This window comes from Pagrus major, chromosome 11, assembly GCF_040436345.1.
Source record: "Pagrus major chromosome 11, Pma_NU_1.0".
Lineage (NCBI taxonomy): Eukaryota > Metazoa > Chordata > Actinopteri > Spariformes > Sparidae > Pagrus > Pagrus major.
This window is the reverse complement of record NC_133225.1, coordinates 1,465,192-1,586,955: the sequence shown is the minus strand read 5'-3', so window position 1 is coordinate 1,586,955 and position 121,764 is coordinate 1,465,192. Positions and strand designations below refer to the sequence as shown.

Sequence of the window (121,764 nt, the reverse complement as noted above, 5' to 3'; positions counted from 1 at the left end):
ATCGCTTTACCAGCCTGCTCAAAGTGTCAGGGACAGGCTATTAAATTCAATTCAATTAAAAAAAAACTTTATTTGTTCCCGGGGGGCAATTAAAGGCAGGTGGAGTAGTTGTACACAGACACAAACAAGTCAGCATGTTAGTTACACAGACACAAACAAGTCAACATGTTAGTTACACAGACACAAACAAGTCAGCATGTTAGTTACAGAGACACCAGCTCTACATCCCTCCTGTGGACTGTGCTGACGGCAGCTGCAGCCAGCTCCCTCTGCTTGCTGGAGAAGGTCACCACCATCTCCTTGGTCTTCTGTGTTTAACTCCAGGCAGGAGTCATCACACCACTCCACAAACTCCTGCAGCTGAGCTGTGGTGATGTGAGGACCTGAGAGCAGCGACAGGAGAACTGTGTCATCCATAGACATATATACACAGACATATATACAGACATATATACACAGACATATATACATATACATATATACATAGACATATATACATAGACATATATACAGACATATATACATATGCATATGTATATATGTCTGTATATATGCATATATACACACAGACATATATACACAGACATATATACATATACATATATACATAGACATATATACAGACATATATACATATGCATATATACATATGCATATATACAGAGACATATATACACACAGACATACTGTATATACACAGACGCCTCATTGAGCGCTGGACCGTACGTCGACGTCGCCGCCATATTGGAGGAGGCAGCTCTGTGAATGGAGTGAACTTTATAAAGCTCCTTCTACAAAGTGCTGTAAGTTAATGTCTCATTTACACATTCACACACGTACGAATATATTCAGGAACCAGAAACAACGTCTGTAACGTCCTCTGATGATTATAAACGTTAACTACTCCTGACATGTTCAGTAAACAGGTGGGCACCAAACCACCGGATGTACTTTATAATGTTTTTATGAGTGTTTACATTTGCCAACGTATATAACTCTGCTACTGTGATGATACATGACGGTTAAACGGGCGTAAACTATTGAGTCACACCTGAAACATTCCCAGTAAACCGTGAAAGGGAAAACAAAAACAAAAACGAAAACATGCTTTAGGATCTGGTTATTATAGACACAGATTCAATATTTAACCGTCATGTATCATCACAGGAGCAGCGTTACATATATCTGTATTATATCTGTATCATTTCTCCTTTTTCACGGTGGAGCATTTTTCTATTTTTTTAAAAAAAATAATAAAATACTTTTCTCGATTTTCTTCTGTTTCTTATTTCTTCCGGTCTGCTGTGTTTAAAAGCAGGTGAATGTCAAATGTTCTGAGTGACATTCATTTTGTCCGTTTCATGTTTCCACCTTGTTGCTCTGTGACTGTTGATATTAGTGTCGTTAATGGTCAGAGTGATTTGTTCTGTGCTGGTTCTGTACCGCAGACAGCAGGTCGAGTTTCACCATGAAGCTGACGGGGATGATGTTGCTGTTGATGCTTTGGACCTGTGGGAGTGAGACAGTCTCAGGTGAGTTTGATCCAACTTGAACTGAGACTAAGAAATGATACTTCTTTGTCGTACCCCAGACTCCCTTTTAAAACTCAGCAATTTTAAGAAATTGTGAGTTAGGAGACACTTTATAAACTTTTATAAACGCTGGCATCAACACATTACTAACTATCTGGGCCTTCTTATTAATTCGGCAAACGTTATACGTGAAGATATTTAATTTCTCTGTTTGAGAATTGAGATATGACCACAAGAGTCACTCAAGACTGTTAAAAATTAAGGAAAAAACTGGCAAACTTTACTCCTTCACCAGACTCCGTTACAAATCGCGTGATTTTAAACGTTGCTGTATGAGGAGAAACATAAAAAAAAACTTTGTGAAGCAGCTTGGACACATTTTTAATAATTGATGCTTTCTTGCCAATTCGGCATTAAATTCAATACACTGAGATGTTTCTTTTCTTTGTAAAAAAAAATGTCAGGTTGTCACGGTCCCCAGACTCCCTTAAAAAACTGCGCAATTTTAAGAAATTGTGAGTTAGTAGACACTTTATAAACTTTTATAAACGCTGGCTACAACACATTACTAACTATCTGGGCCTTCTTCTTAATTCGGCAAACGTTATACGTGAAGATATTTAATTCTCTGTTTGCATCGATCTCATAAAATTGCATATAAAGCGGGGAAAGACACAAGAGGTCGCTCCAGACTGGCGGAGATGAGAGTGAGTTGTCCCCGGTGGGAGGGATGAAGTGTGCTCAGGTCAGGTGATCCGTCCGGCGGAATGTCCCGCGGTGTTGCATCACGCGTCGAGGTAATAGTTGAAAAAGGTTTGAAGCGAAACATTTCATTAAAACCGCTCGAGCTCCTGAAGACGAAGCATCAGCCATCATGAACCTCATCACGTCCTCCTGCGTGATTTACACACTCGTGCTCAGTAAGTTCATCATAAACTGTTTCCTTTCTTTATTTCTTTATTTCTTTTCTTTTCTTTTCTTTTCTATTTTTTTTTACAATTCTCCATTTACAGATGTTTAGTCACGCGCTCAGGTGGATCCAGTCCGGGGGGGGGGGGGGACGTCACGTCTTCAAACACGCTGTTAGTTACTGAAAGTGTCAGATTTTAATATTTTATTTACATGTGAACTGATTTGCGGTTTGTTTCGCGAGTCAGGCGAAACTTCACCCGACATGATTATTACGAGGCTGAATATTCTGGCTCATCGCTCCTGTTTGTGGACGTTTATGACGTCATTATCAGCCTAAACAAGCAGTGAAAGTGTGACGATACAGATGTGTGTGCGTGTGTGTGTGTGTGTGTGTGTGTGTACATATGTATATATATATATATATATGAAACAGGTGAAATGTTCATAAAACTGTTTCAGATATTCCTGTAAATTCTCCATGTAAACATTCCCAGAAAATGCGTGACTGTGTGTGTGTGTGTGTGTGTGTGTGTGTGTGTGTGAGTGTGTGTGTGTGTGAGTGTGTGAGTGTGTGGGGGGGTTTCCACCTGAGAGGAGCAGAGATGAGGGAGGGAAATCACAACAGAGTCGCACAGTGTCTCAGTGTGAACTCTTTTTATTAAAGTCTTTAATTTACATTCACACACAGCGAAAAGCTTCAGTGAAGATAAAATCTCAACATCACAGCAGATGATTCACAAAGTTACACCTCAGCTGTGTTACAGACTGACAGGCTACACTGTCTCACAGTAAACTATTAACTAAATATTACAGTAAGTTGCTGTGAATTTGAATTTAGGCTTCTGAAGCGACTGTAAAAAAAAATGGCACATTACAATTTGTCATTAGGACACAGCACTATACATTTGTACCACAAGGCTAACAACAGGCTAACATGTTAGCATAGTAACAACGAGCTAACAGTCCTAAAAGTGGTCCTACAAGGTACACATGCTAAAAACATGCTAACATATTAGCATAGCAACAACAGGCTAACATGCTAACAGGCCTACAAGTGGTCCTACAAGGTACACATGCTAACAACAGGCTAACATGTTAGCATAGTAACAACGAGCTAACAGTCCTAAAAGTGGTCCTACAAGGTACACATGCTAAAAACATGCTAACATATTAGCATAGCAACAACAGGCTAACATGCTAACAGGCCTACAAGTGGTCCTACAAGGTACACATGCTAACAACAGGCTAACATGTTAGCATAGTAACAACGAGCTAACAGTCCTAAAAGTGGTCCTACAAGGTACACATGCTAACAACATGCTAACATATTAGCATAGCAACAACAGGCTAACATTCTAACAGGCCTACAAGTGGTCCTACAAGGTACACATGCTAACAACAGGCTAATATGTTAGCATAGTAACAACAGGCTAACATGCTAACAGGCCTACAAGTGGTCCTACATGCTAACAACATGCTAACAGGTGGTCCAACAAGTTATACAGGCTAACAGGCTTCAGGTATTTACACTAACTCAGATGCTAATCACAGTATCATAATGTAATTTTACATTACATACATACAGAAGAATTTCCCCCTGTGGGATTAAAATAGTATAATAAATTAAAAAATTAAATTAAATCAAAGTACTGATTACTGATTTTCATCTGTTACTGTAAAAATAATTACAGCGTACTACAGTAAAATAACAGCAATCATTTTTACAGCGTATTCCTTTTTTCTAAAATCTATTTAATGAGTTTAAGATGTTTGTACGGCGCATTAAACTCAGCAACTAACCTCAAAACTCAGGTCCCACTCGACCCGATGGCCCGTTAAGTCTGAATAAGATGAGTCAGGAGGTGGTTACACGTGGTGACCGTGAATATAAGAACACACACAGCATTTGCAATAAATACATGAGGAACAGCAGAGAGTTAATAAAAGTAAATAAATAACAATAAAAGGAGACTTGATTAACCGACAGACTCGGCTGAAGTGTGAACAACAGACTCGTGAGCCTTTTAAGAAACGGATAACTGGAAGTTTCACTTCCTGTTTGACAGTAGAAAGTTTCCGTGTGAGAAAGTTCATTCAGTCTCACACCAAATCAGATGAAAGCTGAGCGCTTTGAGCTCATTCTTACAGTTCATATTAAATCCAACGTCACAATGAGTCCGAATGCCTCAGCCTGTTTATTCTGGACTAAACCAGCTCTACTCCATCTCACGCTGCTGGTGTTTGATTTGGGGGGTTTCCACTCTGTGACACTGTCACTGCGACAGAACATTTCCATCTCAACAGCAGCCATGTTGTTCAGATGCACAGCTGTGCAGTTTGGATACAAACCGAGGAAAGTTTTTGTTTCGGTGCAGTTTGATTATAACTTCCTTTCTGTCAGTTGTTATTGTTGCAGATAATAATGAGCCAGTAAAGTGAAGCACAGATGACGCAATCATGACAGGCCGACTATCGTTTCAGGATCAGTGTGACTCACGCTATACGAGGACGTGCGCTCCCGTGTCCATTGTAAACTGTAGTTGATAAACCGGCTGCAGAACTCCCCTGAGAATCTTCCTGTTTTTAAGTCGTCTTCAGCCTCAGAATGATCCAGTGACGTTTGTCTGTGCGTCCATGAGCACCCTGCTAACAGGAGCTGCTAACAGGAGCTGCTAACAGGAGCTGCTAACAGGAGCTGCTAACAGGAGCTGCTAACAGGAGCTGCTAACAGCTCATTCAGAAAACTTTAATGGAGACTATTTTACTCAGTATAAACAACAGTCGGCTAAACAAACAGAGGTAAAGTTTAATTATCCACAACACGACTCCTTGTCTCCATGGCAACATCATATTAAGGCGAGGCGATATGGGCTTAAAGGTGAAATATGTGAGAATCGGCCACTTGTCAAATTGATATTCAAAACAAAACAGAGGGCAGCATATCAGCTGAGTGACAGCTAACTGCTGCTAACTGTAGCCTCCATTAGCTAGTTAGCTCAGTTAGCCATGCAGCTAACTGTCTGGACTGGGAGGGCTCAGATCAGGAGCTCTGTACTGTGACAAAACATCAAAACAATGAGATTTATTGTCAATAATCATTAGTAATGTGGATATAATGATTAAGTGGGTAAAGACGGGTACTAGTCTGGTGAGTCCCTTTACTGTGAGGGAGCCTTTGAAACCAGGAAAACACTGAAATATGTTTAATGTAATATAATATAACATGTTTAATAATTCACGATAGTGTTAATTTAGCAATAAAATATTAAAGTTTTACAACAAGGTACACATGCCAACAACATGCTAACAGGCTAAAATGGTCATAACAGGCTTACAAGTGGTCCTACAAGATACACATGCTAACAACATGCTAACAACATGCTAACAGACTTCTTATCTCATAATTTTGTACTTTTTAATTTAACAAACATTTTTCATCATCAAAGTTTTTCCTCTTTCTTTTTTCTGTCACTGTAGATATTTATCAGTTTGTTCTGACTGAAAGAGTGAAGTCATATTTTCAGTATTTCTAGTAGAAAGTGTGTCATCAGTGTGTGTGTGTGTGTGTGTGTGTGTGTGTGTGTGTCCACCTCCACATGCTCTGGTTACAGTGGTTACTCCACAGATGATATATGTGGCGAGCAGCTCATTCATAAAGAAATTACACACCACATATCAGAGACACAGTGACACAACGAGTCGACCACCCACCACTCCCTCTGTGGTAACCTGCTCCTCTAGACACGTGGCATCAGTGACGTTCACACTTCAGCATTGTGCCAGTTGTCAGGAACTGAGCTTATCAAAGTCAGGCTGTTTGCAGCCTTATCAGATGGACCGCCACTTGTTTCCAGGGCGCGGCGGGTAAAAGCATGTTTTTGTTTTCGTTTTCGTTTTCCCTCTCCCTTTTGTTTTCCCTCTCCCTTTTGTTTTCCCTCTCCCTCTCACGATTTACTGGGAATGTTTCAGGTGTGACTCATCAGTCGCCTACAGAGATGAAAATGCCGCCACTCTGGGAAATGAAGTGTGAAATAAGATCTTAAAGTCTTTATGTCGTCTATGAAGGAAGAGTGAAATAAAATCAGTCTACATGAACACTCAGATCTCTTACAGATACATAAAAAGCATTTATTACGTCTGTTATTGGACGTCTAAAAGATAAACCTGTAAAATGAAAAGGCCACCACGGACCCATGAAGTTCCTTTTGTTTTGGTTCTGAGACTTTGCAATTGACAAAAGCACAAAAATGACTCTACAAGCTTTTTCTTGGATCCGATCAAATATAACATTTTCTGACTACAAAACAAGTTTACATCTACATTTATTATCTACATTATTGAAATCCACCTCCTTTATTTACTTCATGGAAATATGAAAACAAACCCGGAACACACATCCTGTTTCATGAGACGTCTGTGATGAGCGTCTGGACTCTCAGATCTAAGACACAGTTTAACTCTTATCTCTGCCTCTTCTGGATAAAATCAGCTCAGTTTACATTTCGTCTGTGCTGCAGACGTCTGTGTAACCGCCAGCGTTCATCGTGCATCATAAAAAGCTCTTTAAACTGTGAGAGGTGATAAGGAGGTTGTGTGTTCACGCCTCGATGACTGACACACATCTCATTCACAGCAGCACTCTGTCGTTTCATCTCCTCCCTGTTTAGAGTCACAACATCGAACTCGTCTGTCTCTTTCATCCTCTGTCTCCTGGAGACTTCACGTCCCTCTGTCTTCATGTCTCGACCCCGTGACCCCTGAGACCCGCCGGGACAAATCAAATACGTCCGCCCGTCATAAAGAAACCTGCAACTGCTTAAATGTTAAATGTAAAAACTGTTGGACCCAGAGAAATTACAAACCACCACGACTGTGAACACAATTAAGTTCTTTTGAGTCGTAGATTAGCATGTTGGCATGCTAACATATGCTAATTTGCTCCTAAAGGAACATCTCACCCAAAAATTACAATTCACATACATGAAATTCTCAATGTTGAGTCAAAACAGCCCAGAATATGAGCTGGTGACAGTCTTTCACCCTGAAGCGTCTGAAAACAAACTCAACAGGTGGTAAACAAAGCAGGGAGAAAAAGAAAAAAGAGATCTCCACAACTCCTTAAAAACTTTGCCGAATTAGCTGTTAGCACTTCCTGTTTGCAGTGTACTTAGGGTTGCCAACTCCCTGAAAAAAAAATAAGGGACACCTCACGCGGGACATGCCGGCCGACCCGATTGCCTTTACGTCTCCTGCTGTGATTTATTTTTTAGCCCCCTTTTTTGTGCGTGAAACTATTTTCATAAGTATTTGTCTTGAACCTGCATTGAATTGGATACATAGCTATTTGTGTGACATGAACACATGGAAAACAAATTATTATCCAGAAATTCAATTTAATACTAAATAACAAAATTAGCTGAATAAAATATTTTTCATAAACATAAGCCTGCCCTGCTTAACATCAAACAGTACAAATTCATGTAAAAAAAAAAAAAATAGAATGTACAAACTTCATCCTGTAATAATAATAAATAATAATGTGTGATAGTGTTTTTAGTGCAACAGCAAGTGCAAACAGATAGAATGTAAACTTGTAAACATATTGTGAAAACTCATCACTCCAAATTTTTATAACTTCATACCTTCTCCACATTAAAAAAAAAAAAAAAAAAAAAGATGGCTCAGACAGCATCACCAAACCATTGGCTTGTGCCTACACTGTTCAAAAAACTGAATAATAAACACTAATAATGAAACAATAACAAGATATTGTGCACAGACACGGGTCTCTCAGTCACTCTGCTCTGCTGTAAACCAGGAGAAAACTTTTCTTCTTTTTCCTTGGGGGAGTACTTGTCCCATCATTTCTCGACGGTGCACCTGCGCCTCCGCCCCCCAATGCAGTGTCGTCACTCGAGTCGTCACCCATGCTGCTCTGTTGTCTTCCGCTATCTTTTCCGTGTGCAACACAAGGCTCGACCAATGGGATGAGCGTATTCTTGATCGTCATACTCGTGTATGAATAAGCTGTCAGCTCATTGGTCACAGAGCAGGGCAGGGCCCGGGAACGAGTTTACCGTAAATTTTCATCTAGCGCGCCTTGTTATTCATTTTCCATTGGCTTTTTACTGACTGTTTGTTGGCTCTCACAGTAATACGGGACAAAGTGCGTCCCGTTCCCACTCAATACGGGACGAGTGTTTTTCCTTCTATATACGGGACGATTCCGTTTTTCAAGGGACGGTTGGCAACCCTAAGTGTACTCATGTATATACACACAACTGTCACTGGATTACTTTGATGGTGAAGAAAAATTAAAAACATGATGTTTCTAAGGCAGGTTCTGCACATGAGAGGAGGATTTCTGATATAAAGTCAGGTGAAGTCTCGTCGTCCACAGAACATTTCTGGAGCTTCACAGTAAAACAGAGTTGCAGCGTTCTGCTGGACAGCTGAAGCAGCTGGAGATGATTTAAACATCAGATGTCTCCACACAGCTCATCTGCTGTGATCACATTCCGCAGGAGCCCGAGGTCACAAACTGATCATTTACACTCTTTATGAAGATGAAATCTTTGGCTGCTAAGCTAAACGTGGCTGCATGAGCTCGACCGCATGTCCAGGGTGTAAATAACATCCTTCAGATCAGAGCCTAAAATATATTTTAGTGTTTTTGGTGCATTTAATGACATTTACTTATTTATTGAGCTATTCATTTATTTGTTATTTTGCCGCTCTCAGTCCTCCATACTTCAGTACAGTTTTGAATTATTTGTACTTTTACTGTGAAGCTCCAGAAATGATTTGTAGACTACGAAACTTCACCTGACCTTCATCAGCATGGAGGGAGGAGACGATGGTATCGTGTGTGTTATTACTGGCTGTGTTCTGATATGCATGTATGTGCTCTTGTTAGTTTGTCTTTTCGGTGTGTCATGACGATAGAAATGAGTGTTCTTGGTTTATTTTCAGCAGTTTACTCGGCGTTTCCTGGAGACGCAGCAGCGACTCAGTTGGATCTGAAGTGCAATGTCACTCGACTACCCGAGGGTTCGTTCAAGTATCAGCTCTCCCAGCCCCGCGGGTCGAACAGATGTCAGACAGAGTGGGAGGACCAGAACGTAAGTTCCTCACCATCAGTCCCAACCGGGTTTATCAGAGAGGATCTGAGGTTACGGGTGGGGGGGGGACCCTCACCTGATCACTGATGGTCTGTTTGTGTAAGAAAAACTATGTTTAGCACTGCAGCACAAATCTCTGAACCTCTTCATGAATCTGAATCTGTGTTTGTTTTCCAGAAAACCGCCATCGCCACGGGCTCCGACACTGATCAAAATCAGGTCCTTAATCTGACTGACTCGTCCATCGTCCTCAATAACTGCAAGGACGTCCTGCGCCACACTCGGGACTGCTTTGAGGTAAAAAAACACCTTCATATCGACTTTATATTACACAACCAGCTTCAGCCTGCAGACGCTGAATAAGGGGATGTGGACATCGTGACGGGGATTCCCCAGATTTCTGTCAGAGAGAAAAGCAAAAAGAAAGAGTTTGTGGCGTCGGTCATTTTCTGTGTGAGACCATCCCGTCTCTCGTTGTTTCATACGAGCCTGTCAGTGATTAGTTGAAGTTGTTAAATGCTGCTGGACTTTGCCAGCGTGCAAGAAACTGAATTAATGAGAATAAACAACATGTGGGAAAACACTCTGACTTCCTAAATCTGAATGTCTGGGTCTTTGTTTTAAAGCAAATTAAAATTCTGCATTTATACTCCACAAGATTGATCTTAAAATCAATTTCAGTGAACAGTTAAACTGTTATTGAACCAAACTGCTGCAGTTTCTGTTTTCTCCTGCAGATCTCAGCACGCATCACTAACCTCTCATTCTTCTCTTTCTTCCTGTATCTCGTCCTGTCTGCAGAGTTTTGAGGAGGCGCGTTGCTCAGGTGAGATTTCAGACAAACCACATTGTTCACGTGTTTCTGTTTTCTGTTGTAAATGACTCAAACTGCTCATGACGACAGGTCTTAGAAGGATGCTGGAAACTCAGTGATGAGTTTCACACTTTCACTGTGCAGAAGAAATGCAGCAGTGGAAAGCTTTGTTGCGGTGCATGCAGAGGGGAACAGCTGCTTATTTCCTCCTTGTGGCTTTTCTGTCATTTTAATGACATCTTGTTGTTTTCTTCTGGCAAAGACTGAAGAATTATAGCTCAAGCTGCTACTTTCCACTTGCACAGTTTTGTCCGTAGTAATCTCAGTATTTCATCTGCGACTTAGTTATAATATTTCATTTGTCACAGTTCACCTTATATATGTTGTTAACAGTTTACTGTTTGATTTTGCTCACAGTGTTTTTAGCATGTTTGAACCTTTAGATAATCACGTAGGTGTTTTTGACCGGCGAGGTTAGCCTGTCAGCTAGCCTCCGAGCACCGAGTGTAACAACGAGCCGTGGCGACCTAACGCTAGCATTAACATGTGGCTAGCTAACGTCGCTACTGCAGCTCCATCATTATCAAAATCAGACTTTTTCATCTGGCGGCCCTGTAACCACGTCATCGTGGCCCTTTGCTCATTTTGTTAGTCGTCTAATCAACACATTCACTAGTTTTATCTGTCAATAAGAAGAAAAATCTGGAAGCCCTAAATGGTCAAACATATTATTTCCTCCATTTTCCTGTGACAACGACTTAAATCTAATTTATTTTCCCGAGACAATGGGATAATTTTTCTCGAGATCTCGAGGAGACAAACTTTGACGTTTTGTGCTTCAGTACAAAAATCGTATCTAATTAAAACGTTTGAACGCAGGCTGTTTCAGCAGAGCGTAGTTTTCTTTACTTTTATAATATTTCAATACAAACGGATGAAAACGCACAGAGTTTTTTTGGATTCTTGATTTAATCGAGGTCACTGTTAGTTCCTCATCCTGCCCGCCTCCCGTGTGTCACCTTTTCACAAACCCTGAAGACATTATTTTAAGAGAAGAGAGAATTTATCTCCATCAACCAACGAACTCACGCTCACACAGCAGGCGTGGATGAACAGAAACATTCATTCGTGTTTTATTTGGATGATTTTTCTTTCCAAAATGTGGATACATTTGTGCTACATTTGTAAACTTCACTACTTTATTACTACTTTTGTTTGAGTCAAAATCAAAGCTCCATTTTGTGAATAGAAAAATGAATATCCGTCTCATCGTTCTCCTTTTTTGTGTTTTCCAGTCAACTGCAGCCGTCTCCTGGACGAGAGTCAGCCCCCCACTGGTGAGCCGCATGTTTCCTGTAATGACATGCTCATTTAAGTTTGAGGTTTTCGGTCATTGCTTTGGGTTTATTTAAACTGATCTGACAGAACCACAGCTCAACCACAGGACGCCTCTGCAGCTGGACTGATTTCATAATCGCAGCCTGGATTATGTTCAGAGTAGAAATGCACGATTACATCACGTCTGTGACTCCTCCAGTCTCTTGTTGCTCCCGCCCCGACCTGTTTGAACTGTATTGCTGCCATCAAATTCAGAACGAGCGTATAAGTCGATGAGGTAAAACATTAAATTTAATGTCTTTCAACTGAGTATTTGTCAAAGAGGATTAGGAGATTATTACACTCTGTTTTAACGCAGCAGTTTGTAAGATCTGTCCAGAATTTAGGTTTTAAAACTGAACTAACTACATTAACGTTATGATCAGAGAGTGAAGAAACGACAGTGTTGACGTTCTGTCAGACGTCTACTGAAGTTAGCATGCTAACCAGCTAGCCTCCTTACACCACTGTGTAGCTCAGAGGTGAAAGTCTGATAGTCTGTAGTTTCAGCAGCCAGTTCACGACTGAGTCTAATAAGCCAACAAAATAAACTCACAAAGGAAATATTTTGACACCTATTTTCCTTTATAAACAGAAAATTACAGCCGTACACCGTCTGAAGTCAAGTTTGAAGTCTTTGTGTCAAATCTGACAAACCTGAAAATCCTGCATCTTAAATCAGGAGCTGAACAATGCAGATGCATAAATGAGAGTAACATCGGATACATTGCACAATAAAGTATTGTGTAATTGAAATGTCAAATGTGGCACTAAAAGTTCAGTTTGCTTATTTATAGCATGTGATGACGATTCCGGTGGATGTGGTTTTACACAAAGTTACAAAAGTGCAGAAACCGCTTTTACGAAAAACATCCTGATGTGAGCAGGATGTTTATCAGGAGATACGGTGTCGGAGCATCACGAGTCACCGTCAAAGGGGTTTTTGACCAGAAAATTTACTTTCAACCAAATAAAAGTTGTGAGTTTAAAATTTACCAGATTAAAAGAGAAACTGAAATAAAAGAAGAAGTAGAAGCCAGTGGAGAGAAAAAAAGAGCCGGTGCACTGCCTCTATTTTTGGCTAAGATCCAACAATCCGTGCCAAGTTTCGAGGTATACTGTGCCGAGCCCGGCCCGTCCTGTCCCTGACAGCACTCTGTAGCTCGGAGGTGATGGTCTGACAGCCTGTAGTTTCAGCTGGGAGATGTAAAAGCAGTCAGTTCACTACTGAGTCCAACAAGTCAACAAAATAAACTCACTAAATGTGAAGAAAGGAAATATTTTGACACCTATTTTCCTTATAAACAGAAAAATACAACAGAACTCAGACGAGCTTAATCGCCTCGTTAACTCATCGTTAAACACACTTCTGAGGAAACGGTCAAACTGCTGACAGTGAAGTCAGTGGACATAAACTGATTAAAGTCACCAACAGAGACATTTCCACGTGGCTAACATGGCACTGACAATGACCTGTTTCCTCTCGTCTTTGTCTCCTCAGTGAACTCCACTTTGATCTGCATCTCTGAGAGTTTGTGTTCAAACCAGCTGACGTTTTGGCTTGGCATCACCGCTGTCGTCCTTCTAGTTGTCGGTGTCTTCGTCTGTCTGTGCCTCGGGATACGCAAGAGACCAAGGTCTGCGATCAAGGCCTCATACGATGTAGTGACCGGACATATGGAAGTTTAGATGGAGATAACATGAGATGATGGGGTGTTAACAGAAAAGATTTAAACCTTTAAAACCTGATTTTCTCTCAGAATTTGTATTTTAAATCTGTTTTTCTTCAGTTTTCTTATAGTTTTCTATATATATATTGTAAATGACTGTTGGTGGTCCACCTGGTCTGTGGATGGACCAGGACTCACCTTTCAGGGTGTGTCATAGCAAAAAGATGCTGTAAGCTTTGCCACGTACTTACAACTTGTGTGACTAATAATCGGCGGTCACACGCCAAAGTAGCATGTCAGATAAGCTGGTTAGTATATTGTCCAAACATATACTCGGTTCAACCTCACTGAAAACCGTTATAAAGTCTGCTAACTTGTTTCATGTCTTTCGTGTCATTAGAAACATAGACCTGCGTGTCATCTGCGTAAAAGAGTAGAAACTGATGTCACGTCTTTTACAGATGAGAACCAGGGGCAGCAAGTACATGAAAATGTCTCAGTTGTGATCTACAGAGGGAAATTCCCCCTCTCCGTCTTTTTGACCTTTTCTGTTGTACAAAAACAATCTTGCAATATCCGCTCAGATTTATTTCTGTCTTTGTGACATTGTGATATCTTAAGTGAAGGGCATTGAGAAACACCCTTTGAAAAGCTCAGACTTCCTCTCAGCACTTCCTCTTGAAAACTGACCGTTCTAACTGAGAGCACATTGTCATGTATGTGTCATCAGTCAGAAGATAGAAATAGGCCATGTTGTTGCAGAATCTTTTTGTCCAGACTTAAGTCTTGCAGCGATAGCACAAGCTGAAGATGTCCTGTTGTAAAGGAGCTGGTCTGATTGAATCTGGTTAGGAGCTGGTTTACTGATCTCAGAAAGAAACTTTGCTGATTGTCTCGTCCAGATTCAGTGTCCTGACACACCAAGCTGACCTCAAAGAAATGATCCCACCAAAGGACGACTGATCCAATGTTTAGTCTCCGGATAAAGTTGCAACTTGCATTTTAGTGCCACATTTGGCCACACCTACGCGTGAAACCAACCCGTTACACTACACGGTCAAGTTAGCAATAACAAACATGCAACGTGAAGTTACACTTCACAAAAAGCAAAAGGCATCGAAACTTCCTGGTTAGGACTAGGAACTGCTTTATGAAAGACACAATATGTAAAGTCTGCCGCTACAGCTCTCGCTATCAAAGCAAAAGACATTTGTTCAGCTTTGTGTGAAGTGGGATTAGTATCACAGAGCCGGCCAGAAAGTCGAGTGCAGAGCCGGACCTTCTGGAGGAACAATCACCTGGCTGGATTACAAAGCTTTTGAAAGGGACACTGTTGTAACTGAAGTTAGCCTAGCTTCTGGGGGGAAAAACTAACTCTCGCATGCAGCGATTCAGAGGTATTTAAACGTTAGTAACATTATGTCGTATACGACAGTGTTAATCCCAGAGTTAATTTAGTGTCCAGTACGTCAGATTGTTCTCAGTAGTTCTGCTCACTGCCTGGTGGTGAGACAGACGAGCGCACGCAGCTCAGGTGGAAAAGCTCCACTTCAGCGAGACAGTACGCACTTTATTTTCAAATAACCGTACGTTAGACATCACATTTGTTTCTCACAGTGTTGATGTTGAGTGCTGCCACTATGAAAGTGGATCAGAACTGGGATCAGCGACATTTTCAGCGATAGGAATATCGCTGAAAATCAGGAACCCGAGACTGATACTGGATCAGTCGGTCTCGTCTCTTGGTGTATCAGGGCTTTCAGCTCCAGCAACTGCAACAATTAAACAGGCCTCGAAATCCTAAATCCCAAATAACCAGCCTCCGATTATCCCGGAGGTCAAAGGTCAGAGGTCACCAACAGAAATGGTGACTAGAAATATTGATCCATGGTTGATCGATAAGGGAATGGAAAAGTGAAAAGGAAGAGAACTTTCTATCAGGTAGTCTGCCTGAAAGACTATCTAGACTGATAGATCGTGATATTCATCCTCAATCTGTGGAAGTTGGGAGATGTATCTATAATAAATAAGAGTTATATATATATACATATATAGATCTTGATAGAGCTCCTATTATACAGAGCAGTGGCTCCCAGCCGGGTCGACTCAACTGATTTCAAACTGTTATCGTACTTTCAATCATTTAAAGTGGACGTTACAATATTTTCATACAGTTGATTTGTTAGTATTTGGGTCAGTGTGGTAAAGCTTTCATTCGCACTCTAACCACATGGAGTGGTTTTAAACATCAACTCATTAGATTAAGCTAATTATTTAACCTCCTCTGCTCGCTTGCTCACTAGTTTTCACGCACTCTTTGATTGCAGTAGCACCCATATTAATCGTTTTAGTGGAATTACTTTTATAATCAAATCATGAATCCTTTCCTCCGGTTAGTTGAGCTTCTCCTGGTTGGGAATCACTCGCACAGAGACTTCAGTGTGTGATATTAAGACATGAAGTTTGTACACGGGTCAGTTTGTCCGTTTGAACTCAGGTCTTCTGGACTTTGTTGTGACCAGAAATCAACTTTCACATCATCTCAGCGTCGAGTCCAAAGCTGTCTAACTTTGTTTTATTTCCTTTTATACAATTGAATTGTATATTTTTTTGATTTATTGTGTTTTTGTTGGGTTATCATCAATCATGAGTTTTGTTTTCTGTCCACATCATATGACCTGTTCATTAGATAGAAATGATTGATGCAGCTTTAACACTGAGCTACTGGTCACGTTATCCTGAAATCTGATGCTGGTATTTATGGTGCTCAGAGGAGAGATACCATTATTATTTTCAGTTACCAAAGGTTGATGTATGGTGATGTAACTCCACAATACTTACTGGATTTTGTATAAACTGGACCTGATTAGCGTCATGACATGAGGATTAATCTGTTGTTTCGTATATATAATTATATATTTTTCTCAGCCTTATAAACATGAAATGACATTGGTGGCAGTTTATCTATGTATAAAGTTTTATTTTCACTGTTGGGTGTTTTCTGCTTAATAAAATGATTTGAAATGTCCGCTCACTGGTTTCCTTTCAATAGTAAATGAATTACGACTCAGTGTGTAAAGATTTACTGACGTTAAAATGTTTATGTTCAGTTTTATTTTGAGCATAAACTCTGTAATTCACTACTGTGGTGATGACGTCTACTGTCTACAACTGTTTCTTCAGTTAACGTACAAAAATGTTTTCATCAGAAAAATGTACTTAATGTTTCACATATTAATTTTTAAGTTTTTATTATTTACATAAGTAAACGTTGCAGTTTATCAGTGGAATCAATCTTAAATACTCAAGTAATGTACCAATATGCCAAAATTATACTGAAGTACAGTACTGAAGTAAATGTAATTGGTTTTATTCCACCGCTGACTTTCACCCATAATTTTATCCGATTGCTGTGAAAACAAATTAATTTTAAACTAACTAGTAACTAAAGTTATCAAATAAATGTAGTGGAGTGGAAGTATAAAGTACAAGAACGTAGAAATACCCAAAGTGTCTCAAGATTGTACTCAAGTAAATGTACTAAATGTAAATGTAATGTGCTTAGTTTAGTATCTTATTAACTGATTTAACCGTTTTAAAGTTAAAAATGTCAAACCTCTGATTTTTCCTGTTCTAACATCAGAGCTTCTCCTCCGCATCTCTGTGGTTTCTTCTACGTGACACTAGTGCAGCTGTGCATGGCCACGGTGACGGCTCGCTGTCACCTCTTTTCCTTGTAATCCTCGTCATTCGCCTCGGTGGCTCACTGTTTACTCAAAATGTGAAGGACGACCAAGGAACCTGTAGGTGGAAGTGTCTCACCCTGCAGCTGCAACGGCGTGTGGTTGAAATATTTGATAAAAACAACCATCATTTATTTTATTGAGCTGTTGTGCAAAACTCAGAGGCTGACATCATGCATGAGTATTCAAACTTCCTGTGGGAAAGTGTGAGTAGTCTCGCTTGATTGTATCAGAGTGGAAAGAGCCATCGAGACATCACGCCGGGTTACTGAATAGTCAGAATAAAGAGCCAAAGTCTCGCCCCTTCCAGTGACACAATTCAAACAGGATCAATACATTATCTGTCTCTTCATTCACTATCAGACAAAGATTTATCAGTAAGGTCCATGAGGGGAACAGGAAGGGGCGGGGCTTCGGCTCTGTATTTCGAAGAAAAAAAAATGTGTTTGTGAATGGAAACACAGATACGTTTTAAAAATATAATCTTCCAAGTCAATTAAGTCTCAGTTTGTCATCAAACTAATGAAATATCAGACTGTGAAAATACGTCATTATAAAGACGACACAGCCAACAGTGTCGTCTCTGTGAACCCTCACCAAGACCAAGAATATACCGTCAGGCTGCATCAAAGAGCTAAAAGGATGAGGACATGTCTGAAGCCATCAATACACTCTCCTGTGAACATTTTGTTTCTGAGGTGATGCATTTCCTATAAACTGCAATAATACGGTAAAGGTGAAGGTGTGTGTGTCAAAGACAAAGGAAGAAAGATATTATCAGCTACTGTAGATCTGTAAGACATCACACGAGCTCACTGCTCTTTTTATCTGGTTTTATTGACAATAGAAAATAGAGTGAGTGCTGTTGAAGATGGATGGATGGATATATATACATTATTTTATCGACTTTAAAAAAGTTAAGGGGAGGTCTTCAGCAGAGCTTCTTGCTTCACATCAGCGAGGGGAGATGATTCAGTTTCCTGATGCGTCTGGATTTCATCTCTGTGAACACAGAAAGGTTTCATTCATGGGTTATTCATGTTTGACAATAAATCATCAAGCAAACATATAGAACAACAACATGATGCATCTTAATGATAAAATAACACTGATGACTCATATTCAAATACCACTAAGCTACAACGACACGTACCTGCTCTGCTCCCTTGGTTTACAGAAGCGTTTAAAAACAAAAAACACAAAGACGATGATGAGGACGAGGACGAGGACGGTGATGGCCACGGGCAGACGCCACTGTGGAGCATCTGTGAGACACAGAGGGAACAGACAGGCGGCGTTTGATTCTGTCTTTAAACAACCTAAACATCACATACTTACACCAAACATTCAGACACGGACTCAATACAACATGAAACATGAACCACAGAATAACTAAAACTATCAGCAGCTTATCAAACACAAGCATCACAGGATAAAAACCAAAAGTTAGTCACTTAGTAAACTTTACACATCAGTTTTTAAAGACTGTTATAAATGTGTGGGTTAACGCTTAAATTATATTACATTTTAATTAAATTTAAATTTAATTTCAGTTCATAGTGTGACGTGAAGTGTTATTAAAATAGATCTACATCTCTCTCTCTCTCTGGCCATTTGATTTGCAATCATCTCAAATACATATCATTATAGATCATATAAAAGAATTAAGTCATCACTGAAATTCACATTAAAAGGTCTGTGCACACCAACCAAGTTATTTTTCGTATGCGTATGAAAAAAAAAAACTGACTTGGTGTGCAAAGGCCTAAAATCACTAAAACAGTTTTTTTGGGGGAAAAGAAAAAGTGTGTGCAGAATGACTGAATGCTGCTCACCATCAGAGAGTTTGGGACAATCTGTAATGAAACAGATAAACAGTTAAACATCACAACAATGACAACAAAGATCCCCTCCACACATGCAAGAAGGCAAACATGAAAAATCTCTTTTGTGTGTCTGATTTGTCGATTTCGCAGAAAAAACCCTGATTAGTTAATATCACAAATCATGCTCGTAAAGAAACAGAAAATGTACCACTTTTACTGTCACTATTAATGTAACTAATGTAAATGCTGTACTGTGTAAGTAGCGTTACGAGCACTGCTGCTGCTTTGAAAGCACCAGGATGTCGTGGGCAGGAGTGCGAGAGCTTCTTACCGCTCTTGGAGATTTTGATGTGGTGTTCTCCAGCCTCCATCGTCAAGTCCACACCGTCTTTCAGTTTACGGCAGACGGCGTACACGACCTTGTCGAGACAGACGGCGCACTCTGTCTCAAGAGGGAGGGAGGACGAGGAACAGCGGGGGAGAGGCTGATCCTGAACATCCTCAATACTTCTGCTCCAGAAATCTCCTTGGTCGACCTTGAAGTCGTACAGTATGGTGGCATTCACTGCGGCTGGAACGGAGGAGTTATAGCAGTCCATCCTGAGAGACAGAGGGAAGACGGGAAAGATTACACACATTAAAAGGTCAAAGACTGAATCAGAAGCTGACAGTGTGACACTCACTGACACCTCCAAAGAAATGACTCCTAAAATGACTAATGTGTCTTCTACGATGTAGTACATATGATGAATAGCAGCATGACAGACGTGACGCTGCTCTTTAAGTGGTTTACTGCACTCTAATGTTACCTGGTGTTAGTTATCTGACTTTTCATCTTGAGTAGACCAGTTAGATTAAAGGTGCTATTTGAATTTGTATTGACAAAGCATCAGTTTATGACGAGTTGGGAGTGAGACTCAAAAATCAAAAAACAAATAGGTCCTTTAAACATCATCAGGTGCATATCCTGACGATCAGGCATGTTTTCATTCTCTCATACACAAAGGTCATTTAATTCTTAAAGGCTGTTGCCTCTAAGAAACCTTCATGTTTTTTTGGTTCAATGGGATTTTCTTAACTTATGCATACATTGTTTTGGTGACTTAGCCAGGACCAGCTGAGTCAGACGTGAGAAGTTTCCACAGTACTGACAATGCATTTTCTCACAAAATCACATGTGGTTACAGATCTAAACAGCTGTGTAGCAACAGCAGGAAATAACAAGAAATCAAAGACGTAAAAGACGTAAAAGACGTAAGAAGACATAACAGACAGAGAGGGAGGCTGAATGGGGAGAAAAGGCGTGTTAGTGTCTCGTATCTGCAGAGAGTTTCTTATTTTCTCTCTTTGTTGCTGCTCGGGACGCTTTACCAACCCAACATGTGGCTGTTTGACTCAACAATCAACTATCTCTGTGGTGCGTTCAGGAACAGCTGGGACAAATCCTACTGATTCTACCTTTAACTTTAATAGTCTTTGAATTATATTAATATGACGTGAGCTTCAGTTAGCTTTGACCACAAATGTCCTTCAGAGGGAGACTTTTTACTCTGATACTCTGAGTACATGTCAGAGCCTGTACTCTATTACTTTTACTGGAGTAAAGAAGTTTAATCAGTACTTCTACTTTTACCAGAGTCTGTTTTTACACAAGTATCTGAACTTCTCCTGGAGGAAACAATGTGTGGACTTCTGACATCTCTGGTGTCAGGTTTATCTAAAGGTGTCCTTTAAAGTAATAATCTTGAAGAATTTCGTGTAAATAAATATGTTTAGTCACGATCTATCGCCAAATGAGGCAACACAATGATGATTGAGCCCTTGCATTTGCTGTAATATCAAAGATGTAGACTGGTGGCGACTCTCAAGGAAAAAACATCACCAGCGGCGCACAGTTAGTTAGTTATTTCTCGACAATGCAGATGACTTATCGGACCACATCGCTGTTTTACTTTCGAGATCCACCACACTGTCGAGTCGAGTTGAGACTTGTAGGTTGATTCCTAGAAAGAGAGATCGTTGGAGGGACTTTACCTTTTGTTTGTTTGTTTTCATCGTTTCATTTTTCTAAGAATTGCCGGCCACAGTGAGGTCTACACACACATACAGTACATTTAATTTGTAGACCTGGCTGATTTGAAGTCCTGGAACATATTATGTGATGTGTGTGTAACTTTATACATCTCAGAAGCACATATTTTATGATGTTATTAAACAGCTTTGAAGAAGTGAGTTCAACTTCTTTATGAACAAATGTTTAATTTTATCAGATGATCAGGTTTCAAATCAGCAACAACAGTCCCGACTTCACTGTGAGGGCAGTAATATCATCTGCCTCTCAGAATCAATAAAAAACAGATAAAAATAGAAGTGAAAGGTTGGAAATGTATTTGACTTGTCAGTTATTGTGCAGATCTAGTGAAGCTCACTGTCTCCGTTTCCTTTTCTCTGATCTTCTGGTTGTACACAGAGTTTTATCCAAGGCCGCAGCTTTGTGAAGTTACTGCAGTGTGAAAATGAGGTTTGGTGCAGAGTGTCTTCTCACACACTTTGACATTTATCATTTGAACCAACATAATCTTCTGTTGCGGTGATGGGAAAAAAAAAGCTTGGCAGCGGTTGTGTTATTACGTACAGAAAGGTACTTTCATGCCCTCTGTGTGTGTGAAGGGCTTGACGAGTAGCAAGTACACAAGTACACCACAGCAACAGAAGAACTGCTGTTCAAGATCTGGGCCCACGCAAAATCATGACACGATGATCATGTGTCACATCAGGGTAATACACATGTTCACGTATGTAAGAGTCAGAGTCATTCTGTAATGAAACTTCTCTCACTCTCTAAGGCAAGTTTATTTGTAGAGCACAATTCAGACACAAGGCAACTCAAAGTGCTTTACAAGCGCATAAAAATTATCGTATAAGCATTTAAAAAAAAAACAAAAAAAAAAACATTAAAACAAAATATTAAAACAAGTTAAGAAATAGGAAAGTAGGCTAAAACAGAATAGGTTTCCTACGCCAGCTCCCTTGTTTTTGCTGGATTTACCTCCCATTGTTCTACGCGAATTCAGTTTGTTTACGCTACAAATTCAGAAAAAGCCCCCGATCCAGCGGTAAAACAGCTTAATAGGAAAAAACACATTTTCCTCCCATTAGCTCCGGCGTCTATTCCACAAGAATAGAAAGCAAAAGTCACAGTGAAAATAAAAGTTACAGTGCAGTTCAAAGCCTTTAAAGTGCCTCAGTGAAAGGCAGTGGCAAATAAGTTCCAGAGTCAGTTTGCTGACAGGAAATGAGTAAATATCCCCAAGATTTTCCAATAACTGAGGGGCGTAGTGCTTTGTGGTCAACTAAGGTGCAACAAACAAGACGTGCAGATATGTGCGAACACACACATGGTTACAGTGCGAGTCAACTGACCACCACTCCTATTAAAATTGCGCGATGAGAGAAAATCAGATATACTCTTAAAAGTTTCTCTGCAAAAATGTAGAGATTTGGACCCTTCTCAGTCAGAATACTATGAGTTTACAAATCCATTATCCATTTTCTTTCCCCCTTCTTTTTCTTTACTCAGTAGCTTAATGTCCACCTTTCTTCTGCGATCCTTGGTTGGGAAAACAATTCACTGGACAATTATCCTCGTGATAATCTGGACGTGAGGGGACACGTGGGCGTGGTTGGGTGGATGGCTGGGCTGAGTGGGAGGGAATTATTCAGATAATGCTGCAGATCTATGCTTGTTTACATTAGAATTTCAAATCAGCTGCAAAACAAATGTATGATATCCAATGAAAAATCAAGAAAAATTGTTAAAAGAAAAAGAGAAAATTGGGACGATGGATGATGACATTGTTGCAGAGGTTGTGTAATAGCTCAGCACTGTAGCTGCTGCTGTTTCCCAGCTTTTCCCTGACATGAATCTCCAACTGTGTCACCCTGTCATCTCCCGTTACCACGACATACGTCCCTGTGCCAGGTTTAAAAGCGTCCTCGTCTCTGCACCACATGTCCTCAACTTTGCTTTGTTCAGCCTCATATGCATAAAACAACGTTGGCCGATAAGCCGAGGAAGCTAAGCTAAGAAACTGTGTGTAAACACGTCATGTCTGAGAGAAACAGCAGCCGCAGGAAAACAAACACTGCTGTCACTAATTTAACTGAGAGTCTTAAACCTAAGTGAGCTGGTTTAATAACAAAATAATAAATGGGACATGGAGACGTAATGTTGGTGCACTGAGCAGCAACATCTCATTGTCTCATTTCCCGTCCACACACGTTAGACACAACAACTCTCTGCCCAGCGGCTCCTCTGAGGGGACAAACCTCTTCATTGTGCTCTTTAACAGCCTTATCAGAGATCAGAGAGGTTTCCTATAGTGGCAAGTTTACGTAGATAACCAGTGATGTAATGTAATTAAGTACATTTACTCAAGTACTGTACTTAAATACAATGCATACAAGGTGCTTGTACTTTACACGAGTGTATCCATTTTCTGCTACTTTATTCTTCCACTCCACAACTTTTTGGAGGCAAGTGTTGTACTTTTTACTCCACTACATTAATTTAATAACTTTAGTTACTAGTTACTTTTGAGATTACATGCTGGGTCAGAGCCAGACGAGTGCATTTTTAAATAAACTATTTTATCAACAATCAGATTAAAAAAAACTAAATAAAACACAGATTCAAATAATCAGTAAAATGTTGAATATCAGATCTGTTAAAGATGAAATCTGTAAGAAAAGTAGATTTTCGAGTCTGCAAACTGCAAAACTTGCGATGGCAGCCGACGCCTTAATATCTGCTCGTATGTTACTCAAAGCGCGAGGTGACGTTGTGAAACAATCTGAGATATGACATCTTTAATCTTTCTGTTTGTTTTGGTTTCAGTCATAATTTTATCTTCAACACAACCGTGTTATTCATCCACTCGATCTGTGAGAGGAATTGAACTCAGCACTCATGTTTGACACAGATGTAGAGGAGCACTTACACAAAGATTTACTGTAACCAGATGTAGTTAAACGCTCTGCCGACCTCAGCTCTCTATAATGAGTGTTAGTGTTCACATCTGGTTAAACTTTATGAACAGTCTGTTAACGTACATCACATTTTATGTGCACTCATGGTAATACTGAAACTACAGAGCCAACCAAAAATAATACATTAATCAAAAAATGTATATATTATGAGATAGGATTAAATGTTTTTAATTGTAGGCTCAGTCATATTAACACAACAGACCTGTTCCTCCTATAATGACACGACAAGACTAAAATCTCTGTTTCTGTGCCTTTTTATTTCAGTCTACAGAACAAGGAGTGCACGTGTGATTCAACAGTGTAAATTAATGTGTGCTCGGAGGATCAGGCTTCATCATTAGGCTCATTTCAGTCACACAGAGGCTGAACTTATAGTAACTTATGTATTAAACACACACAGCCTGTATTAATAAGATCATGTTGGTGTGGATGGGTTCATTAAAAAAACATTAAACGCTTCACTTGGGTCGGTAACACGGATTGTAACGAGTTGCCCCCCAACACTGATGTTAAACGCCACCTTCTGCATGTCATCGCCGGTTACTTATCTTTCAAGAAACCAATATAACAATAATATAATAATAAACTATATTTACACAGCACCTTTACAAACAGAGGTTACCAAAGTGCTTCAACCAACAAGCAAGAGGAGGAAAAAGAGGGCAGAGCAGAAAGTGTAAGAACAGAAAAGGACAATATGGGTCAGTACAGGGAAAAAGGAGCAAAAGTGATAAAACAGGCACAAATCACAGAAAAGGTCACAAATAAAGAGATGCATGAAAGAATAAAATCAATAAATGACGATGAGAAGAAGACATCACATCAGAGGAATGAAGAACAGATCAAACATCCAGAGGAGTAAAAATAAATAAATTATAAACAGATTAAAAATGAACAAAAGCAGTTAAGGACGTTAAGAAACAGACATGAGAGGAATAAGACACAGACCAACAGACTGAGAGAAAAGTCAGGAAGCAGGTCTGTAAAAGTTATAATCACCAATCAATCACATAAATCTGAGTGACTGATCTGTTCTGACAGCGCGGATCTGACAGCGTTTCTGCAAATCTGCTCCATCAACAGTATGATCATCTATAAAATATATAAAATATATAAAAATATAAATAAAAAGAAGGAAAGAAAAATATATAAGAAGCCGTATGAAGGTGTACTCACCCCGGGGTGGAGGCGCCGCTGCGCTTTGATGGAAACTTTGTGCGCGAGGAGGAGACACCTGAGCGTTTTTATAACCTGCCAACCCGGAAGTGGATCACTGCGCGCACACACACACACACACGCACGCTGCGCCCAAACACAACAGGTCCGCTTCACTTTCCTCCACTTCCAGCCGAAGTTCTGCGACATGAGTCCGTTTGGAAACGTCCCGCGGCGGCAGCGAGCCGAGCCGAGCCGAGCCGAGCCGCGGGTCCACATCTAGGTTTCGATCTGAAGCGCAGCGGCCGGTGCGCATGCGCAACAAGTGGTAGCGGAAAAAAAACGGATTATCGCCAAAAATAATGTGTCAAACAAGTTAATGATCCTCCAGGTTCTGTTGATCCGGATAAGATCACAGATTAAAACCACTGTGGTTGTTTGTGAAGCGTAAATGAAATCTCTGGCAGTAAACAGCTGATGTTTGTCTGTAAACAGCTGATGTTTGTCTGTAAACAGCTGATGTGAGGCAGTAAACAGCTTAGTTTACAGACACTTGTTAGCAGCCACTGCTTTTAACACGTGTAGCAGCTTTATGCTTAAACTGCGGGACATTTAATGATGTTTTTATGTGGCAGAACAACATTAAAACCTTATTTCAGATATTTAACTGAAAACCAGGTTCAGAAAACTTACACAGGGGAATTCTTCAGCTAAACAACTGAAGTAGCTGCAGAAAAAAACTCCATTAAAACTTTGCAGAATCAGCTGTTAGCACTTCCTGTTTCCACTCATGTATGTACACACAACTGTCACCTGATCACTTTGACGTGAAGAAAACTTAAAAACATGATGTTTCTAAGGCAACTTCTGCACATGAGAGGAGGATTTGATATAAAGTCAGGCTCAGCCATCATCTCCTCCTGATGATATAAAGTCAGGCTCAGCCATCATCTCCTCCTGATGATATAAAGTCAGGCTCAGCCATCATCTCCTCCTGATGATATAAAGTCAGGCTCAGCCATCATCTCCTCCTGATGATATAAAGTCAGGCTCAGCCATCTTCTCCTCCTGATGATATAAAGTCAGGCTCAGCCATCGTCTCCTCCTGATGATATAAAGTCAGGCTCAGCCATCGTCTCCTCCTGATGATATAAAGTCAGGCTCAGCCATCGTCTCCTCCTGATGATATAAAGTCAGGCTCAGTCATCGTCTCCTCCTGATGATATAAAGTCAGGCTCAGCCATCGTCTCCTCCTGATGATATAAAGTCAGGCTCAGCCATCGTCTCCTCCTGATGATATAAAGTCAGGCTCAGCCATCGTCTCCTCCTGATGATATAAAGTCAGGCTCAGCCATCGTCTCCTCCTGATGATATAAAGTCAGGCTCAGCCATCGTCTCCTCCTGATGATATAAAGTCAGGCTCAGCCATCGTCTCCTCCTGATGATATAAAGTCAGGCTCAGCCATCGTCTCCTCCTGATGATATAAAGTCAGGCTCAGCCATCCTCTCCTCCTGATGATATAAAGTCAGGCTCAGCCATCCTCTCCTCCTGATGATATAAAGTCAGGCTCAGCCATCCTCTCCTCCTGATGATATAAAGTCAGGCTCAGCCATCGTCTCCTCCTGATGATATAAAGTCAGGCTCAGCCATCGTCTCCTCCTGATGATATAAAGTCAGGCTCAGCCATCGTCTCCTCCTGATGATATAAAGTCAGGCTCAGCCATCGTCTCCTCCTGATGATATAAAGTCAGGCTCAGCCATCGTCTCCTCCTGATGATATAAAGTCAGGCTCAGCCATCGTCTCCTCCTGATGATATAAAGTCAGGCTCAGCCATCGTCTCCTCCTGATGATATAAAGTCAGGCTCAGCCATCGTCTCCTCCTGATGATATAAAGTCAGGCTCAGCCATCGTCTCCTCCTGATGATATAAAGTCAGGCTCAGCCATCGTCTCCTCCTGATGATATAAAGTCAGGCTCAGCCATCGTCTCCTCCTGATGATATAAAGTCAGGCTCAGCCATCGTCTCCTCCTGATGATATAAAGTCAGGCTCAGCCATCGTCTCCTCCTGATGATATAAAGTCAGGCTCAGCCATCGTCTCCTCCTGATGATATAAAGTCAGGCTCAGCCATCGTCTCCTCCTGATGATATAAAGTCAGGCTCAGCCATCGTCTCCTCCTGATGATATAAAGTCAGGCTCAGCCATCGTCTCCTCCTGATGATATAAAGTCAGGCTCAGCCATCGTCTCCTCCTGATGATATAAAGTCAGGCTCAGCCATCGTCTCCTCCTGATGATATAAAGTCAGGCTCAGCCATCGTCTCCTCCTGATGATATAAAGTCAGGCTCAGCCATCGTCTCCTCCTGATGATATAAAGTCAGGCTCAGCCATCGTCTCCTCCTGATGATATAAAGTCAGGCTCAGCCATCGTCTCCTCCTGATGATATAAAGTCAGGCTCAGCCATCATCTCCTCCTGATGATATAAAGTCAGGCTCAGCCATCATCTCCTCCTGATGATATAAAGTCAGGCTCAGCCATCGTCTCCTCCTGATGATATAAAGTCAGGCTCAGCCATCGTCTCCTCCTGATGATATAAATCAGGTGAAGTCTCGTCGTCCACAGAACATTTCTGGAGCTTCACAGTGAAACAGAGTTGCAGCGTTCTGCTGAACAGCTGAAGCAGCTGGAGATGATGGAAAATGTAAAAACAACCAAAGAAACATCAGATGTCTCCAAACAGCTCGTCTGCTGTGATCCAAGTCTGCAGAAGCCTCGAGATCCCAACCTGATCTGAGGAGGTCATCTCCACCCTGGACCTGTGGTCCACCAGCTTCACAGGGTGCACGCAAACACTTTCCTCTCAGCAGCGAAGAGTTCAGCTGTAAAAAGGGTGTAAACTCTGTGTTTACACAATTTGGGATTTGGAGCTTCTGGAGACTTGGATCTCGGATCTTGAGTCCGACTTCACCTGACGTTTTCAGTTTTCGGTGAACTATTCCTTTAAAGCGAGCAGCTGAGAACAACACTCAGTTAACTAAAAAACATCAGACTAAACATGAGAATAACACAATTATTTGTGCTGTAAACAGTGTAATTAAAATTCAGTGGACTGTATCAAGTCAAGGATCAATGAACGAAGACAACAAAGGGGATTTGAGATTTTGTGTAAACGGACCTTAGTTTTTAACCACTGTGTTATATTCACATCAGTACTTCTACTGTCTGGGTGTTGGGTTTGTGGGTGTGACCGGTGAGCGTCTGCGTCGTGTTGGTTTGAATGATGCTGTGACACCGGGAGATGATCTCCGTTTATTCTCTGACAGAACGGGTCACAAGCAGAACCTCCATGTAAACACTACTGTCCACTCCAGCTCCTCTCCCACAGGAGGACTGTACAAAGGGCAGAGTGCGTAGTAAAAACATTTTACAGTTAATAATCTACACATTCAGCAAAACATACCTGACAGAACGGGTCACGAGCAGAACCACCATGTAAATACTACTGTCCACTCCAGCTCCTACACAAATAAAATGAAGATAAAGATATCGACAAACCGGGAGTTAGTTCGGTTTGTCACAACTTCAAGCTCACGACTTTCAGCTGTTAAAACTACTATTTTCAAATGCAGCTCTGCAGGCATGAACACACTGAGGCAGGAACAGACATAACAATAACGTAGAGACCAGAAATGCATATAACAAACACAGAGAAACATTAGGTCATTAAACAGTGACACCCACCTCTCCCACAGGAGAATTGTACAAAGGGCAGAGGTGAGGGACCCAGAAGACATTTATAGTGGGACCACAGAAGAAGAAATCAAAGAGGAGGAGCTCGAGCTACACATGCAGGATATGGAGGCATTTTCTCGTCAGGCAGTAACAGATTTTGTGTAATTATATACACATTTGATGCAACACACAGGTTGACCCGATTACATGGGCACGCTGAGGTACTGTAATGTGTCTGCCATAGCTCGTATTGTAGAAAAGAAAAGCAATGAGAGGGTCCAGTTCTGCAGAACGTTTCCGGTTCCAACAAAGACTGTATTCATTGTTCCTCCCACTCAGACCTGAAACATGAGACATGTCACACTCAGGTCGCACTTCCTATTTCTGAATGTGTGGGTCTTTATTTACTTTTGTCATCCAAAACATCCAAAACAGTTTTTTTTTTATTAATGAAAGTGTTAAATTGCTTATTATTGAACTGTCATTGAACTTTGCACACTTAAAGCAATTACATCATCAATGTCTTCCCGTAATGTGTAAAAGATGCTGTTAAAGTCTATTCATAACAGGATCATCTCTCCATGGTCGTATAGTTGTATTAGCTACTCTGCAGCTTCAGTTTGTTAATACAAAATAAAATAAATGTATGATGTATTAATAAAGGTTAAGCTTCCCTTCAGCTGTCAGTAGTATCGGGAAGCTGCGATTGTGAAGCCGTAACGAAACCTCGGCAGTTTGTTTTTTTTAAAGAGCAATAACACTGAGACTTCGTCATCGACCTGTGAGTCAGAGCTCCTCTGTAGCCACAGTAAAGGTTAAAAAAGATTCATCAGGGATTAGTAATGTGACTGCGTCCGTTCAAATGATGAACAACACATTTACAGATGACACAGATTCCTGCAGTAAATACACAAAGCTGCAGCCCTGGATACGACTCGATGACACTGAGCTTCACTAGATCTGCACAGTATCTGACGAGTCGAATACATTTCCAACATTTCACTTCTCTTTTTATCTGGTTGTTATTGATCCTGAGAGGCAGATGATATTACTGCCCTCAGTGAAGTCAGGACTGTTGAGTTGTTGCTGATTTCAAACCTGATCATCTGATAAAATTAAACATTTGTTCATAAAGAAGTTGAATTCACTTCTTCAAAGCTGTTTGATAAAATTGTAAAATATTTGCTTCCGAGATGTTTAAAGTTACACACACATCACATAACATGTCCCAGGACTTCAAATTAAATGTGTGTGTGTGTGTGTGTGTGTGTGTGTGTGTGTGTGTGTAGACCTCACTGAGGCCGACAGTTCTTGTGAAATGAAACGATGAACAGAAACAGGTGAAGTACCTCCCACCGTCTGTCTTTCTAGGAATTGAACGCACAAATCTAGAAACTCATCAGAGTGCGTTTGGTTTCAAATGTGACAGTCACATGGTCAGATGAGTCACATATTCTCGACAAATTCCCGATTGTGAGAAGCAGGAACTGAACGAGACTTCTGCCTCACGACAGTTACTCATCACGTCGGCCATTTTCACCTGAAGCTACAGCTGGTGCCATAAATAATAACTGTTACAGCAGCTGATCAGCTGAGATCTGAGGAGGTGCTGTAAACTCTGAGGTGTGTGTGTGTGTGTGTGTGTGTGTGTGTGTGTGTGTGTGTGTGTGTGTGTGTGTGTGTGTGTGTGTGTGTGTGCAGCAGAGTCAATAAATGCCTCGTCTCTAATGATATGCTGTCCCCCATTCTTACATACTGCACCTTTGAGTACATTTATTGTTAGAAAATTAGTTTTGATACTCAAGTACATTTAATATCAGATACTTTTGAGACTTTTACTTTATTACTACTCGTATGGGCAACTTCCATGTAGAGTGGTAACTAAAATCATTAAGGCTTAATATTCTACGATTGTTTAAGTTCATTTCAGTCCGTCGGCTCACGTAACTATCGACTGCATCTTCTCCGCGTCCTCTCATATTTTCAGATTCTCTGGTTTTGTCCTGACACCACAGTGAGATTGAAATAGAGTCGACAAAATGGCTGCCCTCACCGCACTGAGTTTAAGAAGCAGAAGAGGGTATTTGTGAACCTTCAGTTCTGCCTCTCCGGCTGCGTCCAGGCCGACCTGCAGACGCTGCTCAGGTGTTAAAGAAATAAAATAAAGAGTGCCGTTGCCGTTCTTTGGGTAGATTTTATTTCTACAGTGAATATTCTCCCAAAAAGAGGCTAAAACTAAAAACCAATAACGCATAAGACAAATAAAGCACAGTGCACATTGTGGAAAATATGCAAATACAACATTATCACTCATGAAGCATCAGGTATCTATAATATTTACAGAGGGTCTCCCCTTCAGTCGGCCTTCAGGGCGAAGAGCACGTCGTCCTGGCTGACGTTGAGCCGGACGCGCTGCAGGACTCCCAGGCGGCTCGGCTCCAGCAGCAGCAACCTGCAGGCCCCCAGACGCTGACACACGGCCAGGCCCTCCGACACGCTGACGGGCTGCAGACCCTCCACCCGACACAGAGCCTGGTGCTGCACGAACACCTGACAGTCCAAACAGAGGGGAGACTGCCTGAGTACAGATCACAACCACAGACACACACATTTACCACATCTGAATACACACTATCAAACATGCGAGTTTCACCTGTGTCCATTTACTTGTTTGTTGGTTTGTCAGCAGGATTACACAAAAACTACTGAACAGATTTCCACCAAACGTGGATGGAGGACGAGTCTCAGCCCAGAAAAAAAACATTATTGTTTGCTGATCCATTCTGAAATTAAATTAATTAAAGAGTATGTTCGAGACATGGATTTGGAAAGTGTCAGAGGACTTTTGTTGTGAATTGGCACTACACAAATTCAGACAGACAGACGGACAGACAGACAGATAGATACAGGAATTTGAGAGACACGGTGCTTTTCCACATTTTTGTTACTTTCTCAGGGAATCTTGATGAAAAAAAAGATCAGATGAGCGAGTACAATTTGATGATGTTATGGTGACGCAGTTATGACTGGTGTAAAGTTTGTATTGATACGGGGCTGTAGAGTTTGATATTGGATTAGGCTTGATTGAATTAAAGGGGTGAACTGGGCCTTGGCGGAGGTATGTGCTCTACTGAGTCTGCTTTGGTCTTTACCTGTTGGAACGTGGCCTCCTCCAATCCCAGCCTCCTAAACTCAGCGATGACGGCCCGGAGGAAGAGCTGCTCCTGCAGCGACGCACACCTGAACACACACACATTAGTCACTTCATGTCGTCACAAATCCATCAGTGTTTCAAGAACGCGACCGGAGTGAGACCCTCACTTGATGGCAGTGATGTAGGCGGAGGAAAACATCTCGTTCAGCGCCTCCATCACGTGACTCATCCCCACCAATCCTGTGGCAGAAGGCTCGGCGGCAGAGTGCTCGCAGATCTCCGTGGCCCTGCGACAGATGTCCAGACATCGGCGAGCGTCGCCCGACAGCGCGGCAACCTGCGAGAGGAGGAGGACGGTGAGCGTACAGAGCTGTGGACGAACACGTGTCAGGTGAGACGGCGTGATAGACGTCCTGGTCATTTACCTTCCTGGACACCAGCTGGAGAGCGTCCTGCTCGAAGGCCTTCACCTTGTTCAGCCTCGACATGATGATCTGCTGCAGCTGTTTGAAGCTGTACGGCTGGAAAGACATCCTCGTCAAACCCTGAAACAGTCACACAGACAGAGCGTCAAGTACAAGTGTGGAATTTTTTTTCTTCATTTTTCGTAAATGAACCTGTGTTTTTCCATCTGTGTTAAAGTTGCATGAAGCCATATTTAAACGTTTACTCAAATAACAGAGTTTAAGGAGCTGCTCGCAGTCGCAATCCAACATCTGAGTGGTTTCACAGCTCACTGTGACTTCCTGTCTGGTTCAGGCTGCCTAACCGCCAGATTACACTGGGTCCGTCTCCACCACGTCACAGTCGCTGATCACTGACTTTCCACCAGCTGCACTACAGCAGGTTTCAGTTAATCGGCACAGAACAGATCGAGCCGGACAGAAATACAATAAATAAAATAAGACACAACGAAACAATCCCACTACGTAGCCTCCTCAACCACAGCAGAGGCCCAGAGACGTGCTGGAAAAGTTTCTGAGTCACTTCTAACCACAATAAAAGATTAAAGGTTATAGATGACTGCATGAGCTGCATGAGCACCACACATGATAACATTCAACACCCGTTTTAAGCTTTGACTTTGGAGCGAGCCATCTGAGATAAGACTCACAGAATGAGTCTCTAATTAACAATCTATTGTCCTTTATTCTTTTTACGGCCCATAATCTCTTTGATCTGTCCTTAATGCCTCTGATGTGATGTCGTCTTCTAATCGTCCTTTACTGATTTATGTTCTTTTATTTATTTCTATTTTTGCGTTACTTTTTTTCTCTCCCTCTTTTGCCTGTTTTATCACTTTCAATCCTTTAACTTGTAATCACTCGTATTGTCTTTTGATGTTTTTACATTTTGTGTTCTGCCTTCTTGTTTTAACTCATCTCAGACTAGACTTCCTTGTGTTCGACTGAACTGTTCCTGATAATAATATTAATAAATTAACGTGACGTGGACCCAGACGAGCAGCAGAAAGAAAATCAATGGATGGATTAAACTTTGCTGGACTGGACACGGTGCCTCGCAGCAGTGTCTGCTGCAGGTCTGATGTTTCAGCCTCCTGCAGCTCCCTCACCAGTCTGCTGGCCACTCTGTTGATCATGATCCTCTCCGGCAGGTCCATGGTGTTGGCGATGGTCAGCACCACCAGGCGGGCGTGACGCCGCGTCGGCCAGTCGAACAGGTTGTACATCACGTTCTGCTTCCTGGTCCATAAGAGGTCCAACTGCACGACACGAAGGGTTAAAGAGGGTTAAAGTCACGGTCTACTTTTATTATCCCACACAGGGGAAAGTCAGGAGGCCAAGAGCGAGTACAAGTCATGAAGCTGAGTCAGGAAGCAGATAATAAACACATGACACATTCAGCGGACACAAGATGAGCTGAACCTTCTTTTACTTCAATATCAGAAGAAAAATGTGTAGAATTATGAAAATTACAACATATTTAACTGACAACATAAATCATAATGTTGTAAACTAGATTTTCTCCTCAGATTGTTCTTCTGCATTAATCTTCCCGTCACCTGCAGCGTTTCTCCGGAGGAGTGAGAATCTTTTTAGGACTAAAGTAGACGCCGTGAGCCTCTGGGGCCTCCATAGTTTCTTCATCTGATTTAGTTTTAGACCTTAAAACATATTCAGGAGAATCACAATGCTCTGAATCCATTATTTGAGTGTCGATTTAAACATTTTCTCAGCCCTGGTGACGCTGCCGTCGTTAGACGATCACATCTGGATCGTTGGTTTTAAGTCCCGACAAACTCTTCTTTAAAAAGATATTTTACAGCAGCAGCAGCAGCAGCAGCTTGACTTTATCCTGGTGTCTTTCTGCAGGTCAGGCTGAGACAAGTTCAAATAATATTCACCCAAAAATATCATCATCAGTGACGGAACAATTACAAACACAAGACGGAAATTCAGAGGAAGCGTTCAAAAATAGGGATCACTCGTCTCTCAGAGAAACCTGGATTCGTCAAACTGAAACAAATCACACCCACTCGTGGTCACGTCTCTCGGCAGATTACAGAAAGTGTTACACACGAGCGATTTAACTTCAGTACCAACTCTCGCTTTATAGTTTTGTTTTTATTCTGTGATGGAAACCAGCTCTTTCCTTCCGGTCGTCTCTGGTGACTTTGACGGGCTTTAAGATCATAAAGTTCACTTTGAGGAAGAATATCAACTTTCTAGTTGTCTTTATTTTCAGGGAGTTTTTATAAAGCATTTAGAGCAAGAAATGTTTGTTTACATACGTTTCTGTGTTTCATTAAAGCTGTATTATGTTATTCTATATTCATTTTATTGGCAACAAAGCTCATGTTCAGACTCAAACCAACAACATGTGAGTGTGTCCCTCAGCACAGTCTGACTTCCTGTTTTTAAACACACCTCACAGGCCGTTTAAGGTTTTTATTTCACTGACTGACTTTCATCCAGAACCAAATAACTTCTGGATGTGACAGATGGTGGTGGCTGGTGAAAAAAAAAATCAGTAACAACTATTTAAATAAATGAAAGTTGTAAATGATCCGTAGGGTCTCTTGGATGTTCAGAACAAATTTCAACCCAATCTGGTGAAAGATGAGTGAGGCGAGGTTCTGAACACTCATACAAGGAATCACCAAACTCATATTCAGAACCTAAAAAGTACAGCTGGAGGATTCTGCCAGGTGCCATGAACTTAATAGAAGTTTCTGGAAAGGTTCTGGATGTTGGCTGAGCTGTCCTGGAATGATCCTTTTGTGATTTACATATTTGTTTTACTTGTGCAGCCGTTAACAGAAGAAACAGAGCTCTTACTTCGTCCACCAGCAGAACCGTGGTCTCCTTCTTGGGTGCCGGGTTGCTGAATCTCTTCTCCAGCAGAGCCGCAGCGTGGTCCGCTGTGGCCTTCTGACCCGTCAGTTTCTGCAGAGACGAGACCGAGCGGTCAGTGAACACAACGGACTCCTACAACTAAAGAAACAGAGCGACGCTCGTCTCCTCCTGAGTCAGATGAGAAGATGGTTTCAGGTTCAGTACAGGATGAGTTTAGCCTAGCTTAGCACAAAGACTGTAGGCAGATGGAAACTGCTAGCCTAGCTCTGCCAACAGAGAACACACACATTTTCTCACAGCTTCTGAATTTTTCTTTAAAAATTCACTTTATTCTGCTTAATTTGGGAGACTCATAAGAGACAGATGTCAAAAAGTCTGTGCCGCAGGTTTGGACGTTCAGTAAAGTAGCTGTCTGTCAGGTTTGTCTAATGTGATGACAGCAGACTGAATGTATAATACTTATGATGCTGATCAACAACAGAACATTAATGTTTGCTTGACTTGTCAAAGGGTTTTGGATCCAAAGAGCTAAAAAAAAAGCAACACAGCTTTATTATTTTATCTGAATACATTTGCATCAGGATCCGTTTTCACATGAAAAGGGGCAGAGCCTGAGAACAGCATTTCCTTCTAGATTTTTCTTCCTGCAGGTCGACACAGACCGCTGCAGTTTAACACAACAGCTCCCTCCTGTGGTGAGCAGAATAAAAGATGGCTGCCTGACGAGTGCTAAACCTTAAACCCTGATTTGGCCTGTGGAGCTGCTCAGGTGTGTCCTCCGCCTCCTCCGCTCTCACCTGCAGGATCTGGACGTAGGCCTGATGAGGATCCGTCATCTTCATCCCGTTGATCTCGATGAAGTGGAACGGAGGGATCTCGTCCACGTCGGCCGCGTGCTGCAGACAGCGCATCACCTCGTGCACCGTGGCCGTCTTCCCCGTGCCGGGCACACCTGAGATGTACATACACCTGAGACAGAAACAACAACAATCATTTCTGTCTTTGAATCAAACGCTGCATCAGTTTAAAACTCCTGAATGAGAAGAGACTTTACTGAGGAAGCTTCGGCCAAGGTGAGATTTTTTATTATCGTTATGAGATAAATGACGTTACTGGAACTAAAATACTTCAATTAATCATTCAATTCAATTATCAAACAAAGATTTGTGGCGTTTAATCGTCTCAATGTAACGTGGCACCCCGAGGAATGATTATAATTCAGTCACAGAAGAACTGCAGCTATTAAAAAGAAAAGACATGAAGTTAAATCACTGGACCAAAAACAATAACTGAGCTTTCATTTAATGGAGGATAACGTAGAAGCAGCCGGTGCATCGAGTCTGAGAGCAGCTGCACCGAAACTTAACTCCTAACAAACTTTCTGATGAAGAAACTGGAACAAAACACAGAAATCATTTGATAAGTAGCCGCCTCAGTGTACACAGAAGATACTGACTGACTGAACATCACTGATCCTCAAGATTTTAAAGAGAAAAATCTGAAGTGGAAGCTACAAAAGCTAAAGCTAACCCACCAACTGACAGCTTGGATCTGCCTCAGTGGACTGAAACAAGTCTGAGACACAAAGGACTGGTCTGACTTCCTGTTTCTTTCTGTGGGAAGGACTTGACATTTTATATTTATCTACAAAAATACATCCTAAAACTTGTTACTAGACTTCCTGGCCTAGGAATGCCCGAGTCATTCACCCACATCCTCCCTGATCTGATGTCCCGATGTCAAATAAAAAGTGAACAGGCCAAGAGGAAGCATCAAGATCAGCTGACAGCTTCTGATGTCAGAGACACACTTTGGTCTGTAAATCAACGAGAAGAGCGAAGACACCAGCGGGGTCACGAGCTCTTTTCACACAGATAATCCACAACACTGCTGCAACAAAGCCTCTACACACTGAACCAAGCAGCGCCGGCTTAACATTTATAACGATCCTGACTCACCATGAATCCTGGAAAGTGACAAAGTTTTGCCACATCACATAATCACCGTCAGTAAACAGTGGACCCTTTCTGGCTCTCACTCCCGGAGAAGGAGGCTGTTTTCAGGGGGGGAAGTTGACTCAAGTCTCGGTCAGGAGGGATGAGCGTCAACTACAACAACACAATAGTGGAAAATCGACGAGGACATGGTGAGTTCAAGTTTTCTGCTCTGAGTGGCGTCACATAATCATCACCAGTCAACTGCAGGAGTCACCTGGCTCTTCTATGTGACGAAGAGTCGGTCGGACAGACAGGACGACAGACACTTCTCATATAAGATGTTGAAGACACGACCTGCGACCACATCACTGTTGTTTGGTCCTGTAACGTTGCGTTGTGGGTTGAAGTGTTGGACGTTTGTCTTTTATTTGATGAGTGAAGGATCTGTTTAGCTGTCAGACTGGACGCCATCAGAACGTCACACTCCCGTCCTCTCCTGATCAGAGGTGGAGCGAGACTGCGCCCCGATCCCACCTCTGTGACCTTCACACAGACGATGAGGCGGAATAACGGACCGAGATTCACGTGAGACTAAAGACCGGACCAGCGTCAGGTTCTGGATCTTACCCTCCTGTTCCATCGATGATCTTGCTCTCCACGAAGCTGTAGATGTCCTGAAACTCCTGCTCCCTGCAGGGCAGAGACTCCGGCACCGAGGACACGTGCAGCCTGAACACACAAACACACATTAATACACAACAAGCGTGTGTAGACTGTCTGCTCGACTCCCTCGGTCGCACTAACAGAAGGTTCATCCACCATCAGAGTTTCCTCGAGAGATTAAAGAAGCACATGATGCTGCAAACATCACAACACAGCGTCTTCATGAATAAAGTGATCGACAGTGATGAGGATTATAAATGATGATAATTCCTCCTCGTTATTATTAAACATTTAATTCTGTCACACTGTACTGAAACTCAAATAACCCATAAAACAGAATATTAATGAAAATTAAACAGTTTCTGATCGGCTGTCAGTGATTCTACCGTTCATCAACATCGCTAACACTGACGATGTCGCTCGTCACTGTCGACGTCGTTATGTTTACGATGTGGACTCAAGTCATCATCTTGAATCAGAGGCCAGAGGTCTCACCTCGTTCTGGCCTCCTCCAGAACATTAGCAGGCTGTCGGGCCGGCAGCGACCTGCTGGGGATGCTGGGAGTGGCGCGGTGAGGAGTCCGTGGCGTGCCGGGTGCGATCTGTCAAACAGGAAACAGTCAGAGGAGACGAGGTGAGGAAAAGAAGCAGTGAGCAGATTCTCTCAGATTTGGAGGATTTCAGGACTTTCACCTTCTTGCTGGGAGTTTTTCGTGGCGTTCTGGTCGAGGAGCGAGTTTTCTGCTTCGAGCGAGGAGTGCGAGGCCCCGACGCACCATGTCGGCCCTTCTTCGACACGACCTCCTCGTCGCTTTCCATCGCTGCCTCCTCGTCCTCCTCACCGTCGTCCTCGCTGCTGCTCTGCAGCTCCTTCTTGGAGGGAACGAACTCGTCCTCGTCCTCTCCGTCCGAGTACAGGTCCTGCTGGTTCTCCAGAAGATTCCTGATCAAACAGACAGTGAAGCTCAGAACTCTGAGGATCCAGAAACCTCCTGAAACAATCAGCTGATCAGACGTGATGTCAGGACACACTCACAGCTGCTTTCTGATGCGAGACGACACCAGCTGGGCCGACTTCCTCTTCGAGCTCCTCGGGGTGGTGGCGACCGGCAGCATCGGAGAGTTTTCGTGATCCACTTCGGCCCTGTACACATCACACACCCACAGAGGGAGGAGCACTTTTAATCTGAATGTTAGGGCTGATTTCTGATCGTCAGCTGGAACAAGAAATAACATTTTAACTGGTGGAAAAACAGTCGAGCTGACAGGATTTAAAATAAGCTGCTGTCCTCATTCCTGTGACGTCAATAAAGAAACTAAAGTGAGACTCTTGTCTGAATGTCCACTAGTTTTCAACACAGATCAGATATTTAAGTATAGATATGTATGATACAGCCTCACGGTGTCTTTGTCTCATGAGATAATATCACGTCTGAATGTACTCACAGGACTCCCAGCGCCGGCTCCTTCAGGGTCTTCGGTTCTTTTTTCCGAGAAGGAGTGGTAGCTCTGTTTGAAGACATCACCGTGATTAGCTAGAGAACAATCGACCCGAACACTCGCTCATCAGTAATCATTGTGTGACAGTTTACACCGAGTGTGACACCAGCTGTGCAGACTCACACCTCACACGACTGAAAACAGAAAACCACCACAGGAGTGAGCTACAGGTGTGAACATCTTCTCCTTGTTGTTCTCCAGGACTCAAAGATAGATTATTCAAACCACCAGGCCTCCAGTGTCTGACTCACGTCTGCCCCCTGGTGGTATAATTTCTCCTCGGCGTGCCGTTCCTTCTTCTCGGCGTCTTAACCGAGCCGCTCGGTAACCCTGCCTCCATCACATCACCCCGCTGAGGACTTTTATCCAACAGCTCCCTGAAAGAGGCGCCGGTCAGTCTGAGCTCTGAACCAGTCGGTCTGTTTTTTAACCGCTTTGACTTCAAACGACAAATTAACTGTGGTTGAGGACACACACGTGTCCACAGGGCTGACGGAGATCAGGTGTTTACATGCCACAGTATATCTATATACACAGATATCAGGTCTCGAGACTAACGGCGTCCTGTTGTTCGCTTGGGACGAACAGATGTTCAGAACCTTCAGGACGAAAGGATTTGTGTACGTACGAGTGTGGATAATAAATGGTTAATGACAAACTGAACTTTACACTCTTTTTTAAGACGAAATCTTCACTGGAGCTGCTGAGCTGAAAGCAGAAGCGTACAGCTCCCACAGCAACTTCAGAAACCGGTTTGGGACTGATTTTTATTCTGCTTGGTTTTTGGAACAACAGGTAACAACAGTAAACCTTGACGCTGGTTCTGTTGATGCTGATGCTCTTAATAATAGATTAGATCAGTTCTGGTCAACGAGGATGTGTTGTATGATCGTTTTAAATATGTATACTTGTCTGTTTTGAGTGGTGGAGTTTGGTGTGAGGATTCAATTCCTGCACCACAAAATGTTTCATAAATTTCAGTCAGTAGTAGCCGACACGTTCACATGTTGACCTGATGATGGCGCTGGATGAAAAGTCAGAGGATCATCGAATCATTACGGTTCGTCCTGACGGGAACGTGAACGCGTGCAGCTGTGGAGATGTTTCAGTTACAACCTGAAATGTGAACTTCATGGTGGCACTAGAGGAAACATGAGGAGAGGTCCTCCCTCGAGCCACGTATGACGTATGTTGTAGGTGAAACGTAACGAGAGAGCAGCCTGACGGGAGCGTCGCTGCGTTAAACCTGCGTGTCGACATTAAAACTCTACACTGAGGACGATGTGACGGTGTGACGGTGTCGACTCTGACCTGCTGGAGTCGCCTCTGGCAGCCGACGGAGGACTCATCTCAGAGAGAGAGCACTTGTTGAGGACGACGGTGGCAGGCTTCAGGGAGAAGGCGCCCACAGCGGCGGGCGCCCTGTGGGCCTTCCTGAGGGGGGTGAGGCTGTGGGTGAGGGGCAGGGCCTGAGGGGGAGAGGACGACAGCCTCTGAGCCAACGTCACCCCCGACCCCAGCTCCTCGTCCAGCAGCTGGCTCAGGACGTCCTCGCAGATCATCGACTTCTTGTCCGGACCTGCCGACAGAAAACGTGACCTCATGACGTCATCGACCAGCAGAGTGATGTCATTCATCATCAGACAATCAAATAATTAATAACATGTTAAAGGATAGTTTCACAGGAAAATGGAAATGAGACTTTATTATTTGTTCTAGAATCAGATCTTAAAATGACGACAAAGAGAAACGACCTCTCTGAAACTAAAATATGATTTAATAAAATGTATCCTCATATTATCGTAGATGATTCGTTTGTTTAACTGTCAGAACAGTCGGACAAAAGCTTTGTGAATTAAATTAACTGCAGATCTTTTAAAGGCTCCATCGTCTATCGAGTGTCAACAAAGTGCCGTCTGTCTGGATCAATACATCAGTTTAAGGATTAATCAAAGTTCTTGTTCAGTCACGATTAATGAGAGTTAGTGGAGACACTTTACTGCCTCGGCCCCCTTACAATTATTTAAGTGTTGTTTTTTAACTTTTAAGAGCTTTTTCTGAAACGTATTGTGTCAAATGTGCAGATGATGTCAACTCATCGGCTGCAGGCAGCTGAACTGAATCAATGGCAGACTTTGTGATATCTGCAGTTATTGTATCGTTGTCAGAAGAATCAATATAATTAGGTGACCACAAGACTCTTCATCTGCTGTCAGACGTGACAAAGAAAAGCAGCAAAGAAGAAGCTGGAACAATGTTCTGACATCTCCTCTGTCTTTGATATAACCAGTAGAGGAGTCGGTGTATAACTGGCCGTTCGACTCACCGCTGAGCTCCAGCTTCTTGCGGACGCCGGGCGTCCTGGCCGTGGCGTCCCTCCTCTTGGCGCTCAGACATTTGGATGCTGACAGTTTGGTGGCGGAGTGCAGCGACTCGGCTTCAGCGGCGCCGGCCTTCCCCGCGCTCATCGTGGCTCTGCCGTGTCTCACTTCCCCCGACAGCGCCCGGCGCATGACGGCAAAGTCCGGAGTCGGCAGGGCGCGTCGAGAGGCGCCGCGAGACGCCGGAGCCGCCGCGAGAGGGGAGCAGGGGGGCGAGGGGGGGAGGGAGGGTTTGGGACAGGGAGGAGGGGAGGAAGCTGCAGCCGAGGCCTCAGACTCCACCGCTCTGAAGGTCTTGGAGTCCCAGGACAGCTTCACGTACAGAGTGTCTTTGTCGTCAGAGTCCGGGAACGGAGCTGCTCCGTCCAGGTGCTTCACCTGAGCAGAGGAACAGGAAGTTAAAGGAACAGTTCACCCAAATATAAACATTAAAGCATCAGATGTGACTCGGGACCAGAAGTCTTTAGTTTTAAACTAACGAGTTTAAAACTTCTCCTTGCCGTCCTTGTGTCGATGTGAGTTCTGTTTCTTGTGTTTGTTCGTGGACTCCAGGAAGAATCGTAGTTAAACCCAGCGAGCGACAAAACACTTTTATAGACTCGTTTCATGTGAAGTCTGAACTCTTTAAACTGATTTTCATCTTTCTTTCTGTTTTATTCCTTCTCCTGCTCTCAGTCTATTTATCTCTTCTCATTTCTCTCATGACGTCGTCCTCTTACCGTCCTTTATCACTCATCTCTTTATTTGCGTTACTTTGTAATTTCGCCTGTTTCATCATTTTTATTTCTTTTACTTGTAATGACTCATATTGACTTTTTGTGTTTCTACACTTTCTGTTGCGTCTTCTTGTTTTAACACGCTGGTCTTCTTTGTGTTTGTTCTGTATTCATTTCTTCCTGAGTTTCCTCCTCTAAACTGTTGTTAAAGGTGCTACATGAATAAAGTTTATTATTATTATTATCTATTATCGCTGGATGTTTCTCCTGTGAGTGAATAAGTTAAAAAAGCGAACTGGTCCGTCTCAGAAATAAACCTCAGGAGTATTTTCACGTTATTCAGAGGAAGGCGAGCGTCCTGCACCTGCACAGGTCTGAGGATGGACTCGGCGTTGACCTCGTCATCGCAGCTGCGTCCCTGATAGTAGAAGATCTCCTGAGGGTGAGGCTCTCTGCCCAGCAGCTTCAGCTTGCTCAAGGGCACTTCAGACACGCGGACGAACCACTGAACCACCGCCTTCTTCTGCGTGCCGCTCTCTGAAACACAACGAGACAAGACGTTCAGCGACGAGTCCTCGAGGACGAGTCGAGCGAAGCGTCCGTCAGAGGCGAGACTCACCGTCACTGAACAGTTTGACCACTTTGGCCACGTACGGGTTGTCTTCGTCGTCCCCCTCGATCAGGATGTGTTGGCCCGTGCTGATGACGGTGGTCGATGGGAGACCCTCCACACCGATGGCCAACGAGCTGAGGCACAAACAGACAAAGAAGAGACGCAGGTCCAGTTTGAAATCAGAGGGAAACGCTGGTGACTGACGACTGAACAAACATGATACTGGAAGACGTCACTTTGGGATCTGGGACTTTAAAGACAATTAATTAATTAAATCAAGAAAATAATCTGCAGATTAATCAAAAATGAAGATTATATCTTGATGCAGCTCAGAGAAAAACTAAAACTATTCACATGAAAGAGGTTGAAACTAGTTAAATTAGATTATCATATGATTTAAATCAGGGACCATGTACGATGCTTTGTGCCAGATCAAAGTAAAGTCATCGTTTACTTAAGACTCAAAGGACTCATTAAGTATTAAAGTTTGCATGCTGCTGATGGAGCGATCAGTTAACGCACCAACTGTTTCATGTTTTTGGACAAATATTGTGTTTTCCTTCTGACAGCAGGTGGGAGAGAGAGACGCTGTTAGAAAAGCTGAAGAGGAAATGTGTGAAATTATTATTAATAATAATAATAATAATAATAATAATAATAATAATTCCTGCAGTCCTGAGATGATTTAGCTTCTTGTACTATTTAGATAAAAGTTCATTTATGGAGCATTTCATTCACTTAAAGCTGCAACATGTTAAAAACATCCAGAGATGAACTGAAACTGTCGACAGATGAGAATAAATAACAGCTTTGATGCATCTGCTGAAGTTAGCATGCTAACCAGCTAGCAAACCCTGCTAGCTGCACGGCTAACTGAGCTAAACAGCTAACGGCCTGTTTGTCTTCAGTGTGACTGACAGGTGGACAATCAACACACATGCACCTGTAATACTGTAAAACACACGAGTTATATGAACGTGTGTGCTGCTGGTGAGGCTTTAACTAATGAACCTCTGATGTTTAATCAGTTTTATGAAGGCTGAGCAGGAAATGTGTGAATTTAAACAGATGTAATAAGAAAAGTTTGTCTGAAATCTTTCAACATAAGAACATAAACACATGAACACGAGTTCAAACCAACACGACACAGATAATTCAGCTACACTGTAAATAAGCTGAAACACAATGAGACGTTTAAACGCTGATGACGTCCTGCAGTCCTAGTCTGAAGTGCTGATCGATCAGAGGAACTGATCGATCAGTGATCAGCAGCAGGATTGATGTTAAACACGTGACTCGGACAGAAACTCACCTGTACTCGTGCGTCTTCAGCCTCCTGTTGAAGCTCAGCGGCTCCCCGCGCCAGCGGTACACGCGCCGGACCCGCAGCCGGGCGGAGTACTTCATCCTGAGCGCGGCTCGATCACTGATCGATACAGATACACACCTGTGTCACACCTGTGTCACACCTGTGTCACACCTGTGTCCCGGAACCGAGCCGCCTACCTGCTTTAACTCAGAACCCGGGCCGCAGACAGAGAAGCTCAGAGACGGTCTGGAGCAGCAGCCGGACGAGACACATTTCCCGCGAAAATTACGTCGTTTCCGTTTCTTTCTTCTTCTTGAGATTTAATGAGGCACCGAGGCCGGAACACAGCGCCGCCTGCTGGACCGGAAGTGTGATGGTTCTGAGTTTATGAGTTTATTCTGGATGTTCAGCCTGTTGTGTGTGTGCGTGTGCGTGTGTGTGTGTGTGTGTGTGCGTGCGTGTGTGTGTGCGTGTGTGTGTGTGTGTGTGTGTGCGCGTGTGTGTGTGTACACATATACACATATATAATAAAATAGATACATAAAACAATTGTGTATATATTTATATATATATACACATACATATTCATGTATGTGTATATATATGTCTGTATACATACAGACATATATATGTATGTATGTATATATGTGTATATATATATAAATATATACACATATATATATATATTTATATATATGTGTGTGTGTATATATATATATATACATATATATGTGTATATATATGATGACATAGGCCAAGCTGTATGCGAGGAGTAAGCGAGACATCGTCTCACTGGTTCACATCACCAGGGTCGACAGCAGCCACATCAGGATGTCATTCAGACTGGATCAGTGTGGTGGGACGGTACCGAAGCAGGAAGATGATCAGAACTGAACGGGTTGGACCACCAGAGGCAACACAGCAGATGTCGACAGCTACAAGCACCAACATGGAGTAAGACGAGTCCTGAGAGTCAGCTGGACGTTCCAGACTTGAATCTGTGAACTGGACTGTTTCACATATGAATGAAAGTGTCCACGTGTGAATCAGGAACGTTTCCCTCCTGAGAAGTGGTTCAGAAACCGCTGCTCGTGCTCTGAGACTCTGCAGGACGGTTTCCTCTGACAGGACGGCTGCTGATTGGACTCTTGTGAGCTTGTGGATTCTGTCTCAGTGAGCTCGATGTGTTGATCTGCTGATGCTGCGGTGACACTTTGGATACGACTGATCCAGTTTCTGTGTCCTACAGTTTAACGCACTGAAACCTTCAGCCTGGCCATGATTTGATTTGATGCTGACGCTGATTATAATAATACAAAAAGAACAATAATCACGGTTTACATGCCAAAATAAAAGATTTCACTGTGGACTGTGTGAGGATCAGTAAATCCTCTAACAATGAGGGAGGCACGATGTGGATTTCTTCAGCCGATACGATAACTGATAATTTCCTGACTCTCAAGGCCGATACTGATGAAATAACCGATAACAGAAACCAACATTTTAATGCTTTTTTACACACAGCTGAGCGTCAGAAAGACTCAGGTGATGTGAGCACAGATTATTTATTTGATATTCCAGCTGTGATCAGACTTCGTCCCTCGTGACGTCATGTGTGATCTTGTCTACGTTGCGCGGCTCTACGCAGCTGCAGCAGTTCAGCGTTACGTCAGCGTGACATCAGCGTGACGTCAGCGTGACGTCAGCGTGACATCAGCGTGTCTGTCGTTCTTCTCTGTTCTCATTGGCTGCTCACAAAACAACTTCACAGGTACAAACCATCACCTGTGTGGAGATGCTGCAGTGTGAAGTCAACAGAAGCACAGGTCATTTCTTTATCCGACGCTGACCGATAATGTACATTTTCCATTATCGGCCGATAATTTACGTGTCCGATATCGATCGTGCGTCCCTGATAACAATGTATTGATTATCAAAGCTGATCAATCAGCCGTGTTGTGATATAATGTGATGATGCAACATTAAAACGCTTCAGTGATGCTGTGGAGGAGAAACAAGCCTCACAGGTGAGCGCAGGAGACACACCTGTGTTGTGTGTTTGTGTGTTTGCAGCACACACAGGCAGATTTCCTCTCGGTTTTCAGGACGATGTCTCTGTTATTGATGCTGAAACAATCACACGCCTCACTGCCTCAGTTATGAGTCATAGGACGCTGCCGCCTGCCGCTCCTGCCGCTGCGCGTCTGCAGAGATCTGCCGCCTGATAGGGCGGAGGAGCTGCCTGCAAACAGCCGGAGAGGAGGAGGGAAATAAATAAAGCGCTGTTCATTCACAGGGAAGCCGGTGGTGGTTATTTTTAGGGGGGAGGAGGTGACAGGCAGCAGACGCCTTTGCAAATATTCCCACATCGCTTCGCTCCACCTTGAATTAACGCAGGATGTCAGCGCAGAGCCGTGCGTAACGAAGCTGCGTGCGGCGCCGCCGAAAAGAGACGTTTTACAGCCACATCCAGAAGAAGAGCAACTGTGCTGAGCGCAACCGACGCCGCCGGTGCTGCTGATTTCCTGAAGACACCTTCGCTGGATCGGACCGGACGCGTTGTCGCTGTTGTCGAGGATCACATTTGTGGGTTTTAGTGAAATTGTTTGGGAGCGCGGACACCGAGCGAGCTCTCCATCAGGTGCAGAGAGAGAGAGAGCATCAGATCCGCCCAGCAGAGGTAACACACGGACACACACACACACACACACGGACAGAAAACACGGCCGACACCGTTTAACACCCGTTTAATTAACACACACACACACACACACACACACACACACACACACACACACACACACACACACACACACACACACACACACACACGGGCCTGATGCTGTTGACTGATATGAATCCAGAAACGTCGAGCACACCTGAGCGCGAGAGGTGCGTCTCTGGTGCGCCAGAGGAGCCGACACACTCCTGATACCGTCTGTAAATGAAGGGTTCGGGTCCATTTACGGTTCCCTCGTGTCTCCAATGTGTTTTAATCATCGCTGCATCATAGTCTGAACTGACTGATATGATTCATAATCACATGTATCGATCATAAATCCAAATGTTCCTGTAACATCCCATAATAACCTCCCAGGTGGAGTCTGAGCTGTGTTGAGTCATTGACGCGCTGTGTGTCTGTAACGTTCACTGCCCACAGGAATGTAAAGACTTCATATGTGCTCCACTGTGAGCCTGTGAGCCGGAAGGCTGCACAAAAATGCCACATATGACTATTGTTATATATTTATTATTATAAGTGACCTCTCAAAAAAAAGGAAATATCACATGTGAAAACACAATTTGAACATGTGAACTTAAATTTGAACACGTGTAAAGAAAATAATGTCACCACATGTTTTACACTGGAAACAAAACACGACACATAAAATCACAAGAGGTTCAACATTTTCACACACTTTTGTACATGTGAACACAAATCTTAACACATTTCACATGTGACTGCTGTTTTAACATTTGAATGAAAATGTCACATGTGAATTATTATTGAATAATTATTTACATTAACATGTGACTGACATGTAAAATTTGCCCTTTCACATTTAAAAATCACAATTTCACATGTGAAATTAAATTTCAATATAAATTTCATAGATTGACGGGAAAAATAAAATAATGTCACATGTAAAATTTGTCTTTTCACATGTGACACAATTCACATTTGACTGTGTGTGAAAACCACAATTTCACATGTAAATTAGATATTTTCTCATGTGAACTAAAATTTTATCATGTGAAAAAAAATGTCTTCTGTAAACTGGACATTTTCACAAGTGATTGGATATTTCACATTAATACAAATTTACACATGTGCAATTTTTCATTTTTGCATGAGAATTACATTCATGTGTAGTTTCTACATGTGGAAATGAAACATGGCACATGAAATCACATGAAATCACATGAAATCACATGAAATTGGCTTCTTTTCATGTGAATTCTACATTTTCACACATGTGAACTCAAAATTTAACGGGAAAATAAAATAACGTCACATGTTAAATTTTCCTTTTTTCACGTGAAAACCACAGTTTCACATGTGAACTGAATGTGAGCTGTGGAAGCGGAAATGTTCACATTTGATCAGCTTTTTCTGATATGAATTAAAATTTCACAAGTAAATGACATGTACATTCATGTGTTTGGCTTTTTTCACATGTAGTATTTGTCATTGTAAAAGTATTTTAAAAAATCAAACATGGGTAATGATTGGGACACAGGCTCCGTCTTATGAACAACAGAAAACAGAAGCGACAGATCTGCAGCAGACTGACGCCTGAATCACTCAGTCACACCTGATCTGTCGTGTGCATGTGAAGCTCTCATCACGCCTGAGCTACTTCTGATATCAGCTCTGGAAAAAAACAATGTTTCTAATTCAGAATATTATTGATTAAGACTTTTTAAAATAAGTCTAACGTCCTCTGCATGATTGAAATGATCTGCAGCTTCTCAGTGTTGTTCCTGTTATTCCTGCGTGTTTGACACCCCAGAAAAGAAAACAAAGCAGAAAGGTGAACTCGTCGTCTGGCAGCGGGGCAGCGGTCAAACATCTATTCGAAGCAGGTTTACCTGCGTTTTAAAAGCTTGCATACAAGCTAATTTTAGTGTGAAAGTACTGATACTGATCTTGGATTGGATCTGTCTCAACTCTACTTTCTGCTAAATGGTCTCAAATGAATCACACGATAAGTCTCATAAGAAACACGAGGATTCAAAATGTCAGTTTCCCACGACTAGATTCACCAGTGCAGATCCATTTTGTGGTCATTTGGTCCTCCCTCAGTCCCTGACGGAGACGCTGAGTCTCCACTGACAACCAAACCACAGTCGACTGAGCCCAGCAGGATCTTCAGCTCTGACATCTGCTGCTCTCATTCATTCAGCCCTCAGTCACCGACCGCTACCTGACTGCAAGGTCGAGCAGAGAGTCAGCTCAGGCTTTTATTTGACTTCATTTGACTCGACAGGTGAAGTCTAACAGGAAACGTTTGTTTGCACTGTGTCTTTGTCTAACACACTGTGGGGCCGGTGGCTCTCTGTGCTGAATCACGTTTGGCTGCAGCTCATCGTCAGGTGAAAACTTTGAGACTGCAGCTTTCCAGGAACAAAGAGCAGCTTACAGCTCCTCCGACAGGTTCGAAATGCTCTCATCTCAGCAAGAGGTTGGAGAATTGTCTTAGAGAAACATTTGATCTGAAGTGGAGAAAAAGTGTGAAGTTCCTCTGACGTCAGAGTCTTTAAAAACATACATGTTAGTTCAAAGAACAGGCGTCATTATGTTTATATATGATGATACATTAACCATGTGAACAAAGAGACACGAGAAATGTAATTTCCTTATGTTTCCTTAACGTTGTTGGGATTACAGCAGGTCACCATCCATGGGGATGTTTTATACACAAAGATTTCTGTTTGCAGAGTAAATGTTGGCGATGTACGTTTCTGCATAACACAGATATTGAGTCATCACATTTCTTTATGTTGGAACTTACACTGAATCTAACATTTCATATCAAAGAAGATGCATTTTCATGCATAAATAAAATATCATCATTATCAATAGCTGATAAAATGTTGCTTGATTTAATTTTTTCCTTGCACTTAAATAAAAACAGCATTCGTTTCTATAATAGAAACTCAACTTCACACTGAGCTCTTTAGTACGACCAAACAACAAAAATAAAATCAGTTGGATACTGAATACTGCATCCACATACCTTAAGAATCAATCTTTTTCAAAAGTTTCAACACTTTTTATCGTCATTTTGCGTCATTACTGACAGCTGTCGCTTTGAAACAAGCCCACAGAGGGCGGATCACCATGGGACCATATACATGCACAGATGTTCAGGGTTAGAGGCCAATAACTTTTTAATCCTGTTTGACCTGTGCCATGAATGACACATGATGTTTATGAATTAACTCCAGACAGTTGCAGTTTGTCATAAAATGGATGAAATATAAGAAAACAGACACAAAACCCAACTTTTGTATAAGTGACGTCTCCTTTAACGCTCACTAAAACCCATAAACAAGACTTCGTAGAGTCGGTCCCACATGCCAGCCAGCACAACAAAACAGACTCTCACATAACTGCAGCTGTTAATATGGCCATTTACTTGTTGGTGGCAGTTTCACACAAAACCAAATGGTACTTAACCACCTTCACGAGAAACTGCGACTATCTTGACTTTTGATTCATCTCTATCCGTTAAAGGGGCGATATGTAAGAAGTTCAGTTCATAACATTCAAAAATGAATTAAAATTGTCAGCAGAACAGGATGAAATAACAGTTTTGAGGTCATGTCAAAGCTGCATATGTTGTGTTGCAGAGATATATACTGAAATTAGCATGCTAACCAGCTAGCCCCGGGCCTGAAAACCTTTCTCCAAAGCTCCTGTGCTGGTGGTGTAAACACCAACACTCCCCCAGAAGTCTGGCGAGCTGGAAATAGCTACAGTCATGATGTGTAGCATGTCTGCAGACTGTCATCTTAAATCCTGATCGCTGAGCTCAGAGAGGATAAAACACGGGTTATGAAAAGTGTGTCCATGTCTCCAGTGAAACTTTCGCCTTTGTTTGGATGTGTTTTCATGATACTGATTGTGTTTTTTCTCTCTCATCAAACCAAACCTCCAGATGGCGAAGGCAGACCAGCGTTTCGGCCAGCGGGACGGCTCCGACCAGAACTTTGACTACATGTTCAAGCTGCTGATCATCGGCAACAGCAGCGTGGGGAAAACGTCCTTCCTGTTTCGCTACGCCGACGACTCCTTCAGCAACTCTTTCGTCAGCACCGTGGGCATCGACTTCAAAGTGAAGACGGTTTATCGCAACGACAAGAGGATCAAGCTGCAGATCTGGGTGAGCATGGATTCATGTTTGTCTCACCGATATGCAATCCTACACCTATCAGTATTTAAATAATTCATCGCCTTGTTGTCAGTGTTTGTCATGTAGGGACGAGGGGATGATTTCTGACTCGAGATGTCGTTGAAGGCAAACAATTATTTGATCTTAAAACATAAGGAGCTGACTCCTTACTTAAACCATCCATAAGAAGGACAGAAGGTTTTTCTGAAAGCGTCAGCAGAGTTGGTGAATGTTCAGAAGCTTGGATGTGTTGATCTGAGCGAACGAGAGTTGACACACGTCGATGTTGGAAACACAACAGCAATGTATGCTGACGAGCTGACAGCCAACAACCCACGAGAACACATCAAGATGCTGCTGCTGTGTGGGCTTACATACCAAACAAAGTGTTCGACGTGCTTCACATTCTGCTAATGTGTACTAACCTTTTGTCCAAAATATATTACAGTGAACTGTAAATAAAATGGTAGCATATGTAAATATTATATAGTAAAACATAACATAACAAATTGTGACATATGGTAACACAATTTTACTGAAACTATATATATATGTATATAATACAGCACATAGGATATGATAAGAAAATACTTTACATATCCTGACTGAAATAACAACATATAACATAATATAACATAACATAACATAACACAACATTACATTACATTATGTTACGTTACATTACATATGCTGATATAACTAATAGTAGCCTGTAACATAACATGGTAAAATATTACACCATAACATAACAGAACATAACAGAACATAACATTTTGTAAAACATTATTATATTACAATATTTTTCATGAGCATGTGGTATGTTATGCTGAAAAATATTGTAACGTACAATAACATATGGTTATGTAATACAGAGTAACAGACTTAACATAATATGAAATACGTTAATGTAATATAACATAACACATAGTTTAAAGAAATAGTGACGTGATATGCTGTAACATTACATGGTAATATATTATACCATAACATACCATAACATAACTTATCATGATGTGATGTTATGTAACATAGCTTAACATACTGTTTATGGACCGTTATATATTATAACACAATGATTTGACATTACAACAGCATAACATACCATGTGGTAAAATAAAAATTGTAATATAATATAAAATAACATAAGGTAATAATATATACTGTAACATATCATGTTATAACAAATGGTAATATAAAATACTGCAACATAGAATATCAATATAATATATTGTAATGTATCATAACATAACAACATATAGTATATATACTAAAAAGTAATAGTAGCATGTTATACTGTAACATAACATTGAATATATTATACCGTAACATACTATAACAATTTGTAACATATGTTGATATGAAACACAGCTTAACATACTATATGTGGTACAAAGTTATACGTTGTAGTGTATTATAACATACAAATAAGGTCTTATATACAGTAGCTTAACCTAAGGTGATTCAATAAACTGTAACATAGCTTAATACATTTAGTAATGTAATGCAGCATATTTTAACATATAATAGAACATGAAGTAACGTAGCACAACATAATGTAATACAATATGTTGTGATGTAACATATAACATGGTTATATGATATACTGCAGGATTATTAAACACATGGTAATATAAAATACAGTAATGCAACGTTATATGATACTGTGATGTGACATGACATAACATTCTAACAATTGGTAACATCCTGTAACATACAGTCATGTAACATATCGTATCATCCTGTCGCAGCCTATCAGAGCAGAGAAATGCAGTGTAACACGATGTTCTGCTCTCAGTCAACAACGAGCTGCTGGAGGGAAAGAAAAGACAGACGCAGACTTCAGGGCTACAGCTTGTATCATCAGTGGTGATGTTGTTGCCATGGCAGCAGCTCTTCACGCTCACTCACACTCTCGCCGACACACACACTCACACACACACACACACACACACACACACACACATCTCCTCACCCCTCTCCCTCTCCCTCACCCCTCCAGGCCTCTCTGTCCCCTGCCGGGTCTCAACCTCTTCGCCCCAAGAGGTCTGTTTAATTGCCACTGAAGACAGCCCTGTTGTGTGTCAGTGTGTGTACGTGTGTGTGTGTGTCAGTGTGTGTGTGTGTGTGTGTGTACGTGTGTGTGTGTGTGAGTGTGTGTGTCTATGGGAGGAGGGCTGTTGCAGGGCCATAAGTAGAGCTAATCAGAGCTGATTGATTTAAACTGAAAGCACAGTGATGAGTAAAAATAGAACTGAGACACAGAAACACTCAAAAAACAATTCAACACAACAAACAATTAGGCAGGCTCTTTGTTTGCTAAAATTGATAGCATTTTAGCATACCTTTAGCTAAGCCTAGCCACAGGCATGCTATCAAAACCTTACAGGATTTGGAGTTGATGAACCGTAAAGACTTAATTTTAGTAGGTGAACACACTTTCTGTTTTTAACCCATCTAACCCACAAACTATTACCAACATCACCAGACTCCCTTAACAAATGTAGTGATTTTAAGAGTTCGTTTATGAGGAGAAACTTAACAAACTTTGTCAAATGGCTTCGACAGATTCTGAATCATTGTCTCCTTCTTGTAAATTCAGCATTAAATGAAAACAGTAAGTTGTTTGTTTCCTTGTAAAAAGTGTCAGTTTGTGGCAGCATGGCTGCACCAGCCTGTCTGCTTCTGTGTCTAAAGTGCTAAAGTCTGACCTGCCAACATTTAGCAGCTGTTTGAACACACTGTTTACGCTGATTTCACCATTTACACTCAATTTATGAAAGAAGAAACATTTTATTGATGCTAAACATGTCACATTTTACAAATACACTAAACAGTAACCAGTATAGGCTACTTCTTTGTCACCAGACTCCCTTAACAAAAGTCTCAGTTTAGTGCGTTGTTGAGTTGGAGACACTTTATAAACTGTGTGAAACTCTGTCTCTGACTGATTCTGACTTATTTGTTCCTTCTTGTAAATTCAGCAAATGTTCTACATGAACTTCTTTCTGTCTTTGAGTAGAAACATGGAGTCTGTTTATCGGATGTGGCTTCCAGGTGGAGTGGAGGCTGATATCAGTGAACACGTCACATATAACGATGTTCAGCTGTCCACATAGTTTTGGCCATGATGCTGGAGTGCAGTAATGTCGTCTTCTGTGGAAATCAAATCCACATTTCTCGCTGCTTTCAACAAAACTGAGAGGAATCAGTCGCTGCCTGGGGCTCTGCTTATCACCCTCGATGATTAATGTCGCTACTGCACACACGCACACACACACACGCAGACACACACACACACGCTAACGCACACATTCACATGCACACACACTAACACACACATAATCACGCTCCACATCAAATTTCAATTAATTAAATGCATTCAAGCACTCGCCATATCCCACAAGAAAAAAGGAGGAGGATTGTTGAATGGGTGCAGAGGAAGCGAAGCACAAAAGAGCTAAATTTAGAGGAATGACTGCACCCAGACCAGCTGTAGTGGTATGAGGATGAAATGGTGGAGGATGGCAGCTGAATGTTGCAGGAGTTGTTGTGGACGGGCCTGAAAGTCACATTGAGGCTCAGCTGGTTTGTTGCAGTCGAGCGGCGATCAGCGCCGGCGGCTGCGGATCGATCGGTGCTTCAGATAAAACGGTTAAGAGTCTTCGAGGAGACGAGGATGAAACGAGTTGTTTGATTCCTGAGAGATTAAAACAGAGAATGTCTCCATGACTGAGGAGTTTTACAAAGTCCAGAGCCATGATGTTTAATTTAGTGTCTCATTATTAGTAGTATTCTTCACCTACAGTCGTATATGTAGTTCTGTAGGTGCTTCTGGCTTTAATCTACAGGAGTTTGAACACACTGAACTATTTATGTATGTCATTTTTCTCACCTAAATGTTTTGATGTAAAATAAGACTGCAGATGAGCTGTGGTTCCCCCTATCAGCTGGAAAACACTGTGTGTCCACATCATATAGTCTAACATGGTCCCAGTTCAAATTTAATAACACTGTCCCTGAAAACGAACACTTTTTCTGAGGAAATATTCAGCCGCCTGGAAAAAGAAAAGCCATTAAGTGACCTCTTAATCCTCCTGCCTGAGAGTGACAGGAGCAAAAACTCATTATAGTTCTTCATTTCCTCATTCACACTGACTTTGTGCTGACAAAAGAGTCAAAGACAAGTGCTGAGGTGGAAAAACAGCTTATAACTACACACAATTACACACACTTGCATAATTTCCAAGTTTAAAGCTTCAAAAACTGATATAAACTATATATTACTGGATTTTAAATCTCATTGGCTACACGATGCACCAGTCCAGAGGCTGGTGTGCTGGTCGGGTTGAAGTGAACCAGGATGTGATGTTTATCAAAGATCCTCCTGAGCTTCTCAGATGTTCCTGCGACAGAGAATGACGATGTTGTTACGTTTCCTCGTCTCCTCCTCTCCGTCTGCTCTGGAGCTGTTAGAGGTTCTGACAAAGGTCCACTTTGGGTAGCAGCAGGTTTTAAGCGCTCCCCTGATGTGCTTCTGATCCTCCTCCTCCTCCACGGTCTCAGCCTGATGGTTTAGGGTTCTGATGACCCAGCTTGGGCTCCAGTGGTTCTAGTTGTGTTTGTTGTGAGGCACTTTGTAACATTGATAAGTGCTTCATAAAAAACGTATTATTATTAATACTATTATTATTATAAAGAAGTGCAATGCAAGGCCACCCACCCCGCTGGTCCATCAGAACCTTTTAGCCTCTTTCCTGCAGAATAAGCAGAGACGGGCTGATGAACAGACAGACTGATGATGATGAAGATGAAGAGGTGAAAGGTGTTGAAGTGTAGACTGAGCGTCAGCGTGAAGTTCAGCACATCGCTGTGTGTTACTGCAGGGTGAGAACAGGTGTGTGTGTGTGTGTGTGTGTGTGTGTGTGTGTGTGTGTGCGTGTTGGATGGATAATGAGGTCTGTTGTGTCTCAGCAGCATCAGTTTCTATATTCACACACGTATGTAAACGTTGAAGTGACGTTCAGTTTTCATGCAGAATATTGATGCTGTGTAACAACTCGATGAAGGAGCCGGTCTGACTCTCAGTATTATCAATGCTTCGTCTCCATGGAAACAACAATTGCAGTAATAGTCGAATCAAACAGTCTGGTTTTGACGCCAGACTGTAACGGATAATGTCCCAGCTTAGAGTGTTGGGATGTGGGCTTATCTCTGCTCACTGTAACCACGATACAGCGTCCAGCAGTTCACACAGAATATCGGACGGCCGCGTTTGGTTGATCCAAGAGCACGAACATGAAACGTCCTGACAGATTTCCATGATATGAGTCATGTCAGCGTATCTGAGAGACGTGGGCACGTTTGAGTACATGCAACCAGAGAAGCATCATTCCAGTTTGAGGAGCTGGGTGACGATTTTAGTGCCTCTGCTGTCGGTCACGTCAGAGTTTCACCAGCGATGGTGGTTGTTTAAAAGCGTGTTCACCTCCAGGCAGACAAGCAACAAAAAGATGAAAATCCAAAATCCAAAATCCCAAAACAGGAGATAAACTAGGAAGCAACATCACGTACAAGATGGTGCGTATGTCTGTTTTTGAATTGAGGTGAAGCCTCTGAGTGAAGTCAGCACTCAGGAGGATAAACAGGAGTGAAGATAAATCCACATTTTAATCCCAGAAATTAAAACGTAATCTCTGAGCTCTCCTCCCGTCGGTGAACGTCTCCGGATCAGAGCAGAATCTGATGAGACTCCAGGTGTTTATTCCTCCTGGAGGTCTGGACCTGGACCAGATGGGGTCCATTGTTCAGTTGTTCAATGATCCAAAGCTACATTTTGAGTTTGATTACTGTGTGAAGCAGATGTGTGATTGGCTGTTTGTCTTTGTTTCCAGGACACGGCGGGACAGGAGCGTTACCGCACCATCACCACGGCCTACTACCGCGGCGCCATGGGCTTCATCCTCATGTACGACATCACCAACGAGGAGTCCTTCAACGCCGTCCAGGACTGGTACGTGATTACTCAGTAAACTAGTGTGTGTGCGTCTGTGTTTGTTTCAAATAAAAGATTCAAGTAAAGATTTTAAAATGTGCTTTCAGGGCCACTCAGATTAAGACGTACTCGTGGGACAACGCCCAGGTGATCATGGTGGGCAACAAGTGCGACATGGACGAGGAGAGAATCGTTCCTCCGGAGAAAGGGAAACACCTCGCCGACCAGTTAGGTGAGACGTGCAGACGAATACTCTTCAGCTCAGGTTTCAGGTGTGAACACAACTCTGATATGACGACCTGAGGGAGGTTCACGTTACCAGAAAATCTGAAACATCCACTTCAGACACAAGCGGACACACGGCTTCTCCTTTCTCATCAGCGATCAGCGATTTACAGACTGAAGTGAAAACTGCTGCAGATTTTATCAGCTGTTCATAATAATAATCTGACCGTCACTCACTGAAGCTAAAGCTAACAGGCCTGGCAGAAAGTCAGCAACCGCACCGGTTAATGAGACGAGAAGACAAATACAGCAGCAACACTGTTGTTGTCGTAGCGTGTAGAGCCGGAGAACAGGCTGAGGATTCACACGTGTGAATGAGTTTACCTGCTGTCAGTCTCAACAATATCCCAAACAGGATTATAGGCGACTTTAGGAGAGCTTTACGAGGAGTGACAGGGCTAAAACATGTAATGTATTCAAATGAAATGAGTATTGATTGTGTTATAAACTAACGCTTAGCTATAAACAACAAAGGTGATTATCTTGGTGTAGTTCGCAGGGAGTCGGAAAAATGTCACTGAGTCCAAAATAGGTCCAACAAAATGATTTCTTGTATAAATAAAAATGAAGTGATCTTATTAAATATAAATGAAGATTATAAGGAATAAATCTGAATTCTTTTACGTTTGGTGCAACGTAAGTGTTGAGTTCCCACTGTGTTACTGACACAACGAGCTGTGATCTGTGAGTGAGTCTGCATATTTCTGTTTTCAATGTCATACGTGCGACTACTCAGTGTTTAAAAGGGAAATATGTAAAATGAAGGTCTGACAGTATAATATACGCTGCACAATTTGATAATTCAAAGCTGTGTGTGTCATGTGTGAAAGACAAACACCCTCACAGGTCAGGAAATCATTTTATGCTCGGTTTTATGCCTCCAAGCCCAAATGTCAAACTCCGCCTATGTCAGAATGAAGCACCTGACTGATATCTAACGCCTGCTCACCGTATCAAACACTGTAGATTGTATTATTTATCAGTCACAGAGTCAGTTTATTTGGGGCGTTATAGCATCAGTATCTGTTAAGAACCTCAGTCAGAAGTCCATTATACATTTATTTCATAAATAAGTAATAATATAACACCCCTAAAGACAAAATCCTCCATCATCCAGATTGATAACTGAGAAACTGAGAGTGAAGAGGTGGAGGAGTGTTTGTACCTGTTCACCACTCGATCACAGTTATTCAGATATTAACATTCAGAGACGAACTGCAGATAGCCTGTTCTCTGACGTTTGCATTTTGTTGTGGCTTTTCTTTATCGAAGGTCAAACGACGGAGACACGTTGACTTTCAGCCTGCTTGTACATGAATCTCCCATAGACTGCAACAGAACTGGTGCCAAACTCTGGCACCACTGCAAAATCCGATGACGTCATGTCCCTGACTGCAGACAGGAGCTGTTAAAAGCTGATGTAGCAGCCGTATAATAAAGTTAAAACAGGCTGATGAGAGAATATCAGGCCGACCTGTAGCTGACATCACAACAGCACGTTTAATGAGCTTTCATTTGATCCTGCTCATTGTATCTGAGGCCGTTACGTCTGTGTTAGCATTTTAGCATCCGTCAGATTATAAAACACATTCCTGAGTTCCTCCTTTTCCACATAAAAGTCAAAATTTCAAACAGAAAGTAGAAGAGCGAGCAGCTCTTCATGTTCAAAGCACGAGGACGTCTCTGTGGACGGGATGTAAAGGACAGGAGGAGCAGCCGGTTCACAGAAAACAGGAGCTCAACGTAGCTGTAATTATTCCTGAGGTGGAGGTGAAGAATTAAGAGTTTATGAGCTCTGAACGGGATTAAAATCACCTCACCAGCACCATCACACAGCTTCACGCACGCTGCAGGTTTCTGTTGGAGGCTGCAGAGTAAAACATGTTTCTGTGATCAGCTGAGCACCTGCAGCTCTTCTTCAGGCCTCTAAAGTCTGCGTTCTGACTTAAGTCGGGCGTGGTTTTAATCTATTTGAGCATCTCAGGGTTTGTTTGCTGTATTCACACTTTTCTTCCCACTTCACAAATATCTTCTGTAACCTGGTGTCCTGGTCCACGAGGCTGGCTGAGGTGTGATATCACGCTGATGCAGATAAAAAAAACCCTCAAGCATCTAAAAAAAACTTCACTCACTTTGTGCTTATTTACTGATTCATGATAAAAAACGTCATCGCTCGTAATCGTTGGCTCTCGTCTGCAGCTGCTCACAACACACTGGATTTTCTTTTGCTGACCTGCATCAGACTCTTGTTTCAGTGACGCCTGCAGCGTCAGCGTTTATTAAAGACTCGGACCAGCGAGGAAACAGCTCCCAGCAGAGGAGTGAAAACCAGTATTTTACATTATTAATTCAAACACCTCAGAGGCCTCGGGCTTCAGGCCACACAATTACAGTATTTAGATATTCCTCAGCACAAACACCCCGGGGTCAACTCACCTGGATTCACCTGGTTGTCAGCTGCTCGTTCTCACAGTCCTGGTCACACAGTTAATCAGTGAAGATATAACTGACCTGATAAATCGCTCTATCGAAGCTTCATGTCTTCATATGAACTATTCGACTCTTCTGTTTCCTCCCGCAGGCTTCGAGTACTACGAGGCGAGCGCCAAGGAGAACATCAACGTGCGGCAGGTCTTCGAGCGCCTGGTGGACATCATCTGCGTGAAGATGTCGGAGCGCGTGGACGTGGAGGCGCCGGTGGCTCCCGGCACCAAGACCGCCAAACTGACCGACAAGCCCGCCCAGCTACCTCAGAAGTGCTGCTGATCGTTGGTCGACGTTCATCCCTCCGCTGTCGCCTCGTTCACCTTCCCCCCAATCTCTCGAGAAAAAGAAAAAAACAGATTAACTATCGTAACATTCCTCAACACACTCTCTGCTTCAGTCCATGTTTGTGAGCAGTAATAATCACTACGCCTACTGCGGTTTATGCTAACCAACATTTATATAGCCAGTTTCATTCCCGTCCTGTCCCCAAGTGTCCAAGGTTGGTCCTTACGTAGACGGAGGAGGAAGCCTGGCAGTGCACTCCAGACAAAATGTAATTTGGCGCTTTTGAATCGGTCGTAGAGCCGCTGTTGATCGCATCGCTGGAGGGAAACGCTAACATGCTAACATGCTAACTGTGTTTAACAACATTCAAGGTCAGTGCGAGAAGTCAGAATTAAAGTTAATGAGGAAGTGAGACAGCACAACAACAGGTTGATGAAACATTTCGTTAGAAAGACGATTCAAAATAGACAAATTAACAAATGTGGATGAAAGGTTACGTACAACACACAGAGAGTCGCCTGACGCCGAGCCGTAATCACAGTCAGTGCAGAATTTTATTAATTGTTTTGCTGGTGAGATTTAAAAACACAAAAAGGCTGAAAATACATTACTGACTTCTTGAAGAGTTGATCAGCACTGATACTCACGTTACAGTAATATATTACTTTATGCATTAACAGAATAATATAACGTGTTCGATGCCTCACAGCAAGAAGATCCTGGGTTCGAATCCCGGCTGAGGATTCTCTGTGGCGTGATGTTTCTCACAAAGCTTGTGTGGGTTTCCTCTGCCACCGTCACAACATGTATGTCAGGTTGATTCTCGGGTCAGTCTTGTACTGATTCTGCAGGAGGGGTCAAACCCAGAGAACCAGTTTCATTAGGTCGTATGATATGTGGTCAAATAAAGATTCTTCTTGAGGCTCCAGAAAAAATATCCCCGTGTTCGCAAAAAAGCCGAAATGGCTGCAGAGTCAGAATCTTTGTCCATTTCTTTGAGTTTATCAGAGAAAAGGACAAAAACGTCAGAGTCGAGTGCGACCTGCAGACTTCGATCCACCTCTGAGTTCAAGGCTGATTCAAAAAGGTCGAGGCGGTTCGATTGTTCTCTATCTTTAGCACAATATCATGAATCAGTAACACATTACTCCACAGAGACCCTGATATCATCAGTAACTCAATACTTCCAAATGAAAGTAACTAACACGTCACACTGATCACTGATCAGACTCGTTGTCACCGGTGTGTGTTGCTCTTTCCGTGCAGATTAAAATGTTTCCAGTTTAAACCAGAGAGCGCTGCAGTTACAGTCCAGTTCCGTTTTTTGCTGCACGACCACAAAAAAAAACAAAAAAAAGACGCCAGATGTATATTTTGCAGTGAGTGTGCTGCTGGTGGGAGCAGGAAGCAGGAAGCAGGGTCCACAGGTTAGCACAGCACTGCCTCTCCTCTCAAAGTGTAGCACAACGACAAAACACCACCGCTGCTCATGTCCACAAGTTTACAGGCCACAACATCAGATAGGCTGCTTCTCAAATAGATAGTCTCCTATACGATATGCCTATAGTCCTCTTACTGTTACTGGCCTTACTTTAGTGCTGTTTGTGGCTTGAAAGACGCTTTAGGGCTACACCACTGATGCACAACTCCCAGCAGGGCTGCAGCCAAAATCACTCGAGTCAAAGACTTAAACAGGAGCGGGTCGAGTCCGACAAACAATCTGATGAAGTGTTTTTAAACTAAACTTGATGTTAATAATGAAACAAATCAATGTGCAGAACAATACTGGAACAATGATCAGTTGTGTTGCACTTTCCATCACAAACTAATAACTTTAACACTTTAACACTTTAACGACTAAAACAGGAAGGTTCTTATGATTTCTGCATCTTTAGGACTTCTTCATCTCAGAATTACCAGAAAATGTTTTCACATCTCAGAACCAGAGATAATTTTCTCTGAGCGTTACGAGATACAGATCTGTAATCACCAGATGCTAAACAGGAGACATTGGAGTGATAATTACATGAAAATGTCTCTGAGAATCAGTGTGAGCTGCTCTGAAAGATGACTAATGGATGAATGATGCTCTGCTTTTGGCCACAATCTTTATTTCCTGTGACCTCGTTTTCAAATCTGCGTTGTGTCGAACGGGCTGATGAGCTCATCTCCTTTCCACTGCTCACGTCTTTATAATGTAAATGCACGCAGGGCAGGACCGAACACGGCGCTGCTTAACTTCCAGGTCAGATGAAATTCACCCTGCCTCGTACAGACGGTTCTTCAGTCTGCACGAGAAGCTCAGTGTGTAATAAACCTGTTCGCTGTCTCGTATGGAAGAACAGGTAGTTTCTCAGATGCAGTGCAGCAGCTGCAGCGCGCCTCACACTGTTTCAGTCAGCTTATAACCCGACAGGAAGTGTCAAAATATCTGCTGCTGTGCCGGCTGCTGGAAGTATATTCTGTCAGACTGGGTTGTGTGTTGCAGGCAGGATTACTGAAGCTGAAGCTGAGAAGTGACTCACAGTCATTTTATTTATAAATCACAAAGTCTTTCTACAATTTTTCCAGATTATGACGCCCTCTCCTTCGACCCTCGACTCAGATAAGGCTGAAAAATCCTGATTGGGGAATTAACAAACAGCTACACAGAGTCACTGCGTCTCTCACACAAAAACACGATCCACTTCTTTCCTGTAGAGTCGCGTCGCTTGTCGTTTTTTCTCTCATCTCTGTTGAGAGTTGCACGTGCTCAGTACCGATCTTATATTTCATACTTCAGTCCCTCTTTCAAACTCATTTGAACCAGATGTCAGCGGGTTTTGGGTTTTTCAGTCGGGGTATCTCGGCCCTGTGTAGAAGAAGTCAGGGCACTTTTACACGTCTTCATCACGTCCTGAAGTCTCGTAGTTCGTCAGTGATTAAAGGAGAATGTAACGACATCCTCTGCTTCGTTGGTGTGAAGGAAATCAGCAGTCAGGCGTCGACCTGTGAAGTTAATTTTGAGTCCCGACCTCTGAACGAAGATATTTTCTCCGCTGTGGGAGCAAAGTGCTGAGAGTGCATGACCGTCATGACTCTGACTGTAATTAATGTAAAAGAGAATTTATTATCTTTGAGTTTAATTATACACATTTTAATCCTCACACCAGAGACGAACAGGCAGAAATCTCCGTATAGACTGAAGTTCATGTGGAGGACGATGTTGGATCATCGTAGTAACAAGACGCCGGTGTCGTCTTTATTAAAACAAAGTAATCGACTGTAAACAGATGAACCAGGACACACACCTTCGTTATCACAGTGCACCTGCAGTTACCAGCAGTGAACACAGGTGTCGCCGAATCAGTCCTGTACTGAAGTTAGCATGCTAACCAGCTAGCCTCCTAACACCACCCTGTAGCTCAGAGGTGACAGTCTGACAGCCTGTAGTTCAGCTGGAGATGTACAAGCAGCCAGTTCACTGCTGAGTCCAACAAGTCAACAAGATAAACTCACAAAATGTCAAGAAAGGAAATATTTTGACACCTATTTTCCTTCTAAACTAAAAATACAACCGTCTACCGTCTGAAACTCAGAATTCAATTTTGAGAAAAAAGTCAAAATTCTGAAAAAAAAAATTAAATTGTGAGAAAAAGTGAAACTTAAAACACCTGTACTGTCTCCTCTGTCTCCACACTGACCTCCGGTGCTGTCAGAAGCTCAGGTTAATGATAAATATAAATATATATGTTACTAACTAATAGTCACAAATATCAGAAGCTGGTGTTTCATCATTAACAGCACTAACGGCAGCTCTGACCATCTGCAGCCAGCCGTCCTGTCACGTTGACAGGCTGAGAGGACGAGCTGTTGTGCTGCTGCTACGCTGATGTCAGTGGACACAATGGAAAGACTCAGTACGAGGCGTCAGTCTGCGAGACAAGCTGCCGAAGCTGACAGCGATGAACAAAGACGTTGTTCTGCATGTTCAACAGAGTCACGCTTTAAAACATCAGTCACACTCACGTTCGTTTCCTCCTTTACTCTCACAACTTGTTTCCCTCGAAGGAAGAAGACGTGTTTTCATCCCTCCATCTCTTTCCACAATCAATTAAAAGTAGAACGACAGATTAATCAATAATGACAGCAGGTGTTAGTTGCAGCGCTACTGTCGATCTGATGAGCACTTTTTGTTTGAAGCACACTGAGGCCTTCAACAGGAAAATATACAATCAACAAGACAGGACTGATTATATAAAGACAGTGGAGACGATGCTGCAGCTCGACTGAACACGAGCAGACGACAGAAATCCTTCAGACTGCAAATCAAGAGAACAAGATTTGAATAAAACAAAATAAGATAAATTATGAACAGACGAAGAGCACAAACGAGCAGCGACTGAGATCAAGATGTTTACAGTTTCTTAGCCTTTATGTTATGATGCTCCAGCAACTTAAAGGAGCAGTGCAAACAAATTACAGTCCAGTCATCATCTCCTCCTGATGATATAAAGTCAGGCTCAGTCATCATCTCCTCCTGATGATATAAAGTCAAGCTCAGTCATCATCTCCTCCTGATGATATAAAGTCAGGCTCAGTCATCATCTCCTCCTGATGATATAAAGTCAGGCTCAGCCATCATCTCCTCCTGATGATATAAAGTCAGACTCAGCCATCATCTCCTCCTGATGATATAAAGTCAGGCTCAGTCATCATCTCCTCCCGATGATATAAAGTCAGGCTCAGCCATCATCTCCTCCTGATGATATATATATATATATATATATATATTTATATATATATATATATATATATATATATATATATATATATATATATATATAAACACCTGAAGCAGCTGGAGACTTGATTTAAAACGGAGAAACAACCGGAAAAGCTCCAAAACTCCATTAAAACTTTGCCGAATATTTTACCCCAAATATTCACAAGATTAACAGGATCAGAAGCGTTAAATTGTTGTACATTCTCAGACTTTGACTTTCTGATGTATTTGCTGCTGAACTTTGTTCCTGTGCACATCGTTTCATTGAGTCCAGAAACCAAACTTGACATCAAAAGAACAAACAGACCCAGATCAGACCCCTCAGACTGCCACAGACTCGACCCAGACTGCCGCTGAGCTGCAGCCCTGCTTCACGGTGGCTCACAGCTTTTGCACTGGCCGACAGTCCGACGCCACACTGAGGTGTTTTATACTCACACATGTGAGCCGAGCCGATGAGTGAAGAGCACACGGTTCTCTCCTTCCCCTTTAGCAGGTGTAGTCACGTAGCCGTCATGTTCGCAGTGTTTCCTACATGAACGTGTGTGTGTGGGTGTGTGTGCGTGTGCGTGTGTGTGTGCGTTCTCCTGTTGCATATGGTTATCATGATATTTATTGCGTGTTCAGTTGTGAGGGTTTTTGTGTTTGTGTACAGTATCTTCGACGGAGGTGTGATATTTTGACAATGTCATGTCAGCTGAGATACAAGTACATGTGTGTGTATATGAAAGACTTCAAGAAAAAAAGGGAAGACGAGGAGAACAAAAACTTAACGTGCATTTATTATTAAATATTACGAAGATAGAAAAATAAAGATTTCCTGCCAAATTGTTCTTTAGCTCCCACAGCGCACGTTCCTGTGTGTACCTCCCCACCATGTGTCTTCAGATGGATGAAAACATACAATAATATTGACATCGTCTTCATATGATTATTTTTTAAGTGAATTTGTAAATGATAGAATTAGAAATTATAATGGTTGTTGAGTATGAATTTATTTTTATGCTGTGTATACCATGGACAAATTATATAGAGAGTTTATGTAAACTTGTCGTCTTACAGTTCACTCCTGTTCGGGGAGAAGCACAAAGTGATTGTACAAAATATTGTGAATGTTTGTATATTATAGATGCAATTTAGTATAATAAAAATCACAATCTTTAATCATAAAACATCCGATTGTTTCTTGAATTGTACAGGACACGTTCATCCGGACGACATATGGCAAAGAAATGATGGCACAAGTGTGACCGCATCAATAATCAATAATGTCCATCTAGAATAAAATCATTTGTAGAATATATAAAGCAGTATTTAAGAATGCACTTCTCTGGATATATGAGATACCAGAGAGGCCGATCACGATCCAAAACCCCAGTTTTAACACTCTTAAAGTTTAACAGTTTCTTTTTTTTTATTCTGAATTTTGTGACATTCAGAGTGTAAACAACTTAGACTGCACAAGGAAAGTAAATAGATAAATAAACAAATATACAAATAATCTAAAATACTCAATAAACATCTGATACATATATATACAGAAACACAAATAATTACACCTGCATGCACATTTACACATTCATAGTAGACAAATAAATTATAATAAATTGTATTTTTTTTTTTTTTTTACTAAAGTAGTTAGTTGGGGCAGGAGAGAGGAGCTGAAGCTGATGTTATCAGAGCCTGAAGCATCAGTCTGACTGAGGAGAGGTCGATATATCAGTGTAAACATGTCAGCTGCCCCCGAACAGTCTGTCGTATCTTCTCCACTATAATAAAGTACAATACATCTCTAATCCATTGTGCAATTGTTGGAGGATTGCAAATTTTCCATCGAACTAAAACTTGTCGTCTGACCACCAGCGTGGCAAAAGACAAGAGACTATTTACTTATTTTTAAAATAAAATGTTGTGTGACTACAGCACAAAGGTCTGATGGTTGTTTCATCAACACCGTTGGAAAACACATCAAGTATTTGTTGCCAAATATTAAATATCTCAGGTTCTGCTTGCAACGGTCACACACGAGTACAGTTGCACTTTCTAATCAGTCTCCTCTTTCTGCTGCTGCTGTAATCCAGATAAGAGGAACTCTGAATAGATGAAGATGTTTTAAGACCAGTTTGAGGTGAATGAATCGGTGGGAAAGTGATGACAAATTGTTTCGCCTGTACACACATACAGTGACATGAAGAGGGGAAAGTGCACAGTTAGCTTTTTGCCCTTTGACCTCTCAGGATCTATCATCTGAGTTGTATCAACCCATAGAAACTCTTAAATCACTTTTACTCAGGCAGATAATAAAAAACTACCTCTCTAGGGAATAATAAAAATGAAATATACTTCTTTTCCCTGATGAAATGGAAGAGGAAAAACTGAAGGTGTGTAAAAGAGGCTCGGTGACTTTGATGCTCACAATTTCCCTCAAATAGAAACAACGAGAACAGAAAAGAAATCTCAACAGAGCAGACAACTGAGTCAGGACCAGAATCAGCCTGACCTGAGTGACCCGAGCTGCTTTCACTTATCAGTTAGGAGCCAGTCTCCTCACCTGCAACAGGTGATCTGAATCCACTGCAATCAGTCCAGAGGGAGTTTAAAATGAGTCAGAATAAAAAAATAGCAAGTACTTCACAATGGGACGGCTACATACATACATTTTGTAACGTTGTTAGACATCTAAGGACTGAAAAACTTTTATTTAATCTGCATGTCTGAATTTTGATTTACTGTGTTAGAGTTAAAGCCGAGGCAGCAAAAGACTGTTTTCAAACATTATTTGTTTTTCTTTTTGGACTAAAACCATATTTCAGTCTTGTTTTTGCAAACTTGAATGATTTAATTCAGTTATTCGGTTCTTTTGTCATTAAAAACTGTTTGTTTTTACTGATTTCTGTCTTAATTACTATTTTATTCACTGTTTGTCAATCAAACTTCACCTCTGTCGTCACAGACATGTCGACCAATCAGACGGCTCGTGTGTGTGTGATTGATGTGCGCTCAGCCAATCGCAGGCTTTGTTTTGGCTAGCTGCTATCGGAGCCAGGCTAGGCGGCTGCACTGAAACCGAAACTCCGAACTTGATCAACAGTAAGCTAATAAGCCCGCTGTAACAAAGGTGAGCATCTCCTCGTGCCCCGGTGCAACAAACTGCTGCGTCACGTCTCAGGTATCAGGTGTAGCCTGCTAGCTAACGCGCAACACGCAGCAGTCGGGATGTAGCCGCTGATGCTAAACTAGCGGCGCTGTGCTTTTCTTACCAACAGGATTACTGAAGCTAATGTGCAGCTAACTGAGCCGGTCTGAGGCTAAAGGGACTCATTTACCAGCCGGTCTAATTCACGCTGATTGCTGTGATGTTATTTAAACGAGCTCCAGCAGCTCGCTCGCTCGCTTCCCGCTGTATTAACACAGCTAACGTGTGTTAAACCGGCCCCCGTTTAAATCACTGAATATTAACCAGGGCTTCTGTTCACCGGCGGCGGGTCGCGTTAACCTGCATTACGTTCCATTAGTTCTCTCGCGCGATGATGCTGCGCCACCAAACTCCAGCGAGAAAATCACTTATTTTAAATTGTCCTCTCTTATGATACATAATAAAATCCGACTTTAATAGTGTCGATAACAGTAGATGACATGCTATAATGCGGCATATATTTGATGCAGCAGTTATTATCACAGCGTGTGTCACGTAAGAATAACAGTCTCTTCCTATTAGTACACATTAATTGATTGTCAAAAATATGTGGACACCCAACAAATGTGACTGTCATACCGGAACTGTGCTGCTGTAACAGCTTCCTCTTTCTGAAGGCCTCCAGAAGGTGTTGGAGTCCAGCTGAGGAGGTCTGTGCAGCTCCCAGCTCATTTTAATTACTGATGAGAGGAAAGATCTGCAGTAATTAAACTGCACTCACACTCGCTTATAGACAGTGAAAGAGCCACTGCAGACTTTAGTCATCGCTGAAGCTCATAATGTTTGAGTTGTGCACCGGTCTGTTCCTCTTCCTCCTGCACAGACAGCATTTCCTCATTGAGCCGCAGAAGTTAGATGTTAGTGAGTCGACAGATTAATTTTGATCAGTTTTCTAATGAACTGATTAATCTTCAAGCTCTTTCCCCACCAAAACTCAATTTACTAATAATCTGAAAATATTTAATCAATTATGAGATAGTCACCCGTTATATTTGTGTTGATTGACTTGTGGATTACTGACCAATCATTTCAGCTTCAGTGAGGTCTGACACTGATGATGACTGATGAGGTCTGACTCAGTCTGTGTCAGGTCATCACAGATTTTCTGGGGTTCAGGTCAAGTTCTTCCACATCAAACTGTTTCTTGGTGGAGCTGCTTTGTGCAGAGGAAAACTGTCATGTTAACACAGGAAAGAGACAAACACTAACTTTTGATACAAAGCTGCAGGAGCACAGGTGTGTGGGAGTGTCCACATACATTTGGCCATAGTGTCGCATATGTTATTAAAATGGCTGCGTGGTCATTGTTGGATAAAATTGAGGTTAAATTGGGAAATGACAGCATCACATTCAGTGTTTGTTCATGTCCGTGAGCATCATCTCCTCCGTCTGCAGCCCCGTCTCTCCAGAGGACCCTGTTGAAATGCCTCAGACCAACAAGTCAGCGAGCGGCGCCAGTGTGCCGGGACAGGTGTCTGCCCCAGACCAGGGCGAGCCGCCGCCGCCACAGGATGTCAGGACCCAGGTGGCTGCTGGGGACGGAGATGGAGCTGGAGGAGTCGCTGCAGAAGACCAGGGAGACCCTGAGATCATCAAATCACCCAGTGACCCGAAGAAATACAGGTGAGACAGAGAGAGCTGTGGTTTAAATGTCAGACAGGATTTTTCTTTACGTCAGAAGAGAAACAAGGCGTCACAAACAGCTGGTTTTCTTTTTGCTGATCATTATTTAAACATGAGTACAAATATTCAACATAATGCTCATGATCAGCTGTTTTTTAATGAGCTTCTTGTGACTCTCGGTGGTGTTAACGTGCAGAAGTGGTGAGATGTGTCCTCAAATGCGGCGAAGGAGACGTCTGCTAACGTAGGATTTGAATTATCGGTCTGGCCGATATTTAGCATTTCTGATTATCTGTGAATTTTCTGTCTGATTGCTGATTAAACAAACTAATTTAAAATGTGTTATTTTTGCTCTGATGCAGCATCTTCTCTCACAGCGTCCCGCACACAACAGTCTGATCAGTTACATGTCACAACTTATCACCTTTAAACTTTTAATAAACTGAATCTGCAAATTAACTGGAAACTCAATTTATCAAATAAATGTAGTGTAGAGGAAGGAAATACTCAAGTAAAGTACCTGAAAACTGCAGTTAAGATCAGTACAGTTGAGTAAATATTTATCAAGATGATCCGTCTCCTTGATTTCTAATAATCTGCATCAGTCGTGAGTCATGAGGAAGGAAATGATTCAGTGTGTCCGATACTACAGAGTCTCACTTCAATGCAGCGCCTTGAAAAATACAGTTATTGATGATAATCCAGCAACTGTTAATGGAGGATATTTGACAAAATATAAACAAACACAGGCCTGGAGGTGAAGTTTGTCACTGAGCAACATCGAACTGTCTCTGGTGTCCCATCAGTGCAAAATGACTTTAATGTTGTATAATGTAACTGAACTGCAGGTGTAGAATAAAAGCAGCCTCTGTCTCCAGAGCTGCTCACTCCTCTGAGCTCGGTGTCGGAGCATCGACGCTGATCCTCTCTCGCTCTCTCTGCAGATACATCGAGCTGAGTAACGGCCTCCGAGCGCTCCTCATCTCCGACTTCAGCGGGGCCGACGGGAAGGGAGGTGGCGAAAACGGAGAGGACAAGGGGGAGGCAGAGGATGGAGAGGAGGAGGAAGAGGAGGAGGGTGAGGAAGAAGGGGATTCAGGCGAGGGGTCGGAGGAGGACGAGGAGGAAGACGAAGAGGAGGAGCAGGACAGCGACTTCGACGAGCTGGACGAGGAGAGCGCAGGGAAGAAGAAGAGGGGAAGCTCTGAGAAGCAGGTGGGTCGAAGATTCAACATTTACTGTCAGAAATGACAAAGAAAAGCAACAAGTCGTCACATTTAACGAGCTGGAATCAAGAAATATTTGACATTTTTGCTTAAAGAAACATTCAGTGATTATTAAAATAGATTGCAGCTCATTTTCTCTGGATCAACTAATCAGTCAGTGGAGTCGTAGTTGCAGCTCCACTGGACACAGACCCTTCAACACACACACACACACACACACACACACACACACACACACACACACACACACACACACACACACACAAATCCAGGTTAATCCTCTGAGGTCTTAAAGTGTGTGTTTGTGTGTTTGTGTGTTTCAGGCGGCAGCGGCTCTGTGCATCAGCGTCGGGAGCTTCAGTGACCCCGACGACCTGCCCGGCCTGGCCCACTTCCTGGAGCACAGTGAGTCCAACAGAACCAAAGCAGCTTCACATGATTCTTATTATCGCAGCTGTCTGACTCTGCCCTCATCATCCTCTCTGCTCATTAACACGTCGGACAGACGTCACACAGCGATAGAGGAGACTAGTGGCAGCACGTGAGTGAAGTGTAGCAGGATACGACTCATTCTTCACACTCAACAAAGTAAATACTGGACCCAGTTTTCACGAGCCACCTGTGACACAACGCACCATCAAGTGCAAACATTTAATATGTGCTGTATGTTGTGTTGTGTTGTTCTGATGTGGACGTGCAGTTTCACTCAGGCGTCGCCTTTGTTGTAGAGCGTCTTTGCTCAGAGATCAACAGCAGCTGATTGTGATTTTGATGTGAATCAGTCTGAGTCACTGAATCAGTTGATTCCCCTCTTGTATTTGAGTTGGAAGGGTTTGTAACAGCTGATACTCAGAGATCATAAGAGAGTACAGACAGATAAAATGTTGAAAAGACCTTTTTCTCCTGCAGCCTTGATGAAGATGAACACAGTCTGGTCTCCGTCGTGTGTTTCTGGCTGTTAATCGCCTCCTGAATTCGTTTTCTTTCCTCCTCTCTGATGCTCAGTGGTGTTTATGGGCAGTGAGAAATACCCAGCGGAGAACGGCTTCGACGCCTTCCTGAAGAAGCACGGCGGCAGCGACAACGCCTCCACCGACTGTGAGAGGACCATCTTCCAGTTCGACGTGCAGAGGAAGTATTTCAGAGAGGCGCTCGACAGGTGAGGCCGACTCCTAAACCTCCAGTCACTTCACCAGGGACACACTGAGACACGTTTCTTTGTTTTTCTGCTGGTTGATTTTAAATTTTTAAGAAGTTTTTACCACAAAGAGGAAAACTGAATGTTCCCGAGACTTTGGCTGAGCTCTGGTAGGTCCAGCGTGTGACTGACAGTGAGCCGCAGGTCGGCACGCGGGAGTTTCCTGTTTGAACATGAGTGTTTGGGCGTCCCCCCGTTCTGAAGGCCGGCGTCCTGCCTGCGTGTTGATGGCAGCTTGTTGTCGGCCATCTGTCTCTCTGATGGGAGGTCAACCGGTTCATTAAAGATCAGCACGAGCACTCAGCCGCCCTCCAACAGGCCGACTGATGTCCTCGCTGCAGCCACGTCGGTACCGTTGCTGTTTTTAGAGCAGCAGTTGGTGGATTGGAAACACGACGAACGCGACGGACGAGGAGACGCCTGCAGGTTGAATTTCTCAGGTTCAGGTGGTGACATCTGAATAAAGCAGCTGCCAAAATGTTCCCTCTGCAGGAGGAGATGAAGTAAAGTGGTTGTTGCACAATTACTTGCTTCATTTGTTTTTTAAAGACACAGTATGTGATTTCTGCCACCAGGGGTCTCTCAGTCACAACAAAACAAAACAAGTAACTAGCGTGAGATCGTGGGAGTTACTGTCTTCATTCATTGTCTTCAGATCTGATGTGACTCAGAAAAGCAGAAACTTCACAGACGAGGTCATTTTTTAGTTTGATTTTGAGTTTAACTCTCTGCTGGAAGTTAAAGCGACGGGCGACTAAATGAAACCAACGTTACCTCGAGTACGATTACAGATTTCTCTGGGTTTCAACTTGAGCTGCACAATTTATCAAAATATTACTGAAATCAAATATGGCAGAGCACAATATCCAAATCAAAAGAACGTCTTTATAATGAAGTTGTGTCGAGATGCAGAGACGTAAGAAAACACGTATGTTTGGTACAAAAGTCACAGCATCAGGTTTTAATGGTTTTTACAGTTGTGAAGCAAAAATGACCTCGAACCAGGAGTCACATGACAATCAAAATGATCACAATATGATTTTTCTATGATATCATGCAGTCATAGTTTAGTACACAACTCAACAAAATACACAACAATGTTTTTAGACATTTTAATGCAGAAATGTTGCAGATTAACATATTAAATCTTTAATCAAGTTCACGTGTTCCCTGAACCCAATTTAACGTCTTTAATAGTCTTTTTTTGTTCGATCAACAATTAAAAACAAAGATCTTCAGTTTCATCATCATCACAGAAGCTGAAACCAAAAACAGTGACACAAACAGATGAATATTAAAATGATTTGTTTGTTAATTGATGAATCAATGAATCAGTTATTCAACATGTTATTTCCACTTCTTCACTTTACTGTTTATATTCTGTTTGTTTCTTGTCGTCTGGTGGTTTGAACCTCACAGCTGTCCCTGATTTTATTAACACCAGTGAGCTGCTGACACTTGACTGCACACACACACACACACACACACACTCACACACTCACACAGAGACACACACACACACACACACACACACACACACACACACACACAGAGTTAATCTGTGTGTGTTTGTTTCAGGTGGGCTCAGTTCTTCATCTGTCCTCTGATGATAGAAGATGCCATCGACAGGGAGGTGGAGGCTGTGGACAGCGGTGAGTCAACACTGACACACTTCATGTTTTCACTCATTTCTGTCTGTATTGGACATTTTTAACTTCCCCATATCAGCATCGGCCACAGAAACCGGTCAGGTTGATGAATGGACGACTGAAAGCATTTGAATGTGTTTTGAACTTTATGAATGAAAAGAAATTTTGAGTACAGTCCTGGTTTGTGTTGTTTGTCTGAGTTTCTTCCTCCTTCACGGCTCTTCTCTGTTTCCCTGTTCAGAGTACCAGCTAGCGAGGCCGTCTGACTCGCATCGTAAGGAGATGCTGTTCGGGAGTCTGGCTAAGCCCGGACACCCCATGAGCAAATTCTGCTGGGGTAAGAACACACAAACACTTACAGACCACAGCAGGAGAAACGTTTTAATTTCTCCTCTGATGATCATTTTCCCAGTAATAAATCTGTCCTGTAGTTTCTTCTAAACGGCCTCTCAGAGGTTTTGAAGTCCTTCCTCTCGGATGTCTTCAGGTTTGACGTGTCCTCACTGTTGAACATGTGCTCCTGTCAGGTAACGCTCAGACATTAAAGCACGAGCCCAGAGAGAAGCAGATCAACACCTACCAGCGGCTCCGACACTTCTGGAGGAGATATTACTCGGCTCACTACATGACGCTCGCCGTTCAGTCCAAAGGTACGGACACAAACTCACAGCGGTCCTGTGAGGCTGTGCTGCTCGTTACACACCAGCATGTAAAGCTGGGTGGATAAAACATGGAGGAACAATTAAATCCATCTTAAGACTGTGGTGACACATTTCCTGAGGAGGTGTGACGTTCAGTGTTTGATGACTTTAAGCTCTGACTCTTCATGATGTTTTAATGCACAAAACATTATGAATACTAACGAGCTGATGTCGGCATCCTGCGTGGCTAAAAACCAGTGTTTGACCCTCTGGAGGTCAGAAACAAACATGACATCCCCTAATCCTAACCCAAACCCTGACATCCAGCTGTTTTGTCTCCAAGCTGCAGCTAACGTTAGCATGCTATGCTGCCAGTGTGAAGCTGACTGAGATGTGATTTTGTTGTTCAGAGACTCTGGACACTCTGGAGCAGTGGGTGAGAGAGATCTTCATCAAAGTTCCCAACAAGTAAGACTTCGTCAACTCAAATCACTGAGTGTCTGATCCTCGTTTTTTAATGACTCACCTCAACCACGTCGTCTCATTGACACTTATCTGTGTATTTGAGCGTATGAGTGCTTAATATAACAGAATATTTTGTTTTTCTGGTGATTCATTTTTAATTTTTCCACTTTTTCTTTCCACCTTTGAATTTGGGGGCCAAAAAGTTATTTTTGTTTTGTCAGGATCATTTTCTTTAATAAACCACAGAGTGACTTCATGTCTTAATTTCTCTGTGCAGTCAAAAAAAATCATGTCAATTAATTTTTATTTATTTATTTTTACTTTTTTTTCTTTGACCTGTTTTCACAGATGATTTTATTTTTATTTTTTTAAAGTGAAAACATTTTAAATGGATCACAAGGTTATTTGCTTCTCTTCTGCCCCTCAGGACGTCTGTATTAATCAGATAAATAACCAAAACCTTGTTGAATATATTCCAGCGGTGAACCTCAGGCAGACTTCTCTCACCTGCAGCAGCCGTTCGACACACCGGCCTTCAACAAACTCTACAGAGGTCAGATACTGTTTGTTACTCTGATGATTATTTTAGTAGAAGTGATGAACTGTATGTTATGTACATGTGGTCATAGATCTCTAGAGTCCTCTCACCGTGTGATGTAGTTTAATATTGAATATGAGGAAACTGCCACGTTGGTTAAAATCTGTTTCTGGCACATTAATGCACATGAAACACATTCATGCAGATTTGAGGAGGACAGGTTCTTGCAGTTCTCTCTCACCGTCCTCTGATCTCGTTTCAGCTCGTCATACTGAACATGCTCATATATTCATGTGTTTGTTGCAGTTGTTCCTGTGAGGAAGGTTCACGCTCTGACCATCAGCTGGGCCGTACCACCGCAGGGGAAACACTACAGGTGAGTCCGGCACAGCTTTGACAACATGTACAGGTGCAAGTGCTGGTTAAATCTTCTCCTCCCTCCATGATGATGAAAGTCAGGCTCAGCCATCGTCTCCTCCTGATGATATAAAGTCAGGCTCAGCCATCATCTCCTCCTGATGATATAAAGTCAGGCTCAGCCATCATCTCCTCCTGATGATATAAAGTCAGGCTCAGCCATCATCTCCTCCTGATGATATAAAGTCAGGCTCAGCCATCATCTCCTCCTGATGATATAAAGTCAGGCTCAGCCATCATCTCCTCCTGATGATATAAAGTCAGGCTCAGCCATCATCTCCTCCTGATGATATAAAGTCAGGCTCAGCCATCATCTCCTCCTGATGATATAAAGTCAGGCTCAGTCATCATCTCCTCCTGATGATATAAAGTCAGGCTCAGTCATCGTCTCCTCCTGATGATATAAAGTCAGGCTCAGTCATCATCTCCTCCTGATGATATAAAGTCAGGCTCAGCCATCATCTCCTCCTGATGATATAAAGTCAGGCTCAGCCATCGTCTCCTCCTGATGATATAAAGTCAGGCTCAGTCATCATCTCCTCCTGATGATATAAAGTCAGGCTCAGCCATCATCTCCTCCTGATGATATAAAGTCAGGCTCAGTCATCATCTCCTCCTGATGATATAAAGTCAGGCTCAGCCATCATCTCCTCCTGATGATATAAAGTCAGGTGAAGTCTCGTAGTCCACAGAACATTTCTGGAGCTTCACAGTAAAACAGAGTTGCAGCGTTCTGCTGAACACCTGAAGCAGCTGGAGATGATTTAAACATCAGATGTCTCCATGCAGCTCGTCTGCTGTGATCACAGTCTGCAGGAGAGAAGAGATCACAAACTGATCTCAGGAGACGTTATTTACACCCTCGATGTTCGGTCGAGCTCGTGCACGCTAACACTTTGAGCTCAGCAGCTACAGTGAAGACTTCAGCTTAATAGAGGGTGTAAATAACGTCTCCTCAGATCAGTTTGTGATCTCTTCTCTCCTGCAGACTGTGATCACAGCTGTATGGAGACATCGGATGTTTTTTCTTGTTTTGCTGTGAAGCTCCAGAAATGTTTTGTGGACGACAAACTTCACCTGACTTTCATCAGCATGGAGGGAGGAGATGAACTGTTCCTGTAAAAGAACCGAGCTCGATGACTGTCACACCGCAGCATTTACATTTCTTCCCGCTCTGTATTTTATCTGTGAATCTGATCCGCCTCTCACAGCTGTCCGTTACTTGTTGTCGTGTCATGAATAATTGGTGATGTTGTGTTCCTGCAGTGAACTTGGTTTTTACCTCACAGTTATTTATCTGATGCTTTTATCCAGAGTGACTCACAATAAGTGCGTTCAGCCATGTAGATATAACAATCCTGCCAGAACATCAGCTCCTCTGAGGGAGACTTTGGGAACAGCGTGTTGAGACAGACGGGTCTCGGTCCAGCTGATGTGCTGAGTCTGTGTGTGTGTTTGTGTTGTTTGTCAGAGTGAAGCCTCTTCACTACATCTCCTGGCTGATCGGACACGAAGGAACCGGCAGCATCTTGTCGCTGCTCAGGAAGAAGTGAGTCATCAAGAACTGAGATACACACTGAACGTAGATCCTGAAGGAGAGCAGAGGACTCCTGTTATACACTGTGTGTGTGTGTGTGTGTGTGTGTGTGTGTGTGTGTGTGTGTGTGTGTGTGTGTGTGTGTGTGTGTGTGTGTGTGTGTGTTCTCAGGTGCTGGGCTCTGGCTCTGTTTGGAGGAAACAGTGAGACGGGTTTCGATCAGAACACCACCTACTCCATCTTCTCCATCTCCATCACCCTGACTGACCAGGGCTACCAGAACTTCTACCAGGTCCACACACACTTTGATTAATTAATCACCGATCAATAAATAATAATGAAGAAGAAGAAACTTCTTCAGTGTCCCTGTAAACTCAAACATGATGTGTCTCTGTGCAGGTCGTCCATTTTGTCTTCCAGTACCTGAAGATGCTGCAGACACTGAGCCCCCAGCAGAGGTCAGACCACACACACACACACACACACACACACACACACACACACACACACACACACAGACAGATCAGTGTGTGTTGATGTATTTCTCGCTCTCTCGTTTCTAACATCACTCCGGTTTCTCTGATGTCCATAAATAGTTTGTTTATTGTTCCACACATTAACTCGGTGGGGACACCAACATAAAATTATTATTTTAAGAGGCTGATTAACTTAAAGTCTTGTAAACACACATACACACACACACACACACACACGTAAACACACAGTTATTTGTACATTTCTGTTTGAATCTGATCTTTCGTGTCTCGTTGTCGCTGCATGAAGTTTTATTTTATATATATAATGTTTTTCAGGATCTACGAGGAAATTCAGAAGATAGAAGCCAACGAGTTTCACTATCAGGAGCAGGTAGTGACACACACACACACACACACACACACACACACACACACACACACACACACACACACACACACACACAGCAGAAACCTCTAAATGAGTGTTTACAGCCAAATAACAACTCAGTTCAGTCTGAAATTAATCAGCTTCGTCTCTGTGATGATGCCAGTTTTCTGCTGAAATAACTTATTATTATTATTATTATTATTATTATTATTATTATTATTATTATTATTATTAATGCAGCTCTAACGAACACAAGACAGAAATAATAGTTTAAATCCCTCAGGATGCAAAAACCACAGAATGGATTTTCACCTGTCAGTCATCTCTAAGTGTGTGTGTGTGTGTGTGTGTGTGTGTGTGTGTGTGTGTGTATTTGGCCTCTAACGGCAACAAAGACGTGAAAACTGCTGTTTATTTTTATTAACTAAATAAAGTTAATGATCACGTGAATGTGTGATGTAATTACAAAATTAGGATACAAAAAAAGGTAAATGTTAAACCGGTAAAGTTACAGAAAAAAATATGTAATGAGATTACAGGTACATTCAGTAAAAAGTTTACTAACAGTGTTACAGTTTTCTGACTGTAATCTCTTTATTTTCACGTGTTTACTGAAGTGATCCAATAGTAACGTACAGTAATTATCGCTGATTTATAGAAACGTGATCAATAACATGTCGTCTCTGGTTTCATCTGGACTGACAGACGGATCCCATCGAGTTCGTGGAGAACATCTGTGAGAACATGCAGCTGTTTCCCAAAGAGGACTTCCTGACCGGAGACCAGCTCATGTTTGAGTACGACCCCGAGGTAACCGGGACCATGAGACCTGATCCAGGATCAGTCTGAGACCACGAGACCAGATCTGATCCAGGATCAGTCTGAGACCAGATCTGATCCAGGATCAGTCTGAGACCACGAGACCAGATCTGATCCAGGATCAGTCTGAGACCAGATCTGATCCAGGATCAGTCTGAGACCACGAGACGAGTCCCTGTTCACCACACAGCACACTTTGTGTTTTGATCAGTCTCCTGTAGAAATGTTCTGGATGTTGGTTCCTTCACTTCATCAGATAACATGAATTTAATCCACCACGTTCAGTCAAACTCTCATCGTGTGCAGTCGTATTGTAACACAGTGATGTGTCTGTTGTGTGTCTGTTGTTGTGTGTGTGTTCAGGTGATCAGCGCTGCTCTGTCCCTGCTGACCCCCGACAGAGCCAACCTGCTGCTGCTGTCACCAGAGAACGAAGGTCACTGTTCACTCAGAGAGAAATGGTTCGGGACCTGCTACAGCACGGAGGGTGAGACACACACACGCACACACACAATGACTGTTTATTATATAAACACAAGCTGCGCCTCAAAAGGCCTTTTACTGTAGGTCGTCAAGTCAAAAACACCTCGTTAAAGTTCCTTTATCTCAGGTGATGTTCAGAGAAAGTTGATCTTTAAGCAGCTTTGAGGTTCAAACATTTACATTTCCTGCTTCCTGCACTGATGCAGCGGCAAAGTGTTTATTAGTGTTGTTGTACTGAAGACCGGTCATTTAATTTAAAGACCACAGCTGCAGAGATGATATCACTGTTTAATATTTGTTTAATAGATTTGTACTTTTTGATATTTTTATTGGAAGACAGAAAATCTGATGCCTGCACAAAAGTTGTATCGTGTTAGGTGGATGGTAAAACATGGAAACAGAGATGAAGTTGATTTCAGCTCCTTCCTGTTTGTGTTTGTTCACTCAAGTTAAAAATGGAGGTCACACTTGTATTAAACCTGGGTGTGTTTGATTTGTGTCACCAGACCTCTCAGAGGAGTGGGCTCAGCGCTGGGCAGGAGACTTCGAACTCAACCCTGATCTCCACCTTCCTGCTGAGAACAAATTCATCGGTCAGTACAAACACAAGTTGTGATCGATGATAAAATCTAACTACACCAACAACTGTAAACATGACTCCAACAGTCAGCTGTTTGTCAGACTCGTGATCCGGGTTTTTCTTCTTCGTGCTGCAGCGACCGACTTCACCCTGAAAACGTCCGACTGTCCCGACTCCGAGTTTCCCGTCAGGATCGTGAACACGGATCGAGGATGTTTGTGGTACAAGAAGGACAACAAGTTCAAGATCCCCAAAGGTGAGTCGAGTTAGTCGATCACTTCAGCCTGAAGCACCAACATGAACGCCGTCATCATCAGTTTGTCTGCGATTCAGAGGCTGTGACCTCTTTTATACCCACATGACGACATTTAAAGATTTTTTAATGAGGTCATTGAACTTTTTTGTGGTCAAACCAAATGAGAAACAAATTATATTTACTGTTTGTCTAAAAACACGTTTACTAGTCACATGAATCAGGTCCTGCTGTTGTTACGGTTAAACAGCTCCATCTGGTGGACACTTTACACCATTGCTTCGTGGCCACACATGCTGTGATGTGAAGCAGTTGATGTGTCCCGTTAATGCTATAAACCTAAAGAAAAAACCACAAAATAAAGTTTCCAAAGATATAAAATCTGTCGGCTGAATTTGGGGAGAACGTGAATACGCAGACATCAAGAACAAGTCTGTAGTTAAATATTTAACTGAAACATCAAATAACTTAAATAAGAAACTGGAACAAGATTATTTATGTTCTCAACATTTTAATAAAATGCTGCATTCATTTAGATACTTTATTGATCTCAAGGGAAATTCAGACATCCAGTAATACGTAATAAAAGAGTCTGAAGAAAGACTTTAATAGTGAGAACAGATCATAAAGATAAAACACACACAGCAGTGAAGTGATCGTCTCGGCACCAGAACTACTAACAGTCGTGCTACAGCTAGCTAACATGTACGGGTGTATCACAGTGCAAGAATAAACTGATACTGTTGATGTCAATTAAATGCAAATTGAGATAAATATTAAGAAACAATAAATATTAATAACAAAAAGGCAATTATCAGACTTCTGGTGACACGATCATGTTGTTTTGTTTTCCAGCTTATATTCGCTTCAACCTGATCACCCCGATGATCCAGAAGAGTCCTGAGAAGTAAGAAACCATCGTCACACATGATGAACTGATGTTATTACAGCATCGGAGGACTCGTTGTGTCTCACCGTGTCCTTCCTCTTTCAGTCTGGTGCTGTTTGACATCTTCGTGAACATCTTGGCTCACAACCTGGCAGAACCGGCCTACGAGGCCGACGTGGCTCAGCTCGAGTACAAACTGGTGGCCGGAGAACACGGGCTGGTGATCCGACTGAAGGGCTTCAACCACAAACTGCCGGTCAGGAGACAGACAGACACTCATGTTCACACTGTCACAGTAACTCATGTTGTCAGATAAATGAGTAAAAAGTGTCAATAATTCAAAGTAGAACTACTTCAGTAAAGAACGACTACCTGAACATTGTACTTGAGTGATCGTCCTCCCTCCTGGTTGATGTTCCAGCTGCTGTTGAAGCTGATCGTGGATCATCTGGCAGAGTTCAGCGCCGAGCCGGGCGTCTTCACCATGTTCTCCGAGCAGCTGAAGAAGACCTACTTCAACATCCTCATCAAACCGGAGAGACTCGGCAAGTACGTGTCAAACACAGTACACACACACAGTAAACCCACACACAGCGACTACAACATCTTCTATAAAACCTATAAATATCAGGAGTCAGACATTTTGTTTGGAGTAATATCCTGCTGCATTTTGCTGCTGTAGCTGTTTCAGGTGGAGCGAATATAAAATAATGAAGATGTTCAGGTCTTTTCCTTCATTATAAATCAGTGCAGTTGAATCTTTGACTCTTGGATCAGTTAACTGACTCTACAACACAGTTTCTAGTTTAAATCTCATGTGAACAAACACAGAAGGGTCCACTGACTCTGTAAAGACTGATGTGTCTGTCTGTTCAGGGACGTTCGTCTGTTGATCCTGGAGCACTGTCGCTGGTCGGTCATTCAGAAGTATCAGGCCGTCATGAAGGGTCTGACCGTCGACGACCTCCTGACCTTCGTCTCCGGGCTGAAGGCGGAGCTGTACGCTGAGGGGCTGGTGCAGGGAAACTTCACCAGCACGGTGAGACACACCGAGACGCTGACGTCTGTGATGTAGAGAATAAACCAACAGAGACGACAGAGTTAACAGTCAGCTCCCCTAAAATACAGACAACATCTGGAGTTTAGTTTCTGTTAGTTTCACCATTTAAAGAGTGACGTCAGCCGGTCGTTTTAATATTCAGGGTTTGAACGGGTGCTGGAAAATCAATTTAAAGAAGAAAAAAAACATTTTGAATTATTTCAATACTTTAATCAATTATTGTGGTTTGACTAACAACCTTTTGGCTGAGATTGTACAGATCTGAGGGACATGAAGCATTTGGAGAAATGACCTCAGTGGAGACTCGGGGGAATCAGTTCAAAGGGTTGAATATAATTATTAGAACAGACACTCGGAGGTTTTGTACCGTTCATATTAAACATCTCCAGTTCATATCTCAAACACTTTGTTTCCTCCAACAGGAGTCGAAGGAGTTTCTGCAGTACTTCATCGAGTGAGTATCCGGCTTCATTTATTTATCACATGTGGTCCTCCAGCTCAGTCCAGCTGGTCCCAGTCCAGACTGGTTTATAAATGTGCTGTGTGTCTGCAGGAAGCTGCAGTTCCAGCCTCTGTCAGCAGAGGTCCCCGTGTTGTTCCGGGTGGTGGAGCTGCCTCAGAAGTTTCATCTGTGTAAAGTCAAATCTCTCAACAAAGGAGACGCCAACTCTGAGGTCACCGTCTACTACCAGGTAGGACAACAGTCACAGCATCAGATCACTGGAGAAGTTTACTCAAGTACAATTTAGAGCTGCTTTACTTGAGTATTTCTCCTTTACATTACTCCACTACAACTCTTTGATAACTTCAGTTACTAGTTATTTATTTTTCAGATTCTATACTGAATTTAAATTAATTTATTGGCAATCAGATAAAAAATAAAATACAAATTCTGATGAAAAATACTGAATCTCAGATCAGATAATCGTCCGAGCTTAATCCTTTAATATACAGTATCTACAAACTTATAATTATGTATTTAAGCTATATATTATTTACTTGTATTTTTTATCTAGTTCTATTTATATGGGTGACAAAGTAATATTTTAACACCAAACCTTTACTTTCACTGGAGTTTGACTGGGTACAACGCTGTAAACCTCGTACAGTGATGATGATGGGACATTTTAAATGACTTCTAGTAAACTCTGGAGAAAATGTTACAGGGAAAATTAATTTCGTTAAATCGTTGAAGTCATTTGTGTAAAAACATTTACTGGTTGTGGCTTTGCAGATGTTTCAGATTTGCTGCTTTTCATTTGAATTATTTGAATATATTTGTAATAATGTTGAAGTTTGGACTAAACAAACATTGTTAAGGTTCTGATTATTGGCATCAATAATCCCAATCTGATCACCACCAGCGTTTCCCTGCAGTAGAAAGTCGCATCTCTTCTGTTCTCTTGTTGACGCGTTTGGTTCTGTGTGTTGCAGTCGGGGCTGAAGAACCTCAGAGAACACGCTCTGATGGAGCTGATGGTGGTGAGTGGATGTCTCAACACGTTATAAACTGCAGCTGCAGTCTGATGAGTCTTGTGTGTGACGTTAATTTGACTCGTGTCCACAGATGCACATGGAGGAGCCCTGCTTCGACTTCCTCAGGACGAAGGAGACGCTGGGGTGAGTGTCAGTCAGAGGATACAGATCAGTCTGATCAATCACTAAACTCAGGATTAGGGTTTTTTTTTGTTTTTCTTTTAACACAGTTAATTTATGTGAAACTAAATTAGAGTTAATCTACCTTCAGAAAAACAAGGTGTGAACTGAACTGTGGGTTTATTATGGTGTTTCACCCAGGTACCAGGTGTACCCGACCTGCAGGAACACCTCAGGGGTGCTGGGGTTCTCTGTCACCGTGGAAACACAGGCCACTAAATTCAGGTGAGCTGACCTCTGCTGACCTCTCTGTGGAGCGCCAGAGTCCACTTCTTTGTTCAAACGCTCTTCTTCTTCGTCCTCGCAGCACGGAGTTCGTCGAGGCGAAGATCGAGGAGTTCCTGGTCAGCTTCGGCGAGCGTTTGTCGGGTCTGAGCGAGGAAGCCTTTAAGACCCAGGTGACGGCTCTCATCAAGCTGAAGGAGTGCGAGGACGCCCACCTGGGAGAGGAAGTGGACCGCAACTGGTTTGAGGTCGTCACACAGCAGTACGTCTTCAAGAGGCTCGACAAGGAGGTGAGACACACCTGTTTAACATCTGTATATCCCAGTATGAGTATTAGTCCACACGTACACAGGTATTGCAAGTGACTGCTGGCAGCACTCAGTAAAAAGGAACGAGCCTGTTGTTGTATTTAAGCCAGTTTGAGGGTTTTTTCCTGTAATAATTAACCAGTTAGTTACCTGGTAAAATTAACAGAAACTGACGCCCTACGTACTTAATAACAAGACCTGGAAAATCTCACATTTAAAACAGAACTTACAAACAGCTGGTGAGGCTGCAGGTCTGTGGTTCTGGTCCTGGTCCTGTTCTAACCTGTTGTGTTCTCTCCTGCAGATCGAGGCCCTGAAGCTCTTCAGTCAGGAGGAGCTGGTCTCCTGGTTCCTGGAGCACAGAAACGGCAGCAGGAAGCTCAGCGTTCATGTAAGTGACACACAGACTCTGAAGTTTGTGCTACAGTTTGTTTCAGGTTAAAGTAAAGCAGTTATTCTAACAAACATTAACACAGGCACCATCTGTTTTACCAAATGTGTCAGACAAGTTTAAACAGGAAGGGATTCAGATGTTTGTCACTACTGTCTGAATGATACAAGCAGTCTGAAAAGTCTAAATGCTCGTGAGGAAATTAAAAACTGTTTAATTATCAGGCTTAACCTGGTAAACTATCCTTTAACAGTGCTGCGCTCTAGTGACCATAAATATTTAGACAGCAGAGACAAAAGATGTTTTAAAATAAAAACGTTAGCACAACGACTGATCTTCAATATGTGTGTTTTCTGGCTCAGGTGGTCGGTTTCGGGGCGGAGGAGAACGACCCACCGGATCAGAGCGACGCCTGCAGCCCCGCCACCCCTGACAACCCTCCCTCCTCGGCCTACGGTGAAGTGAGCGAGCTGACCTTCCTGCCGGCCTCCTCGCCGTCGCTCCAGGACACCGCGCTCATCAGCGACATCAGAGCCTTCACCTCCTCCCTCAACCTCCACCCCTACCACAAAATCCTCAGCTAGCTCGCCCTCGCTGCAGACCGACAGGACGGAAACTCGTCTACGGGCGGCCTCGTTGTCGGGGATAACACAGTAACCATGGAAACGGCTAGCATTGATGTTTGACGGAAGAGGACGTTGTTAGGACGGACAGAAACTGAGGAACATTTTACTTGTTTAGTTATTTTTGTTTTATGCAAGTGGTTGTAATAATGCTGCATTCACGTCCTGTGGGAAAAGTGTAAATCTGGGCCTGTATTCAGACAACATCCTATAATCACGCTTACAAAACAGGTTTGCAAAGCGAGCATTTTGAGCGCTTTGCAAAAATTAAACAGAAAAATGCATAAAATAACCAAACACGAACCATTTTATGCAGCTATTAAAAAAGTAAGTGAGTAATCTGCTGGACTGTAGCAAAAACATGACGCTAACATTTAGCTGAGCTCAGAGCTGATGAGTGCTGCAGTCAGGTGGAAGTTAAAGTGTTAACAGTTTAAACTCAGAGGCCAGGTCATTGGATTTCACCCTCCAGTCATATCATTTTACACTTTCTATATTATCGCTGATTAACATGTTCTGTATAGTTTTTTTTACACGCAGCGTTGGTGTCGTAAAAGATTAGGACGGTTTCAGCTCCCGTTCACTTGTGAGCTCGTGCAGGTGGAGATGATTTACCTCGAATGTCACCCTGTGGTGGGAAATACAGGGGAACGATAGTGCCGCAGGAATGAGTCCTAAAACCTGAAAATAAATTAGCGTTTTTGCACTTCCTGTTCCCTTGTCTCAGTCAGTGGGTTTTTGGTTAGCTGTTTGAAACGAGATATTTGGTTAACACAAGCTTAAAAGATTTTCACGTTTTGTTCTACAACATAACATTTCTCAGCTCTTCCGCGTGTTAAAAACAGTTAGCTGTTGCTAAAAAGTGTCTAACTGAGACTACAGAGGTTGTCAGGGACATTAAACGTCCTCACAGCGAACACGGAGACTCGTCTACTCACTCATCTGTCTTTACAGGCCACTTTAGTAACAAACTCTTCTACCAGAATCTGATCAATCTACAAGTTGTAAAATTGAAGCGTGTATGCTGTAGTGTAGTAGGAAACGTAGTGGTGGTGAAGTCACACATTTGTTTATAGCCTAACATTTGTTTTTTACTTCTGGAGATGTAATATGCTTCAAATCACAAAGCGGTGTTCATCTGTGAAGATTATGTTGATGAACAAAACGTGGAAGTATCATAAACTAGTTTGATACAGATTGTTTTTTGCAATTATCCAAAATTGAAAAATCCCACAGAGGGAACCAGGGCCATGCTAACATCCGGGTCAGCCTACAAAGAAATGTCATCACTACCGCCCTTTATATGAACGTACAGTAGCTCCTTTACCAGTAATTCAAAACAAATTAGTCAACGACCAACAAAACAACCAACCACAAAACAACCAACCACAAAACACTATACAATTAACGATTTGCATGAACGGTCGAAGGCAGCGGCAGCCTGTGTATCCAGAGCAGCTCGTCAGCAGAGCAACAGCAGCTTCAGGTCAGGTCCTCATTTGTAAAACAGTTCTTAGATTTACACTTGAACTTAATCTTAAGATCATTTTCAACCGTGTGCTGACGTTTAAATTCATAAAAGATGATGAACATAAAAATTTTGCTCTCAGAATTCCATTTGTGACTTCGGCACCTGTGATCTATAAATCTCAAATCAACTTAAATTGACAACACCTGCCGTGTGATTTCCTCATATTATGCAGCACAAATAAAGATTTAATGAATAATGGACCAAAAGAAGAAAAATAAAACCTTTTTGGATGATAGTGATGGTAGAAGACTGAAGCCAAACACTCGTGTTATTCATTGGACTAACTAGTTGGTTGACAAAGAACTGCAGCTTGGGATGCGTTCAAGTACAGTATTGACTGTGCCGACTGTTACCTACACAGTAATCACTGTAGTTAGACGCGTAAAACTGAAGAAAATTGACTTCCTGTGAAGCTGAGAGCAAATTTGATATGTAGAAAGCAACGATTAAAACAAAACCAAATAATTTCTGTACTCAACTACATTTTCCCTTCTAGCTGTGAGGTAGCAAAGGCATTTCCTGCTGCTCTGCACAGGAAGTTAGAAAACTTCTGGCTGTCGTCATTATGAGATTTCCTCCTTAAAGTTCAACCACAGTAGGACTGATTAGCTGCTCTGAGACACTCGATGAATATGGACCCTGAGCTTCTTACTGATACAATATGATTTACACGGATAGAAAATAATGTACATCGTTTCCGTTGTGACAAAGTCTGGAAATATCAGAGGAAACAGTGTCAGGAATAATATGTCCGTTGTTACTGTGAAAATGCTGAACAGAAGCAATGAAAGTACAGAAAACTACAATCATGGCGTCTTGATGGATTTAAATTAGTTGGATTGTGTCCTTGTTCCTTTTAGCTGTGAAATGATGCGTCTGATTATTCCCAGGTGAAGTGAATGCAGCACGATGACTCAGGGCTCTGGTTTAAAATACAGTCCGTTACGAACGACAACAAGAAGGGCAGAACTATCATTTTAACGTCACTTCAGCCAGTATCACTGAAAAATCAACTGCTATGTTTTTATTTATTACATATACATGTTCACACTGTAATAATGGAGGATGTATATGAAGCATTAATGTATGGACTAACAGTATATCTGGTGGCCAGTGACACGACTGTGACCTGTTTTAACTCAGAATGTACTGCAGTAGGCTGGACGCTCAGAGTGCCACCGAAATAATCTGAATTCACTATTTGTATTTAAAAGACAATTAAAAACACCTTAATTAAATGTTTCAGTTAGGAGTTCAGTTTTGTTTGATTATTCTGTCTTTAAATGATGATAATAAAATAATAAAGAGTTGTCATGTGTTTTTTAAAATGCCTCAAATAGTCAGTTTATTAGAGATTAGTGTGGAGGTATTTCTCCAAAGTCATGATGGTGATATCTGATCTACATGAAGATATCATCTTCCAAGCATTTAATGTTTCATTTCACATGTCATATATATGGAAATATAAAGGCTGTGAGCTGCCAACAAGAAGCTTCCAGGACATTGTAATGCGAGCAGCTCATACATTAATGTAAAGAAGACATTGTGCCGTCTACCATCTCAACAATCAGAAACTTTTTAAAGGGAACTGAAATAAATGCTTTTAAGACCCACACACAACCTGATTTTTTAATTTACAGTAACTTTTGAAGGTCTGATTCTAAAATGAGTGTAAAATTAAGTATGTCAGCCTGAACAGAATCTACAAGCTAGTTTCACAGTTGCATATTTCACTAGACTGCTCCATCTTTGGGATTGAATTCAAATCCTTCTCACTACATTAATAATTAATAAGTAACTCAGTTCACATCGACAGTAAATGCAAATAACTTAATAACTGTCAGAGAAACATCTGACAAGACTTTGAAGCTGAACTCGTCTTTCAAAAGACCATTTTCTTTATCCATTTCTGCTTGCCCATCCACAACGTTACTGCTGCATCGCTTCCTGATTTATCAAACGACAGGGCGGGCTGATTGTCATAATCACAGATGCGTGTGCGTCAAAAAAAATTGACGGCGTTCAGAGTAATTTGCGTTAACTCTTTTTTATAGCATTAACTTTGAAAGCCGTAATTGTGCCTTTACTAAAGTGCGGTAGAGGAGCTCAGAACTGCCTTAAGACAAACAACCAATATGTCAGAGGAGTGGAGAGAAACAATGAGGTTAGACTGCATACAGGACTATAAAAAGATATCAGTGAGTTTTGGCTCTGAAATGTTGTTAGGTAAATGTTAGGTCTGATTTGTTTCAACTTGAACTTGATCCATGGGAGGGCGCGGCTCTGCTTATAAAACTGCGTCATAAGAAGTTGTTGCCTGGGCAGGCTTAAGTTTCACTGACAGGTCTCAGCGATCAGATGAAGGCGATTAAATAGACGACTGTGCAGTTAAAGTCCTGTTCAGAAAAACATCACACTCCTCATGTTCCAGGAGAGATGTCGGAGGGTGAAATCCAGACCGAGGAGGCATACAGGACCCTCAGAAGGTAAAAAAATTAACTGGCTGCTCATGCTTTTGTTGAGCTGTATGATTAGTTACTTGATGACTAACTTCTTGATCAAAGTTAAGATTTTCCCTCATTTGCAATGATGTCAAGTCATACAAAAATATGCAGTTATAGTACAGTAAATGTCATCACAGTAAACATTGAGATTCATCTACTCATTAATCCGTCGTAATAGAGTACAGTGGTAATGAGTCGGGTAAAAAAAACGGGTAACAGTTTTAGCATTTCCGGCTCCCTCGTTTCAAAGCCTGAGTTTTTTAATGTGTTTTCAGTTAACTGTGAAATAAGGTGTGGTTACCACAGGCTGAACGTGTTTACACGGTTTGCTCTACAACATACAATCCATCATTAAATGTCCGACAGGTTAATTATAAAGCTCTTCCGTGTGTTAAAAACGGTTAGCGGTTGCAAGGGGCGGTTCTTCATATGGGCAATATGGGCAGCCGCCCAGGGCGGCATGAGCGCCCGTTAAAGAAGAAAAAAAAAAAAAGCTGGGCACCCTCTGTTTTGTAAAGGCGGGTCTGTTTGCTGCTGAGAGAGTCTCACATACCGAGGTGGAAGAAGAAGAAGAGCAGGAAGAGGGAGGGGGGCGGCGGAAGGTTCACCTCTGGACCTCAGCTCTCCCTGCTGGTGCGAGGACAGGGGGACAGACAGACAGACACACAGACAGATAACTTTATTAATCGGGGATAGGATAAATTAGGTTATTACAGCAGCGGTATAGAAGTATAGAAACAATAAAGTACTATATACAATATACAAAAAACAATAAAATACTATATACAATAAAATGCTTAAAGCTGGGGTCGGTAAGTTGGAAAAACCGTCAAGCCCAGGCCAGATTTGAAAGTATCCAGCCAGTAAACTCCGCCCCCTGCACTCAGGCCTCTCTCAAATGCCGCTTCCCCCAAACTAGGGGTGGGCGATACTGCAAATTTTGGTATCGATCCGATACCAAGTAATTACAGGGCCAGTATTGCCGATACCGATACTTTTTACTTGAAAATCTGCATGTAGCCTAAATAGGAATACTAATGTTCCTTCAGCAGATACACAAAAGGGTTATTATATTCTGCCATATTCATACTTCAGGTTTGAGGCTATAGATCTTAATATAAGTATATATTATATAAGTATATATTTTTGAGTTCCAGTAAAACAATTAAGATTTATTTCAACTGTCTGAATATATGATAATAGTTTAATCACAACATTAATTAAAGCTGCAAGCAGCGATGAACGGGCCCTCGCAGTCCACGCGCGTCGGGGCGTGCTGCTGTTGTTACATGCTGCTGTCGGGGCTTGTTCATGCAACAACTTCCGTTGAGGAATCAAAAGTGAAGGCAGTCAAGCTGTTATTTAGTCATTTAGCAATAAAAGCGCCCCCTATTGGCCGATTTGCACCAAATTTGTCAGAAATCGTCATGTGGCCATGGAACACAACTGGGAAAAGTTTTGTGTTAATCGGACTGTATTTCATCAAGATACACAAGAATGTCTGTTTGACCACAATGTGCAGGAAATTGTTGTTGTATATTTTGGGCGTTCTGTGGACTAGCACATTTCTTTTAATAACTTTTTGTCAGGAGCGTCCACAGATGCTGCGTGCAAAGTTTGGTGCAAATCGGAGAAATTGTCTGGGAGGAGTTCGAAAATGTAGGTTTGTGACATTTTGCGCATTTGCGCATGGAAATTTAGCGCAAAAGTGGGTGCGGCCTACATCATACAATTCAGGTGAATTCAGGGAACACGTAGATATAAGGTTTAACAATGTCTGACAAATTATGTGGGAGTTATTAGTCAAAAACTGCTTTGTGTTGATAATAGCGCCACCTGTTGGTCATTTTTGGTGTGTGAGTTACAGGGGCCGGTCTATACCACCCCTATGAATTTCATATCCATAAGTGTTATGGTGGGGGCACAGTGCCAAATCTAAAAAGAAACTGCCACCAGAGCGCCACCTAGTGTCAGATCGGTAACACCTTTGTCAGCTATCCTCAGGAGGGCAGTGGCAATGAGTGTACCAAGTTTTGTGTTAATCCGACCAACCGATGTTGAGATATAAAATACTTCAATTTAAAGAGCGCCACCTAGTGGTCATCGGCCAACATTTAGCACAGAGCCTTAGGGCCTCATGAGGAAGTAGGATCCTGAGTTTGACGTCATTTGGACAAACCAATGTGGAGATATGCAACACTTCCTGTTTGGAACGAAATCTGCAGGAAGTTGTTATTTAATAACTTGAGTATTTTTTGGAATATGAAACGTCTTTTAATAACTTTTTCTCAGAAGGGTCCACAGATGCTGTGTGCAAAGTTTGGTGCAAATCGGTGAAATTGCCTGGGAGGAGTTCGAAAAAGTAGGTTTGCGACATTTCGCGAGGTAGCGAAAAAAAACGCTGGCCTATATCAGGAGATTCAGCACAATTCACTGAACGCGTGGTTTTTGAATGTGCGACAAAGTATGTGGGAGTTATTAGCCAAAACGCACTTTCCTTGATTGTAGCGCCACCTAGTGGTGGAAATTCACAACGACAAAAGATTATCAAATTTTTTCGCCAAGCCTAATGACTTTGCCAAATAAAATCGCGTTTTCATTCACATTCAGGCAGTGAAAAATGCGATCATTAAGGACAAAGGAAAATAATAATAATAATTAAAGCTGCAAGCAGCGATGAACGGGCCCTCGCAGTCCACGCGGGTCGGGGCGTGCTGCTGTCGGGGCGTGCTCCTTTCCCGAACCCATTGCCCCGTTATTGTGCGCGCATGTCTTAACTGGTGAAAGTTCACAATGACAACAGATTATAAAATTTTTCGCCAGGTCTGATCTATATTCCAAGACAGGGGGAATATTAATTGTGTGTCTCTGTTGGCCCAGTTGATCTCAGTTGCTACGGTGATGGTTGTCGGAACTCCCTAGCAATGGCCTGTGACCACAGCTGCTGTCTGTGACAGAGCTGATCTGAGAGTGATTTCTGGCTCAGAAGTAGGACTTCAAACTACTGCTATATCTTCAAAACCAAACATGATATCGGCAAAATTTCTTCACCGTCAAGCCAGAAAGGCCTTAAAGAACACAGCCATAATTTTTTGTGGTCCTAGCTTCTAAAATGTGGTAATAGGAGCGAGTTCAAAACAGGTGCAGTTTGGAAAATCCTGGAAAATCCTCCTCCCGATTAACATTGGAGTAAATGGAACAGTTGAGAGCTACTCTTGTTGGTTAGGGGCAGATAAATCAAAAACCGTAAATCCTACTGATAAAGAAGACACATTGGGAGAAAGAAGACAAGTGTGGCTACAACTCTGTGAAAAAATCACATTTCTACTGTGTAATTTGTGGCTGGGATCGTCAGAGAAAGAGAATTTCTGAGAGTTTTTTTTGAGTCTCCCACACTCTGGCAGTTGGTTCTGCACGAACATTCCGCAATACACAATCATTGAAAAAACTAAAATTTTCAAAATTCTTTAAAATTCACTCAGCATCATTAAAGGGTCACAGTTCAAAAACGAAACATTGTGGGAAAAAAGTTCAAATACGACTTAAATAGACAAGACCCGTGCCTACATTTTAAAGTTTGAATGGTGTTTCTAGGTGAACGTAGGCCAGAGCTAGGAGATGTTTGAAAAACGTCGAAGAAATGCTCATCGTGCCATGGAACATTTTTGGTGTGTGAGTTACAGGGGCCAGTCTATACCACGCCTATGAATTTCATGTCCATAAGTGTTATGGTGTGGGCACAGTGCCAAATATAAAAAGAAACTGCCACCAGAGCGCCATCTAGTGTCAGATCGGTAACCCCTTTGTCAGCTATCCTCAGGAGGGCATTGGCAATGAGTGTACCAAGTTTTGTGTTAATTCGACCCACCGATGTGGAGATATAAAATACTTCAATTTAAAGAGCGCCACCTAGTGGTCATCCACCAAAATTTTGCACAGAGCCTTATGGGCTCATGGGGAAGTAGTATCCTGAGTTTCATGTCATTTGGACACACCAATGTGGAGATATGCAACACTTCCTGTTTGGAACGAAATCTGCAGGAAGTTGTTATGTAATAACTTGAGTATTACTTGAAATTCCAAAATTCTTTTAATAACTTTTTGTCAGAAGGGTCCACAGATGTTGTGTGCAAAGTTTCATGCAAATCGGTGAAATTTCCTGGGAGGAGTTCGAAAAAGTAGGTTTTTGACATTTTGCGAATTTGCGGAAAAAAAACCTGGGGCGGAAATGGGCGTGGCCTATATCAGAAGACTCAGCAGAATTCACTGAATGCGTGGATGTAAGGTTTTTGAATGTGCGACAAAGTATATGGGAGTTATTAGCCAAAACGCACTGTCCTTGATTATAGCGCCACCTAGTGGTGAAAATTCACAACGACAACAGATTATAAAATTTTTCGCCAGGTCTGATCTATATTCCAAGTTTGGTGAGTTTTGGGGTATGTTGCGGCCGCCAAATATGCGATCCTTTGTGAGGAAGAAGGAGAATAATAATAATAATTAAAGCTGCAAGCAGCGATGAACGGGCCCTCGCAGTCCACGCACGTCGGGGCGTGCTGCTGTCGTGACATGCTGCTGTCGTTACATGCTGCTGTCGGGGCTTGTTCATGCAACAACTTCCATAGAGGAATCAAAACTGAAGGCAGTGAAGCTGTCATTTCGTCATTTAGCAATAAAAGCGCCACCTATTGGTCGATTTGCACGAAATTTTGTAGAAATGCTCATCGTGCCATGGAACACAATTGCCAAAAGTTTTGTGTTCATCGGACTGTATTTCATCAAGATACACAAGAATGTCTGTTTGACGACAGTGTGCAGGAAATTGTTGTTTTATATTTTGGGCGTTCTGTGGACTAGCACATTTCTTTTAATAACTTTTTGTCAGGAGGGTCCACAGATGCTGCGTGCAAAGTTTGGTGCAAATTGGAAAAATTGCCTGGGAGGAGTTCGAAAAAGTAGGTTTGCGACATTTGGCGAATTTGCGAATGGAAATTCAGTGCGAACGTGGGCGTGGCCTACATCACACGGTTCGGCTGTATTCAGGGAACACGTAGATATAATGTTTAACAATGTGCACCATATTATGTGGGAGTAATTAGCAAAAAACGTTTTTTCTTGATAATAGCGCCACCTACTGGTGATTTTTGGTGTGTGAGTTATAGATGCCAGTCTATACCACCCCAATCAGTTTCATATCCATAAGTGTTATGGTGTGGGCACAGTGCCAAATAGAAAATGAAACTGCCACCAGAGCGCCACCTAGTGTCAGATCGGTAACACCTTTGTCAGTTGTCCTCAGGAGGTCATTGGCAATGAGTGTACCAAAATTTGTGTTAATCTAACCAACCGATGTGGAGATATAAAATACTTGCATTTAAAGAGCGCCACCTAGTGGTCATCGGCAATAAATTTGCACAGAGCCTTAGGGGCTCATGTGGAAGTAGTGTCCTGAGTTTCACGTCATTCGGACAAACCAATGTGGAGACATGCAACACTTCCTGTTTGGAACGAAATCTGTAGGAACTTGTTATTTAATAACTTGAGTATTTTTTAAAATATCAAAATTCTTTTGATAACTTTTTGTCAGGAGAATCCACAGATGCTGTGTGCAAAGTTTTGTGCAAATTGGTGAAATTGCCCGGGAGGAGTTCGAAAAAGTAGGTTTGCGACATTTCGCGAGCTAGCAAAAAAAACGCCAGGCAAAAATGGGCGTGGCCTATATCAGGAGATTCAGCAAGATTCACTGAATGCGTGGACATAAAGTTTTTGAATGTACGACAAAGTATGTGGGAGTTATTAGACAAAACACACTTTCCTTGATTGTAGCGCCACCTAGTGGTGGACATTCACAACGACAACAGATTCTAAAATTTTTCGCCAGCTCTGATCTATATTCCAAGTTTGGTGACTTTTGGGGTATGTTCAGGCAGTGAAAAATGCGATCATGACGGACAAAGGAAAATAATAATAATAATTAAAGCTGCAAGCAGCGATGAACGGGCCCTCGCAGTCCACGCGGGTCGGGGCGTGCTGCCGTCGCGGCATGCTGCCGTCGTTACGTGCTGCCGTCGTTACATGCTGCCGTCGGGCGTGCTGCTGTCGGGACATGCTGCCGTTGGGGCAAGCTGCTGTCGTGACATGCTGCTGTCGGGGCTTCTACATGCAACAACTTCCATTGAGGAAATGAAAGTGAAGGCAGTCAAGCTGTCATTTCGTCATTTAGCAATAAAAGCGCCACCTATTGGTGGATATGCACCGAATTTGGCACGAACCCTCATGTGGGCATGGAAGACAAATCAAAAAAGTTTTGTGTTAATCGGACTGTATTTCATCAAGATATGCAAGACTGTGTGGTTTACCACAACGTGCAGGAAATTGTTGTTTTATATTTTGGCCGTACTTTACACTATCACATTTCTTTTAATAACTTTTTGTCAGGAGACTCCACAGATGCTGTGTGCAAAGTTTGGTGCAAATTGGAAAAATTGCCTGGGAGGAGTTCGAAAAAGTAGGTTTGCGACATTTGGCGAGTTTGCGAATGGAAATTCAGTGCGAACGTGGGCGTGGCCTACATCACACGGTTCGGCTGTATTCAGGGAAGATATAGATATAATGTTTAACGATGTGCACCATATTATGTGGGAGTAATTAGCAAAAAACATTTTTTGTTGATAATAGCGCCACCTGCTGGTGATTTTTGGTGTGTGAGTTACAGATGCCAGTCTATACCACCCCAATCAGTTTCATATCCATAAGTGTTATGGTGTGGGCACAGTGCCAATTATAAAATGAAACTGCCACCAGAGCGCCACCTAGTGTCAGATCGGTAACACCTTCATCAGTTAACGTCAGGAGGACATTGGCAATCAGTGTACCAAGTTTTGTGTTAATCCAACCGACCAATGTCGAGATATAAAATACTTCAATTTAAAGAGCGCCACCTAGTGGTCATGAGCCAAGATTTTGCACAGAGCCTTAGGGGCTCATGGGGAAGTAGTATCCTGAGTTTCACGTCATTCGGACACAGCAATGTGGAGATATGCAACACTTCCTGTTTTGACCCGAATCCACAGGAAGTTGTTATTTAATAACTTGAGTATTGTTTGGAATAGCAAAATTCTTTTAATAACTTTTTGTCAGGAGGGTCCACTGATGCTGTGTGCAAAGTTTTGTGCAAATCGGTGAAATTGCCTGGGAGGAGTTCGAAAAAGTAGGTTTTCGACATTTCGCGAGCTAGCGAAAAAAAACGGTAGGCGGAAATGGGCGTGGCCTATATCAGGAGATTCAGCACAATTCACTGAACGCGTGGATGTAAGGTTTTTGAATGTGCGACAAAGTATGTGGGAGTTATTAGCCAAAACACACTTTCCTTGATTATAGCGCCACCTAGTGGTGAAAATTCTGAACGACAACAGATTATAAAATTTTTCACCAGGTGTGACATATATTCCAAGTTTGATGAGTTTTGGGGTATGTTCAGGCAGTGAAAAATGCGATCATTTTGGCAGAAGAAAAATAAAAAAAAAAAAAAATAATAATCACTACAATTACAATAGGGACCTCGCAGGTTTACCTGCTCGGGCCCTAATTAAAGCTGCAAGCAGCGATGAACGGGCCCTCGCAGTCCACGCGGGTCGGGGCGTGCTGCCGTCGCGGCATGCTGCCGTCGTTACATGCTGCCGTCGTTACATGCTGCTGTCGTGACATGCTGCTGTCGGGGCTTGTACTTGCAACAACTTCCATTGAGGAAATGAAAGTGAAGGCAGTGAAGCTGTCATTTCGTCATTTAGCAATAAAAGCGCCACCTATTGGTCGATTTGCACGAAATTTTGTAGAAATGCTCATCGTGCCATGGAACACAATTGCCAAAAGTTTTGTGTTCATCGGACTGTATTTCATCAAGATACACAAGAATGTCTGTTTGACCACAATGCGCAGGAAATTGTTGTTTTATATTTTGGGCGTTCTGTGGACTAGCACATTTCTTTTAATAACTTTTTGTCAGGAGGGTCCAGAGATGCTGCGTGCAAAGTTTGGTGCAAATTGGAAAAATTGCCTGGGAGCAGTTAGAAAAAGTAGGTTTGCTACATTTGGCGAATTTGCAAATGGAAATTCAGTGCGAACGTGGGCGTGGCCTACATCACACTGTTCGGCTGTATTCAGGGAACACGTAGATATAATGTTTAACAATGTGCACCATATTATGTGGGAGTAATTAGCAAAAAACATTTTTTCTTGATAATAGCGCCACCTGCTGGTCATTTTTGGTGTGTGAGTTACAGGGGCCGGTCTATACCACCCCTATGAATTTCATATCCATAAGTGTTATGGTGTGGGCACAGTGGCAAATCTAAAATGAAACTGCCACCAGAGCGCCACCTAGTGTCATATCGGTAACCCCTTTGTCAGCTGTCCTCAGGAGGCCATTGGCAATCAGTGTACGAAGTTTTGTGTTAATCCGACCAACCGATGTCGAGATATAAAATATTTCAATTAAAAGAGCGCCACCTAGTGGTCATCGGCCAAAATTTAGCACAGAGCCTTAGGGCCTCATTAGGAAGTAGGATCCTGAGGTTGACATCATTTGGACAAACCAATGTGGAGATATGCAACACTTCCTGTTTGGAACGAAATCTGCAGGAAGTTGTTATTTAATAACTTGAGTATTGTTTGGCTTATCAAAATTCTTTTAATAACTTTTTGTCAGAAGGGCCCACAGATGCTGCGTGCAAAGTTTCGTGCAAATCGGTGAAATTGCCTGGGAGGAGTTCGAAAAAGTAGGTTTTCGACATTTCGCGAGCTAGCGAAAAAAAACGCTAGGCAGAAATGGGCGTGGCCTATATCAGGAGATTCAGCATAATTCACTGAACGCGTGGATTTAAGGTTTTTGAATGTGCGACAAAGTATGTGGGAGTTATTAGCCAAAACGCACTTTCCTTAATAATAGCGCCACCTAGTGGTGAAAATTCTGAACGACAACAGATTATAAAATTTTTCGCCAGGTCTGATCTATATTCCAAGTTTGGTGACTTTTGGGGTATGTTCAGGCAGTGAAAAATGCGATCATTACGGACAAAGGAAAATAATAATAATTAAAGCTGCAAGCAGCGATGAACGGGCCCTCGCAGTCCACGCGGGTCGGGGCTTGCTGCCGTCAGGGCGTGCTCCTTACCCGGACCCAATGCCCCGTTATTGTGTGCGCATGTCTTAACTGATAGCCGTCGTTACATGCTGCTGTTACATGCTGCTGTCGGGGCTTGTTCATGCAACAACTTCCGTTGAGGAATCAAAAGTGAAGGCAGTCAAGCTGTTATTTAGTCATTTAGCAATAAAAGTGCCCCCTATTGGCCGATTTACACCAAATTTGTCAGAAATCGTCATGTGGTTATGGAACACAACTGGGAACAGTTTTGTGTTAATCGGACTGTGTTTCATCAAGATACACAAGAATGTCTGTTTGACCACAATGTGCAGGAAATTGTTGTTTTATATTTTGGGCGTTCTGTGGACTAGCACATTTCTTTTAATAACTTTTTGTCAGGAGGGTCCACAGATGCTGCGTGCAAAGTTTGGTGCAAATCGGAGAAATTGCCTGGGAGGAGTTGGAAAAAGTAGGTCTGCAATATTTGGCGAATTTGCGAATGGAAATTCAGTGCGAACGTGGGCGTGGCCTACATCACACGGTTCGACTGTATTCAGGGAACATATAGATATAATGTTTAACAATGTGCACCATATTATGTGGGAGTAATTAGCAAAAAAAGTTTTTTCTTGATAATAGCGCCACCTGCTGGTGATTTTTGGTGTGTGAGTTACAGGGGCCAGTCTGTACCACCCCTATGAATTTCATTTCCATAAGTGTTATGGTGTGGGCACAGTGCCAAATATAAAATGAAACTGCCACCACAGCGCCACCTAGTGTCAGATCGGTAACCCCTTTGTCAGCTTTCCTAAGGAGGGCATTGCCAATCAGTGTACCAAGTTTTGTGTTAATCCGACCAACCGATGTCGAGATATAAAATACTTCAATTTAAATAGCGCCACCTAGTGGTCATGGGCCAAGATTTTGCACAGAGCCTTAGGGGCTCATGGGGAAGTAGTATCCTGAGTTTCACGTCATTTGGACGCACCAATGTGGAGATATGCAACACTTCCTGTTGTGACCCGAATCCACAGGAAGTTGTTATTTAATAACTTGAGTATTCTTTGGTGTATCAAAATTCTTTTAATAACTTTTTGTCAGAAGGGTCCCCAGATGCTGTGTGCAAAGTTTGGTGCAAATCGGTGAAATTGCCTGGGAGGAGTTCGAAAAAGTAGGTTTGCGACATTTCGCGAGCTAGCTAAAAAAAACGGTAGGCGGAAATGGGCGTGGCCTATATCAGGAGATTCAGCACAGTTCACTGAACGCGTGGATGTAAGGTTTTTGAATGTGCGACAAAGTACGTGGACGTTATTAGCCAAAATACACTTGCCTTGATTGTAGCGCCACCTAGTGGTGAAAATTCAGAATGACAACAGATTATAAAATTTTTCACCAGGTGTGACATATATTCCAAGTATGATGCGTTTTGGGGTATGTTCAGGCAGTGAAAAATGCGATCATTTTGGCAGAAGAAAAATAACTAAAAATAAATAATAATAATAATTAAAGCTGCAAGCAGCGATGAACGGGCCCTCGCAGTCCACGCGGGTCGGGGCGTGCTGCCGTCGGGGCGTGCTCCTTACCCGGACCCATTGCCCCGTTATTGTGCGCGCATGTCTTAACTGATAGCCAAAAACGGTTTTGTGTTGATAATAGCGCCACCTGCTGGTGATTTTTGGTGTGTGAGTTACAGATGTCAGTCTATACCACCCCAATCAGTTTCATGTCCATAAGTGTTATGGTGTGGGCACAGTGCCAATTATAAAATGAAACTGCCACCAGAGCGCCACCTAGTGTCAGATCGGTAACCCCTTTGTCAGCTTTCCTCAGGAGGGCAGTGGCAATCAGTGTACCAAGTTTCGTGTTAATCCGACCAACCAATGTCGAGATATAAAATACTTCAATTTAAATAGCGCCACCTAGTGGTCATGGGCCAAGATTTTGCACAGAGCCTTAGGGGCTCATGGGGAAGTAGTATCCTGAGTTTCACGTCATTCGGACACACCAATGTGGAGATATGCAACACTTCCTGTTGTGACCCGAGTCCACAGGAAGTTGGTATTTAATAACTTGAGTATTGTTTGGAATATCAAAATTCTTTTGATAACTTTTTGTCAGGAGTGTCCACAGATGCTGTGTGCTAAGTTTCATGCACATTGGTGAAATTGCCCGGGAGGAGTTCGAAAAAGTAGGTTTGCGACATTTCGCGAGCTAGCGAAAAAAAACGGTAGGCGGATATGGGCGTGGCCTATATCAGGAGATTCATCATAATTCACTGAACGCGTGGATATAAGGTTTTTGAATGTGCGACAAAGTATGTGGGAGTTATTAGCCAAAACACCCTTTCCTTGATTATAGCGCCACCTAGTGCTGAAAATTCACAATGACAACAGATTATAAAATTTTTCGCCAGGTATGACATATATTCCAAGTTTGATGACTTTTGGGGTATGTTCAGGCAGTGAAAAATGCGATCATTTTGGCAGAAAAATAATAATAATAATAATAATAATAATAATAAGAATCGCTACGATTACAATAGGGACCTCGCAGGTTTCCTGCTCGGGCCCTAATTAAAGCTGCAAGCAGCGATGAACGGGCCCTCGCAGTCCACGCGGGTCGGGGCGTGCTGCCGTCGGGGCGTGCTCCTTACCCGGACCCATTGCCCCGTTATTGTGCGCGCATGTCTTAACTGATAGCCAAAAACGGTTTTGTGTTGATAATAGCGCCACCTGCTGGTGATTTTTGGTGTGTGAGTTACAGATGTCAGTCTATACCACCCCAATCAGTTTCATGTCCATAAGTGTTATGGTGTGGGCACAGTGCCAATTATAAAATGAAACTGCCACCAGAGCGCCACCTAGTGTCAGATCGGTAACCCCTTTGTCAGCTTTCCTCAGGAGGGCAGTGGCAATCAGTGTACCAAGTTTCGTGTTAATCCGACCAACCAATGTCGAGATATAAAATACTTCAATTTAAATAGCGCCACCTAGTGGTCATGGGCCAAGATTTTGCACAGAGCCTTAGGGGCTCATGGGGAAGTAGTATCCTGAGTTTCACGTCATTCGGACACACCAATGTGGAGATATGCAACACTTCCTGTTGTGACCCGAGTCCACAGGAAGTTGGTATTTAATAACTTGAGTATTGTTTGGAATATCAAAATTCTTTTGATAACTTTTTGTCAGGAGTGTCCACAGATGCTGTGTGCTAAGTTTCATGCACATTGGTGAAATTGCCCGGGAGGAGTTCGAAAAAGTAGGTTTGCGACATTTCGCGAGCTAGCGAAAAAAAACGGTAGGCGGATATGGGCGTGGCCTATATCAGGAGATTCATCATAATTCACTGAACGCGTGGATATAAGGTTTTTGAATGTGCGACAAAGTATGTGGGAGTTATTAGCCAAAACACCCTTTCCTTGATTATAGCGCCACCTAGTGCTGAAAATTCACAATGACAACAGATTATAAAATTTTTCGCCAGGTATGACATATATTCCAAGTTTGATGACTTTTGGGGTATGTTCAGGCAGTGAAAAATGCGATCATTTTGGCAGAAAAATAATAATAATAATAATAATAATAATAATAAGAATCGCTACGATTACAATAGGGACCTCGCAGGTTTCCTGCTCGGGCCCTAATTAAAGCTGCAAGCAGCGATGAACGGGCCCTCGCAGTCCACGCGGGTCGGGGCGTGCTGCCGTCGGGGCGTGCTCCTTACCCGGACCCAATGCCCCGTTATTGTGCGCGCATGTCTTAACTGATAGCCGTCGTTACATGCTGCTGTTGTTACATGCTGCTGTTGGGGCTTGTTCATGCAACAACTTCCATAGAGGAATCAAAACTGATGGCAGTCCAGTTGTCATTTCGTCATTTAGCAATAAAAGCGCCACCTATTGGTCGATTTGCACGAAATTTTGTAGAAATGCTCATCGTGCCATGGAACACAATTGCCAAAAGTTTTGTGTTCATCGGACTGTATTTCATCAAGATACACAAGAATGTCTGTTTGACTACAATGCGCAGGAAATTGTTGTTTTATATTTTGGGCGTTGTGTGGCCTAGCACATTTCTTTTAATAACTTTTTGTCAGGAGGGTCTACAGATGCTGCGTGCAAAGTTTGGTACAAATCGGAGAAATTGCCTGGGAGGAGTTCGAAAAAGTAGGTTTGCGACATTTGGCGAATTTGCGAATGGAAATTCAGTGCGAACGTGGGCGTGGCCTACATCACACGGTTCGGCTGTATTCAGGGAACATATAGATATAATGTTTAACAATGTGCACCATATTATGTGGGAGTAATTAGCAAAAAACATTTTTTCTTGATAATAGCGCCACCTGCTGGTGATTTTTGGTGTGTGAGTTACAGGGGCCAGTCTATACCACCCCTATGAATTTCATATCCATAAGTGTTATGGTGTGGGCACAGTGCCAATTCTAAAATGAAACTGCCACCAGAGCGCCACCTAGTGTCCGATCGGTAACACCTTTGTCAGTTCTCCTCAGGAGGCCATTGGCAATCAGTGTACCAAGTTTTGTGTTAATCCGACCAACCAATGTCGAGATATAAAATACTTCAATTTAAATAGCGCCACCTAGCAGTCATGGGCCAAGATTTTGCACAGAGCCTTAGGGGCTCATGGGGAAGTAGTATCCTGAGTGTGACGTCATTTGGACAAACCAATGTGGAGATATGCAGGACTTCCTGTTGTGACCCGAATCCACAGGAAGTTGTTATTTAATAACTTGAGTATTCTTTGGAATATCAAAATTCTTTTAATAACTTTTTGTCAGGAGCGTCCACAGATGCTGTGTGCAAAGTTTGGTGAAAATCGGTGAAATTGCCTGGGAGGAGTTCGAAAAAGTAGGTTTGCGACATTTCGCGCGCTAGCGAAAAAAAACGGTAGGCGAAAATGGGCGTGGCTTATATCAGGAGATTCAGCAAGATTCACTGAACGCGTGGATATAAGGTTTTTGAATGTGCGACAAAGTATGTGGGAGTTATTAGCCAAAACACACTTTCCTTGATTATAGCGCCACCTAGTGCTGAAAATTCACAATGACAACAGATTATAAAATTTTTCGCCAGGTCTGATCTATATTCCAAGTTTGATGAGTTTTGGGGTATGTTCAGGCAGTGAAAAATGCGATCATTTTGGCAGAAAAATAATAATAATAATAAGAATCACGACGATTACAATAGGGACCTCGCAGGTTTCCCTGCTCGGGCCCTAATTAAAGCTGCAAGCAGCGATGAACGGGCCCTCGCAGTCCACGCGCGTCGGGGCGTGCTGGTGTCGTTACATGCTGCCGTCGTTACATGCTGCCGTCGTTACATGCTGCCGTCGGGGCTTGTTCATGCAACAACTTCCGTTGAGGAATCAAAAGTGAAGGCAGTCAAGTTGTTATTTTGTCATTTAGCAATAAAAGCGCCCCCTATTGGCCGATTTGCACCAAATTTGTCAGAAATCGTCATGTGGCCATGGAACACAACAGGGAAAAGTTTTGTGTTAATTGGACTGTATTTCATCAAGATACACAAGAATGTCTGTTTGACCACAATGTGCAGGAAATTGTTGTTTTATATTTTGGGAGTTGTGTGGACTAGCACATTTCTTTTAATAACTTTTTGTCAGGAGAGTCCACAGATGCTGCGTGCAAAGTTTGGTGCAAATCGGAAAAATTGCCTGGGAGGAGTTCGAAAAAGTAGGTTTGGGACATTTGGCGAATTTGCAAATGGAAATTCAGTGCGAACGTGGGCGTGGCCTACATCACACGGTTCGGCTGTATTGAGGGAACATATAGATATAATGTTTAACAATGTGCACCATATTATGTGCGAGTAATTAGCAAAAAACGTTTTTTCTTGATAATAGCGCCACCTGCTGGTCATTTTTGGTGTGTGAGTTACAGATGCCAGTCTATACCACCCCAATCAGTTTCATATCCATAAGTGTTATGGTGTGGGCACAGTGCCAATTATAAAATGAAACTGCCACCAGAGCGCCACCTAGTGTCAGATCGGTAACACCTTTGTCAGTTCTCCTCAGGAGGCCATTGGCAATCAGTGTACCAAGTTTTGTGTTAATCCGACCAACCAATGTCGAGATATAAAATACTTCAATTTAAATAGCGCCACCTAGCGGTCATGGGCCAAGATTTTGCACAGAGCCTTAGAGGCTCATGGGGAAGTAGTATCCTGAGTGTGACGTCATTTGGACGAACCAATGTGGAGATATGCAACACTTCCTGTTTTGACCCGATTTTACAGGAAGTTGTTATTTAATAACTTGAGTAATCTATGGCATATCAATATTCTTTTAATAACTTTTTGTCAGAAGGGTCCACAGATGCTGTGTGCAAAGTTTGGTGAAAATCGGTGAAATTGCCTGGGAGGAGTTCGAAAAAGTAGGTTTGCGACATTTTGCGAGCTAGCGAAAAAAAACGGTAGGCGGAAATGGGCGTGGCCTATATCAGGAGATTCAGCACAATTCACTGAACGCGTGGATGTAAGGTTTTTGAATGTGCGACAAAGTATGTGGATGTTATTAGCCAAAACACACTTGCCTTGATTGTAGCGCCACCTAGTGGTGAAAATTCAGAATGACAACAGATTATAAAATTTTTCGCCAGGTCTGATCTATATTCCAAGTTTGATGAGTTTTGGGGTATGTTCAGGCAGTGAAAAATGCGATCATTTTGGCCTAAAAATAATAATAATAATAATAATAATAATAAGAATCATTCGAAAAACAATAGGGACCTCGCAGGTTCCCTGCTCGGGCCCTAATTAAAGCTGCAAGCAGCGATGAACGGGCCCTCGCAGTCCACGCGGGTCGGGGCGTGCTGCTGTCGGGGCGTGCTCCTTTCCCGAACCCATTGCCCCGTTATTGTGCGCGCATGTCTTAACTGGTGAAAGTTCACAATGACAACAGATTATAAAATTTTTCGCCAGGTCTGATCTATATTCCAAGACAGGGGGAATATTAATTGTGTGTCTCTGTTGGCCCAGTTGATCTCAGTTGCTACGGCGATGGTTGTCGGAACTCCCTAGCAATGGCCTGTGACCACAGCTGCTGTCTGTGACAGAGCTGATCTGAGAGTGATTTCTGGCTCAGAAGTAGGACTTCAAACTACTGCTATATCTTCAAAACCAAACATGATATCGGCAAAATTTCTTCACCGTCAAGCCAGAAAGGCCTTAAAGAACACAGCCATATTTTTTTGTGGTCCTAGCTTCTAAAATGTGGTAATAGGAGCGAGTTCAAAACAGGTGCAGTTTGGAAAATCCTGGAAAATCCTCCTCCCGATTAACATTGGAGTAAATGGAACAGTTGAGAGCTACTCTTGTTGGTTAGGGGCAGATAAATCAAAAACCGTAAATCCTACTGATAAAGAAGACACATTGGGAGAAAGAAGACAAGTGTGGCTACAACTCTGTGAAAAAATCACATTTCTACTGTGTAATTTGTGGCTGGGATCGTCAGAGAAAGAGAATTTCTGAGAGTTTTTTTTGAGTCTCCCACACTCTGGCAGTTGGTTCTGCACGAACATTCCGCAATACACAATCATTGAAAAAACTAAAATTTTCAAAATTCTTTAAAATTCACTCAGCATCATTAAAGGGTCACAGTTCAAAAACGAAACATTGTGGGAAAAAAGTTCAAATACGACTTAAATAGACAAGACCCGTGCCTACATTTTAAAGTTTGAATGGTGTTTCTAGGTGAACGTAGGCCAGAGCTAGGAGATGTTTGAAAAACGTCGAAGAAATGCTCATCGTGCCATGGAACATTTTTGGTGTGTGAGTTACAGGGGCCAGTCTATACCACGCCTATGAATTTCATGTCCATAAGTGTTATGGTGTGGGCACAGTGCCAAATATAAAAAGAAACTGCCACCAGAGCGCCATCTAGTGTCAGATCGGTAACCCCTTTGTCAGCTATCCTCAGGAGGGCATTGGCAATGAGTGTACCAAGTTTTGTGTTAATTCGACCCACCGATGTGGAGATATAAAATACTTCAATTTAAAGAGCGCCACCTAGTGGTCATCCACCAAAATTTTGCACAGAGCCTTATGGGCTCATGGGGAAGTAGTATCCTGAGTTTCATGTCATTTGGACACACCAATGTGGAGATATGCAACACTTCCTGTTTGGAACGAAATCTGCAGGAAGTTGTTATGTAATAACTTGAGTATTACTTGAAATTCCAAAATTCTTTTAATAACTTTTTGTCAGAAGGGTCCACAGATGTTGTGTGCAAAGTTTCATGCAAATCGGTGAAATTTCCTGGGAGGAGTTCGAAAAAGTAGGTTTTCGACATTTTGCGAATTTGCGGAAAAAAAACCTGGGGCGGAAATGGGCGTGGCCTATATCAGAAGACTCAGCAGAATTCACTGAATGCGTGGATGTAAGGTTTTTGAATGTGCGACAAAGTATATGGGAGTTATTAGCCAAAACGCACTGTCCTTGATTATAGCGCCACCTAGTGGTGAAAATTCACAACGACAACAGATTATAAAATTTTTCGCCAGGTCTGATCTATATTCCAAGTTTGGTGAGTTTTGGGGTATGTTGCGGCCGCCAAATATGCGATCCTTTGTGAGGAAGAAGGAGAATAATAATAATTAAAGCTGCAAGCAGCGATGAACGGGCCCTCGCAGTCCACGCGGGTCGGGGCGTGCTGCTGTCGGGGCGTGCTCCTTTCCCGAACCCATTGCCCCGTTATTGTGCGCGCATGTCTTAACTGGTGAAAGTTCACAATGACAACAGATTATAAAATTTTTCGCCAGGTCTGATCTATATTCCAAGACAGGGGGAATATTAATTGTGTGTCTCTGTTGGCCCAGTTGATCTCAGTTGCTACGGTGATGGTTGTCGGAACTCCCTAGCAATGGCCTGTGACCACAGCTGCTGTCTGTGACAGAGCTGATCTGAGAGTGATTTCTGGCTCAGAAGTAGGACTTCAAACTACTGCTATATCTTCAAAACCAAACATGATATCGGCAAAATTTCTTCACCGTCAAGCCAGAAAGGCCTTAAAGAACACAGCCATAATTTTTTGTGGTCCTAGCTTCTAAAATGTGGTAATAGGAGCGAGTTCAAAACAGGTGCAGTTTGGAAAATCCTGGAAAATCCTCCTCCCGATTAACATTGGAGTAAATGGAACAGTAGAGAGCTACTCTTGTTGGTTAGGGGCAGATAAATCAAAAACCGTAAATCCTACTGATAAAGAAGACACATTGGGAGAAAGAAGACAAGTGTGGCTACAACTCTGTGAAAAAATCACATTTCTACTGTGTAATTTGTGGCTGGGATCGTCAGAGAAAGAGAATTTCTGAGAGTTTTTTTTGAGTCTCCCACACTCTGGCAGTTGGTTCTGCACGAACATTCCGCAATACACAATCATTGAAAAAACTAAAATTTTCAAAATTCTTTAAAATTCACTCAGCATCATTAAAGGGTCACAGTTCAAAAACGAAACATTGTGGGAAAAAAGTTCAAATACGACTTAAATAGACAAGACCCGTGCCTACATTTTAAAGTTTGAATGGTGTTTCTAGGTGAACGTAGGCCAGAGCTAGGAGATGTTTGAAAAACGTCGAAGAAATGCTCATCGTGCCATGGAACATTTTTGGTGTGTGAGTTACAGGGGCCAGTCTATACCACGCCTATGAATTTCATGTCCATAAGTGTTATGGTGTGGGCACAGTGCCAAATATAAAAAGAAACTGCCACCAGAGCGCCATCTAGTGTCAGATCGGTAACCCCTTTGTCAGCTATCCTCAGGAGGGCATTGGCAATGAGTGTACCAAGTTTTGTGTTAATTCGACCCACCGATGTGGAGATATAAAATACTTCAATTTAAAGAGCGCCACCTAGTGGTCATCCACCAAAATTTTGCACAGAGCCTTATGGGCTCATGGGGAAGTAGTATCCTGAGTTTCATGTCATTTGGACACACCAATGTGGAGATATGCAACACTTCCTGTTTGGAACGAAATCTGCAGGAAGTTGTTATGTAATAACTTGAGTATTACTTGAAATTCCAAAATTCTTTTAATAACTTTTTGTCAGGAGGGTCCACAGATGTTGTGTGCAAAGTTTCATGCAAATCGGTGAAATTTCCTGGGAGGAGTTCGAAAAAGTAGGTTTTCGACATTTTGCGAATTTGCGGAAAAAAAACCTGGGGCGGAAATGGGCGTGGCCTATATCAGAAGACTCAGCAGAATTCACTGAATGCGTGGATGTAAGGTTTTTGAATGTGCGACAAAGTATATGGGAGTTATTAGCCAAAACGCACTGTCCTTGATTATAGCGCCACCTAGTGGTGAAAATTCACAACGACAACAGATTATAAAATTTTTCGCCAGGTCTGATCTATATTCCAAGTTTGGTGAGTTTTGGGGTATGTTGCGGCCGCCAAATATGCGATCCTTTGTGAGGAAGAAGGAGAATAATAATAATAATAATAATAAGAATTCTTACGATTTCAATAGGTCCTCGCACGGAGTTCCGTGCTCGGGCCCTAATAATAATAAGAATTCTTACGATTTCAATAGGTCCTCGCACGGAGTTCCGTGCTCGGGCCCTAATTAAAGCTGCAAGCAGCGATGAACGGGCCCTCGCAGTCCACGCGCGTCGGGGCGTGCTGCTGTCGGGACATGCTGCTGTCGGGTCATGCTGCTGTCGTTACATGCTGCTGTCCGGGCATGCTGCTGTCGAGGCTTGTTCATGCAACAACTTCCGTAGAGGAAACAGAACTGAAGGCCGTGAAGCTGCTGTTTCGTCATTTAGCAATAAAAGCGCCACCTATTGGTCGATTTGCACAAAATTTTGTAGAAATGCTCATCCTGCCATGGAACACAACTGGGAAAAGTTTTGTGTTAATCGGACTGTATTTCATCAAGATACACAAGAATGTCTGTTTGACGACAGTGTGCAGGAAATTGTTGTTTTATATTTTGGGCGTTCTGTGGACTAGCACATTTCTTTTAATAACTTTTTGTCAGGAGGGTCCACAGATGCTGCATGCAAAGTTTGGTGCAAATTGGAAAAATTGCCTGGGAGGAGTTCGAAAGAGTAGGTTTGCGACATTTGGCGAATTTGCGAATGGAAATTCAGTGCGAACGTGGGCGTGGCCTACATCACACGGTTCGGCTGTATTCAGGGAACATATAGATATAATGTTTAACGATGTGCACCATATTATGTGGGAGTAATTAGCAAAAAACGTTTTTTCTTGATAATAGCGCCACCTGCTGGTGATTTTTGGTGTGTGAGTTACAGATGCCAGTCTATACCGGCCCAATCAGTTTCATATCCATAAATGTTATGGTGTGGGCACAGTGCCAATTATAAAATGAAACTGCCACCAGAGCGCCACCTAGTGTCAGATCGGTAACACCTTCGTCAGTTGACCTCAGGAGGACATTGGCAATCAGTGTACCAAGTTTTGTGTTAATCCGACCAACCAATGTCGAGATATAAAATACTTAAATTTAAATAGCGCCACCTAGTGGTCATGGGCCAAGATTTTGCACAGCGCCTTAGGGGCTCATGGGGAAGTAGTGTCCTGAGTTTCACGTCATTCGGACACACCAATGTGGAGATATGCAACACTTCCTGTTGTGACCCGAATCCACAGGAAGTTGTTATTTAATAACTTGAGTGTTCTTTGGCGTATCAAAATTCTTTTAATAACTTTTTGTCAGAAGGGTCCACAGATGCTGTGTGCAAGGTTTGGTGCAAATCGGTGAAATTGCCTGGGAGGAGTTCGAAAAAGTAGGTTTTCGACATTTCGCGAGCTAGCGAAAAAAAACGGTAGGCGGAAATGGGCGTGGCCTATATCAGGAGATTCAGCACAGTTCACTGAACACGTGGATGTAAGGTTTTTGAATGTGCGACAAAGTATGTGGACGTTATTAGCCAAAACACACTTGCCTTGATTGTAGCGCCACCTAGTGGTGAAAATTCAGAATGACAACAGATTATAAAATTTTTCACCAGGTCTGATCTATATTCCAAGTTTGATGAGTTTTGGGGTATGTTCAGGCAGTGAAAAATGCGATCATTTCGTCAGAAGAAAAAAAATAACAAATTAAAGCTGCAAGCAGCGATGAACGGGCCCTCGCAGTCCACGCACGTCGGGGCGTGCTGCTGTCGTGACATGCTGCTGTCGTTACATGCTGCTGTCGGGGCTTGTTCATGCAACAACTTCCATAGAGGAATCAAAACTGAAGGCAGTGAAGCTGTCATTTCGTCATTTAGCAATAAAAGCGCCACCTATTGGTCGATTTGCACGAAATTTTGTAGAAATGCTCATCGTGCCATGGAACACAATTGCCAAAAGTTTTGTGTTCATCGGACTGTATTTCATCAAGATACACAAGAATGTCTGTTTGACGACAGTGTGCAGGAAATTGTTGTTTTATATTTTGGGCGTTCTGTGGACTAGCACATTTCTTTTAATAACTTTTTGTCAGGAGGGTCCACAGATGCTGCGTGCAAAGTTTGGTGCAAATTGGAAAAATTGCCTGGGAGGAGTTCGAAAAAGTAGGTTTGCGACATTTGGCGAATTTGCGAATGGAAATTCAGTGCGAACGTGGGCGTGGCCTACATCACACGGTTCGGCTGTATTCAGGGAACACGTAGATATAATGTTTAACAATGTGCACCATATTATGTGGGAGTAATTAGCAAAAAACGTTTTTTCTTGATAATAGCGCCACCTACTGGTGATTTTTGGTGTGTGAGTTATAGATGCCAGTCTATACCACCCCAATCAGTTTCATATCCATAAGTGTTATGGTGTGGGCACAGTGCCAAATAGAAAATGAAACTGCCACCAGAGCGCCACCTAGTGTCAGATCGGTAACACCTTTGTCAGTTGTCCTCAGGAGGTCATTGGCAATGAGTGTACCAAAATTTGTGTTAATCTAACCAACCGATGTGGAGATATAAAATACTTGCATTTAAAGAGCGCCACCTAGTGGTCATCGGCAATAAATTTGCACAGAGCCTTAGGGGCTCATGTGGAAGTAGTGTCCTGAGTTTCACGTCATTCGGACAAACCAATGTGGAGACATGCAACACTTCCTGTTTGGAACGAAATCTGTAGGAACTTGTTATTTAATAACTTGAGTATTTTTTAAAATATCAAAATTCTTTTGATAACTTTTTGTCAGGAGAATCCACAGATGCTGTGTGCAAAGTTTTGTGCAAATTGGTGAAATTGCCCGGGAGGAGTTCGAAAAAGTAGGTTTGCGACATTTCGCGAGCTAGCAAAAAAAACGCCAGGCAAAAATGGGCGTGGCCTATATCAGGAGATTCAGCAAGATTCACTGAATGCGTGGACATAAAGTTTTTGAATGTACGACAAAGTATGTGGGAGTTATTAGACAAAACACACTTTCCTTGATTGTAGCGCCACCTAGTGGTGGACATTCACAACGACAACAGATTCTAAAATTTTTCGCCAGCTCTGATCTATATTCCAAGTTTGGTGACTTTTGGGGTATGTTCAGGCAGTGAAAAATGCGATCATGACGGACAAAGGAAAATAATAATAATAATTAAAGCTGCAAGCAGCGATGAACGGGCCCTCGCAGTCCACGCGGGTCGGGGCGTGCTGCCGTCGCGGCATGCTGCCGTCGTTACGTGCTGCCGTCGTTACATGCTGCCGTCGGGCGTGCTGCTGTCGGGACATGCTGCCGTTGGGGCAAGCTGCTGTCGTGACATGCTGCTGTCGGGGCTTCTACATGCAACAACTTCCATTGAGGAAATGAAAGTGAAGGCAGTCAAGCTGTCATTTCGTCATTTAGCAATAAAAGCGCCACCTATTGGTGGATATGCACCGAATTTGGCACGAACCCTCATGTGGGCATGGAAGACAAATCAAAAAAGTTTTGTGTTAATCGGACTGTATTTCATCAAGATATGCAAGACTGTGTGGTTTACCACAACGTGCAGGAAATTGTTGTTTTATATTTTGGCCGTACTTTACACTATCACATTTCTTTTAATAACTTTTTGTCAGGAGACTCCACAGATGCTGTGTGCAAAGTTTGGTGCAAATTGGAAAAATTGCCTGGGAGGAGTTCGAAAAAGTAGGTTTGCGACATTTGGCGAGTTTGCGAATGGAAATTCAGTGCGAACGTGGGCGTGGCCTACATCACACGGTTCGGCTGTATTCAGGGAAGATATAGATATAATGTTTAACGATGTGCACCATATTATGTGGGAGTAATTAGCAAAAAACATTTTTTGTTGATAATAGCGCCACCTGCTGGTGATTTTTGGTGTGTGAGTTACAGATGCCAGTCTATACCACCCCAATCAGTTTCATATCCATAAGTGTTATGGTGTGGGCACAGTGCCAATTATAAAATGAAACTGCCACCAGAGCGCCACCTAGTGTCAGATCGGTAACACCTTCATCAGTTAACGTCAGGAGGACATTGGCAATCAGTGTACCAAGTTTTGTGTTAATCCAACCGACCAATGTCGAGATATAAAATACTTCAATTTAAAGAGCGCCACCTAGTGGTCATGAGCCAAGATTTTGCACAGAGCCTTAGGGGCTCATGGGGAAGTAGTATCCTGAGTTTCACGTCATTCGGACACAGCAATGTGGAGATATGCAACACTTCCTGTTTTGACCCGAATCCACAGGAAGTTGTTATTTAATAACTTGAGTATTGTTTGGAATAGCAAAATTCTTTTAATAACTTTTTGTCAGGAGGGTCCACTGATGCTGTGTGCAAAGTTTTGTGCAAATCGGTGAAATTGCCTGGGAGGAGTTCGAAAAAGTAGGTTTTCGACATTTCGCGAGCTAGCGAAAAAAAACGGTAGGCGGAAATGGGCGTGGCCTATATCAGGAGATTCAGCACAATTCACTGAACGCGTGGATGTAAGGTTTTTGAATGTGCGACAAAGTATGTGGGAGTTATTAGCCAAAACACACTTTCCTTGATTATAGCGCCACCTAGTGGTGAAAATTCTGAACGACAACAGATTATAAAATTTTTCACCAGGTGTGACATATATTCCAAGTTTGATGAGTTTTGGGGTATGTTCAGGCAGTGAAAAATGCGATCATTTTGGCAGAAGAAAAATAAAAAAAAAAATAAATAATAATCACTACAATTACAATAGGGACCTCGCAGGTTTACCTGCTCGGGCCCTAATTAAAGCTGCAAGCAGCGATGAACGGGCCCTCGCAGGCCACGCGGGTCGGGGCGTGCTGCCGTCGGGGCGTGCTCCTTACCCGGACCCATTGCCCCGTTATTGTGCGCGCATGTCTTAACTGATAGCCAAAAACGGTATTGTGTTGATAATAGCGCCACCTGCTGGTGGTTTTTGGTGTGTGAGTTACAGATGCCAGTCTATACCACCCCAATCAGTTGCATATCCATAAGTGTTATGGTGTGGGCACAGTGCCAATTATAAAATGAAATTGCCACCAGAGCGCCACCTATTGTCAGATCGGTAACACCTTCGTCAGCTGTCCTCAGGAGGCCATTGGCAATCAGTGTACCAAGTTTTGTGTTAATCCGACCAACCAATGTCGAGATATAAAATACTTCAATTTAAATAGCGCCACCTAGTGGTCATGGGCCAAGATTTTGCACAGAGTCTTAGGGGCTCATGGGGAAGTACTGTCCTGAGTTTCACGTCATTTGGACACACCAATGTGGATATATGCAACACTTCCTCTTTTGACTGTAATCTACAGGAAGTTGTTATTTAATAACTTGAGTATTCTTTGGAATATCAAAATTCTTTTAATAACTTTTTGTCAGGAGGGTCCACAGGTGCTGTGTGCAAAGTTTGGTGCAAATCAGAGAAATTGTCTGGGAGGAGTTCGAAAATGTAGGTTTGTGACATTTTGCGCATTTGCGAATGGAAATTTAGCGCAAACGTGAGCGTGGCCTACATCATATAATTCAGCTGAATTCAGGGAACACGTAGATATAAGGTTTAACAATGTCTGACAAATTATGTGGGAGTTATTGGTCAAAAACTGCTTTGTGTTGATAATAGCGCCACCTGTTGGTCATCTTTGGTGTGTGAGTTACAGGGGCCAGTCTTTACCACCCCTATGAATTTCATATCCATAAGTGTTATGGTGTGGGCACAGTACCAAATCTAAAAATAAACTGCCACCAGAGCGCCACCTAGTGTCAGATCAATAACACCTTCGTCAGCTGTCCTCAGAAGGGCAGTGGCAAGAATTGTACCAAGTTTTGTGTTAATCCGACCCACCAATGTCGAGATATAAAATACTTCAATTTAAAGAGCGCCACCTAGTGGTCGTCCACCACAATTTCGCACAGAGCCTTATGGGCTCATGGGAAAGTGGTGTCCTCAGTTTCATGTCATTTCGACAAAGCAATGTGAAGATATGCAACACTTCCTGTTTTGACCCGATTTTATAGGAAGTTGTTATTTAATAACTTGAGTATTGTTTGGAATTCCAAAATTCTTTTAATAACTTTTTGTCATGAGGGTCCCCTGATGCTGTGTGCAAAGTTTCGTGCAAATCGGTGAAATTGCCTGGGAGGAGTTCGAAAAAGTAGGTTTGCGACATTTTGCGAGCTAGCATAAAAAACCGTAGGCGGAAATGGGCGTGGCCTATATCAAGAGATTCAGCCCGATTCACTGAACGCGTGGATATAAGGTTTTTGAATGTGCGACAAAGTATGTGGGAGTTATTAGCCAAAACGCACTTTCCTTGATTGTAGCGCCACCAAGTGGTGAAAAATCACAACGACAACAGATTATAAAATTTTTCGCCAAGCCTAATGTGTTTGCCAAATAAAATTGACTTTTCATTCACATTCAGGCAGTGAAAAATGCGATCATTTTGGACAAAGAAAAAAAACTAAAAATAAAAATAATAATAATAATAATAATCATTGCAATTACAATAGGGACCTCGCAGGTTCCCTGCTCGGGCCCTAAAAATAATAACCATTAGAAAAACAATAGGGTCCTCGCAGTTTCACTGCTCGGGCCCTAATTAAAGCTGCAAGCAGCGATGAACGGGCCCTCGCAGTCCACGCGCGTCGGGGCGTGCTGCCGTCGGGACGTGCTGCTGTCGGGGCATGCTGCTGTCGTTACATGCTGCTGTGTGGGCTTGCTGCTGTCGAGGCTTGTTCATGCAACAACTTCCATAGAGGAATCAAAACTGAAGGCAGTGAAGCTGTCATTTCGTCATTTAGCAATAAAAGCGCCACCTATTGGTCGATTTGCACGAAATTTTGTAGAAATGCTCATCGTGCCATGGAACACAATTGCCAAAAGTTTTGTGTTCATCGGACTGTATTTCATCAAGATACACAAGAATGTCTGTTTGACCACAATGCGCAGGAAATTGTTGTTTTATATTTTGGCCGTTCTGTGGACTAGCACATTTCTTTTAATAACTTTTTGTCAGGAGGGTCCAGAGATACTGCGTGCAAAGTTTGGTGCAAATTGGAGAAAGTGCCTGGGAGGAGTTCGAAAAAGTAGGTTTGCGACATTTGGCGAATTTGCAAATGGAAATTCAGTGTGAACGTGGGCGTGGCCTACATCACACGGTTCGGCTGTATACAGGGAACATATAGATATAATGTTTAACAATGTGCACCATATTATGTGGGAGTAATTAGCAAAAAATGTTTTTTCTTGATAATAGCGCCACCTGCTGGTGATTTTTGGTGTGTGAGTTACAGATGCCAGTCTATACCACCCCAATCAGTTTCATATCCATAGGTGTTATGGTGTGGGCACAGTGCCAATTATAAAATGAAACTGCCACCAGAGCGCCACCTAGTGTCAGATCGGTAACCCCTTCGTCAGTTGTCCTCAGGAGGCCATTGGCAATCAGTGTACCAAGTTTTGTGTTAATCCGACCAACCAATGTCGAGATATAAAATACTTCAATTTAAATAGCGCCACCTAGTGGTCACGGGCCAAGATTTTGCACAGAGCCTTAGGGGCTCATGGGGAAGTAGTATCCTGAGTTTGACGTCATTTGGACACACCAATATGGAGATATGCAGCACTTCCTGTTGTGACCCAAATCCACAGGAAGTTGTTATTTAATAACTTGAGTATTCTTTGGAATATCAAAATTCTTTTAATAACTTTTTGTCAGGAGCGTCCACAGATGCTGTGTGCAAAGTTTCGTGCAAATCGGTGAAATTGCCCGGGAGGAGTTCGAAAAAGTAGGTTTGCGGCATTTTGCGAGCTAGCGAAAAAAAACGGTAGGCGGAAATGGGCGTGGCCTATATCAGGAGATTCAGCAGGATTCACTGAACGCGTGGATATAAGGTTTTTGAATGTGTGACAAAGTATGTGGGAGTTATTAGCCAAAACGCACTTTCCTTGATTATAGCGCCACCTAGTGGTGAAAATTCACCATGACAACAGATTATAAAATTTTTCGCCAGGCCAAATGTGTTTGCCAAATAAAATCGCGTTTTCATACACGTTCAGGCAGTGAAAAATGCAATCATTTTGGCAGACAAATAAAAATAATAATAATCATTACAATTACAATAGGGTCCTCGCAGTTTCACTGCTCGGGCCCTAATAATAATAATAATAATAATAATGATAATAATAATGATAATAATAATCATTCGAAAAACAATAGGGACCTCGCAGGTTCCCTGCTCGGGCCCTAATAAATAATCCTTACAGATACAATAGGTCCTCGCACAAGATTCGTGCTCGGGCCCTAAAAAATATAATAATTTGAAAAACAATAGGGACATCGCAGGTTTCCTGCTCGGGCCCTAACTATATTCACAGATACATATAATCTCCACATGACCTCTGAACAGTGGACTTGGCCTTTCACACGTATAGCACACAAGAATTAGTCCGCCCCTCACATACAGCTCGTCTGGCTAATGTCCAAACAGCCCAGGGTAGCAGTGCATGTGTGAACACTGCTGTATAGATTAGATCCACAGTACGTGTAAACATTGGCCTGTGTGTCAACAGTGACATTACATGTAAATATGTTTCATACCGCAGTAGTCTGTTACTTTAGCTAGCTAGCTAACGTCAGCTACAACCTGCTAACTTTAGTGTTGGGTGAATACATGCGACAGCAACATGAGGAGGTAACATTAGCTACGTTGACTACATAATGCAGAGTAATAATACATTTCCCCAACAAAACAAACAAGCTCATTACCTGTCCAACAGAGGCTACCACAGCGTCCGTGTTCAGGTCTTCGACTGCTTCAGTTGTCACCATCGCTGAAAAGCCACTCTGATGTTGACTCTCGTTTTACTTCTTGCACTGTCTAACTTCTTTCTTGGTAGCCTTCTCGAGTTCAGTCTTTCTTTTCTTTCTTTGTTCAACAGTGTAAGCTGCTGTTGGTACCGCTGGTGATGAGAAGTGTGGCTGTAGTTTCTCTGCCATTCTTGTCGTAAACAGTGCACCATAGCTCTAGTATAGAAAGCCGGTGTGGTGCCAAAAAGTGATCGTCCGCCAGAAACTGATTTGCCCAGTTTATATATGTCTACAGCTGCTTTTATCTGGATCAAACAGTCATAACTACACATACACATAACTTTATGTCCGTGGTAACTGCAAAGGTATGTCTTTGTGAAACCTTAACATTTCTTGTAACCGAATAATCACAATTGTGGCCAAAGTGTTTGCAGTTTATATCGTAATCAGGGCATGACATTTATGTGATCACAGGCAATAGTATAGTATTGTTTCCAGTGTTAATATATGTTTGTATGTCTAATATCCTTGATTAGGCCTATATTTGGAAACTAGACTGTTATTAACATGATTTACGGATGGGTTATGTATAAAATAAAGATTTGATCTCTATTGCAATAATCCTTATGTCTCTCCATTATTTTACCTGCTCTGTGCCCTAGATTATAACCAATCCAGTCCTTTTTACCTGTTTAAATACCTTTAAAGGGCCAATACAACTCATAAAAGGCAGTATTTCACCTGCCAAAAAGACGGAAATCAGTTTCTGGCGGACGATCACTTTTTGGCACCACACCGGTCACGCACAATGAGTGATGGGTGGAGTCAGCACAGGGTGGGGAGGGTGGTCAGTCCATAAAAAATTGTTGGGCCGGTTAAATTGACTGGATGAAGTTTTTACAGCCCTGTGGCTGCCAGAGACCATGGATTTATTTAGTTTTTTTCCCCAAAATATTTAATATTTTGATTGCTGTCAGGATGTTAAGAAATGTTATACAAATATGATAGAAAATGCTTTTGAACAGAATTACCTATCCAAGCTTTAAGTATCTATAAAATAAAATACTGAGGTAGATAAAATAAAATACTGAGGTAAATAAAATAAAATACTGAGGTATCGAAGAGAAAAGGTAAGTGGAACATAAGGTGCAAGAGGATAAGGTGAGTATTTACAGTAATAATAATGTAACTACAGTAATAATAATTGAAGATTATTTGTGTGTTTTGGAGTGAGCGTTATAAAGTCTGATGGCACCAGGTAGGAATGATTTCCTGCGCCGTTCCTTTAGGCAGCGGGGTTGAATGAGTCTGTTGCTGAAACTGCTTTTAAGCTTGTCCAGAATTTTGTGGAGGGGGTGAGAGACATTATCCATGATTGCCAGCAGTTTTACCAGCATCCTGTCCTCCACCACCTCAACAGACTGATATTGTACAATAATAATGTGAATATTAGTTTGGTAACAAGTTATTTTGTGCATGAGGTTTCTTCTAAAAGGTGAGGTTTGCCCAGGGCGTCATGCAAGCTAGAACCGCCACTGGCGGTTGCAAACAAGTGTCTACATGACACTACTGAGGTTGTCGGGGACTGTTGTCAGAGCGCGATTTGCACAGCATTCCTAATGAGTACCCAGTGCTAGACCGAAATTGGGGAATGACGGAAGAATTACACACTGTGGGCTTCTCAACATGGAATCCTCACAGGAAGAGAACTTTATTGTCAATCTCATTTCCTTTATACAAACATGTCGCAGATGAATTGCAGCGCTTCTCATTGGCTGTCAGCATTCCTCCCACAACACTTGCACCCGCCCATGTCACCACAACAAAAGCCCATTTACACAATTGAGAGCATATTTTACACATGTTAACAGGGACAATAAACGTCATCATAGCGAACACGGAGACTCATCTACTCACTAGTCCGTCTTTACAGGCCCACTTTAGTTACAAACTATTCTAACTCTGACTTTACAACTTGTACATTGATCAGTTTATAGAAACCCTGTATAGTAATTGTGTAGTAAGACGCTTAGTGGTGGTGACGTTTAAGTCGTGTGACCATGATGTTGTCTGTTTGTAGCCTAACATTAGCTTTTTACTGCTACACATTTCATTTACGCTTCAAACATCACAAAGTGGAGTTCATCTGTGAAGATTATCTGGATGAACTAACCCTGGAAGGATCATAAACTTGTGTTTATGAACTGAACTGAACAATTCTAATTTGGTGAATGTCCAATAAGCGACATACAGTTTGAAAGTTATAGGTGTTTATTACGTCTCTGAGCCAGAGAGGAACAAACAACTTTGTCATACAGAATACAATGGTGAGTGTCATCAGGAGTGTGATAAACTGAGTGTAAAAGTTTTAGGGTGGAAGCAGCAGTGTACTTGTAGGTTATATCCAAATCATTTAGAACTGATAAAGATTTCCTCTACTATACCTACAGTTTAAAGGAAAGCTGGATCTGCTTCTGGATAAGAATCCAAGTATCTGTTGCCACATTGTAATGAGATTTTTAATGTGATGTTTAAATGTAAATCATTCATCAGGCCAACTACCAAATAATCTATATGATGTCCTTCCACTTGCTCTTATCTTTTAATTGCTCCTATGTGTGTTTTTTACAATGTTCATTTCCTGGATCACACAGAGGCTGTGTTCCAATTCAGGGTCTGCATCCTTCGAGGACGCGGCCTTTGCGGCCCTCGAAGGATGCAGACCCTGAATTGGAACACAGCTAGAGTTTCTCTCACCTGGACCATCCGGTCCAAACAGGGAACAATAATACACACGGGCGTCTCCTTTAAAGTGTGACTAACAATAGTCTCATCAGTGTTGACAGAGGGTGACTGTCAGATATCTGTAATATATTTACTCCATGTTTGTGTGTTACTTTAGTAACCTGCAACACAAAGCTTTGTTGTTTCTGCAGCTGTATTTGATTTTACTTACATCCAGTTGATAGAGTCTCTATGTAGTTAGTCCCATGAATGTTGTAAATGCATCTAAAAATTTAACAAATAAAAAACGCAAAAAATCCCAAATCTGAAAACTAAATGTCACCACCAAGGCTGCCCCCTGAAAGTCTATGAGTCAGTCAGTCAGTCACAGGTTGACACATAGAAGAAATGCCCAAGGATACCATTTGAATGAGAAATTAGAATAACGACAACCATAAATATGTTTTTAATTTAGTTGGTGTACTAGAGAGGTGTACTGCATGTGCTGGTGATAACCTGATGAGAAAAGTTGCAATTTAGAGGCACCAAATCCTAATCTTGTCTTGGGCACCAAAATGTGCAGAACCGCTCCCTGTTCTGCTGGGATTTTGATCAAAATCGCAATGTGGCTAAGTGCAATATCCAAATTGGTAAAATATGTGACAAAACTGCATTATAATGAAGACCCCACAAATTTCACATTACCAGGATTTCAACAGTTTTTGTTCAGTGAAATTTGTGATGCGAA

At 42.3% G+C, this 121,764-nt stretch overlaps 4 protein-coding genes and 1 long non-coding RNA gene across 8 annotated transcripts; 3 read left to right on the top strand and 2 right to left on the bottom strand.

Annotated features, from left to right (window-relative positions):
• The first annotated feature begins 2,397 nt into the window (after positions 1–2,397).
• LOC141005351 (uncharacterized) lies at positions 2,398–16,454 on the top strand. 2 transcript variants are annotated; one of them, XM_073477185.1, is made up of 6 exons: positions 2,398–2,452; positions 9,417–9,565; positions 9,743–9,862; positions 10,367–10,391; positions 11,675–11,716; positions 13,258–16,454. In XM_073477185.1, the coding sequence occupies exons 1-6, from the start codon at positions 2,407–2,409 to the stop codon at positions 13,443–13,445; spliced, it is 570 nt and encodes a 189-aa protein (XP_073333286.1). In that variant the 5' UTR covers positions 2,398–2,406; the 3' UTR covers positions 13,446–16,454. The 2 variants fall into 2 exon arrangements, with proteins under 2 accessions (XP_073333286.1, XP_073333285.1); XM_073477184.1 differs by lacking the exon at positions 2,398–2,452 and having other exon boundaries at positions 8,894–9,565.
• A 14,658-nt stretch (positions 16,455–31,112) lies between these two features.
• orc1 (origin recognition complex, subunit 1) lies at positions 31,113–44,785 on the bottom strand. Its single transcript, XM_073475865.1, has 18 exons — positions 44,526–44,785; positions 43,220–43,347; positions 42,965–43,137; positions 41,830–42,262; positions 40,815–41,082; positions 39,755–39,880; positions 39,450–39,512; positions 39,040–39,147; positions 38,697–38,946; positions 38,499–38,605; positions 37,968–38,069; positions 36,201–36,372; positions 35,386–35,493; positions 33,660–33,809; positions 32,512–32,631; positions 32,254–32,423; positions 32,085–32,172; positions 31,113–31,482 (listed from the first exon to the last, which is right to left on the bottom strand). Exons 1-18 carry the CDS (start codon positions 44,618–44,620, stop codon positions 31,288–31,290), a joined length of 2,856 nt encoding a protein of 951 aa, XP_073331966.1. The 5' UTR covers positions 44,621–44,785; the 3' UTR covers positions 31,113–31,287.
• Positions 44,786–45,490: 705 nt separating this feature from the next.
• rab3b (RAB3B, member RAS oncogene family) lies at positions 45,491–60,464 on the top strand. Its single transcript, XM_073476622.1, has 5 exons — positions 45,491–45,505; positions 51,188–51,412; positions 57,313–57,431; positions 57,521–57,645; positions 60,280–60,464. Exons 2-5 carry the CDS (start codon positions 51,188–51,190, stop codon positions 60,462–60,464), a joined length of 654 nt encoding a protein of 217 aa, XP_073332723.1. The 5' UTR covers positions 45,491–45,505.
• Positions 60,465–68,217: 7,753 nt separating this feature from the next.
• On the top strand, positions 68,218–88,717 carry LOC141004857 (nardilysin-like). 3 transcript variants are annotated; one of them, XM_073476540.1, is made up of 31 exons: positions 68,218–68,353; positions 69,827–70,054; positions 70,999–71,269; positions 71,604–71,685; positions 72,286–72,439; positions 74,057–74,130; positions 74,369–74,464; positions 74,655–74,777; positions 75,179–75,236; positions 75,713–75,786; positions 76,078–76,147; positions 77,660–77,737; positions 77,897–78,017; positions 78,125–78,183; positions 78,538–78,592; positions 79,295–79,399; positions 79,772–79,895; positions 80,398–80,484; positions 80,608–80,727; positions 81,580–81,631; positions 81,719–81,869; positions 82,035–82,162; positions 82,490–82,652; positions 83,096–83,127; positions 83,227–83,365; positions 84,108–84,155; positions 84,241–84,293; positions 84,471–84,554; positions 84,637–84,844; positions 85,167–85,253; positions 85,616–88,717. In XM_073476540.1, exons 2-31 carry the CDS (start codon positions 69,855–69,857, stop codon positions 85,835–85,837), a joined length of 3,318 nt encoding a protein of 1,105 aa, XP_073332641.1. In that variant the 5' UTR covers positions 68,218–68,353; positions 69,827–69,854; the 3' UTR covers positions 85,838–88,717. The 3 variants fall into 3 exon arrangements, with proteins under 3 accessions (XP_073332641.1, XP_073332642.1, XP_073332643.1); XM_073476541.1 differs by having other exon boundaries at positions 68,343–68,404; XM_073476542.1 differs by lacking the exon at positions 68,218–68,353 and adding an exon at positions 69,098–69,133.
• LOC141004859 (uncharacterized) lies at positions 81,782–82,596 on the bottom strand. The gene is made up of 3 exons (XR_012179836.1): positions 82,459–82,596; positions 81,986–82,112; positions 81,782–81,863 (listed from the first exon to the last, which is right to left on the bottom strand). It is a non-coding gene; the product is annotated as an uncharacterized lncRNA (long non-coding RNA).
• Positions 88,718–121,764: the final 33,047 nt, after the last annotated feature.

What these genes read in the sequence shown, in the direction of transcription:
- LOC141005351 (XM_073477184.1), top strand. Translation starts at nt 9,338, where the DNA reads ATGCATGTATGTGCTCTTGTTAGTTTGTCTTTTCGGTGTGTCATGACG. An exon ending in ACACTCGGGACTGCTTTGAG is followed by an intron (nt 9,863 to 10,366) that starts GTAAAAAAACAC and finishes TCCTGTCTGCAG; the next exon opens with AGTTTTGAGGAGGCGCGTTG. An exon ending in CGAGAGTCAGCCCCCCACTG is followed by an intron (nt 11,717 to 13,257) that starts GTGAGCCGCATG and finishes TTGTCTCCTCAG; the next exon opens with TGAACTCCACTTTGATCTGC.
- LOC141004857 (XM_073476540.1), top strand. Translation starts at nt 69,855, where the DNA reads ATGCCTCAGACCAACAAGTCAGCGAGCGGCGCCAGTGTGCCGGGACAG. An exon ending in GGCCCACTTCCTGGAGCACA is followed by an intron (nt 71,686 to 72,285) that starts GTGAGTCCAACA and finishes TCTGATGCTCAG; the next exon opens with TGGTGTTTATGGGCAGTGAG. An exon ending in TTGTCGCTGCTCAGGAAGAA is followed by an intron (nt 77,738 to 77,896) that starts GTGAGTCATCAA and finishes GTGTGTTCTCAG; the next exon opens with GTGCTGGGCTCTGGCTCTGT.
- orc1 (XM_073475865.1), bottom strand. Translation starts at nt 44,620, where the DNA reads ATGAAGTACTCCGCCCGGCTGCGGGTCCGGCGCGTGTACCGCTGGCGC. An exon ending in GCCAGAGGCGACTCCAGCAG is followed by an intron (nt 39,881 to 40,814) that starts GTCAGAGTCGAC and finishes CGCCTCTTTCAG; the next exon opens with GGAGCTGTTGGATAAAAGTC. An exon ending in GCCTACATCACTGCCATCAA is followed by an intron (nt 32,173 to 32,253) that starts GTGAGGGTCTCA and finishes GTGTGTGTTCAG; the next exon opens with GTGTGCGTCGCTGCAGGAGC.
- rab3b (XM_073476622.1), top strand. Translation starts at nt 51,188, where the DNA reads ATGGCGAAGGCAGACCAGCGTTTCGGCCAGCGGGACGGCTCCGACCAG. An exon ending in GGATCAAGCTGCAGATCTGG is followed by an intron (nt 51,413 to 57,312) that starts GTGAGCATGGAT and finishes CTTTGTTTCCAG; the next exon opens with GACACGGCGGGACAGGAGCG. An exon ending in ACACCTCGCCGACCAGTTAG is followed by an intron (nt 57,646 to 60,279) that starts GTGAGACGTGCA and finishes TTCCTCCCGCAG; the next exon opens with GCTTCGAGTACTACGAGGCG.